This window comes from Rhipicephalus microplus, chromosome 6 (genome assembly GCF_043290135.1).
Source record: "Rhipicephalus microplus isolate Deutch F79 chromosome 6, USDA_Rmic, whole genome shotgun sequence".
NCBI lineage: Eukaryota > Metazoa > Arthropoda > Arachnida > Ixodida > Ixodidae > Rhipicephalus > Rhipicephalus microplus.
Genome location: NC_134705.1, coordinates 116,338,221 through 116,478,046, shown reverse-complemented (window position 1 = coordinate 116,478,046; position 139,826 = coordinate 116,338,221). Strand labels below are relative to the sequence as shown.

At 45.4% G+C, this 139,826-nt stretch overlaps 1 protein-coding gene across 6 annotated transcripts; it reads right to left on the bottom strand.

The window, feature by feature from the left end:
• Positions 1–25,432: 25,432 nt before the first annotated feature.
• LOC142765437 (uncharacterized) lies at positions 25,433–90,039 on the bottom strand. 6 transcript variants are annotated; one of them, XR_012884250.1, is made up of 9 exons: positions 89,796–90,039; positions 86,495–86,631; positions 56,712–56,890; positions 53,411–53,547; positions 42,451–42,569; positions 37,471–37,541; positions 35,242–35,316; positions 30,070–30,196; positions 25,433–25,700 (listed from the first exon to the last, which is right to left on the bottom strand). XR_012884250.1 is itself a non-coding variant. In XM_075866464.1 (8 exons), the coding sequence occupies exons 3-7, from the start codon at positions 56,829–56,831 to the stop codon at positions 35,248–35,250; spliced, it is 516 nt and encodes a 171-aa protein (XP_075722579.1). In that variant the 5' UTR covers positions 56,832–56,890; positions 86,495–86,631; positions 89,796–90,038; the 3' UTR covers positions 25,433–25,700; positions 35,242–35,247. The 6 variants fall into 6 exon arrangements, 3 of the variants coding, with proteins under 3 accessions (XP_075722579.1, XP_075722577.1, XP_075722578.1); XR_012884251.1 differs by lacking the exon at positions 42,451–42,569 and having other exon boundaries at positions 89,796–90,036; XM_075866464.1 differs by lacking the exon at positions 30,070–30,196 and having other exon boundaries at positions 89,796–90,038.
• Positions 90,040–139,826: the final 49,787 nt, after the last annotated feature.

Below are 139,826 nucleotides of genomic sequence, written 5' to 3'. Positions count from 1 at the left end.
TATTCATATGGTGGTTTTGGGACGTTAAACTCCACAAATAAAGCATTGTTTTATACGATTAGTTTAATCATAAACAAGTAGGTAGAGCAAATATTATAGTAATATTTCTTAAAGTGTTTTGATCGCAAACGCCATTTTAAATTTATCACACGAACAAAATAAACTGACACATATTGGAGCTTTAAAGGAATGTGACTTTTTATTGGCACAGCCAACTAAAACTGTGTTGAAAATGCTATTTTTTAAAACAGGGCAACTGATACGCTGAATTGTTGCCCCAGAAACTCGAGCGCTTATAACCCAAAGTCCTCGTGTCTTGTAGGAACTTCACGTTTGCGAGATCGTAGAATTCCTTGATGTGGGTGGTATAGTCAGCGCTGACTGAGTAAATAGGAGGGTTCGACGAGGGCAGCAGGCTTCCCTTTCGTCACAAGAGGTCAGCATCTCTGGGTGTTTGTACTCGAAGCTGGGAAAGCATGGTCCGCCTGACTTTAAGAGTACTGCGGAAAATGACAGTGTTGCCGGCGTGTCCTCAATTAAGTAGTGACTCATCTGAACACTATTTCACGATACCATGCATAATACCGCCTAGTTTATTTGAAGCGACGAGCACGTGTCGCTTGTCCATGACCAAAGTATGGGTATTTGTACTAGTGGAGTTGGCAATGCTTGGACACAGCTAGCGTTGCATAATCTGGTTAAAATCAGGTCAATAAGTATCAACCTTGCTGTAGACTTTACAAATCTTTCATGGCCTCCACTGTGGCGAATGGATTCACAAAAAAAAGGGAATTGCTTGCTTTAGTAAGTTCCAATAGTCCGGTACATTGGGCATTAGGAATAACACATGCTCAGCTTAACTTGATTCCCTCCGCACTATCAGGAGAAGTCAGGTGGCCCTTCACAGGCGTTCCTACAACTCTATTGAAGCTATGTCCACCATGCAGAATGGTATATTCTACGATCATTTTTAAATGATGAATTATGGTAATTTATGGTGGCAGATGATTTATGTTGTAACTGATGGAAAGTGGACAATTATGACGGCAAGCGAACATGCCTACCACGCCAACACTTTAAACTTTCAACTTTATTTCAGACAAAGACAAATAATGTGTACATTTGAACTGTCTAGGAGGGGTGACAAATAGGCACAACTGCCTGACTGAGTGTCACACCCCTTTCTAGACACACATAACTCAAGGATGAGTGCCAGTTAGATGCGTGCTTGCGAATCTACTACAATTGTGCCTATAGCTGTTACACATAAATTAAAGCGTAGAACATGGTGCAGAAAGCACTAATAAAAAAGAGCATTTAAGGGCAATATAAAACCTTCCGCCACCAGCACTCGAACAGGCCATCTTTTGATCTTAGCTGACTACTTTGCCACTTCGGCGCAACCGAACCCGCCGTACATATTATGTACGAACACACAAATTCAATACTTAGTTTCCGCTCAGCTTGTCATATTGTTACAAGGAAACGTATATTTGCAGATATTTACGATGATTACACGCGACGGCAATGTCTGGCACACTGGCGGGCTGGGACCAGTCTCTATCCACTTCGTAGTCTTTTCTTTCAGGCAGGAACCTTCCACCGCTTTATGCCCCAAATCCACTACTGCCTTGTGGCACTACCCCGCGGCGTTAAAGCGCCGACTGTCACGAAAGGGGAGTGTTGGGTGACACATAAGGCTTCAGTCTTACGACGTGCACAACAGTGGATGGTGGTGGCGTTGAGTGCGCTTCGTCGACGATTCGCTGTATCTCGTAGGTGAGGCTGGTGATCTTGCGCAGGACTTTGTATGGTCCGTCATAGCGAAATAAAAGTTTTTATGAGAGGCCGATGTGACGACATGGGGTCCACAAGAGTACGAGAGAACCTGGTGCATTGAAAAATTCGTGGTGGTGACGATCGTATCGATCTTGCTGAGAGGCTTGAGAAAGTATGAGTCGTTCTCGAGCAATCTGTCGTGCTACATCGGCTCACTCTATGGCATCGCGGACGTATGTGACAGGGGAGCTTGAACTATCGGAAGGAGTGTATCAAGAGGCAGAGAGGGTTCCCGTCCATAAAGAAGGTAGAACGGGGAATAGCCTGCGGTGTCATGTCTGGAGGAGTTGTAAGCGAAGGTGACGTAGGGTAACGTTGCGTCCCAGTCACGGTGGTCTGGCGAAACACATATTTACAACATGTCCGTGATAGTGCGATTCAGGCGCTTTGTAAGTCCATTAGTTTGTGGATGGTATGCCGTTGTGAACTTGTGGTTTGTGGAACAGGAACGTACGATATCCTGGACGACGCGAGATAAAAAGTATCGGCCTTGGTCAGTAACAAGCTGTCGAGGAGCGCCGTGATGCAATATGATGTCATGCAGTAGAAAGTCAGCGACATCGGTAGTGCAGCTGGTTGGAAGAGCGCGGGTGATCGCGTAACGTGTCGCGTAGTCGGTCGCCACGGCAACCCATTTGTTTCCGGATGCAGAAGTGGGAAATGGCCCAAAAAGGTCGAGCCCTACGCGGTAGAATGGTTCAGCAGGGATCTCAATAGGGTTTAGAAGGCCAGCTGGAAGCGATGTTGGTCGTTTTCGACGTTGACAAAGGTCACAGCTGGCGACATACTTTTGCACAGAGCGATATAGGCGTGGCCAGAAAAAACGGCGCCGGACGCGATGATAAGTGCGGGTGACTCCCAGGTGACCAGCGGCAGGTTCATCGTGAAGCTGTCGGAGAACATCTACACGCAAATGGGAAGGCACGACGAGGCGGCGGTCAGGACCATTAGGGCGCATGTTGTGGCCGTAGAGAACACCTTCATGAAGGAAATACAAGTTCAGAGAAGTGGGTGCAGTAGCGGAACTCAGGCTTTCTATGATGGGAAGTAAATCCGGGTCGCGGCGTTGCTCAGAAGCGATATCAAGAAAGTCCGATATTGATAAGACGCAAGCCTCCGTAGGTCTCTCTGTGGCGTCTGGTGGATCCACTGGATGCCGTGACAGGCTGTCGGCGTCTTGATGGAGGTGACCAGATTTATACACGACCGAGGTGTATTCTTGGAGGCGGAGAGACCAACGACCGAGACGTCCCGTGGGATCCATGAGCGAGGAAAACCAGCACAGTGCATGATGATCAGTTACAACAGTAAAACTGCGGCCGAAGAGGTACGGGCGAAATTTAGCGACAGCCCAAACAAGAGCAAGACACTCTCTTTCAGTGATGGAATAGTTCCTCTTGGCCGGGGATAAAAGGCGGCGGGCGTAGGCGATGACACCGTCACGTCCAAGCTGACGCTGAGCTAAAACAGCACCAATTCCGTGGCCACTCGCGTCCGTACGAACTTCTGTCGGGGCAGTCTGATCGAAGTGGGCTAATATTGGCGTAGTCTTGAGGGCTGCATTGAGCGCCGAAAATGCAAAACTTTGAGGCGAATTCCAAGTAAACGGGACATCTTTTTAAGAAGCTCGGTGAGAGGCCGCGCAATATCGGCGAAATTCCGGATGAAGCGGCGAAAATAGGAGCCCAAACCAAGGAGGCTCCGGACATCCTTAGAAGAGGGCACGGAAAATTGAGTCACTGCGCGAATTTTGTCCGGATTGGGCTGTACCCCAGATGTGTTAACGAGGTGACCAAGTACAGTTATTTCGCGACGGCCGAAACAGTATTTGGAGGAGTTTAGCTGGAGACCAGCGTTGCGGAATACTTAGAGAATACTGGACAGTCGCTCAAGATGGCTTGCGAACGTCAGTGAAAAAAGAATTCTATCATCTAAGTAGCATAAGCAGGTGGACCATTTGAAGTCGCGCAGAAGACAATCCATCATGCGCTCAAAGGTGGCCGGCGCATTAAAAAGCCCAAACGGCATTACTTTAAATCAGTATAACCCATCGGGGGTTACAAATGCTGTTTTTTCTCGGTCCCGTTGATTAACAGCGATCTGCCAATAATCAGATCGAAGGTCAATGGACGAGAAAAAACTTTGCGCCATGAAGGCAGTCAAGGGCGTCATCTATTTTTGGTAAGGGGTGAACGTCCTTCTTAGTGACCTTGTTGAGATGTCTATAGTCAATGCGAAACCGCCATGTGTTGTCCTTCTTCTTGACAAGGACGACCGGGGATGCCCACGGACTAGATAAGTGTTCGACGACGCCTTTGGCAAGCATTTTCTCGACCTCTTTCTGGATGACAAAGCGTTCGGCAGTGGAGACGCGGTAAGGGCGGTGATGAATTGGGTTGGCATCGCAGGTGTTGATGTGGTGGGTCACAACTGATGTCTGGCCTAAAGGGCGATTGTCAAGATCGAATATGTCCGCATTGGATGTCAACAGACGGTGGAGGTCTTGTGCTTCGGAGGGCGAAAGATCTGGCGCTATCATTTTGGCAATGTCAATGCTTGACAGTTTGGGTACAGTGAGCAAGTTGACGTGCGGAGTAGGTTGCTGGGCCGACAGTTCAGAAATATCACACTCTTGCAATGACGACATGCGGCCACGTTTAATACCAGCAGGCAGCATGTGCGTGGAGAAACCAAAGTTCAAAAGAGACAGATGGGTCTGGTTGTGGCGTACTCTCACCACGGTGTGCGGGACAGCAATGGAGTGCTTTAGCACAACGTCGGTAATAGATGAAACGACATATTCACCTTCGCGCACAGGCGGATCACACATGTGCTGCACGTAAGTCACGGCTTGCGGCGGAAGATGCAGGAACTCGGTGGCACAAAGGCGACTTTGAGCATCACGGGCAACAGCGGCGTCAAAAGGCAGTTCCAACTGAAGAAGACCCGTCGAGCAGTCGATAAGGGTGGAGTGCGCAGAGAGAAAGTCGAGACCAAGAATCACGTCATGTGGGCACTGCTCAAGCACGGTGAACAATACGACAGTGTGGCGCCCAGCAATACACACGCGAGAGGTGCACATGCCGAGAACGGCAGATGTGCTACCACCGGCAAGCATTACTGCACACTTAATAAGAGGCGTGATCAGTTTTCGCAGTTTAATACAAAGAGCAGCGCTCATGACTGAAATTTGTGCGCCAGTGTCTATGAGGGCTGTAACGGTAACGTGATCCACCAAAAGATCTAAAATATTGCGGCGTGTAGGAATCGTCAACAGAGGATTTGCAGAACGGGTTGTTAATGCAGCGTCACCTCCGGGAGCTGCATGGTCTAGTTTCCCGAGGTTGAGGGCCCAGGTCATGCAGGGGGCCTGGATCGAGAAATCATCGGCGAGAGAGATCGGTGGCCTTGGGGTGATGGTGACCGGCTGAACCTTTGGCCCTGAACGTTGGTAGGAGCAGGCTGTGGATCGTACGGAGTAGAAAAGGGGCGAGAATTGCCTTCAAAGCGACGCCATGTCCCAGTGTTCCAAGATGAATTGGATGTCAACGATTGCGACAATAGCGTGCAATGTGGCCGGCGCGAGAGCAGTGAAAGCAGATTGGTCTGTCATCCGATGTTCTCCATTCAGCAGGGTTCCGGTAGCGGGAAGGGTGGCGTGAAGGGTACACCGGAATCTGGTTAACAGAAGCCGAGGTCTCGGTAGTGCGAACAGCGCAAACAGGTGCGATGCCGAGATTTGCTGTTTCTTGGCGACCGACGGCTTGGATGAGGGAGATGGTGGATGCGTTGTCTTGAGGACCGTCGGAGGCGGTGGCTGGAGGAGCCATTGCTTCGAGTTCGTGGCGAACGATTCGGGTGACGTTTTCGGACGATGTAGCTTGCGTGAACTAGGGGCTGTCTTCGCAGGTCGAAGTGGCTGCAGTATTAGGCAGACGCGCGAACTGGCGGGTTATGCGACGGTTCTTGGTGTGCTCGAAGCGCTGACATTCTTTCACAACCGCGTCGACGGTGGCGCAATCTTTAACGATCAACAGATTAAAAGCGTCATCGGCAATTCCCTTCAATATGTGAGTGATTTTGTTAGTTTCGCTCATGTTCTCGTCCACTTTTCGACAGAGGCCCAATACGTCCTATATGTAAGATACATATGATTATGTCGATGTCTGCACGCGACATTCCAGGTCTTTCCTCGCGGCCTGCTGTCGCCCAAATGGCCTACTGAATAACTCTTCAAGCTTCAGTTTGCAAACGTCCCAGCTGGTCAACTCCGACTCATGCGTCTCATACCAGGTGAGCGCTGTATTCCACAAGTAAAATACAACGTTGGCCAGCATCAACGTAGGGTCCCACCTATAGTATTCGCTCACGCGCTCGTACAATGCGACCCAATCTTCACCATTCACCTTGTCCCTGCCAGTGCCCGAGAAGGTTCCGGGGTCTCCTGGAAGCAGGAGAATCAGAGGAGGCAGCTGTTGCTGCTGCTGCTGCTGCTGCTGCTGCTGTTGCTCTTGTGGGTGGGCCTGTTGAGCCATTGCAGGAAAATGAAGGTGGCGACCACTCCGAAGTTCCGTGTTCGTTTGCCGGGAAAGCCGGGTAGGCGTACCCCGCACCTCCACCAATAATCTTACAAGGAAACGTATGTTTGCAGATATTTACGATTATTACACGCGACGGCAACGCCTGGCACACTGGCGGGCTGGGACCAGTCTCTATGCACTTCGTAGTCTTTTCTTTCAGGCAGGGACCCTCTACCGCTTTATGCCCCAATCCCACTACTGCCTTGTGGCAATATTGTCGAAAAAGAGACGATCGTGTTTCCCAATTAAAATTTGTGTATTAAATAAACACACAAAAGATGCTGTCTGCAGAGAAACTTTCTTCTACACATTCATCAACTCACTCCCCCCCCCTTCCCTCGAAAAGCTTCATAAGATCCGACAGGCACGCACAGTTTCTGTTAGGGCAGAGAATAATAAACGCTAGTCGCTATTTACAAAGGTGAGTGTGCAGAAATGTTTTGTACTTCGTTTGCACACGTATTAGTTTTGTGCTCCATTTGCACACGTTAGGTGCACACGTATTAGACACTTGCACGTATTCTCACGTGCTCGACATTAGAAAGCGGCCGCTGCCATGTACTGATCAGTAGCTCTGTGAAGAGCCTGAACTGCTCAGCCATTTGGCGAAAAACGAGTGCGATGACTATATCAATGCGTTGAAGAACAATATACGGCTCCAATAGTTCTGGCTAGTTTTTCATTCTTGAACGGTGGGCTTCCAAGTTGGGACCGAAAGACTTGACCATTCGGCCACTTCATGGGCCCTTTGGAAGGTGACGAGCGCAAAAAATATACCACAAAGCTGTTTCGGTAAGGCGCCCCAATTGTCATATCTGTATTGTCACATATTCGGAGTAATTCAGCCTTTATCACCTTAGGAGCAGCAGAGATGTGCGTGTTGTCTTGCTGTGATGGAAGCCGCTAAATATAGTGATATGTTTGCCCAGTGCTGAATTGCTGCAGAAAAAATGATGCTAACTTGTATAAGGGCTACCTGCGTGGCGAAATGAATTGAAATAGTGGTCGTATGGCCTGGCACGAGGAAAGAAACATATCCACTCTTAATCATTCTTTTAACTTCATCGTATACACACACAAAGAAATACTTCTTTCTAGTATCCCGTACATAATGCGTTTTTGTTCACCTGTATGAGTAGTATGAAATGTGAATCTTTTGTGGTTTTCTGATAAACAACTCTGTCGTACAGCTATAAATGTGTTGTGTACCCTCTCTTATCGTGTCGATGTTTACATTTTATTTTTTTATTTGAAGCTTCGTCACGATTTACACGAGTTCCTTCACTTTGCCCACGCGAGCTCTGGTATCGAAGAAACCGGAATATAAGACGGTCACATTTATAGCGTTTCTAGGCATTGCTCACATAACTCCCTGCATTACCTGCACCGAATTGACTGCTGTGTCTGGAACGGACAGTACGCGAGCACCAAGGAAACCCTTTCTCTCATCGTTCAAATGTCAATTAACAATTTAATGATGTTTTATTGCACATAAGACCATATATTTATTTTATTAAATGGTATTTGCCTTTCACTTACCTTTAAACTAACAGTTGGCCCCGTCACGGTGGTCTAGTGGCTAAGATACTCGTCTGCTGACCCGCAGGTCGCAGGTTTGAATCCCGGCTGCAGCGGCTCCACTTACGATGGGGACGGAAATGTTGTAGGCCCGTGTGCTCAGATTTAGGTGCAGGTTAAACAACCCCAGGTGGTCGAAATTCCGGAGCCCTCCACTACGGCGTCCCTAATAATCATATGGTGGTTTTGGGACGTTGAACCCCACATATAAATCAATCAAAGTTACAGTTGAACCATTTTGTGCAAAGACTATACAACGTCTTAGCATGTCGTATGCACTAAATATTTCAACTCAGCGGAATTCGCATTTAATTTACCTTTATAACAATAACTGGCAACTCAACAGTGCAGTTGAACTCAGAGAGACCAGGAGAAAAGTGCGCATTAGAGCTTGAACCCTTCCCTACATATTATAGCTTTAATTACACTCTAGCTCTTCATTTAACGATAGCAACCAGCTGTTTCTTTATTTGACTAAACGTGTGCTTTTCGTCCTTGTCGTCTGATCACACGTGCTCTAGACAGGTTCCTTATGGCCTTTAGACAGGTTCATTTCATCTCCGTGTAGAGGGTGCCTAAGGTATAAGTGTGAAAACATTCTAAAGCCCGTTTTTTTACGTTTAGTGTGTTACACGTGATGTGCAAGGGCGATTATTAAATTGTTCATCTGCCAGTTGAGGAAAAAAATGACGAACTTCCAGTTTTACCCAATTTATTTTCGTCTACCAAAGTTTTGTGAATTTCGGTGTGCCGTAATTAATAAATAAGCAACATAAGCAAAAACATGAATGGGGGCAAACAAGCAAATCAAGGGTGTTTTTTTTTGCTTTTAGGCAGCGCTAATCAAGGAAGCAGATGACGACACAAAGAGTATCTTGATGGTTGCGCTTCATTTGAGTAATGAAATTTTGATGATGACTATTTTTAAATCTTTTGGCCCAGAGTTCGTAAAAATAATTAAGAGGGCAGATGTTTTCATAGATAGTTAGTTCCTGTAACGGACTGGGAAGACGCTCCTCTTGGGCATTCGCCGGCATTCCTTAAGAAAATGCCAAGAAACGATCGTAGAGCCCATAAAACACATGATGCGGATGCTTGTATAAAAGGGAGGCATACCAGCAATATGAAAAAAATAGCATGGGAAAAACAAAACGTTACGAACATACGAATTCTCAAAACGAAGTGCTTGTGGCTCCAGATGTGGTGCTTTTTCCGCAAGCTTAGTTTCTGTAATTACTTCGGGAGGGCTTTTTAAGCACTTGAACAATTAGGGCGTGCCTTCAAAAAAAACTGTTTTGAGCAGTTTTCAGAATACTAACACAATGAGATCACGCTGGGATCAACAATAAAAGTTGACGGGCTTCTTGAAGGACGTCGCCTCACGTGCCTGGATATGTGTGCAATAATTGTTCTAGAGATTTTTGTCCTTCGGGTTTAGTTTTCAGAGGGTCAATCATGGCTATGAGGATATTCCATGTCTTAGCTGTTCCTAGGGTTCATCTTAGCGAATCGCAAAATTGTTCCCAGTTGGCTGTCGCGAGTTGATTAGCATACTGTTCGGCTTGCTGCGTTATTTCTTTATTTTCGCTTTGAGTTTCTTATTTCGCTTCTGCCCTTTTCACCTTTAAGTGAGGTTTCTTCTTGCTTCCCACAGGTGGAGAAGGTTAGCGTCTACTTCAGATGTGTCATATGTTCTAGCGACAGTTTTGGTGCGCATTTGCTTGTCATTTCGGATTACTTTGCACCACTCGTCCAAGTCGTCTATGGCGGTCAAGTGCGCTTTTAGCGATTTTCTATATGAGCCATCACAGCCTCTTACCAGGCTAAATATACTGGGCATCCAAACTCAGAACTGGATGCACCTTTCACGCATGCCGAAGTCAGAGTGGCAATCAACAGCATGAAACGCAACACAGCGCCTGGGGCAGATCAAATCACCAATGCTATGATTCGCAACATGAATAGCGAAGCCATAACAGCACTTCTAAACTTAATTAACAAACACTGTGTAAATGGCAGTATACCTGAGCAAAGGAAGCATGCCGTAATAATTATAATACCTAAACCAGGAAAAAAATTGGCAATAGAAAACTTCAGGCCAATCTCTCTTACCTCGTGCTTAGGCAAAGTGTTTGAGAGATTATAAATACCAGACTTTAACGGCATCTTGAATAAATTATTTGTTGCCAAACACCATGTTTGGTTTCCGCTCAAACCTCTCGACACAAGACATCCTTCTGCCTTTAAAGGAGGAAGTACTAAAAGAATGTTCCAAAAGCAGGAGAACACATTAATATAGCCATTGAAATAAAAGGCACTTTCGACAACGCAAGCCATAAGGCCACATTAGATGGGCTAGCAGCGACAAAATGCGGTCGAAAGACGTACCAATACGCACAGAACTTACTTGCTAAAAGAACCGCTGTCATCAAGTTAGGAGAAGACGAATTCAAAGTCTTCCACCCACCGAGAAAAGGCACACCACATGGCGATGTGATCTCGCCTATGCTTTTCTACATAGCCATGATTGGTCTAGCCGAAATACTTAAAGATATTCCCGACATACAACATTCCTTCTATGCGGATGACATCACAATATGGATAACCAAAAATAGCTTGGCAGAAAAAGAAGAGCAGCTCCAACGGGCAGCTAAAACCATCGAAGAGTACACTAAAGAAAGGGAATTTCAGTGCTCAGCAGACAAATCGGAACTCATTCGGTTCTCCAAGAGTAAAAAGCAAAGGACAGACCCGAGCCTCCACTGAGGTCAAGCTAGATGGCAATATTATCCCAGAGAAAATGACCATTCTAATCTTAGGGATGTGGTTACACTCCAAATAGCTATGTCTCCACACAATAATTATGCTTAAACGAACAGCTCAACAAATTGTTCATATGATAGTTCAGATGACGAACAATCGTGCTGGACAGAAAGAGCGTGACACGGTTCGTTTGGTAAAGAGTTTAGTCATCAGAAGACTAACATACTCGCTACCCTACCACAACACGAATAGAGAGGAGAAAGAAAAAGCAGACAAAATGTTGTTACGGGGAAGATTTATTCACCGAGAGCTGGCCTTGCTAACGGCTTAAAGAGCGCACAGTTATGCAGGCCAACGGGAGAAGCTCAAGTGTCCAACCCACTACAACCACGTTGTCGTCTTCTTCATTTGGGTGCCAATTCAGCTGTGTCGGGGCGACAGTTCCATACACGTATCATCACCCCAGCTCGTAAGGCACCGTCTCGGTACCTGTTAAATGAGCGAGTCTGCGTTGTAGGGCTTGAGATGAGAAACGTGGACTACTTCCGTTCTGGGTGCAGCAGCGGATGAGTTTGTGGTAGCGGCAATCTCGTAGGTCACAGGTGTGACCTGACGAATGACTCGGTAGGGCCCAGCGTATCGCGATAGTAGTTTCTCGCAGAGACCAACACGTCGAGATGGGAGCCACAGGAGAACAAGAGATCCCGCAGAAAAAACGGCATCTCTATGTTGACGGTCATAAAGAGACTTCTGTGCTGTTTGCGACGACGATAACCGAGCACGCGCTACCGCACGTGCCGTGAGGGCACGGGTGATTGCATCCTGAGCGTACGAGGTGGAGGATGGGTGGTCTGATGAAAGCAGTGTGTCGAAGGGCAGTAAGGGATGACGTCCGAAGAGTAGATAAAAAGGGCAGTAGCCCGCTGTTTCATGACGCGACGAGTTATAGGCGAAAGTTGCGAACGGAAGAGCTATGTCCCAATCAGTGTGGTCGGTAGATACGTACATAGAAAGCATGTCCGTCAATGTGCGGTTTAGTCGCTCCGTAAGGCCGTTAGTCTGAGGGTGGTAAGATGTGGTGAAGTTGTGACGGGTAGCACAAGGTCGGAGTATATCATCAACCACACGAGATAGAAAGTAGTGACCACGGTCTGTGAGCAGGTGAGTCGGAGTGCCAAGCTGGAGAATAATGTCGTACAGCAGGAAGTCGGCAACGTCGGTTGCGCAGCTGGTTGGTAGCGCTCGAGTGATTGCATACCGAGTGGCATAGTCTGAGGCCACTGCAATTCATTTATTTCCAGTTGTAGAAGTAGGAAAGCGGCCTAGCAAGTCCAACCCCACTCAATAAAATGGCTTGGCTGGAACTTCACTAGGTTGAAGTAGACCGGCAGGGGGAGTCGTAGGCTTCTTTCGGCGCTGGCAGAGGTCACAAGATGCGACGTAACGGCGAACAGAGCGGTACAGACCCTTCCAGAATACTCGTGGTCGAATGCGGTCATAAGTTCTGGAGACTCCTAGATGTCCAGAAATTGGAGTGTCGTGGAATTGTCGCAGAACATCCTTTCGCAGGTGATGCGCTACGACGAGTAAAAGTTCCGCGCCGTCGGGGTGTAAGTTGCGGCAGTACAAAACGTTGTCTTGAAGCAGGTATCTGCTAAGAGAAGGGTCAGCATAACGCGATTGAAGGTGGTCAATGATGGTGAGCAGCGATGGATCTCGGCGCTGTTCGTCAGCCACGTTCAGAAAGTCAGTGATGGCTAAAACGCAGGCATCGGATTCCAAATCAGTGGAACTAGGTGGATCGATAGGGTGCCGGGATACAGTCAGCATCGCTGTGCAGCTTTCCGGATTTGTAAACAACCGAGAACGTGTACTCCTGTAATCGAAGTGCCCATCGGCCGAGTCTTCCTGTAGGGTCCTTAAGCGTCGACAGCCAGCAAAGCGCATGATGATCCGTGATGACTGCGAACGGACGTCCGTATAAGTACCGACGGAATGTCGCAATAGCCCAAACGAGGGCTAAGCATTCCCTCTCAGTGATGGAATAATTTTGTTCCGCTTGCGACAAAAGGCGGCTAGCGTAGGCTATCACACGGTTGGTGCCATTCTGTATCTGAGCGAGTATAGCACCAATGCCATGGCCGCTTGCATCGGTGCGAAGCTCTGTTCGAGCCGCTGGATCAAAATGAGCCAACACAGGTGGTGATGTGAGGGCGGTAATTAGTGACGTGAAGGAATGTTCTTGGTCCCTTCCCCAAGAAAAGGCCACATTATTTCGGAGCATATCCTTGAGGGGCCTAGCAATATCCGCGAAGTTAAAGACAAAGCGGCGGAAGTATGAGCAGAGCCAAGTAAAACTGCGAACTCCTTGTGTGGAACGCGGAACTGGAAATTCTCGGACCGCACGGACTTTGTCAGGGTCGGGTTGAACACCAGTGGCGTCAACAAGGTGGCCGAGTAGTTTAATCTGCCGACGTCTAAATGAGCATTTCGACGAATTCAGTTGGAGACCAGCGCAACGAAAAACGTCAAGAATGGCCGAGAGACGAGACGGGTGGCTTTCGAAGGAGAGCGAGAGAACTATTACATCATCCAGATAGCAGAGGCAGGTCGACCATTTGTAACCGCGAAGAAGAGAGTCCATCATACGTTCAAAACTAGCCGGGGCATTGCACAACCCAAAAGGCATCACCTTGAATTGGTAAAGGCCACCGGGTGTGATGAATGCTGTCTTCTCGCGGTCGCGGTCATCGACCGAAATTTGCCAGTATCCGGATCGAAGTTCAAGGGACGAGAAATAGTTGGCGCCGTGCAGGCAGTCGAGTGCATCATCGATTCGGGGTAAAGGATAAACGTCCTTCTTGGTGATCCGATTCAGGTGGCGATATTCGACGCAAAAACGCCAGGTGTTGTCCTTCTTTTTAACTAAGACCATGGGAGAGGCCCAAGGACTCGATGAAGGCTCAATGACGTCTTTACTCAGCATTTTATCGACCTCCGTCCGTATTACTTGGCGCTCAGCATGGGACACGCGATAAGGGCGTTTGTGGAGTGGACTGGCGTCGCCGGTGTCGATGCGGTAGGTTACGGCACTTGTGCGGCCCAGGGGACGGTCGTCGACGTCAAAGATATCCAGGTAAGAAAATAGAACACCCCGGAGCGCCGCAACTTGGGAAGGTAAGATGTCGCTGGATATCATTTTGTCGAAGAACGCCTTATTTTGCGACGTGATGATAGGTTTCGTCATGGCCTTAGTGTCAGGTGTAAAAGAACAAATCGAACATTCATCAAGGGTGGAAAGATCGGCTAAAGTGATGCCTTGGGGAAGCACTTGGGTCGACGTAGAGAAGTTCAAAACTGGAAGTAGCACCGTGTTGTTAGCAACAACCACTATAGTATGTGGTAGTGCAATGTGGTGCGTAAGGGTCAAATCAATGAGGGGAGCTACCAGATAGTCTCCATCAGGAACGAACGGGAAGGGCGACAGAGAAATGTACATAGCAGCCTGGGGCGGTAGCCGTAGAGACTCCACGGATCGTAGCCGAGTGCGACGACTTGGAGAAGTGAAATCGGAGCACAAAGGCAATTCGAGCTGTAAAATAACGGTAGAACAATCGATGAGGGTGGAGTTGCCGGTTAAGAAGTCAATTCCAAGGATGACGTCGTGTAGGCAAGCATCGATGGCTGCGAAGAGAACGGAAGTGTGGTGGCCAGCAACAGTAACGCGGGCAGTGCACATACCAAGCACCGATGTTCGACTTCCGTTGGCAACTCGAACAGTAGAGAACATAGCTGGTGTGAGAACCTTTTTCAGGCGAGATCGAAGTGTAGAATTCATAACAGATACTTGGGCACCAGTGTCAATTAGAGCAGTAACGGCGTGGCCATCAACGAACACCCTAAATAAATTGCGTCTTGAATTTTTAGCTGATTAAGGGTTTTCGTTCCGAGTCGTCAACGCAGCGCCACCTCCAGGAGCTGCATTCGTCATTTTCCCGGGGAATGGGCAGAATAAGCCGGTGACGGAGAGCGGCGGCGTTGAGGGGAGCGTGACGGCCGACCCTGAGGTGACGGCGAGTGGCTAGACCTGTTTCTCTGGGCGACGACGTCAGCGTAGGACGGTTCGGAGCGTGGAAATGAACAGTGAGCTGAAGGGTCCAGAATATGGTCATCCGGAAAACCTGGTTGCGAATAGTGTCCGCGGTTCTGACGGCGATCTACATTACGAAAGCTTGGCCGGAATTACCACCTGTTGCGGCAATGGTGGGAGATGTGCCCAACTCGAGAGCAAGAAAAGCAGATGGGTCGATCATCGTGCGTGCGCCATTCAGATGGATTTCGGTAGCGTGGTGGAAACCGAGGAGTCGAAGCTGCCGCAGCGACAAGTGGAGCAGAGTGGTGGTCAGCGTTGTGGACGGGAGTGCTCATGGGCTGCGGCATAAGTCTGGCGGGCTGGGGAACCTGGACGCCCAGGTTAGCAAACTCCTGACGTACGACGGCTTGAATAAGCGAGACTGTTGCCCAGTTGTCTTGTGCAGGGGGCTGATAGGAAGCGGGTGCCATGGCTTTCAGCTCCTGGTGAACAATCCTTGCGATATTGGCAGGAGGCGCAAGTGAACGGGGCGCTGCAGAATCCTCGCAAGACGAAGTCGCAGCAGTGTTTGGTAGTCTCGCGATGTGGTGGGTGATTCGCCTGCTTTTAGCTTGCTCAAATCGCCGGCATTCAGATATGATGGAGTCGACAGTGGTGCAGTTCTTGCACATTAGTATGTTGAAAGCATCATCCGCAATGCCTTTCAACACGTTGCTGATCTTGTCCGCCTCGGACATGTTTTTGTCAGTCTTCCGGAACAGTGCCAGTACGTCTTGGATGTACGTGACGTACGACTCCTTCGATGATTGAACACGCGACGCGAGTTCCTGCCTGGCTGCCATCTGACGAGCAACTGACCGACCGAACAAATTGCGAAGCTTTTGCTTGCATGTGTCGCAGCTGGTTAATTCTTCATCGTGCGTCTCATACCAGGCGCGTGCCGTACCCCGTAGGTAGAATAGAATATTTGCCAGCATAAGCGTTTCGTCCCACCTGTAGTTCTTGCTGACGCGCTCGAATAATGCCAGCCATTCTTCGACGTCCGCGCTGTCCGTCCCGGAAAACGTGCCGGGGTCGAGAAGATGGGGGGGGAACCACAGGTGATGGAGCCGGCGCGGATGGCGAGGCCTGAGTGCCAGTTTCAGGCATCGCGGCTGGACAAAGCTGGCGTCCACTGCGGAGTTCCAGAGCCGGGTTGTGTGAAGACCCCGCACCTTCCACCAAAAGATGTTACGGGGAAGATTTATTCACCGAGAGCTGGTCTTGCTAACGGCTTAAAGAGCGCACAGTCATGCAGGCCAACGGGAGAAGCTCGAGTGTCCAACCCACTACAACCACGTTGTCGTCTTCTTCATTTGGGTGCCAATTCAGCTGTGTCGGGGCGACAGTTCCCTACACGTATCAATATTAAGAATGGCGTTTCAAAGCAGCTCTGCGACTACCGCAAAGCACTTCAACTGCGAAGCTGTTAGCGCTCGGACTTCACAATACATTTGATAAGTTGGCTGAAGCGCAAGTAACCACCAGATTAAGTGCCTGCTACAGATGCCAACTGGCAGAAAATTTCTTCAGAGGATCAGCCTCTGTGAATAGGTACAGGCACATGGAAGAGCTAAGGAGTTGTCGTGCTCAGTCAAAGCCTGGTACAAAATATGCTCCCTACCGAAGAACATGGACCCAGTTCAACATGCTGGAAGACGTAAAACAAGAGCCGCTTACATAGACAAAAAGACTAAATATTTGAATACGCCGAGATATACAGACGCTGCACCATATCAGACAAATTCAAAGAACATGGGGGCTGTGGTCACATACTGACAAGGAAACGTTACAAGTTGTGCTTCCATAGCCCAAGCCTCTATCACCGAAGCGGAGGAGATAGCGATCACGCTGTCAGTTAAGGAGGGCGGGGAGTGAAAAGCCCCACTGACAGTAATCAAGGATTCGAAGGCTGCACGTAGGAATGACGAAAAAAGTAGCATATGTATGAAAAACTTTCAAATTCTTACCAAAGCTCATAACGACTTTCCAATTGAATACACCCAAACCATTATTTGGGCGCCAGGGAAAGAGGGCGTCACTGGAAACCAGTTTGCAAATGCGGCAGATTGAGGCTTCACAAAACACCGAGTTTCCTTGCACACTGCAATGGAGGATTCAACGCCCCAAGACTCTAACTTTGGTACAATTCTTCAGTATTACCAAGACAATAGAAAACTGTATCCAGCGCCGCATAAGAATTTCACAGCAATCTTATCAGAGGCACTACGCCGAATCCAAACAAACACATACACGAATTTACACAGGTTACATGTATTCTACCCCACAGCATACAGAGATATATGTCCGTGGTGTGGGGCCACACCAACTCTGTTTGGCATCACGAGGGAGTGTACGCATCACAATGAAGAATATCACAACATGAACAACACAGAGGAACAATGGGAGGCAAATTCTGTCCAGCTCGGTCATTGCTGATCAGCGCCGGCTGGTCCATGGGCTAGAGATGATGACTAGGGCCAGCAAACCTCAGAAATAGGGGCATGATCATTTCGAATGCTCCGCGGTATGCGCAAATAAATTTCTCTCTCTGACCCTCTCTGGCGGGCTTCTGCTTTTTCACCTGGGAGATCAACGAAATGGTGGTGGTTGCACGTTTTCCTACTGTACTACATACGTTCTGCAGCTACTGAAACTTCGCTTTATGCACTTTTGGATGTATAAAAATTAATTGAAAACGCAGAAGTAATTGTTTCGTCAATGATTTATATCTTGCCAGTTTAAAGATTAACTACCATTAACCTGATTCATCTGGTGTGGATGTACGTTTCACGTAACTTTTGTTAGCCATCATATCGTCCACTTCAGACACTGGATTTTTTACCGTATTTCGTGGCACTAAGGTCCCACGCTTGTAATGGTCGGCTGTCGGAATTTTGTAAAAAAATAATTGTTTTTATTTCTGTGTAAAGATCGTACAGCTAACTCATAATCCTGGTGATGGCGTTTGTGACAGTTTTAACGCTCCAAGTTCATTCTATTTTGATGTTGCGGCCTTTGCTACAACTGCATTGTGGCACCTGGCTTGAAACAAGCTGTATGTACCATTCTGTATGTAAGCGTCACGCCTGCGGTTAAATGCTGCTTCTGGTCACGTTCTGGCCCAGCCTTATCTCTCATCTTTCCTATACTTATGCTATTGAATGCATCCTTCCCACTGTACTTCGAAACAATAGGCAAGAACTCGAAGTTGAACAGGTGGAAAGGCATCACTAACCCCTCACTTGTGTGACCTTAGCGTTGCCTCACATACATTCATGGTACTGTGCATCACTTCGCTTTCTACAGAGATCTTTAACAAAAAAGGAGATAACTTCCTTTTTGGGCTGTTACACGGGAGCATCAAAGCCTACGTCAAAGCTTCAGCAGTGCGATTTTGGCGGTCACGCCACGCACGTTATCAACAGCCCAGAGAAGAGTATGGCAGCACCTAAGGACTGGAGACTTCAGTGAAAAGGTTCATAAATCCAATTCAGCAAGGGGCTCCACAAAGAGTGCGGCGTTTTTTGTTAATTTGTTAAGTGACCACGTTGCCATGCGAGACACTTTGATGAAAAAATGGAAGAGTATGGTGCACATTTGACGTGGATGAACCAATGGTCTCGTGTTAAGTATCAACTAGGTCGAAAGTAACCCCTAAGGTTTCATGCACACTGTGATCCGAGCTAATCTGAGTCCCGCGATAAGCGCTTCTTTTGTCACGGCCTATTTTACTAACAAACATGCTGCTTGGCCCTCCGTACGCTGCGACATGATTCCCGCATTGCAGTTTCGGAAAGCAGCGCTGGTTAGCCGCTATGTGTGGCCACCGAGTAGTACAATCAGAAAAATGAGCTTGAGGTGTTTTTGTTAAGTCTACTGGTGAACACACCACCCATAGCACGGATAGTAACGAACAGAACTCTACATACATCTCACATTTCGTTAGAGCTCTCTCTATCATTATTTTAATAATGTGAATTGCCCGTGAGCAGGTGGGAAGCTTGAAAGTCAAACAGTTAGTTTACGCACATTGTCAAAATGGCAGCGGGGAAGATGAGATCCACTTCCACCGAGTTCATTATTTCGGGTGGTCCGACAAAGTTCAAATCTTCGCCGCTGACTGATTTTTTTTCCCGGAGAGTATATTGTCAACAATGTAGCGTACATATCCTTTATTAGTCGCAAATTTTGCCCGCTTTATGTGCAGAATATTGCCTAAAACGAAGTGAACGTGTTGAAGTGAACGTGTGCTGCAGCCAGTGTGAAACTTTTGAGCTGAAGTTTGATTATTTTCGCTGAAATAATAGGTTGCGTAATGAACGCAGCACCAAGTCTGGATGAATTAAAAAAAGTGCGAACTTCCGAGTATATGCGGTATTCTAAAATCATATACATTTCGCCTTCAAAAGTATTTAAGTATTAAATGCCGCGTTGCTGGAACAGCTTCAAATAAAAATAACTTAGCTTGATGGACGTAAGCTTCCCGTCTTTTAGCGCATGATGGTTACTGGCACACGTACGTCCTGCTTACTCCCGTTTACTCCTGTGTCATCGTGAAGTACGACAATAATATTAGGAAGTTGGCTTTCTGATAGATGTTTGCAGTGAATTTAATTATTTACAGGAAATATATTTACAGTGAATTTATAGCCATGACAAAGTGGAAGAGAATTTCGGCAAGGATACATCTGTTACATCTTTACGAGGAGTGCTTCTTAGGAGATCATTACGGATCATATGCATCCGCTTGTCTGACCTATGCAGTTCATATAGAGGCTTCAAGCTCTCAAAAATGGTTAAAAAAGAGATGAAATGCAATAATAGCAAAATGATGATTAGTAACAATAACATTCTTAATAGCATTGTTACCTAGGATTTAACGTCTTGATACCAGGATATGTGTATGAGGCACGCGTAATCTAAGGCTCCACAAATTTTCCACCGCCTTGAGTTCTTTTACGTACTATGACTTCGCAGAATAAATGGATTTCTTTCGTGTCGCTTCCATCGAAATGCGATCTCTGCGACCGGAATGGAACCCGCGATCATCAAGTAAGCAGCCGAGTACTGTCATCGCTTCAACACAGCAGCTAAAAGAAGTGAAAGCGAAAAATGAGAATGAAACAATCAACAAGACAGCCGTCCTCGCGTAAGGAACTCTCCGTCCACCTCTTGGAGCAATGGTTAGCGTTTTCGGCCACTGACCCGAAGGTCACAATTTCGATCACGGGCGTGGTGGTCGCATTTTGATGGAGGCGAAATGGTAAAACCCCTTGTACAGGGAGACGTCTGTGCATGTAAAAAACACCAAATTGTAAAAATTGCCGAAGTCATAATGTGGTTTTAGAACGTGAAGCCCCATACATTATTATGATTCATGCACTCTCGCAGTGGATAATCAAGAAAAGAAGCAAGCACGAAACGAAGGGCCGAAGATGGTTGTATCGGTACGAAACAAGTTTAGTAGTTTTTGTTCAAGTGTACTCGTCGTCGTCGTCATGATAATCATCATCATCATCATTATCGTCATCATCATCTACCTGACTACGCCCACTGCAGGACAATGGCCTCTCCCATGTTTCGCCAGTCATCTCGGTCCTGTCCTTACTGCTGCTACGTTATACCCGAAAATTTTCTGAATCTCATCAGTCATGCTAATTTTCTGCCTTCCGCTGACCCGCTTGCGTTCTCTAGGATCTAGCCTGTGATCTTTAATGACTAGCGGTTATCCTGTATAGATAAGGAGCACGATAAAAAAACGGCAGCTGCCAGAATAAGAGGTCAATCATCATTGGAGGGCCGTCAACTATACCTATCTCTTGGATATGAATGTACACCCCTGAGCAAAAGTATACGTACCATTGCAGTTCATATACAAATACGTCTGCGTCGTGTAGTGGCGGGCCGTCTGCTGCCGAGGGCCACGTTGTCCACAGCTATTTTGTCAAAATGATGCTCTCATTAGCAGCTGGCTCCTGACTAGACCGTGTAGGCAGCGGTTTTAGCTTGCGCTTTTGTGGTCGGTATACTTTTGCTCGGGGTTTTACAGACGTACTTAAACTTGTCTGAAAATTTGAAGCGCATCGGTGTGGATGCTGTTATTTTACGCAGCTCAAGCTACAACACACTAATGAGAAACTTCCACTCATGCTTGAAATATGAAACAAGAACCTTAGCTTGCAGTGTGACTCTTTTAGGTATCATTACGGCGTCGGTCATGGCATATTTCTACAGGACAACGGCAGCTGAAGCTGCCGGCTGGGCACTCTATACTAGTGCGATTACGCCTGTACATACGAGAGACCAGCTGCGGCTTCAAGCGAAAGGTTGAGTGAACTCAAAACTTGAAAGCATCTAAACAAACTGGGCAGTCTGACAGGGCTCTTAGTTCTTATATGACAGCGCACTGTATAAACTGCTGGGACAGCTCATGTCATCCCCTTTTGGGCAAAGCCACTGTTATGATGAGGCCGAAGGTCACTTTATTTTGGGAGATCCTTGAAGCATTGTGCATTGAAAAAACAGGGACATAAACCCACCGACTACCATTCGTTAAAAAAATAGCTAAAGAATTGACTCACCATTTGGTATTCGACTTTGTAAGCGTGTAATGTCAAGGTTAGCATGGTCAGGCGCGGAAGTATGACTTTTCAATGCGAAGACGTTTTTTGAATAAAAATTGCAACTTACAGCCAAGGCCATGTCTCATCGTTTATGTGCCTTGGCTTTTGCCTCGCTCTTTTTTTCGCGCTGTAACTTAAGGAATTGGCGTTAACTAGCTAAGCTTTGTTGAGTTTTTTTCTGAGTTTTACCTCCAAAAACTACGAAATTATTATGTGAGACGTCGTATAGGCTCCGCAAGTTTTCTGACCACCTGGTGTTCCTTAACGTGTTCCTGAGCATCACAGAATACATGGGTTTCTCTAATTCCTCCTGAATTGTAGCCCAGTTTAGCGTACTCTTAAGTGTAACTGAACATATATCTATCTATCCGTATATGAATACGTATTACTTCTTTCTGTCCCATCGTGCAATGCTCCCTGTGGTTTCCTTTTTACATATGGGTAATTTAATCTTCATTCACGTGACTACCAGGAAAACACTTCTCTTGCTACAGGCATTGAAACAGCCATGTATTCATACGTAGGCAACAATAAATACGGCAGCTTGAAATGACATGTTTTGACCTTGATAAAATATACCGCCTTACCAAGAACAGATGATCGCTGGCAAGCCTACGATTGAGGTAGTACCAAATTAGACAACGGAGTGCACAAATATTCACATAAAACGCACCATTGAGTGCTTAACTTCTGCATATTTGCCGGCACCTGGCTTTTCAAGTACGTCACTGCCACCGCCGTCTCTGAAATCTGAAACTACTAGCATCCTTTCCTTCAAAAACAGATTGGATGTGCAACTACATGTAAAAATGGGGGGGGGGGGTGCGGCGCAGAAAGTGCATAGATGTAGAAATTGCCAGCGGAGAGTACGGTGCTTTTCACTAGAACACAGTAATGTCATGCGTGTCTAGAAAACGGTTACTCCTTATGTCTCACTTGAAGTCTGGCTCATGATAGTATAACTTTATGCAGGCTGTAACCTCGGTTCATTACAGAGTGTAACCTTGGCCCCCAACCTAGGTGTGATCATTAGATTTATTTCTGAGTAGAAAAATCATATAGAGTGACACAGCTACGTTACAGCTATTTTCATATAGTTACTTCATAGAAAGGGAGAAAATAAGAATAAAAGAGGCAGGCACTGAGCTCGGTAGGTGATCCTACACTGGGGAAAGGGAAGAAGAGTTATAGAAAAGGAGTACCTGGTTCTCTATACGGAAACGAACTGAACAAATTACACAATGAAAGTTCGAAATCTCAAATTAGCTGATTGAATCTCAACTTCAGTCGTTTTTTATCCAAACTACCCGAGACTGCAATGGCCGCCAAAGAGATGTTGCACTCACTTGTGATGCAGTTCGCTTCCGTTGTCCTACTGAAGACATATTCTAATATATGGAATAGTGGTATGGTTGTTATCTTAGTAAATAAATGTTGTAAACTTTACGCGCAATTTGTAAATTATTGCCGCTATTTGTGTTTATATTTCGTATTTCCTTACTGCTATTTATTTATTTATTGTATTTTTTCGGTTTTATATCTTTTATTTTTACTTCTGAGACCACCCATCATGTTATGTTCCTCGGGACCCTGGAGGTACCAATAAATAAAAATAGAAAATGAAAAATAAATATGCAAAAATCTTCAATGAAGTCGAGTATAAGCAAGGTTCTGATACAACTCATTGCTAGGAGAGTTCAAAAGCTTCAAACGTGGAAGGTCTCGTCTCCATTTTCTGAAATTTTCGCAGGTACGGTGATGGTTTCAGCGGTAGATTTGTCATAACAAGCTGTACAGGAGGTGATATCTTACAAACGCAAAAATGGCTTCTTCATTTGTTTTAATTGAGTGTATGTCATCCTATAGAATAAACTGCAACAACAAACTTTGAAGTTGTTACTACAACATCATTTATTCAAAGGCCAATATATGTGGTCAGTCAACGGGGACGTTTAGAACTACTGGAAAGTTCACCGGGCTTATTTAGGAAGCTCCCCGACATTCGGGCGTAGTTACACAAGGCGGTGAACACACGTGTGTTAGACTATTTACAAAAAAAAACTACAAAAAAGACCTCAGGGCAATACAATAGCAAAAACGTAGTCCTGTTCTCGCTGTAATCGCTCAAGTGACATTTGTTAACTATTCATTACAAATTTAGAAAGAATAGTCTCCAAAATAAGATAAAATTAAAGCTGGAGTTCTATGAGCAGCAGTGGAAAATGTCCATAAAATTTATTTTACTAAAGTGAAATCTGCCAGAGAAACTAGGAGAGAACGATTACGATTCCGATAAATCACGACATATCGTGAACAAGTGGTACATTACCTACGTTTTTAATCATCTTTACACTATGCGCCTATTACAAAGAAACAATTGTCATGTTAGCCCTCAGCTGATATTTGTTAAGCTACACACAAACAGCGCCTTCGAACACGTTACGCCTTTCTCCTCCGAAACTTCGCAGGTCAACGTAATTTCTTGTGCCCATGAAGGAGAACCATGCGTCGCGTTGCTACAAGAAGCTACAGCAGGCACGGGGCATTGCAAACACAAGCACAGAATCTTGCTGCAGGAAGCGTTTACTCTCTTGCGTTCGCTCAATCAGCTGCGCTGACGACGGCAACTCTGATACGCAAAAACGTTGTGCCCTAAATGTTCAGTGAACCCTTAATAGATAACGGGTGTGACGACGGGGCACGTCAACATGTTCCGACCTGGGGGCGCTGCCAAGAGGGGGATCAGGGACGTTGAACCCTATCACCAGAAGTTTAATTTTAGTATATATAAACACACACACCAACGCACGCATGAAAATGCATGCTTGAATCGCTCCCCCCCCCCCCCCTTCCGAAACGCGTTCTGGCTACACCCCTCTTTTTGACAGGGGCCTGCCGACTACGCGACCTAACGTAGCAGCCAGTGGCTTCGGAGAGGCTCTGTAGCAAAGACCGAAGACAGTGACAAAGGATGTGTTTAACAGTTTATCGGTTACAGTATCCCAAAGTCAAGGTGGAAACCGATGAATCATAAGACGGAGTAGCTATAGGTTGAACAAACAAGAGGAAGTGCCACCAGCCTGCCTGAAGCACTGTTTCCAGCTTATTGTTGAATCTATCCCACTTAGTTTCGGTAAAGAATGCAGAGCAAGGATCACTCCCTTTCACGACGATTCACAATGTTAAAGATTTAGAGGAAGCGATGCTAAGCCAGTTCTCCGTTACGCCAATCATGCAAGGGTCTGCAGAGGCTCAGTGTCTACGCCATGCCACAAACGCTGTAACGGGCTTGTAACCCACATGCTGTAGTCCGCATTATCATCGGTAAGCACTTCCAGGCTACGTGATCTGTGCAACAGGCACCCTTTTCCAGGAAGATCTCCTGATTTATCTGTCTACTCACAGTGATCAAGCACACAAGGCGGCTTTAATATTTTACGAAAAACTTTGACCATTCATTGCACACCGTGTTGAACGTGAAACTACCTTCTACGCCATTTATCTGATGGAGCATTGGGAGTTATTAGTATGAATGCCTCAATTTGATAAACGAGTTTTCACACAGGTACTTTGGCAAGAAGGAATATTAAGGACGACTTTCTGCTACTCAACAAGAATCGTCATCTTGCTTCTTCACGTTTACTTTGCTGAAAACTACACGCTCGTACTTCACAGAAAAATGTTTATGTCCTGCTTAAGAATGCACTCCGTTCATGACAAAAAAGTCACAGATCTCACTGTCACAATGCAGGCAAGATACGCCAGTTGGATGTTGAGAACAGATGTATGTAATAGTAACCTACAAAACATATGTTTTTTAGTGCTTTAGCGTAGAAGTTATCTGAAAACCGTGTAACTGAAGTTTCTTTAGTTGTAGGCCAAGTCAGACATTCGTAGTGCTAAGACACACGAGATTGAGTTTTAACTTTTGCAGAAGATTATCCCTGTAAATTTTATTCATATTTAATTTTTACAACAAAACCACGCACGTCATTTTTGTCTAGTGAAGCTCCCACCGGCTGTACGTGGCCTTCCCAACATTTAGCATATGCAGACAACGTGACCTATAAACTTTTCGCCCTTTGCTTGTTGTGTTTTTGCGAAAGAAGTTTGTACAATTCTTGTTCTTTCTCCTTGTTATTGAGGAATTTTTCACCAGGTGCTCGTACCATGAATCTGATCCTGAAATGTAAGAAATAGGTAAAATGTTGTACGTCAAGTGGCTGAAATTGTTCCTGCAATATACTCAGAGTGCTCTCCCTGGAATATTTTGCACAGTATTTCCCTACGCTTGAATTCATGCGTATTCAAGCTCTTGTGTACGAAGCATTGAAAATAACTTTCAGAATAGTGTAGACACTTTGTGCCACTTGTTGACGATATAGTTGTTTAAATATATGTTAACGTAACGGTAGTGTTGCAGCTGCAAATGTAGACTGATATAAAGACACACTTTATTTACTAATTCTTAACGATGAACTCAATGATTTATCTATGGTAGCTTTATTCTGATCTCCACTTGTGCGTTTTCAGTTCTATTTCTGAGCAACGCTACAAACGTTCATCATTTCCTATATATCTTTCAATTATATTGGAAATAATGCATGAATCGCTTCATTAGCCTATAAACGCTCTAAATATTTTACAGTTTTTAAAATTAGGACAATTTTTTGTTGGTGTTCACATTTGTGAGCTGGCTGCTACATGATCGCTCTAATGTGATGAGCTGCCCCGCCGTGGTGGTCTAGTGGGTAAGGTACTCAGCTGCTGACCCGCAGCTCGCGCGATCGAATCCCGGCTGTGGCGGCTGCATTTCCGATGGAGGCGGAAATGTTGTAGGCCTGTGTTCAGATTTGGGCGCACGTTAAAGGAACCCAGGTGATCAAAATTTCCGCAGTCCTCCACAATGGCGTCCCTCATATTCATATGGTGGTTTTGGGACGTTAAACCCCACAAATCAATCATTAATGCGATGGGCTCAGTAAAAAGGTTGTCACTCAAGCACGACAACTACAGCCACCGTAATTATGCTGTATAGCTCAAAGCTATGGAGTTTTTACTAGTGGCTCAAGTTTATTCTTAGTATTTGCGTGCATGCTCGAGAATTTACTTCTTATTTACTTCGCTTTTATTGCTTGGTATAAACCGATAAAATGAATCAAACACATAATTTCTCGCACACTACCAGGCTTCTACAGGCATTGTGACACACCCACACACACACACACACACACACACACACACGCACACGCACACGCACACACACACACACACGCACACACACACACACACACACAGACATTGACTGCCATTGTAATAAGGGTGGCAGACCAATTGATTTTTGATGAAAGTAGCACTGTATTGCTGGACCAGGAGCTGTGGAATTTCTAACAAGAGCAAAGCAGGAATTAGCCTCGACGGCTGCCGGTATAGTGATTTGATTTGATTTGAAGTAGATAGTACGTCATGTATGCCTTGACCGGAGGGGGGTGGAAGTGTTGACATATGAAGGTCATCATGCAACTGGGCGGATTATAAGATTTGCTCCTCGATGTCCACTTACGGTTTCTTGGTTTTTGGTTGAAGGTACTGGACATAAAGGAGCCCTAAGGGCGAATGTAAGAACAAAATACACTTTATATTGAATACACAGCCAGACATCACGCAGGATGAAGAAGTGCTTGGAAAGGTACGATGCAGTGACCATAGATTGTAAGGTCTCGACTTCGCGTATACTTGAATAAGGGACGATAGAAACTGATACGCAAGACGCCAATCAATGAGCTAGAACTGAGAGAGAAAGTACAGGTATTCCGAGTTTTGCTTCAAAACAGATACCTGGCTCTTATTGAGAAAACAAGCTTTATCGTTGATGCGATGAATGGTAATCTGACAAGTATCATTCCGGATAGCGCAGCGGAAATTGGAGGTACGGTTGTTAGGCAGTACAGTGGCAAGCTATCGCAGGAGACGATGAACCTCATTAAAAAAAACATCAGAACATGAAAGCCTCAAACACCACAGAAATGATAGAACTGACAGAGATTGCGAAGTTGATTTATAGACGTAAGGTATGCAATATAGAAAAAGTATAACATGAAGATAATTAAACACGCTCTAAAGAGTAAAGGAAGCGTCAAAGTGGTAAGAGAAAACTTGAGATAGGCACAAACCAATATGTATGCACTAAGGGACAAGGAATACAATGTAACTACCAATATGTATAGGACAGGCAAAATAGCAAAGGACTTTTACAGAGATGTGTACAGTAGCCGGGACAACCACAAAGATAATGCAAGAACTAAGATGTAACCCAGATGACATCCCACCAGGAATAACAGAAGAAATTAGAAAGAAGCCTTCGAGAGAGTGCAAATAGGCAAGCTGCTGTTGGTGATCAGGTAACATCAGATCTGCTGGAGGAGGAAACATTGTGTTAGAAAAACTAGCCACCCTCTTTACGGAGTGTCTCTTGACAGGGAGGGTACCAGAACTTTGGAAGAATTCTTACATCATCGTGACACATAAGAAACAAGATGTCAAGGACTTGAAGAGTTATAGGCCGGTCAGCTTGCTCTTCGTCGTATACAAGCTTTATACAAAGGTAATACAAAGCTAACAGAATAAAGACAACATTAGAATTCAATCAACGAAAGGAACAAGCAGGATTTCGAACAGGCTACTCAACAATCGACCACATTCATACTATCAATCAGGTATTAGAGAAATACTTAGAATACAGCCAACCACTATAAATAGCTTTCATAAATTACAAGAAGGCATTTGATTCAGTAGAAGTATCAGCAGTCATGCAGACACTGCGGAATTAGCGTGTCGACAAACCATATATAAACGTACCAGCAAAAAATTTACAGAGCATCAACTGCCACCATAGTGCTCCCTAAAGCTAGCGACAGAATGTCAATCAAGAAGGGTGTAATACAAGGGAATAAAATCTCCTAAATGCTATGTATCGCATGCTTGCTGGAAGTTTGCAGATGCTTAGAATGGGAAGAGTTAGGGAAAAGAGTTAATGGAGAGTACCTTAGTAATCTGTGCTTCACTGATGACATTGCAGTGCTGAGTAACTAAGGGAATGAATTACAACTCATGATTACTGGATTAGACAATGGAAGCAAAAAATAGATCGTAAAATAATCTGCAGAGAACGAAAGTAATGTACAACAACCTTGGAAGAGAGCAGCACTTCGAGACAGGTATTAGTGCCCCTGAAGTTGTGAAAGATAATGTCTACTTAGGACGGGTAATAACCATAGAACCTAACCATGACGTTGAAGTAACTAAAGGAATAAAATGGGGTGGAGCGCATTCAGCAAGAGCTCTCAAGACATGCCTGATAGATTGACATTATTCCTTAATAGGGTGGTTTATAATAGCTGCATCTTGCCGGTACTTAGCTATGGAGTAGAAGCCTGGAGGCTTTCAAAGAGGGTTCAGCTAAAATTAAGGACGATACAGTGAGCGGTGGAAAGGAAATTGACAGGTGTAACCTTAAAGAACAAGAAGAAAGTGGAGTAGATCACGGAACAAACCGGGCTTTAGGACGTCATAGCTGAAATCAAGATGTGGACATTGACCGGGCATGTAGTGCGTAGGCAGGACGGCCACTGGTCATTAAGGGTAACTGACGGGATTCCTAGAGAAGGCAAGCGGGTCATGGGGCGACAAAAAGTTAGGTGGGCAGGTGAGATTAAGAAGTTTGCGGCTAGAAATTGGCAGCAGCAAGCTCAAGGCTGAGATGACCGGCGGCACAAGAGAGAGGCCTTTGCCCTGCACTGGACGTAGTCAGGCTGATGATGGGGATGATGAAATTTGCGTCCCCTCTCTTTCCTGACAAATCTTTCGAAACCCCTCTCTGGTGTGGGCGGGCATTCTCACGCAGTGCTTGGCACCGTTGGTGGTGAAGTCCATGACGAAGTTTCGTGGTCTGCCTTCGTGAGGTGTGCTTTGGCCGTTGTCGGCAGTTTCATGGCACACTCAGCTTCTGCTGTGTGCTACGATGTTTTACAACTTACGCCGCTGACGCATCGCGCTCTGTTGCGGCAATATTTCCTGAACACATGCCAGACTGTCGTTACGGCTTCCAAAATAACAACACATGAGCATGTGCCAAACCGTGTTCTCGTCAATATGGATTATCTGTTTTCTGTAGTGAACGATCAGATGATATTTTTAAAACAGACTATTTATGAAGAGTGTGATATTGTGCTTACATCGTTAATCGAACAAGCAGTGGACAAAATATATGCAGCGTAATGACAGTTTCCCTGTTACAACTAACCACGTGCTGTAATCAGAGGTTTGACTTGTACTTGTCTCCAGCTTATCGCTCACCAACAGCATTTATCAAGATTTAAATGCGAAACAGTTTTTAGTAATTTAAGCACTTTTAGTGTCTATCCATGCATCCATCTAATTATATGTATCTACCTAGCCAACAATGTGCCGGAGCTGACGTGGTCACCTCCAAAACTTGGGGTAAATAAAAATTAATAAAGGAGTTTAAGATGATCTGACAAATACAACTCACTGGTCTTGACATAAGTAGGTATACGATCTCGTCGCGTACATCATCAGACACTGTCATCCGAATAAAGGCACATACCCACATGCGGGTATGTACCACTGGTATGCAGGTATGGGCCACAAGCATCAACCTAGGAATGGCAAGAACATATGCCAACGCGTGAACGTTAGCAAAAAGCGGACATTAGCGGCGTTGACCCTACAAATGTAAAGAAAGAAATGTCAGGATCCCAGCAGGTACCCAACCCCAGCATTCTGCTTGGCAACAAATTATTGTGCCACAGAGCCACGCCAGGTCTCTGGACTGCTTTTCAAATAGAACGCAATGCTTGTAAAGCATCAATAGGGGATGCAGTGATGGCTATCGAATTTTATAAACATTACTTATGACACCTACGATACAGCCGTCATGTCCGGTTAAGGTCAATTATAGTTAGGTGCTATGCACTGAAGGTGAAATACAGTTCATATGAACGAAAGAACGGCACGAACACACAGTGGCAATTTTAATTCGAGTGAGTTAAAAAAGAACACTGCATCTCCAGAAAGCGAATGACGGTGACTGGCGAAGCTATAAATCCTAAGGTACATAATGTCTACGGTAAACCACCGCTTAGTGCAAAGGATGGAAGATTGACGGACGGACGTATGGGCACACGCACGGATGGATGGATGCACAGATGGGTGGACATGACATGGCTTTGACGAATGATTGGACGCGCAGATGAATGGACTGACGAACGAATGCATGAATGTATGGACAGACGGACAGCGTGGGTATTCATGTATTGTGCTGTCTTATAGTTGATTACACATAAATAGTATTTTCTACACACATGTTTTCATTTTTTGTTGTGCAGGGGTTCGTTTTCGGTTGGAGTTTTATGGAGCCTAATGGATGCCAACTAAGTCGACATTAAAGAGCTTCGTCCATTAGAGCTGGCATCAGCAGCGTTCAGCCAATGAACGCATCGAATATATATGATGGCGCCAGCAGGAATCAACTTCAGCATTCTTCGTGGAAATCAAGTATGATACCACAGAGCCACGCCAGGTCTGGAAACTGGTTTTCAAGTGAACCATAATGTGCATACAACGTCAAATTCTGGCTGCAGGGCTGGCTTGCAATGTTATAAACACTACATAGTACTTCTATCATACAGCCGTAACGTCGGGTTAACGTTAATGGCAATTGCACAGAAGTGCCAACCACTAAAGTTCATTTGTCTAGCAGTATCCATGGCACAAGCGCACACAAGCGGTGTACATCATCGCTGCCACAAGCACTACATATCAGTTTACCATTTCTGGTGTTGCTAATGCCCGTAATGCTGGTGGCATCGTTACACAACAGTAAACACGCGACTGTTTAAACTACGTCTGCGCGCACAAGTGAAACAAAGAGATAATTTAGTGACCAAAAGGTACACTTTTTGATATCTTTAGCATTATTTCGTAAGGTATGACTACGTAGAAATTTACAACACAGTCATATTATCTCCGCATTCTTTGCATAACATTGGTTCCTAAGGAACAGCGATCTGCTGAATTATACTGCGACTGCATTTCTTACTCGGGCTATGTTAGTCGTCCAGCGCCAACCGTGGGTGGCAGGTGTTATCTCTCCACTTTCAATCCCTCTCTTTTAGCAACAGATGCGGGTGCACGTGTTTATCCTCGCTTTAGCTACTGGAGCAGGTGGTGCGGGTGGAGTTATGATTAGTTAGTTTCTGCACCTAAAGTTATTTTACACTGTTAAAAGATCGGTGGCTCTGGAAGCTTTTATCTCACCTAGTTGTGCACTGCCTCGATGGTCAGACCTCATGGCAAAAGGAATGATGTTATGTGATTACGTCACCAGATGACCTCAATTTTGTGATTTCCCCGTGACTTTAGAGCGACGTAATAATGTTATCAGAAATTTAACAGATAGTGCTGACGCCAACGATGAGTTTCTAGTAATGAGGCACACTTGGATACCAACACCATCGGGCGCATACTCGAATCGTATAAAGAGTCTCTGACCACCACTGTGCTAGAATGCTTCAACAAAGCCGAAGGCAGTGTTTACCAAGTTTTCTGCGGCTTCTCAGCATTCTATTTCATGAAGATTCCTGTCCTCAGCCATACTATTATCGGTGGAGTGGTGCCTTAAAACAACCCCTGATCCTATTCAAGTACCGCAGATGAATAAAACGGCCCCGCTGTCACCTGTACCCGGCCTCACATGACCTTTTGTATGTGTAGTCTGTTAGCTGCATGCATGTAAACGTCAATATTTTGGCCATAGGTAATTCGAAAACAGCCTTTGTTGGCAAGTTGCCTAATTCAAGACCCCATGCATCGTAACAACTAAACACTCCGAGCTCACACCTATTCGAGTACCGTTGTAATGTTCGTGCAAAAAAGTGTGCTTCAGTTAAATTGGTCACTTTTTCGAATCTTAAACCATCTATTTTTACGTGGGAGTTTCAACAGTGGCTTTCTGATATCAAATACATTACTCATTGCGCCGTTGGACAGCCCTCCAACGACTCTACTTCGTTTGCTTACAATGGGTGCTTACGCCATTCGTGCTCCCCTCAAGAGTAAACGCTGCAATATAACTTGGTCACATAGTGCATAATGCCAAACACCCACCAGAAGTTCCCGCAAATCTCCAATTATGTATTACAAAACCTTGATTACTTACTATAGTACAACTATCATCCAAAAGTTATCGACGTGACGTTACAATTCTGTACCAGCTGTGGTTCGGTGAATTGTTTACCATATCATTCAGCTGCCACAATGGTGTGAAAGTCACTCATATGCGATACTGAATCTTTGTAGAGACTGTTCATCCTCTTTTGTGCCACTGTTGTCCAATTAGAACAAGACTGCCGGATTTTCCAGAGTTTCTTTACGAGCCTCCATGAATGGCCTTTTACGCAATGACTTTTTAGAGAGGCTGGTACAGAAAATCAGCTCAGAAAGGCACACGAGCCCTCCCGCACGGCCCTACGCTGTCCCAGGTGGCGGTGGGGATCAGAAACTGGTTGTTTCCGTGCCACACGCTGGTACAGAAGGAGCCACGTTTGGTATCTGCAGCACTAGGGCGGATCCTGGGCTCCAAGTTCTGACCAGGAACAGGCAGAAGCAAGTTCAGGGAGAGCACACTGTTCCGTCGTGCCCAAGCAGAAGCCATTGATGAAGTACGCAAAACCTGGCATGCGCGTTAACATCAGGCCTTCGCCAAGAACAGGCAATAGGAGCTCCACGGTGAGAGCCCTGTTGTGGCGTCTCCTTCGACCAGCTTCTTCAGTCTTCCGCGAATTTCACATGCGCTTCTCTTATTTGTCTTCTCTGTCATTATTGTATCCTTCTTGTGCCACCGCCACGAGTGCCATCTGCCTCCAGCTCGTCTTGTTGCCACCATAATCTTCATTCTCGTTCGTCTCAGCCACTCAAACTTTTTCAAAATTACAGGTGTTAACACACGCACTAATATACTGCTAGATTTTGCCCAGTCACTAAAGAAGCAATTATTTGCCGACAAAGATATCAGGTGGAAGCTTCGAAATCAAGAGTGGCCAGAGAGCTTGTCGGCTGTATAACGTAGAAAATCTTTCAAGTTCAGAGTATTCTGTGCTTCTGTGTAACACAAACTAGAAATCGTCTATTCAGCCTCTGTACCTTTTCTGTATTCCTCCTCTGTTTCTCTCTTAGGCAAGGACATTAGATGAGAATGAAAACGTTAGCGCCAGGAGATTCATTATTTTTATTCCAGATCACACCATCAGCGCATCTATACTGGCCTCAAGTTGGGCTAACTACGAGTGATGGAAGACCTTGCATATTGTGCAATACTGTAGGCTGAAGAGCAGTAGCGAAAAAGTGAAGCATTTGCACTGAATAACAAATATGTTAATGTTGTCATTAGAGTTACCCTTAGTAAGGTCCCTGTGTACTTTCTGTACTGCGAGATTTCTTTGAAAAGATGCTTAGTAGTTAGAGTTTCTTTGTTTGCTGCGCAATCTGACAGAGCTGTTTATGAACCCTTTACATCGAACACATTTGCGCAAACAAACTTTTATTTGGGTAAATCACAAAGAACATTCGTTGTTTTTTATTTTACTCTAAACTCTATAAAGTGCTAAAAAACGTTCGTTCACCTCCTCTTACGTATCAGCACTTTCTCCAAACTCATTTCACGTTCACGACCTCCGGCCGATATGACAGGCAGTATTTGTTGCAGGAGCAGAGTGGGAACAAAACACCGAGAGTACCATAACTTTGGTTGAATAACCCCCATCGGTTGGCGGGTACGGCACAAGGAATTTGGCTACTAGAGCTTATGATATTGGCGACTTTACAACCACATCATTTTGCGGACTCGTTCGCACCACCTTGCGAACTGATTGGCAACCATAAAATAGTTAAATTACAACAAAAAGATGAAGCGGATAGCATGCTCACACTATTGGAGACTTTACATCGACATCATTTAGCGGACTGGTTGGCAACCATGAAATGGCTAAATTATGAATCAAAAGGATGAAGCGGATAGTGTGATGAGCAAGCTACGTTTCTAAGGACTGGACAAAAAAACGCACGACCTTGGTGCGGTGATATTAGCACCAGCGTCACCCGACAAAACAGGAGTGAATTCGTGTTAAGTTTACACAATTACCAATTGACTTCTTTTGCAAACAAACAGCTGATATTTGACGTAATTTTTTAAAGCAGCGGCGGGGTAAACCACACCAAAAGTGAAAGTTGGGAAAACTCCATGGTGTGCCACGTGACTAGGTCAGTCGCTTGATATAAGTGGGTGTGCCTTCCAATAAAATTTTAGTTGCCAGTTTAGCGCTCTGTTATCTCTTCATCAGTCCTTGACTATTTTTGCGCAGTTTTTACATCCTAAGCATTCTCTATCAGCATATATTACTGGTACAGTCACTTATATATAATATGACGAGAAATAAAACGGTTGTTTATCCCATGACGAGAAGATCATTTAGCTTTTACTAAGTTTTTCTGCCTCAATTCTATGCATTGATTGTCGAATAAAGAGAAGACTACAATCATTGGTGGTGACAAATTTTCATAAGTGACCAAAGAAACAGTGTACAATACATTGTACAAGCTATGGCATAATCGCTCAACGATCTTTCTGGAATAAATGCAAACTCACCAGGGTTTACAGGCGTGACACGAATGATAGCACAGCTGTTGTAATTATCAGTGAATAGTAACGTTTCATTGTATTCTGAAAAGAAAAGTACACAGAACTCTACTTTATGACAAGCTGGCTCATCAATGTTCTTTCATTTCCGAAGATCGACAAACATACCATCAATCAGGCAATGGGTGTAGTGAATATTTTATAAAGTAAAAAAGAACTGCTAAACTAGTGATGCGTCCTTTTTTTAGAAATCAGGAAAGGGTGCGTCAAGGTATAAAAATTAACGTGACGCTCTCCTTCCTTTCCAGGTTTTGACAAAATGCACTTTCGAGGCTGGTTTCCGACCCGTATGAACGCTTTGTAAGTCGCTTTTGGGGAACAAGAACATGAATGATCTGTACGCCATAGGAATTCGTACAACACGGCAGTGAAATATATGTTTACAGATGTAGTCAATGGCTCATTGCGCATTTTTTATATGAGAGTTCGTGCAAGGCATAACAGTCTTTGGCAAATATGACACCATTCGACGTGAATGCATTCACTTTGAAAGCTGTTCACACATATCCAACCCGACCACTAACGCCCATGATAAAGATTTATCGTTTGTGGTCATAGGTGTTGGTAAAAAATACCTGGCACAGCAGACACACTACAACATGATCACAACGTCGCAACAGGCACAATAGCGTCGTCCACTTGGGGAGAGAGACCGCAAGCTGTATGCTCTGCAGTAATAGGGTAACCTTTTCTAGTGCTAATGCAAACGCTACCACGTTGAAGTTAAGGAACGCGGGAAGAAGGTGTTTGTGGCTTGAGGCAAAAAGCGTAATTGCGTTTTCCTGGCGTTTTTCGCTCCACCACTGTCACGGGTACGCAATAGCGAAGATGAAACATTCGCCCGTGAATGATATTTTCACTCTGCATTGCTTTTTGTGGCACTTGTATTACCCCCTTATCCACAAACGCTCCTCGACTCGACTTCCGTCCTACACTTGACAGCATTGTAAACTGCGCCACTGCTCGACTAAAAATGATGCTGCGCTTCTCAAAAACTGCTGCAGATTATCGATGATATGCAGTGACTTGCTCTGCCTAGAAACGGCACTCTCATCTACTTTTTCAAGTATGGTTGAAGCGTTGAGCTTTGGTGCATGTGGAATAGCTATACTCTGAAATACAGCCGCCACAGGATAAGAGAACAGGAAAGACAAAATAATGGGTTTGAAAATATTGTGACGACTTGCCGCACGTGTCACGTGACGAGTTAGGGCGCATGCTCGATGCCAGCATGACCAGGTTATCTTACCTTGCATACAGACAGAGAAAGAGAGAGAGCGAGAAAGAAATCGTCACTGGTCTTGTCACATTAACCACATAACGAACTCAGCTAACCGTGCTCTTGGATACCAGCGCCGTAATCTTGGCCTAACCCCTCCCTCAATAAAATTACTTGCATACGAAACTTTCGTGCGGCCCAAATTAGATTATGCAAACGCTATCTTCAATCCTTACCAAACTTGTTTGATCAACACCCTGGAATCTGTCTAAAATCGCGCGGCTCGATTTGTTTTGTCTGATTACTCTCATTATTCAAGTGTTTCAGCGTTAAAAGCAGACCTTAACATTCCTTCACTTCAATCTCGCCGCAAGATAGCTCGACTGTGTCTTTACCACAAATTCTTCCACTCGCGAAAACTCAGAAATCAGTACATCCGACTAGCCCACCGTATTTCCCGTACTAGCCACGCCAACGCAGTCTATCCGGAACGTGCCCATACTAATACATTCCAACAATAATTTTTCATACGCACATCCCGAGACTGGAATTACCTACCTGCTAAAGTTGCTACCATCATAGACCAATCTCGTTTCAAACACGCCATTGTAGTGCCCCCATAATTAATGTACCCATTCTGTTGCTGTCGCTACGATATTGTAACCCTCCTTTCTAGTATTGTGTCGCACCCCTTATATAGAAGTGCCGCCATAACTTCTGTACATAGTCTGTTGCCGTTACCATGTTGTTACCCTTCTTTCAAGTGCCGTGTCATGCCTACCCCTCATGTATTGTCCCTATGGGACCTTTGAGGAATCAATAAATAAATAATAAAAAAGAAAGGGTAAGTGAAAGGCAGGACGGTTAAGCAGAAAGAAATTTCCAACTTGCTACCCTGCACTGGGGAAGAGATTAGAAATGTATAGAGGGGAACAGAAAAGAGGAATAGAACAACTTACCTTGAAGTGTGATATTAAGTTGCACAGTGTCTGCTGATTCAAACGTCCCTTGGCCGTTTCTGACAGTCCAACTATAAAAAGTTGGATGGTTTGTAAGTTGTAACGGGAAAACTAACTAACCAATATTTTTGCCGAAATCACTTCATCAAGAAATGTTGGCTCAGTCATTGGTTTTGGAATTCTTCGATGGTCACTTCTTGGTATTTTATCGTGATTGCGAGTAAGAGTATCGTTCTTTAAGGGGCCCTGCAACACTTTTTGAGTATTATCAGAAAACGCATCTGATCAGTAGTAGAGGGTGCTAAGAACACACGAGCTAAATAATATAGCACAGCACGTGACTTACGCTTCACAATAAATTATCAAATTCAGCTAAAATTGCTCTATCTCCTCGACAAATGTCGGAGGAAGCTCGAGAATTACTCACAGAAGGTCAACTATCAGCCAATGACTGACTTGAACATGGTGCGCTGGGCTGTTAGAGAGATCGACGGGGTATCGCGTGACTTCTCCATGCTTGCGCTAGTGATCACACTGAAAAAATTGTGTATTGGAAGAAAGAGTGAACAAGACTTTTAGCCTGCCCTACTTTACAGAGGCGTACTATGAAACTTTTGTTTGCGTACTTGGGCAGCATCGGTCAGCGAAACCATGGAAAAACACCATGAAAAACTATTAACACACGTCCTCAGTCAATGGTCAAAGATATGGCGTTTTTCTTTCTTTTCTTTTTATTCTTTCATCTGTATCTACAATTTCTCTTTTTTCTGTCTCTCTTCTTATTTGTACTTTCAATCCGCAATCCCCTTCCCCACACAGAGTAGCAAGTCAGCGTATGTTACATGCCGGTTAAATTCTCTGCATTTCAATAAAGCGTTCTCTTTCTTTCTCTGCTCAAAGTTACGACAATACAGTTCTTACTCACTCACTCAAGTTCACCATGCGCGCATGAGGTATTTTCTTTGCCCAAGCCCCCCCCCCCCTTCCCCGCTTAGTTTAGCTCCAAACGCTTTCGTCGGGATGAAAGAATACAGAATACGGTTGAAACGGTGACAAATCTTTGTAACTCCACTCCTACTGAAGAAATTTTCAAATTTTTTGCGGCGTTCTTTTTCCGAGAAAATGAACTGTCTCAGTGAATTCATTCCATGTTTGCTTAAAAAATGTTCAGGGCCCCTTCAAACAGTCTAGTTTTACGTGGCTGCGGCTAATGCATCTTATTGTAATTCACAGGTAACCACAATAATGAAAGCGGACCAAAGCAAGCCTTATACATGCATTGTCATAAGCGACATCCGTTGTCCGCAGAGCACAGTAACATAGTGATTTCGCAATGAAATTCAAAATTCAGGCTAAGGACGTTTTAGGCTGTGTTGCTTCTTATATGCAGATGTGAAGCGACAAAGCTTGAAAAGGCGCCTAGCCAAGGCTACCCGTCTTATGCATATGGTGTTTTTTTAAATAATACCGATATTTATAACAATCATATGACAGCAAAGCTTTATTTTTTTTTCGCACGTAAACCACATGTGCGGGCAGTAACCCTAGAATGGTATGGTCCCGAATTCACCTAGACTTAACGAAGGAACGACAGAAACTGATACACAAGAAGGCAATCAATGAGCTAGCACTGAGAGGGAAATTACAGGAAATCAGAGTCTCGCTTAAGAACATGTATACGGCTCTTATTGAGGAAACCAACCATAGCGTATTTACAATGAATGATAATCTGAGGAGTATTACTACGGAGTGTGCAGTGGAAGTTGGAGGCAGACTAGTTAGACAGGACACTGCTGAGCTTTCCCAGGACACGAAGAATCTCATTAAGGAGCGTAAAGCATGGAAGTCTCAAGTACAACAGACAAAATTATTTTTTTTATTGTTTTATTTTTATTTTATTTACAAGTACTGCTGTCCCATGCCTGGGAAATTGCAGGAGCGGGTACGAAAAAATCAACGAAAGCACAGAAACAAACAATAGTACGCACAAATTTATGTGACTAACACATAAAATTTTTCCTGAACTCTACAGTGTTCAGTCTACGCAATGCACCATCAAGCTTGTTCCAAATTTCCACCACACGCAGAAAAAAAAAGAATTTGAAACAATCCAAACGAGACCTGAAGGGTACAAGGTTCAAAGCGTCTGTACTACGTGTTCTACGCGCTGGTATATCAGCGAAAAATAAGGGCGCGTGAACGCGGGTCATTTTGTGTACAATCTTGTGCAACAAGATAATACTCTCACGTGTACGGCAGTGTTCCAGTGAATGAAGTGACAACAAATGAGCATGGAAAGACGACGAGAAGTCCCGATCACAACGGTTAAAAACGAACCGTATAGCCTTATTCTGCACAGATTCTAATCTGTTTTTATCTTGCTCAAGATGAGGCGACCAAACCACAGAGGCGTACTCGAGCATCGGTCTCACTAGTGTCTTGTAGGCAGTTAACTTACAATCTTTTGTCGAGTTTTTCAATCTTCGCTTTAACTAACGAAGTTTCCTTAGAGCTTGACAAGTTATCTGATCAACATGTTTGCCCCATTTAAGGTCATGTGTAAAGGTGATGCCTAGGTACTTGAATTCACTCACATGTGCTAGGGTGGACCCATTGTAGTTATAGCTGAAACTGAGAGGCTGTTTTTTATTGGAGAAAGTCATAGCTACAGTTTTCTTGTAATATATGGGCATTTGCCACGTTTAGCACCAATCACAAAATAACAAGAATACGTTGTTGAGGACTGACTGGCCTTGAAAGGTAGTAATGCAGTTATACAGTACACAATCATCGGCATACAGACGTATGTTTACAGGGGTTCTAGAGATGACATTAACAAAATCATTAATAAATATAATAAACAAGAGAGGCCCTAGCACAGAGCCTTGCGGCACACCGGATGTGATTTCAACAGGGGATGACTGCACCTGGATGTAACTAACGAACTGAGATCGAGAACGCAAGTAATCCGCAATCCAACCGAGTAATTTAGAATCTTTAAGAAAGAAACTAAGTTTTAAAAGAAGTTTTTTATGGCATACGTTGTCGAAAGCTTTCGAGTAGTCTATGAAAATTGTGTCTGTCTGACCCCTTTTGTTAAGTGATGTTGCAATGTCATGGGTAAATTCTAGGAGCTGCGTTGTTGTAGGAAATCCAGCTCGGAAGCCTTGCTGACACCGGGACAGAAGGTTGTTTGCGTCCGAATACTCAACAATATGTTTATGAATGATATGTTCCAGTAGTTTACAGCTTGCTGAAATAAGGCAAATTGGCCTATAATTTGGAATGAGCTGCTTATTGCCAGATTTAAATAACGAGACAACATTAGCTGTCTTCCAAAGTATGGGAACAGTGGCCGACGCAAACGATTTATTAAAAATGACAGTCAAGTAACAAGCGCACCATTCGGAGTACCGCCTCAAGAACGTATTAGGAATGCCATCAGGACCGGAACTTTTAGTCACATCTAATTTCAGTATCAAATTGTGAACACCTGAACAAGAGATTGTGATGTCTGGAATTGTAGACTGAACAAAGTTGCAAGCATAATCTGGAATAGTATCATCATCGCGAGAGAAAACGGACTTGAAATAGTTGTTGAAGCTTTCTGCAATAGTGTTAGAATCGGAGCATGATTGGTCATTTATAAGGAAGCAAGACTGAACAGATGACTTCGGGTTGATAGACTTCCAGAATTTGGTCGGGTTTTCTACCATAAACCGTGACAATGTATTGTTGAAATAGAAATTTTTCGCTTCCTGCATTTTCGCCTTCAAAGTACACTTCAAAGAAACAAGCAGTGGTGATCGCGCAACTGACAAAAGAGGACGACCTTTGCGAAGTCGCTTTATACGGCGCGTTAGTTGAATAATTTCCCGTGGGTACCACGGATGTTTTGGATTGCGTTTAATGCACTTTTGAGGCACCAACTTTGATATGCACTCCTGCACAATACCATGAAAATGACCAAGGAGTACATTTACATCACTGTGTTCACTGCTAGGAATGCAATCAATCTTGTTTGCTAAGCTACGTGCATTATTATTCAAAATGACCAAATTTTGATCAATACGCAGTCACTCTGGAAGTCCTGGTTTACGTGAATGTAAAGGCGGATGCGCGGGCGGCCACTCAGGCGCATGTTGAGAATGTTTGACAAGGGTGCCGCTGGCTTCGTCCCAGCTATAACGGACGCTGTCCACGATAAGAGCATCGTGGCGAAGTCAAACTTTATCTGCATTTTTTCTGATGTCGACCGAGTGCTGCCACAAAGACTTGCGTATTTGTCGAACACGTGCCGAGAAGTATGTATATTTACGTATATTTACGTACATTTATGTATATTTTTGATCCTTTAGGTTTTCTTGTGTTTCCTAAAATTTGTGTCTTGGTACGAAAATCATTGAGCTTAATAAGAACAGGTCGTGTACTACTATTCTTTCTTTGCGTTCCTAGCCTGTGCCACCCCTCAATGTTTTCACACTTGACGCCTAATTTGACATTTATGAGTTCATGCACAGTTTCCAGTAGCTGATTCGGAGTCTCTTTCTCCGTTTCCGTCAATCCGTAAATGATCAGGTTGTTCCTGCGAAGGCGGTTTTCCAAGTCGTCGTTACGGTGGTCAAGAATTTCAACCGTGTTTTTTAGGTCCCTCACAGTGCTTTCGAGCTTGTTCAATCGAGGAATCAGGTCCGCAGCCGCAGCTGTCCTTGCCTCTACGGTATTTAACCTACTATCGAGAGCCGCTACTGTAGTAGTGAGGCTGCCTATGTCCTGGCTAATTTTTCGCTGACCGGCAAGCAACTCCTTCAGCATATCTTCGATTTGGGGACCAGGATTAGACTCGACGTCTCCAGAAATCAAGAGTAGCATTCTTAGCCAACACAAAAATGAATTCACAGCGCATGCGCAAGGCAGGGGGTCCGGCAGCAGCAACAACAAACGGTCATCACTTCTGCAACACCTGAAATGGTACCGTACCTGTAAAATCAAGCAAACTAGCTTGTAGCGATCGGACGCCATGCCGCCGCCAGACCCAGTGAAGAAGAGCTGTCGGGATGTCGTTCTTATATCCACCGCTGATGCCGTAGACGTCACTGCTGCGCCGTGCCATGCGCCGTAGAAACAGTCCCATTCAAGTCCGTAACCGGTGCTCGTGATAAACGCCTCGTGATAAAATAGAACTGGCAGAGCTTTCGAAGCTGATTAATAAGCATAAGGTATTCGATGTGAGAAGTTAAAATATAGAGAGAATAGAACATGCTCTGAAAAATGGCGGGGGGTCATAGCAGTGAAGAGAAAACTTGGGATAGGCAAAAATCGCATGTAGGCAATCACTCTCAAACTATGACAGGTAGATTACCACTATCCCTCAAGAGAAAGGTATATAACGGCTGTACGTTGCCGGTACTTAGCTACGGAGCAGAAACCTGGAGACTTGCAAAAAGGGTTCAGCTTGAATTCAGGACGACGCAGCGAGCAATGGAAAGAAAAATGGTAGGTGTAACAATAAAAGACAAGAAGAGAGCAGAGTGGATTAGGGAACAAACAGGGTTAAGGGTATCATAGTTGAACTCAAGAAGAGGAAATGGGCATAGGCCGGGCATGTTGCGCGTAGACAGGATAACCGCTGGTAATTAAGGGTAACGAACTGGATTCGTAGAGAAGGCAAGTGGGTTAGGGGGAGACAGAAGGTTAGGTGGGCAGATGGGATTAGGAAGTTTGCGGGTATAAATTGGCAGCAGCAAGCACAGGACCAAGTCAACTGGCAGAACATGGGAGAAGCCTTTGTCCTGCAGTGGACGTAGTCAGGCTGATGATGATGACGATGATGATGAAGGAACATATATTTTGTCACAGTTAACTACACTGTGGTCATCAACAAAAACTTCAATAACTTTTTAATCATTCACTTAAAGGCAGATGTTTATATTAGAAATTCATAGTGCGCACAAATGATGGCTTAGCTATTTTTCTAAAAAATCCCAAAAGTTGCAAGTTGTTGTATTATTAACCATCAAACTTGACATACAAAATCAAAAGTGATCATAGCAAGCCCACACGAAGCACGGCACACCTTGGGTATAAAACGTAAAAATGAATTGTGATTTCAAGTAGGATTTCGGAAAGAAGGCTCTGGCAGGAAAAATAGGCCGGCCATCTGAAGTACGTCACTAGACAGCTTAGCCTACTGTCTGCGTTTCATCTCTAGTGCTCCCCTGTGTCTGTCTCAAACTGTAAAAGGGCGTGACGAATACATGGCCTGTCTGCGAGAATCATTTCAGCGACCCTATCCGAGTTTTATGCTTCCCCGGCTAACAAACTCTTGCTACTCGAGTTTATTTTGGTACGTAATTCACAGAAACAGATTAGCGCGCAACACCAAGTACAAGAGCATAAAGATGTGCCGTCACAAGTGAGGTGTCTTGCAGGTTTACACGAAAAAGAAGGACGCGGCGTGCCCCAACTCAAATTTTGTCGACTCCCTGCCACGAGTCATGTCTGCGTTTCACTGCGCTTTCTGCAGGTCGTGTGCCTCCAGTTATGATTTGGCCCGTGAAGTTCGATGAAGAATATCTTGAACTACGTGGAAATTTAGTGTTTTAGAAAAGTACGACATACTTTGGCACACGACAACCACCTTGCAATATGAACAGCTGCCCTCAAGTGAACACTTCAAGAGGTAGTTAACAAATTTTGGTTAATTAGTTGGAACCACGTGATGCCAAAAATTTAAACACGTGAAGAGCCTGAGAAATAAATAAATGTAATACACATGGAGAGAAAAAAATTAAAGTAAACGAAGTTAAAAAACTCAGAAAATAAGGAGAACAATGAAAGAAAACATGACAAAAGGAGTGAAAAAAAGAGCAACATAATTACCAACACAAGAAGCCACCCAGCTGCATGATTCTTCCAACCTTGGCACCACTATTGAAAAGCTGGTTTACCTTTTGAGGGGTGACGCTGCTAAAGCCGTAGTTCTGTCCATGCATGTTTCTTTGTGACCAGTTCATAACCGCCTAGTTGTATAATTCACTTACCAATAGGCGCTGGTGTGAGGGACAGGCAGACGAACGGACACATAGACAGACGGAGAGAGGCACAGATGGACGGACTGAGGCACGGACGGAACGACGCATAAATAGACAGAAGAACGGACGGACTGACAAACAAACGCAAGCACAGAAGGATGGGCCGAAGAAATGACAGATGCCCACATGGACGAATGGAAGCAGGGGCGGACCGACACACGGACAAAAGCACGGATTGACGGAATTATGCACGGGAAGACAGACGAACAATGCACAGAGGGACTCACGGACGGAAGGACGGACGGACGCACGCACGAACAAACGAATTGATCGAAGCACGGACAAATGGACTGGCGCTTCGCTCCACTCATTATCATTGCCTCCGTGCCTATTCTAATATTTTTTCATAAGTGGTTTGATTCAGGACAGGGCTTTTGACTCTTTGAAGTGGCCTCATCTGATCTGGTCTTTGGAAGTAGGATAGGTTTGCCCAGAAAAAAAAACCGGTGGGGGCATAGTCATTCCATCGAACCTTCGAGTAACACACTTTCTAGCCCGCACACTATCTTCAATGACAATGTTCTTTCTTAGGATACTTGAACGAAGAAATTTTCCTCTGTCTGCCTTTCACACGATTCAGCCACCTGTCTAAACTTTGAGCATTTGCTCAATGCCCAGCCATTTTAAACTGGTGGCTGCGTACACATTCGTGAACATTGTCGATGAAAAAATAAATATTATGCATAGATGAGGCGCAACATCAATACGTAAGTACTTTAGATTGTTTAAATTGTAATGAATCTGAATAACGAATGCTCTGCTAGTAACGAAGAAGACGATGATGATCGGTGGCTCTAGTAGTAGCTCGCACACGCCGCTCGTCATTAGCCAGACCTGCCTGATAAAGCACATTTTGCCAAGCTGCGCCTGAACCTTTCACGACGTACAACACCTCTATTTCAAGTGGTGGAGGAGCCGGGGTTCCCATCAACCTGGAACTTCGCAATCGGACGCTACCCTCACCGTTCACCATCACTGCTCCTGGCCCTTCTCAAGCTGCCTTAACAACGACAGTCTACCGTACTGCCGTGCCTCGGCAACGTGACCCACCAATTTTTCGCGGCAACAACGAACAAGACGTCGAGGACTGGCTCGTCGAGTACGAAATCGTAAGCGCTTCCAACAAGTGAAACGCCTGCGACCACCTCACAAACGTGCACTTTTACCTTGCTGATGTGGCCAGTCTCTGGTTCAAGAACCACGAAGGCGAAATCACCACCTGGTCTGCCTTAAAAACCACCATCGCCGCGGTCTTCGGTCATCCCGCCGTGCGCAGGCTTCGCGCGGAACAGCGTCTCCGTAGTCGAGTACAGCGCAGGGATGAGACCTTTACAAGTTACATTGAAGATGTCTTGTCTCTTTGCAAGCGCGTCGATGAATCTCTAACCGAACGCGACAAAATCAAGCACATCATCAAAGGAGTTGATGACGATACCTTCCAGATGCTTGTGGCTGAGAATCCACAGACCATCACCGATGTTGTCCAGCTCTGTCAGGAGTACGACGAGTTGCGTAAGCAGCGTGTCTCGATGCGCAGGGCCGCTGAAGATACGGCTGAAGTTTCCGCCCTCGTGCACGACGTCGCTGCTGATCACACCGTCTTACTGCCCCACATCAAACAATTCATTCGTGAAGAAGTTGCGCGTCAGCTTTCTCTTGTGGCCGAAGCATCCACGCTAGTGACCTCGTTAGACCCACGTCTACGCCAGGTCATTGAGACACAGGTCACGCAGGCACTGTCTCCATCGCCATCTGTCCCTAAGCCACTGACCTACGCTGCCGTCGTTGCCAGACCCCCAGCCCCACCTGTTCCAGGCGCATACCGGGGCACCGGGTACTCCTACTCTACGACGCTGCCTACATACACGGCACCCCATCCCGTTTCGCCCACTGCACCTTCTGTCGTTAATCCAAGGCGCACCTTGGATAATCGACTCATCTGTTTCGCATATGGTTTCGTGGGACAAATAGCACGCTACTGTCGCCGTCGCAACTTCCAGCCTCCAGACCATGGGAATTCTGCAAATTACCAGGCTACCCAGAATCCCCAGCGACCATCTTCTCCTATCACAGACTCATTGTCCCCACGACGCCCTGTCAATTCTCGCCGGTCATTACCACCTCGTCGCCGATCTGTCTCCCCGATGCTTCGGCGCACGAGCCCCACGCGGGAGGAAAACTGACAGCCGCAGTTCCGGAGGCAAGAACTGCGTCGTCGTCGAACTTTCCAAGACCTCCTTTTTGTCCGAACAACGAAATTGATGTGCTAGTAGAAGGTGTTGCTGTACGTGCACTCGTCGATACAGGCGCCGTCGTTTCTGTAGTTAGTGAAAAACTGTGTCGCGATTTGAGAAAAGTTACAACGCCGCTTACGAATCTTGTTCTGCGTACAGCCACCTCCCATTTCATCGCGCCGACAGCTCAGTGCACAGCACGCGTTCTTATTCAAGATGTTTGGTACGCCGTCAGCTTTGTTGTTCTCCCACGTTCATCTTACGACATCATACTAGGATGGAATTTCCTTTCTGCCTATCAGGCCCTCGTCGACTGCGCTCGTGCTGAACTCACGTTGACGAATCCGTGCCTTGATATCGACCACCACAGTCCCTCGAAAGTGTTTGCTGCAGCTGACGTCCGTTGTCCGCCGTCCTAGAGCCTGTGTTTTCCCCTGCTGCCACTAACTCGACGCTCCTGTTCCAACCAACTATAGCTAGTGTGCAACACCGAACCATCGTCCTCCCGTTTGCCGTCATCAACTTTTCCAATGGTTCGGCGGTACTTTACGCGTGCAACGTTTCTGCTTGTCCGTGCATCCTGCTACGCGGCGAAAGTCTGGGAAGCCTCGAGACCTTAAATTGTCTTTTCGAAGACCCGATCTATCCAGACAAGCCGTTTTTACCGCCTTGTGCCGCAACTGACGCTAGTGAACCTATGGATGTATTCCGCAAGTCTATTGATTGCAACCTCACACCTGGGCAGCAGGAACAGCTGATCAAGCTTCTACAGCGTTTTCGAGCCTCGTTTGACCACAATCAGCCTTCCTTAGATCGAGCGTCATCTGTTGTTCACCATATAGATACCGGTCAAGAGACGCCATTACGGCAGCGTCCATATCGTGTGTCACGTGTGTCAACTACCCAACGCCATGCCATCAATGAACAGGTTGACGACATGCTGACACGTGGCATAATCAAACCGTCAAGCAGTCCCTGGGCCTCTCCAGTTGTGTTGGTGAAGAAGACGGATGGATTCATCAGGTTTTGCGTGGACTACCGACGTCTCAACCGAATCACGCGCAAGGATGTCTATCCGCTGCCACGCATTGGCGATGCCTTGGACTGCCTACAGGGAGCCGAATTTTTCGCCTCTTTAGATCTGCGCTATGGATACTGGCAGGTACCCATGGCAGAGGCCGAGCGCGAAAAAACAGCTTTCATCACGCCCGACGGGCTTTACGAATTCACAGTCATGCCCTTCGGCCTGTGCAACGCGCCAGCTACTTTCGAGCGAATGATGAACTCTATCCTTCGAGGCCTCAAATGAAACGTTTGCCTTTGTTATTTAGATGACATTGTCGTCTTTTAGACTGAATTGGCAACCCATTTAACTCGCCTCGAGAAAGTCCTCGCGTGTATTTCTGCCGCGGGGCTGCAACTGAATCTGAAGAAGTGCCATTTCGCCGCTCGAAAGCTTACGATCCTTGGCCACGTGGTTTCAAAAGACGGCATTCTTCCTGACCCTGCCAAACTTACAGCCGTTTCAGCGTTTCCCAAACCGACCACCATGAAAGAGCTCCGAAGCTTGATAGGCCTTTGCTCTTACTTCCGGTGCTTCGTCCGCAATTTTGCGACGATCATCACTCCTTTGACCAAGCTCCTCGCCGGCTCTAGAGACCTTTCAGCTTGGTCTGCCACCTGTGACGATTCTTTCAATGAACTGCGTCGCCTCCTCACGTCGCTACCTATTCTGCAACACTACGACCCATCGGCACCCACAGAGATCCACACCGACGCTAGTGGTGTCGGGCTAGGTGCTATTCTTGCACAGCAGAAAGATGGCTTCCAAGAGTACGTGCTTGCCTACGCAAGCCGAACTCCTAGCAAAGCCGAAATTAACTATTGCGTCACTGAAAAGGAAGGCCTCGCCATTATTTGGGCGATAGAGAAATTTCGACCTTACGTGTACGGGCACCTTTTTGACGTCGTGACTGACCACCACGGCCTCTGCTGGTTGTCGTCACTGAAGGATCCAAGCGGTCGCCTCGCCCGATGGGCATTATGCCTCCAAGAATATAATGTTAGCGTGGTCTATCGCTCCGGCCGGAGACATTCGGACGCAGACACCCTATCCCGTTCGCCCCTACCCCCTGACCCGGACTGCTGCGAAAGTGCAACCCGTGATGCCACTGCCGTCACCATCGCCGACATGCCATCTGAGCAACGCAAAGACCCTTGGGTTGCTTAGATTCTAGACATCCTGGCTGGGCGGACGGCTTCCCGTCTTCTCGCACGTTGCGTCGGCAAGTGGAGCACTTCGCCACTCGCGACGACGTGCTGTACCGACGCGACTACGCACCCGGTGGACGTCAGTGGCTACTCGTGATTCCACGTCATCTGCGATCCGAAATTTGTTCCACGTTTCATGACGACCCCCAATATGGCCACGCAGGTTTCCTGAAGACTTATTCTCGCATATGTCTCCGATATTACTGGCGTGGCATGTACCGTTTTATACGACAATACGTTCGGGCCTGCTCGATGTGCCAGAGACGAAAAACTCCCCCTTATCACGCCAGTGGTATCTTGTTACCCTTATCATGCCCATCTCGACCATTCGACCGCGTCGGCATCGATATCTATGGTCCCCTTCCCACACTGCTGACGGTAACCGCTGGATCATTGTTGCCGTCGACCATCTCACGCGGTATGCCGAAACTTCATTCCTTCCCTCGTCTACAGCAAAAGACGTTGCGACTTTCGTTCTTCACAACATCGTATTACGTCATGGAGCACCTCGGGAGTTACTGATTGATTGTGGTCACGTATTTTTTCCAGACGTCATCACAGCATTGCTGCGTGAGTGCCACGTCGTTCACCGCACTACAAGCGCCTATCATTCCCAGACCAATGGAATGACAGAGCGCTTCAACCGCACCCTTGGTGACATGCTCTCTATGTATATCTCGTCAGACCGCTCCAATTGGGACCGAGTGCTCCCGTTTATCACGTTCGCCTATAATACCGCCATTCAAAGCACTACTGGGTTCTCTCCTTTTTTTCTCCTTTACGGACGCGAGCCTTCTTGCACTATGGACACCATTCCATTCTTTCGTACAAACCTGACTCCTCAGAGTCCACGACTTTGTCTCTGGCCACTACACACGCTGAAGAATGCCGCCAATTGGCAAGATCATTCACAACCCAAGACCAAGGACGCCAAAAGCACCACCATGACGCATCAAATAACACTACTTCCTACGATCCAGGTTCACTCGTCTGGCTGCTTGTCCTTTCTGCTACACCTCGCCTTTCTACCAAGTTGGTCCCCAAGTATCACGGCCCATATCGTGTGCTACAAAAAACGTCACCAGTGAATTACCTCATTGAGCCACTGGAACCATCTTCTGACTAACGTCGTCGTGGCCAGGAAATTGTCCACGTCTTGAGACTTAAGCCCTGCTACGACCCTCCCGTGTTTACTTGTCCATAGGTCGGCAGGATGGCTCCTTATTACGCGGGGAGTAATTGTGATGGATATGAATAACGGACGCTCTGCTGGTAATGAAGAAGACGATGATAATCGGTGGCTGTAGTAGTAGCTCGCGCACGCCGCTCGCCATTAGCCAGACCTGCCTGACAAAGCACATTTTTCGAGGCTGCATCTGAACCTTTCTCGACGTACAACACCTCTATTTTAAAATACATAAATTATTACTACATAAATACGTACAATACATAAAGGTGTGCCCCATAATTCATAAATGCGGAATTCTAAAGACAATAGTGTGACTCACGCTGCCTGAAAATGCGACACTATTCACGAAAAAGCACTGTGCCGACGATTTTGTACTGCCACATGTGGACATCTTCCCCAGTGACGAACGGGTCATTTGAACACGTGATATAATGGCCTTCTCCTTTCCGTTTCCTCTTCACCGTCGGTGACGGCTATCCGATTTCTGCCGCCGCTACCGGGTTGAAGGCCAGCAAAGCACCTGCTCACTTGGGCATGGTTTCACACTTTCTGGCTGTAGTTTATGTACAGCCAGAAAGAAATATTTTTTGACCACGTTGCCAAATTTTATAAAAACACAACCACAAAAGTTCTGGCGCTATCTGGGCGGCAGTAAAAAACGCTTGGAACATAATGAACAAAACATTGTCCTGATAACTCAACCGAGGACCATTGCTAATACAATGAACGAGTGTTTCCACTTGGTCTTCTCTCCCCAGACTGAAACAAACGGGCTGTTCACGAATGTGACTGATGTTGATCCTGAATTTATATCTTGCGAAGGCGTTCTTGCAATTCTGCTGGATATAAAAGAAAAGTCGTCAGAAGGGCCAGACCTAATTACTATTGCTTTTTTGCGCCGTTATGCCGAGCCGATATCACACATTTTGACCGCCATCTTTCGTTTATGCTTGCGCCACTCAGTCTTGCCTGATGATTGGTGCGTAGCTCGCGTTGTGTCTGTCTTTAAAAAAGGAAATAGCTTGAAAATGGAAAGTTATTGACCCATCTCACTAACATCAACCTGCTGCGAAATTTTGGAACACATATTCGCCACTTTTATTAACTAATTTCTGGAAACAAACAGCGTCCTTTTCGAGTTCTAACATGGGTTCCGCAAAGGCCTTTCTACCACTACTCAACAATTTACAACCACTCATGAAATCGCACAAGCTTTAGATTCATCCAGCCAAATAGATTTAGTCTTTCTTGACTTCAGTAAAGCCTTTGACCACGTACCCCATGATAAACTACTCACTAAGCTTTCTTCTGTTGGCCTTCGTGCGTTTATAATTAACTAGATCAAATCATATTTAACAAACAGAACACAGTTTGTGGAAGTCGACGGGTGCGCATCTGAAAGACTTGGTGCGACATCTCGCGTTCCACAGGGCCGTGTTTTGGGACTGGTTCTTTTTTAATTTACATCAATTACATAACAGCTGCTATTGACCCGACAGCTTCCATATAATTGTTTGCAGACGACTGTCTTATTTTCAAGGAAATCACGGGCTCCTATGACCAAGTCTTGTTAAAGAGCAGTTTGACGGGAATTGGTCAGTGGTGCACTACCTGGGGTATGAGCTTGAACGCTGACAAAACAGTTCTACTTCGTGTAACGAAGAAAAAACAACCCTTTCAGTTTTCCTAATCATTAAATGATGCACCAGTGGCAGAAAAAACGCCAGTAAAATACCTCGGGATAACGTTCACCAATACTCTGTCGTGGTCAAAGCACATAAAAAACATCTGCGCATCTGCCACATGCAAGTTAAGCCTTTTACGGCATCACCTCAAAGCGTCACCAACTCATGTAAAATTACTGGCCTTCAAAATTATAGTACTTCCTAAACTGCAATTCGCTTCGGTCGTATGCGACCCCTTCCTTAAAAAAGATAAGTACCGGCTTGAAATGGTGGAAAGATGCGCTATACGCTTCATTTTCAACAAATATAGGACCACCGACTCGCCAACTTCTATAATGCTGGTGAATAGCATTTCAACCCTGGAAGATAGACGAAAAATCGATAGGCTGAAACTGCTGTTTGCTCTTTATACTGGTTCCACGAAGGTAAATGCATCGGTATACATTCAACCATTTCAATCGCGCCCCACAAGACATCGGCACACCCACAATTTGCTTCCGTGTCGAGCCCACACAAACATGTTCAAGAATTCGTTATTCCCACGTACAGTATCGGAATGGAATTCACTGCCTGAAGTGGTTTTCACATCTCAGTCTATTTGCCATTTTGAGCGTGCCATATTGTCTGTACTGCAGTCTGTACTCGACTTGCTTTACTGTTTATCGCTATTGTGAATGTATATTAAGAAGATAGACCCATCACCGTTTTTTGGAAGGTCGTATTAACCTGTGTTTAGGCTCATCTATATATCTCTGTATAATGTACTTATCTTCTGTATTTTGTGCACATCATTCATCTATCACGCTTACGTGTGTTTTCCACGTACTTTTTGTGCCTCTCCTGCTTGGTCTTTTTCAAGACTGCAGTATGTTGTAAATAAATAAAATAGAAAATAAAATAAATATTTTTTCCCGCAAACTTTGCATGATTGGGAATGAAAATTGGCCATTGCTGTATTTGTTGCATGCAAAAAAAAAAAACAAGAACAAATCACACTGCTTGATTTGCATGTGGCGAAACAAGCTAAATTGCTAAAGGCTGTTAAGCCAAGTATGGGCGTTTCAGGCAAGTCACCGGGGTGAGCCTTGTAGAGGCTAAACAGAGCAGTAAGACAGTTTTATTGGTTCCCACATAACAGCTTTCTACGCCGGCTTGGGAAACGTTTTAGCACAACCATATATTCACGTGATTATGTTGGAGCTGTGGCCTAGGCCAGAAGCATTATTTTGTTGAAGATGTTGCACCGTTGCTTTCTTTTGTTTGTAAACCGATATGGAGCACATTTAGTTAATGTTTCATTTTTTTTTGTTTTTTGTGCAGCACAGTGCTTTCTGTCCGTAGCTTTTCATGTTTGCTGTAGCCGGTACACAACTTCTTCTGTTTCAGCATTGTGACAATTTCATCATGGTTTATTGAACAAATTACCACTAGTAGTTTTCAGTGAAAAGCAAAAAGCAAAACACTTACTTTAAATAACCACTGTAATAAGACCAATTGAAGGAATACGATTCGTTAGTTATGCCAATCTTCTGGTCTACTTTGCACAGTATAGTTGTGTTCTCCGTTGAGTTGTACGTCCATATTGGATCTGTTGTATTGAGAAACTGAAATCGATTGAGAGAGAAGATATTGTATTGAAAATTTTTCCTCCACGGCTATTACCTGCCCTAAGTAGACATAGTTTTTTACAACGTGAAGTGGACTATTACCTATCTCAAAGCGCTGCTCTCTTCCGAGGTTGTTGTACATTACCTTCGTTTTCTGCAGATTAATTTTAAGTCCCACCTTTCTGCTCTTTTTGTCAAACTCTGTAATCATGAGTTGTAATTCGTCCCCTGAGTTACTCAGCAATGCAATGTCATCAGCGAAGCGCAGGTTACTAAGGTACTCTTCATTAAGTCTTATTCCTAACTGTTCCTATTCTAGGCCTCTGAAAACTTCCTGTAAGCACGCGGTAAATAGCATTGGGGAGATCGTATGCCCCGGCCTTGCACCGTTCTTGATTGGTATTCTGTTGTTTTCTTTATGAAGCACTATGGTAGCAATTGATTTCTTATTGATTTTGTCCAGGATGTTTATGTATGCTTCATCGACGCCCCGATTCCGCAGTGTCTGCATAACTGCTGATATTTCTGCTGAATCAAACGCCTTCTCGTAATCTATGAAAGATAGTGGTTGGTTATATTTTGCGCATTTCTCTATTACCTGATTGATAGTATGAATGTGGTTGATTGTTGAGTAGCCTATTCGAAATACTGCTTGTTTCTTTGGTTGATTGATTTCTAAGGTTTTCCTAACTCTGTTAGCAATTACTTTTGTAAATACCTTGTATACAACGGAGAGCAAGCTGATTGGCCGGTCATTCTTTAAGTCCTTGTTATCTCTTTTCTTATGTATTAAGATGCTGTTAGCATTCTTCTAAAACTTTGGTACTCTTCCCGTCAGGAGACACCTCGTAAACAGGGTGGCAAGTTTCTCTAACACAATCTGTCCTCCATCTTTCAGCAGATGTGATGTTACCTGATTTTCACCAACAGTTTTGCCTCTTCGCATGCTCTCCAAGGCTTTCCTGACTTCTTCTATCATTACTGGTGGGGTGTCATCTGGGTTCTGCTAGTTCTTATAATATTAAGGTCGTGGTTGTCCGTGCTACTGTACAGATCTCTTTAAAACTCCTCTGCTATTTTAACTATCCTATCCATATTGGTAGTTATTTTGTCTTCTTTGTCCCTTAGTGCATACATCCGATTTTTCCCTATCCCAAGTTTCCTCTTCACTGCTTTGACGCTTTCGCCGATTTTCAGAGCGTGTTCAATTCTCTCTATGTTATCCCTTCTTACGTCGGATACCTTACACTTATTAATCAACTTCGAAATCTCTGTCAGTTCTATTTTGTCTGTTGTACTTGAGACTTTCATTCTTTGACGCTTCTTAATGAGATTCTTCGTTTCTTGGGAAAGCTTGCCATTGTCCTGTCTAACTAGTCTTCCTCCAACTTCCACTGCACACTCCGTAATGATACTTGTCAGATTATCATTCATTGTATCTACGCTAAGGTTCGTTTCCTCAATAAGATCCGATTACCTGCTCTAAAGCGAGACTGAATTCCTGTACTTTCCCTCTTAATGCTAGCTCATTGATTGGCTTCTTGCGTGTCAGTTTTTCTCCTTATGTCTTCAAGTCTAGGTGAATTCAAGACCGTACCATCTTATGGTGAATGCATCGTACCTTGCCAACCACTTCCACATGCTGCGCGATGCCAGGGTGTGCACTCATTATGAATTCAATTTCTTTCTTATTTTCGCCATTAGGGCTCCTCCATGTCCACTTACGGTTTCCTCGTTTTCGGTAGAAGGTATTCAAAATCCGTAAATTATTGCGTTCTGTGAATTTACTAGTAGCTCTCCTCTGGTATTTCTAGTACCGATGCCATAATCTCCTACTGCCTGGTCTCCAGCCTTTTTCTTCCCTACCTTTGCATTAAAGTCTCCAGTCACTGTAGTATACTGTGTCTTTACCTTACTCATTGCCGATTATACGTCTTCATAGGAGCTTTCAACTGAAGCGTCATCATGGCTGGATGTAAGCGCGTAAGCATGTACCACCTTCATCTTGTATCTCTTATTGAGTTTAATTACGATACCTACCACCCTTTCATTATTGCTATAGTATTTATTTATGTGTTCAGCTATGTTTCTGTAAATAAAGAACCCCACTCCCAGTTCTCTTCTGTCAGCCAAGCCCCGATAGCAAAAGACGTGCCCATTGAGTAGCACCATATAGGCCTCATCTGTCCTCCTAACCTCACTGAGCCCTATTATATCCCATTTAACACCCATTAGCTTCTCGAATAGTACCGCTAGATTTGCCTCACTAGATAAGGTTCTAGTTTTAAACGTTACCAAGTTAAGGTTGCAAAGGCGGCCTACGCGGATCCAGAGATTATTAGCACCCTCTGCTGCGTTGCAGATCTGACCGCCGCCGTGGTCTGTTGCTTCGCAGCGGCTCGGGACTGCGGGCCGTTAGGTAATTGACGTTTGAATATGGGAGGTAGTGGCCAGATACTGCACCAGGGCGACCAATGCTTCTCTGGTGACTTTGGAGTATATAGCACGCATTGAGGCCATAAATGTGTCTTTAGAGGCGGGGTTTGTACAGTGCTTCTGTGTTTCATCTTTTTAGTATTTCTGTCAAAAACTATCGAAAAGCTATCGAAAACATTACTCTGTATTTGATGAAGATCTAAAATACAAGGTGGAAGAAGATAACTTACGCCACCTATAATGTAGTATGCCAAAGAGGCTCAGTTGAAAATGCCTCTGAATATATACACGAGAAATAGAAAGAGTAGCTTGCTTTAAAGAAACTAAGAAGCACTTTCAGCGGGAGTTTCGTGCCCAGAGAACGAAGAAAATTAGTTCGGTACGGGCAATTCAGTTTGATATAAATAAGCTAATTAATTATTCACCTTGCAAGGTACTTTCCAGAAGTTTGTAACACAAAGGAAATATTTGCGAAGCGAATATATCAATAAATTGCTCATCACGCACTTCAATCTGTTGATATTCATCTTTTACAAAAACATTACAAAAACGAAACAGAGCAGCGAACGCCTGCAATTCCAAGATAACATCAAACGATTGTTCAGCATTCTCTCCCTTTCTTTTTCAGTAAATGAAACTCAACTATGAAAAATCAATAATGTGCTGCTCTATGGCACATGCAGCTAATAGAGCGCATACGCAAGTGCTTTCAGGAAACATGTTACCTGCTTAATACTAAGCGGAGCAGAAGTTTGTCCCGCTGCAGAATCAGTCAAGTCCGATGACGCTTTCGCAGTCGCCAAATGCACCAAAAAAATTATTCTCAATACGGACGGGCTCCTCATGTCGTAGATACCAGAACAATAACCAATATGTTGTTTCGACAACGCAACTGCCAACCGCTCTAAATATCGATGAAGAAATAGAAATTTGAGAGGGTCTCAGCGCGTAGCTCTTTATTTCGTATAACAGAGTTCACTTTCTTTTATTTGACGCTGTAGGAAGGTCACTTGTCTCATACTCCGCTTTGAAATTTGTGGTTAAAAGATCGTGTCATGTCTGTATTAAAAAGGGACCCGATGTTAAGCTTATAAAAATAACGAAAACGTTCCGCATGATAAATGTCATTGACATATACTGTCTCACAGGCGCCGAAACTGGCTAAGACACCTATGACTAAGACACATCGAACTGTGTACATTTATGCATCACTGCATCGTCCCTTGGTACCAACGGCATTTAATGGAATTCATGGCACCAACAGCATTTATTATGACCTACTAAAGACCCCAGTGTTTGGCACCAATCGAAAGGCTCGAGTACTTTTACACAAAAGGTTCATTACAAACACTACTGAAATACGTGCTCAAAATTATTATAACCTTAAATCATGCTCAGTAGATAGACGTTCATACACCTTAGTGCGCGGTCACTATAGCAACTTTGTCTCTTAGGTGTCAAGTTATAGTATTGGTTGGTTGATTGATTGATTTGTGGGGTTTACCGACACCAAACCATCATTTCATTATGACAGGCGCCGTAGTGGAGGGCTTCAAAAATTTTGACCACCTGGGGTTCTTTAAGTCAAGTTATACTATGCGGATAGTTTGTGGTTGAGGGAAATGAAAAGAACGCTAATCTGCCCTACGATTTTATTAAACGCGAAGCATATCTTAGCATTGTTCGCCGTATTTCAGAGTATCTATCTATCTATCTATCTATCTATCTATCTATCTATCTATCTATCTATCTATCTATCTATCTATCTATCTATCTATCTATCTATCTATCTATCTATCTATCTATCAATGAATCTATCTATCTATCTCTCTATCTCTCTATCTACATCTCTATCTCTCTATCTATCTCGCAGCCTACGACTTTTAGCTCTTCTGGCCGTTTCGTTAATGGTACCGATACGAAATTCGGTAAATCATAACATGACTGTATTACAAGCTTAATTATGACTATCATGACTATCATGACAAGCCTCACATTAGGCCGCGTTCACATTGAGCATTCCGGCCGCCGAAAGTGCTCCGAATCCGGTTCGGCGGCAGCGAGATCCGCCGAAAGGGCCCTCTCCGTGCCGATCGCTCTAGGTCTGATTTTTGCGGCATCTGCAGCCGAATCGGTCACCGTGGACCAGTAGGAGCGCTAATCAAGAAATTTTGAAAAATTGCGGCCAAGCCCTACTCATTTATTATGCTGCAGTGCACGTAAATGAATGTTGAAACCAACGGGAGTTTAACCTACTCTGTGCGTACTTCGCCTCCGTATTTCGTGAAAGAGGTGACCGAGCTTGCTGTTGGCGTGACCGAGCTTGTTTCGGTCTTGCAGAGCAAAACGAACCCACCAACGCCGCTGGCGTTGGTGGTTTTTCTGCTCTTCGTGCATTACAAGAGAGCCACTTGCCAGCAAAGTAAGCAGTACTGTCTTTTCTTGCTTCTTGCGTACGAGAATTGTCGAAGTATACACCACCGGATAGCGTAGTATCATTTGCGAGCCGCGACAACAACCGGGTGACAGCGCATCCATCCCGCGTTCGCCCCGTAGTAGATGGCATATTTGGCGGCGTGGGGCGCGTCCAGTGCGAACGACCCTGCTTTTCGGCGGCAGGGGAATTTCGGTCGCTGTAGAAAGCGGATGTTTCAGTGTGAACTAGGCATTAGGGATACAGTATATTCAAATAAATAATTAAAAATAAATAAGAAATGTAGTCATCAGTGTTATGACTTACAGTCTCTCTTACGGTGGTTTCGTTTACATGACATGTTGCAAAACTTTTATGGTATGACATGACTGCATGGCGAACACACGTTACTGACCCTTACTGGGAAATAATGACATGCATGTCATGTAAAACGCGAGTCATGACTACACGCCACGCTTATGGTGCGCTCACGGTAGTTTCGCTAGCTTCACATATAAAAATTTGGTATTACGGCACGTGAATGAATGACGAACGTATGTGACCAGTGCAAACATAATATTAAATAGATGTATCTCATGTAACAACATCAATAGATGCCACGCTCAAGACGCACTCACGGCCGTTTTGCTAGCTTCACTTATTTCAAATTTGGTAATACGTGACGCGAACGGACGACAAAGGCAAATGACACAACTAAACATGATAATCATGAAAAGCGTGTCATGTAACAACATGACTAGTAAATGCTACATTCATAGTGCGGTCGTGGTCGTTTCGCTAGCTTCACATATACCAATCTTGGTATTACGGGACGTGAATAGATAATAAAGGTATGTGGCTTGTGCGAACTATATAATCTTGACATTCGTGTGATTAAAAACATGAGAACATACCATGCTCACGAAGCGCTCGCGGCTGTTTCGCTAACTTCACATATGCCAAATTCGGTATTACGTGACGTGCATGAATGACGAAGTTAAATCACACGTCCAAACATAATATGCATGATATGCGTGTCATGTAACAACATGGCTACGTGTTACGCTCATGGTGTGCTCACAGCCGTTTCGCTGGCTTCACATACACCAAATTTGTTATTACGGGAGGTGAATAGATAACGAAGGTTTGTGACTGGTGTGAACATGATAATCATGAGATGCTTCTCATGTGACAACATGACTATGTGCCACGCTCATGATGCGCTTGGGACTGTTTCGCTGCGTTCACATATACTAAATTGGTTATCACGTGACGCGAACGCAAGATTAAGGTAAATTACACGTCCAAAAATGATAATCAGGACATGCATGTCACGTAAAACATGACTAGTACTTGCTATACTCATAGCGTGCTTCTGGCTGTTTCGCTAGCTCCACATGTACTAAATTTGGTATCAAGTGACGTGAATAGATGGCGAAGGTAAATGACACGTCAGAACATGATAATCATGACAAGAAAGTCATGTACGGTATGATTTACGTCCACCTCGTAACGCTGTGCTGATTTAAATGTGATATAAACATTTCTCATTCGTGCTTCGTATATCATATCAATTTCCACTGTATGTGGGATCTGCCAATATTTTTCAACATGATGCTTTATGAAGTATTTATTATTTAAGCACTACAACTAATACGCATGTAACAAGAACATCTTAAAAAGCCACCTGTAAGTTTGTTAAGCAACTTCTGCAGTGAAAATACTGGAAAACAGCAGCGTTCTGATTTGCTTCAAATTTTTTTAGCAGGCTTTTTCCTAAACGGAGTCTCTGTTCCGTAGCTTTTAATTAAATAAATTGCTATGTATTTATATGTGTATAACAGCAGACTGTGCTATTACAAACGTAAAACTTTGCAAATGAGTGGCTACCTGGGCTTTTGGTAATGTATTTTTGAAAGAAATACATTTTCTTAAAGCGCAGGGAACGTTTTCAGAAGGAAGATAGAGCTGAGAGATCCCCATTGTCAGAGGAATCTCTCTGAAAACAGTGAAGAGAGCCTTCTTGACTGTATATATATTCCCGGCATCTGTAAATAAAATTGGTTTTAAGCGTGCTCTCTCTCATATCTCTCTGCACAATATCTTCCTTTTGAACACGTTCCCTGCGCACTAAAGATTCATATTTCTTTCAAAAAAGTAAAATTAGGTTCATGCTTCGTGCTCTCAAGAGATACACGGCGATTTTCACAAAACTCACTAAAGCAGTTACCTGAGCTGTTTGGCAATATACATCTAATAGTGATTCTGCCAGCGCTCTGCTTATCGCCTGTTCAACGTTTGTTGTGGTGTGTCATTTTTGCGTAAATTTTTTTCAGTAAGGTTAATCATCGTTTATGAACTCTCAGACATATACATGGTTTTTGGTGTCTCACAATCCCTTGTTCAAATATGTGTTTGTCGACAAAAAATGCCATCACAATTTTCCGTCACAGGGCAAACAGCTGGCAGGGCTAGGAGGCGCACGCCTCGTATCAAGCAAGATGGCCATCTTTAAAGCACACCCTCCACGCTATCTCTCTAGTGATCAATGTATGACACTGAAGCCCTCCGCGCAATGCATACAGCAAGTGGTAAATTTTGTACCTTAATAGCTCACTATTTTCTTTCTGAAGAACCTAGTTCCCGGGGCTGAGTAGTCTATCACCGCACGCTGCGGAGCGAAGGATTACAAGCTTGAATTCAAACTTTGCGGCTTATTTATGTATGTATGTATGTATGTATGTATGTATGTATGTATGTACGTACGTACGTATGTATCTATGTATGTACGTACGTACGTACGTACGTATGTATGTATGTATGTATGTATGTACGTACGTACGTACGTATGTATGTATGTATGTACGTATGTATGTATGTATGTATGTATGTATGTATGTATGTATGTATGTATGTATGTATGTATGTATGTATGTGTGTATGTATGTATGTATGTATGTATGTATGTATTTATGTATGTATGTATGTATGTATGTATGTATGTATGTTACTATTAGCCAGACTACGCCTACTGTAGGCCAGAGGCCTCACCTAAATTCCTTCAATCAATCCTGTCTTTTGGTTTCTGCTGCCACGTGATACCAGCAAACGTATTCTTACTATCTCCCACCTAACGTTCGGTCCCACACCCCTCCATTCACGCTTTTGCGTTCTCTTAGAATACAGTCGTTTGCCCTCAATGATCAGTAGTTACCTTGCCTACGCGCTGCGTGCCCGGCCTATGCCCACTTCCTATTATTTATTTGCGAGATGGTATTCTTAACCCTCATTCACCCACATACCCACTGTGCTCTGTTTCTGTCTCTGAAGCTTCCACTCATCATTTTCCTTTATATCGCTCGCTGCGTCGTCCTGAATTTAAGGTAAACCGTAATGTTCCTTGAATGATTACCAGTGTTAGGCTATGATTCATTACATGGAAATTCTAGCCGAGTGTGCTCCCCCGCCTCTTGATTCTTCTAGTTATTTCAATCTCATGTTTCGGCTCCACGTTTGGTACACCTATCATTCGTAGACATATCCCATTACAGCTTGCAGCATCCCGGAACTTATTTCAAAGTGCTGCTCGGAGATTGGCGCACTGCACTTTAGATATCTGCACATTATTTTCAGACGTGTGTCCTGTTCTCTGTGCGCAGTTCAGTGCAATAATTAGCTCCAGTTCATTCCTGTCGTTACCCATCAAGAAAATGTGGTCAATTACTCGGAGGTTACTAAGGCACTCTCCCTTAGCTCTGATCCCTCACTCCACCGTAGTTGAACAGTTTTGCATGAGTGCAGATATTTCACCAGATCAAATACCCCTTATTAATTTATGAAGGCTCTCTGTAGCTGCTGGTCATATGCCCTTCATTTTTTATCATCTGAATGATAGTATAGATGCAGTTTTTCGATGAGGAGTTTGTACGAAATCCTGCTTAGTACATTCGTTGATGGGATTCATGTGTCGTCGTAGTTTTATTATCATTATTTTTGTGAATAGCGTCTTTACAAAGGACCGTAAGATGACCAACCTTTGATTTTTCAAGTCCTTGGCCCCACCTTTTGATTTAACGTTATGTTGGCATTGTTATGAGATTTGGGTATCCTTCACATAAAGAGACATGTCGCATACCGGCTGACCAGTTTTCCGCTAAGGTGGTGACCTTTTGTTCTGGGCTTGAAAACAGTGAATTCTTAGGTCGGGGAAAGACCAAGAAAAAAAAAGAATTTAGGAAGCTTTTTACATTAAGGAAGGGGGAAACAGTTGCGTCAGTGACTCGTGAGTGACCACTGACCAGTTCACTAAGGAGATGAGTTTTCTAGACAGTGTCATATTTCATTAAAGATGTGTTTTATGTAACGCATGCCTCCTTCACGCATGCGCGAAGTGTTTGTCGGTGCGTAAATGTGTGTAAATGTTTTCTTTCGAAGCATGCTTTCATCATCATTTGACAATCAACAAGGGGAAGACACGATCGTGTGGAGCTCCCAAGAAAAAAATTTCATCATGCAGTGGGTATCAAACTAGTATGATGATGCTCAGGATGCCTATGTAGATATGAGGAAAAATTTTAAAAAAAATTTTGCGTATATAAACCACCAATAAAATGCTCGTGACGAGCCATTCATGTTGCATGGCTTGAGGTGCCTACAAATGTTAATTATTGGAAGTAGAATGCATAAGGAACATGAATCCTATAAGCTTGAGCTTTTAAATGCCTACGATTTCATGCCAGATCAAAGCAGTTATTTTTTGATCGTGAACAATTCCGCTGACGAGGCTAAATGAGTAAGAGTCATCAACTCTGCTTCGCATTAAAGAAGGGTGAAGAGTCACCCTCCGTTGAAGGGTCATGTGTGACGTGTACAAAAAGTAGTACTCTGGAAATTTCAAAAAGGGCATTGAGTTGTCATCTCTCTGAATGTCGACGCTTCTTTCGTGCCTGCTGAGCACGTGCTATATAAAATCCTAAAACGTAAATTTTGCTAGAGGCGGTAATGTCAAATAAAGTTGTGGTATCGTACTCGTACAATACATATGTACCTCTGTATAAGTAGGCAGAACTTGGAGTTTTAAATGCAAAGCATTTCTAACCAAACTTCAGCGACTTTGAGCGTATCTATCTATCTATCTATCTATCTATCTATCTATCTATCTATCTATCTATCTATCTATCTATCTATCTATCTATCTATCTATCTATCTATCTATCTATCTATCTTTCTATCTATCTATCTATCTATCTATCTATCTATCTATCTATCTATCTATCTATCTATCTATCTATCTATCTATCTATCTATCTATCTATCTATCTATCGATCCGCCTACGACTTTTAGCTCTCCTGGCCGTTTCAATAATGGTATTGACACCAAACTTGGTATGGCATAACGGGACTGTATGAAGAACGTATTTGACTTGTCATAATCTGAAAATGATGACATGGATGGCATGAACGTCATGATTCACATTTCATGGTCCTGCAGCTCTTGCGATGGTTTCATTCGCGTCGCATGTTTTAAAACTGGTAGGGTATGGCATGATTGCATAGTGAACACAAGCGACAGACCATAGGTTGAAAGTCATGACATGCGGGTCATGTAACAAGATGATTACATGCCGCGGTCATGATGCACTCGCGGCCGTTTCGCTAGCATGACATTTACCAAATTTAATATTACAGTACGTGAATGAATGACTATTGTGACTGGTGCAACATGATAATCATGAGATGTGTGTCATGCAACAACTTGACTACATGCCCCATTCATGATGCTTCACGGCCGTTTCGCTAGCTTCACTTATACCGAACTTGGTATTACGAAACGTGAACGTATGACGAAGGTATCATATTGGTGCAAGCATGGTAAACATGAGACGCGTGTCATGTATAGCTACGCTCATGACGCACTCACGGCCGTTTTGCTAGCTTCTCACGTACCAAACTCGGTATTACGTGACGCGAACGGACGACATAGGTAAATGACACATCCAACCATGATAATCACGACATGGGTGTCCTGTGACAACATGAATACATGCCACACTAATGATGCGCTTACGGTTGTTTAGCTAGCTTCACATGTGCCAAATTTGGTAGTACGTGACGCTAATGAATGACGAAGATATGTGACTGGTGCGATTATGATGATATTGAGATGCGTGTCATGTGAGAACATGACTTCATGCCACAGTCAAGGCGTCAATACGTTTCGACGTCACGAGGAGCCCGTGCTCACCGGCGTTCTTTCGGCGCGTCACGCCGGCGTTGCCACTCCAGGCGCCGGTCCTGCCATACACCAGCAGGCGCGCGCCACGCTGCGTTGCTTTGACGCATGCACGTTTCAGGGCGTCCGGCGTCCTTTTGTCTTGAAAAGAGGGAGACCCAGTGTTGTCTGGGTAACGCATCGGCGCGAAATGAAGCATGTCGTATTTCTCACCGGTTGAAGTCCTGCCGCGCCGAAGGACGGTAGTCGCGCCGGGCGTAAGACTATAGGAACCCGGCAATGCAGTTTACGAGATCTGATTGTAGTACCAGAACACACAGCCTAGCGAGCAGGCGCAGCAAAACCAAGTCTTCCAATGCGTAGCCTTGCGAGTAGACGCAGCAAAGCTGCACTTGCATGTGCATAATATTATATATTTTAGTTGTGAGCAGGGAGGTCAAGGCTGATTATGTACGCGCCCAGGAAACTTTTGAAAACGCGCCAAAAGGCATTCACACTTCAGCGTCTTAATGGTTTCATTGGTTCAGCGAGAGTTTCATTTGCTTGGTATCCCTGGCAGTCGGTACCAACAATGCTGAGGCGGCCCAAAAAGCTTCTTCGCGCCCTCTGGTCAATTGTCGGGTGCATATAAGTACTCGCGTTTCGCTAACGTAGCGTCGCTGTGCCCAGCATGCGCGCGCGTCAACGCTACCTTGGAGTTTAATGGGCCCTTCATCATGCGTTCGCGGCCGTTTTGCTAGCTCCATATATACCAAATTTGGTTTTTAGTTAACGCTTTCGGTTTTTAGTTAACGCGCACGCTGCAATCCCCAATAGCAGCCATTGGCATGTACATTGAGCACTATCTGACAAGAAAGGGTTGCTACGTTATACTCGCTGGGTGTAACCTCCTTAGTTTTAGAAAGGTTTAGCGAGCATTGAGCCACAGTGTCTTGAATACAATGAAATAGTATATACCATGAACTTGAGGTGGTTAAACGTGGGAAGTAAATATGAAGCGCAAACCGTAAGAAAGTAAAAGCCGAATTCTCCTGTCTCTCATTTCCCATTAGCAGCCGTTCGCATGTACATTGAGCGCTATCTGACTGGAAAAGTTTGCTACGTTATACTCGCTGGGCGTAACCTCCTTGATTTTAGAAAGGTTTAGCGAGCGTTGGGCCGCAGTGCCATGAATACAGCGAACTAGTATATACTGAGGGCGAAACGGTTCGGCGCCGCTTCTGCGCCGCTTCTAAGCCTGCGCGTCGCGGCAGTGCCTTCCAACACGGGCACCGGCGGTAAGAACGCTCTCGCCCGAAAGAAGCAAGAAAACTGTGTGTGTGCCCCAATTGAGGGGCAGGTGTAGTAGAACCTTCAGTGCGGAACATTAAAGTTCTGTTATCGCACATCTGGTGACCCGGAAAACGAATGTACCGCACCGCCATGGCCGACAAACAAACGCTTGCTGCCCTTCATCAACAAGTACAACAACTGCAACAACAACTGCAGGCCCAGCAGCAAGTGATCCAGAACCAAGAGCAGCATCTCCAGGAAAAGCAGCCGCGGAATGAAAATGAAGCACTCTCGTCCGACGACCGTGCACCGCCCACTTGGGCCACGCCCCCCAAAACTTCGCTCCAGCGGTCCCTGCCATCTCGGGCGCCTCCATTTTACCGTTAGGGGCAGAGGCGCTTGACGTGTGGTTCGCTCAAGTCGAGGCGCAGTTTTGCACGGCACGCATCACCCGGAAACGAACGCGCTATGACTACGTCGTCGCCCATCTAGACTCTCGTTATGCGGCTGAGGTTCGCGATATACTTGCAAATCCAGCGGCTGATGACCATTACCTATACCTGAAGAGGGAGCTGACCCACCGGCTTTCGCTTTCACAATACGAAAAGGTGCGTCACCTACTCCAGCACAAAGAACTCGGTGACCGCAAGCCATCGCAGCTCCTGCGTTACATGCGTGACCTCTTCGGCAGCACCCGGTCGACGACACCCTCCTCCGTATCAACTTGCTTTAGCGTCTACCCTCACATGCGCAGGCCTCTTTTCATGACAAAAGGACGCCGGACGCGCTGAAACGTCACATGCGCAGACCCCAGGCACGCTTGGCGCCGCCGTCGTCACTTTTCTTGGCCATGAAATCTCTTCAGAAGGAACTAGACGCTTGCCTGACCGCATCCTGGCCCTTCAAAATTGTGAGCTCCCTGCCACAGCGAAAGACCTCCGCCATTTCCTGGGCATGTTCAACTCGCTTCATGCCCAAAGCGGCCACATATCAGGCCCCTCTCCATGATGCGTTGGCAGGTCAACGCGGCAACCATACTGTCACTCGGACTCCAGGTGCAGGCGAATCTGCCGCTGAACCAGCTCTCTCACATCGTCGATCAAGTCGTCAAGATTCCATTGCCAGCATCGCTTCTCACCGTCAACGCCGCTGACACCCGACAGTCCTGCAGCGAGCTCGCGCGCCATGTCGGCGAAATCACTCGTCAGCTGGACCAAATTCGAAGACGCCTGGATCAAAGCGCGAAGCTGCATTCACAAAAACGCTCCCAAAGCCAAGACAACAACGCCGTTTCCTCGCACGGAAATGATAACGGCCCCTGATACTTCCATCGCCACTTCGGGGACAAAGCCCGGAAATGTCAACCACCTCTCTCAGCTGGACGTCAGGGAACTTCAACGGCAGCCCGCAGAGACGGCCGCGAACTGCCAAATTAGAGGTTGTCGCATATTTGTCACCGACTAAGTCACAAAGCGGCGGTTCTTGGTCGACTGTGGCTCCGACATCTGTTGCTTTCCCCGAACCTTCCTGCGTGACAAGCGTCCTTGCACGTCCTTTGAGCTCAGTGCGGCAAACCATTCGACCATCAAGACCTACGGCTCGCTCCGCTTTAACATCAACTTCAAAAACCTGTGTCGAGATTTTCCACGAAATTTCGTCATCGCCGACGTCGCAGAGCCGATCATCGGCTCCAAATTATTGGCGTACTACAATCTTCTACATGACTGCCGATATGACCGACTTATCGATGCTACAACAGGCCTCTCCACACCGGGCCAACGTGCGACCACCCAAGAGCCTAATGTCTAGGCACTAACCATTGGGAAGCAGTTGCCATACCATGACATGTTTGCAGAATTTCCCGACCTGACTCGACCTAGCGGGCGTCCGCGAGAGGTGCGCCACTCAACTGTGCACTACATTCGTACTACTCCCGACCCCTCGGTCTCATACCGCGCCAGTCGGATAGCCCCGGACCGCCTACAAATCGCACAGGCTGAATTCGTAGCCACGCTCCACGAATGTACTGCCCGCTGCTCGGAGGAACCTCACGCCTCACCGCTTCTTCTGCTACCAAAGAAGACCAATGGCTGGCCCCTCTGCGGAGATTATCGCGCCCTTAATGCCCGCACCATCCCCGTTAGGTACCCCGTCCATCATATACAGTACTTTGCTCACCGCTTGGACGGCAGCACTATCTTCTCAGTGGTGGACCTCATGAAGGCCTGCACACAAATTCCTGTAAACCCGAATGATGTCCCAAAGACCGCAATTATCACGCCTTTCGGCCTATTCCAATTCCCTTTCAGTAGCTTTGGTCTCCGCAACACGGAGCAAACCTTTAAAGGCTTCATCGATGACGTCGTCCGCGGCTTGGACTTCTGTTTCGTCTACCTAGACGACCTCTTGATTTTCTCCCGCAACAAAACGGAACATCGCTAACACCTTTGTCAGCTGTTACAGCGTCTCAACGAACATGGCTTACTCATAAACGTTCAAAAGAGCACGCTCGGCGCCCCCGTCGTCAGGTTTCTTGGCCATGAAATCTCTTTAGAAGGAACTAGACCCTTGTCTGACCGCATCCTGGCCCTTCAAAATTACGCGCTGCCTGCCACAGCGAAAGACCTCCGCCGTTTCCTGGGCATGTTCAACTCGCTTCGTGCCTAAAGCGGCCACATATCAGGCCCCTCTCGATGATGCGTTGGCCTGCTAATGCGGCAACCATCCTGTCACTTGGACCCCAGCCTTACCGTAAGCGTTCGAAGACTGCAAAACTGCCCTCTGCAACGCTACGCTGCTCTCCCATTCCAAGCCAGAGGCGCCCTTGGGTCTTTTCACAGATGCCTCTAGCACCACTGTCGAAGTCTCTCTGATGCAGCGTGTGGGCAACAACTGGTGCCCCTTGGGGTTCTTCTCGAAGAAACTCTCTTATTCTAAGCCGCTCCCACCTTCCGGCAGCATCAGCGATGCAGCTTCGCCATCTGCGGAGGCGGCCTGGCCAGCCTACTACAGAGAGCTCCTTGCCATCTACGAAGCAGTCCAACACTTTTGCCACAACCTCAAGGCACAGCACTGCACAATATACACCGACCATATACCTATCACTTACGCCGTCTCCCAACGCCGCGAAAAACTTCCACCGGTCCAGCAGAACCAGCTGTCCTTCATTGCTCAATTCACCACAGATATCCACCACATCAGCGGAAAGGAAAACGTGGTCACCAACGCACTCTCTCGCGTCTCGGCTGTTAAGCTACGAACCGTTAAAGCCGACGCCCTCGCCGAACCTCAGAATAGGGTCACCGAACTCCAGCAGCTCCTCGAGAAGGGCTCTTCACTTTTAGTGCGAAAAGTTACCATCCCTAGGTCAAAGGATGCCCTCTACTGGGATATATCAACAGGACGAGTGAGACCATACGTCCCTTCTTTGCATTGCCGAAGCCTCTTCAACCAGTTACACAACCTCAGTCATCCCGGCATCCGGGCTTCTACACGCCTCGTGACTGACCGCTACGCGTGGCCCTCAATGCAACGGGACTGCCGCACTTGGGCACGTGCATGCATTCAATGCCAGCGCGCCAAAATCACCCGGCACGTCACATCGCCACTCGGAGAATTCCCCCTTCCGACGGAACGGTTCCAGCACATCCACATTCACTCTTGGTCTGCGCGCAATTTTCAAGCCAGACATTCAAGCCATGCCCGCGGAATTCATCTACGGGGAGCCGCGTCGCCTACTTGGAGAACTCCTCTCCGCTCCGACCTCTGATGTAATTAGCTCGCACCCTGCAGACTTCGTCGCTCGACTCGGTCGCACAATGGGCGCGCTGTGCCCCTCACCAGTGGCTCGCCACACCAAGCTGACCCCGTTAGTCTTTAAGGACCTGACAACATGCTCGCATGCCTTCCTCCGCGACGACATCGTACGCGCACCTTTCCAGGCGCCTTACTCCGGACCTTACAAAGTCATCTGTCGCTACGACAAAACATTCACCCTGCAAATCAGTGGAAAGAATGTACGCGTTTCCATCGACCGCCTAAAGCCATCATACATCCTTTCCCAGGAGCGTAGCAACCACCGCACGCCTCCCATAATTCGCCGACAAAAGCCCGCAACACCTAGGCTCGCACCCTACACCACCCGCCTTGGATGCCAGGTGCGGGTCCCCAAACCTCTTCAGCCCTGACGGCTCCTATCTGCGTGGGGGGGGGGGGGGGGTGGGAGGGTGGCGGCGAAACGGTTCAGCGCCGCTTCTGCGCCACTTCTACGCCTGCGCCTCGCGGCAGTGCCTCCAAACACGGGCGCCAGCGATAAGGACGATATGCCCGAAAGAAGCAAGAAAACTGTGCGTGTGCCCGATTGAGGGGCAGTTGTAGTAGAACCTTCAGTGCGGAACATTAAAGTTATGTTATCCCTCAATACCATGAACTCGAGGTGGTTAAAGGTGGGAAGTAGACCCGAAGCGCAAGCCGTCAGAACGTCAGAAAGTGTGCGTGGGCCACCTCTCGTTTACTTCTTAGAATGTACGCTGGATGGCGGTGCTTCTTTATGAGAAACATATGATGAAAAGATGCGAGATGGTGGTACTTGAAGTGTTGAATAGATGGAGGAACGGACACACAGATAGATGCATGGATGGACGCATGAACGGACGCAGGGGCGGACGCATGGACGGACGCACGAACAGACGCACGCACGGACGGGCGGATGAATGCATGAACGGTCACACAGACGGATGCATCGATGGATGGAAGCAAGAACGAATGGACGGACGAATGCTTCACCCCACGCTCCTTCAGACACTCCGTGGATATGCTGCCAATTTTTTTTAGAGTATGACTTGGTAAATATTTAGGGGGTATTTCCGAACAATATTCAATTTATTTGTTGGGTTTGAACGTCCGAAAACTACCATACGATTATGAGAGACGCCTTAGTGGAGGGATCCGGGAATTTCAACCGTCTGATGTTCTTTCACGTGCACATAAATCTAAGCACACGATGGTCACGCAATCTCAATTGATCGAAAATGCGGCGGCCACAGCCGGGATTAGATTCTGTGACATGAGAGTTAGCAGCCGAGTGCCTTAACTACTAGACTACCGCGGTGGGCTATCTCCAGTCACTTTTCGGGCTCTTTATAGGTCAGACATTCATCGTACCTTCCAAAGAGAATTGGCAGTGAATGCCATTGACGGCGAAAGTGGAAATTATACTGAACGCACGTGCCACGCTTTGCATTCGGAACAGGTCTCTAACTTTACTAGCCTTGCCCTAAAAGAAAAATAAAATATTGAATTATCTAACTTTAGGTATGTTGCTATTTTGCCACTTTGATATCTTCACAAAAACAATATTGGATTCTACTTCGGCCCGGAATATCCAAATGCACTATGAGTAATAAGCTGCAGCACTTTATTACACATCCCAAAATACACATTATCTTTTGAGTATGTGTCTGTAAAGTTGAAGTGCTTGAGTGCACAGTCATTGAGCAGATTGTGCTGCTGGAGCATTAGAATGATAGGTTACTTGCACGAGACATCGAACATGTATGTTCGCTCAGTGTGAGTGTTTAGTGTCGATTTTTCTTTTTGTGGGCATACTGAACAAATCCGAAGTGTAAGATTTCAACCCTCTTCAAAAAAAAACTTCCCGTTGTGCCAACACAATATATGATGGTGGTTACGCAGATGTTTTGCAACTTGCATACACAAATATTTTTTATATATTCTTTGCCATGAGAGCCAAGAGGGAAAGGTTTACTTAGACAAACAATCTCTGAATACGTACGTCTTTATGGTAGTACATCCTTCTAGAAAAGCATGGTGCAATACCGCTAGCACCCGATGTCGAGCTTACTGCCAAATATCGGAAAGGTGGTCGATAGTGGAAGAAATGTTAAAGATGACGATAAAAATGACAAACGTTTATAATGTCGCTGGCATTACATTCATCGGTAACAACTAAAGAATGTGCTAGAAACCTTACTGAATAGCCGTGAACGACTTAAAACTTATGTAAAGCTACATCTGCGCCGAGGTTTAGCACAAAGCCATCGTGCGTGTGCAAAGATATGCAAAATTAGCTCATGAGCTGCATTCAGCGTCAATATACAATATTTGTCGCCGATAGTATTCGTTGGTAGCGTTTGCAAAGTTCGTAAAATATGTTCGCATTGTTTTCTTATTACACCAAACATCCATGAAGAGGTAAAAAGAAGATGCATAGTGTCTCTAAGGCCTACAAGGTAAAAATGGCTAAGCAAATAAAAGGTACGTCTTGCGCTGCGAAATAGTAATGTAAATTATAGATAAAGTTAAAAATGTAACGGGCAGAAACATTGGCCAGATATATCCTCGTATATTACCTGATCAAAGAGTTCTCCTTTATGCACGTGCCATAAAACAGCAGGCTAGCACAACAGCAAGCCTCGGCAGCTGAATATCAGGTGTCACTGCCACCACATTCAGTTGAAAAACATATTGCTTTTTTTTCTCTACCAGTTTTGATATTACACGCTACGTGGTAGCGGCGCGTAGATGCAGCTCATTGACCACTTGCAAAATGAAGTTTGATACTATAATTTACAGAGATATATGAATTGCGGTTCGAACTATTTATATGAGCTATGAATCTCTGTGCCATGGTTCATGCACCACGACAAGTGGGCATGCAACAACAAGTTCGGTTCGCCACCGCATGTGTATAGATACATACGAGACAAGCAGTGGACTGGGTGGCCTTCCCTCATAAGGTGCCTATGAATACTGAGGATGCCATCCGCGTAGGCCATAAAATGTCTGTGTTGTTTTTTCGTTATATGTTGTGTTAAAGGGAACTCTGCCATTTTTTCGATATACACTGATTTCAATCAAACTTTGAACATGTGTTCTCGTCGCTACCATAGTGATATGTGACCAAATGATCCAACAGGAAGTCATTTAGGTTTTAGAAAACAAGCTTTAAAATTGGTAGCTGATTTTGGAACCACACTTGTAAACGTGAGCCACCCTGTTATATGACGTAAGGGACTATTTCTCAAACACCCACGCCTTCCCCAGAAGACGGATGTGCGCGAAGAACGAGTGCTCTTCTCAGTTCCCTGGATAATTGCCGTACGTGGCGGGTCGTTGGTGGGACATGGACGAAGCTGTGCGGCGAGCGCGTTGAAGACGCTTGGCTCAGCTTGATTGGCTCGCGTCTCGTTGTTGTTACCCGCGCACCGTCTGCATCCTCGAACGCGATCGGACGCATTGACGCGTGCAGACACAGATGGACACATAGACGGATGAATGCTTTGCCCTACTCATCATAATTTACTTTGTGCATATGCACTCAGTTTTTATGTATAGAACGAATTCAAAGCTTCTCGCTTCTACTGCAATATAGGGGGCTCTGTGCAGTATTAGCTCGAGCCGGGCTCACTGCTGAATAAATGCTACATGCAAGGTATCTTTGTTGGAAGCGGTACATATGATTACTACACGTCTCTGGATCTTCGCATTAGATGCCACTTTCCCCCAGCCAGGATATATGAGGCCAGACTTAAGTTTCCCCAGTCGGCATCAGTTCCATCTTCCATTGCAAAGATTTTGTTGAGAAGTTATCGAAACGCTAAAGGTCCTTGTTTACATATTGTGCTAAAAATTATTTGTCTGTCAAATGGAGAATCATTGGGCTCGTTGTTGACACCTTTTAAACAATAAGCACTATAAATTCACAAACATTCAATGTGAAATAAGAGGGTTAAATAGTAGTGAGCTCGTTGCTGAAAGTAGAATGCCCATTGATTGATTGATAATATATATCTGGTGTAAATTGTTTCAAAACCACTATATGAATATGAGAGACGCTGTAGTGAAGGGCAACAGAAATTTAGTCCACCTGGGGTCCTTTACTGTGTACCCAAATCTGAGCACACGAGCCTACAGCATTTTTGCCTCCATCGAAAGTGCAGGTGCCACAGCAGGAATGATCAGGTTGCCTGCGGGTTAGTAGACAAGTTCCTTGGCCAATACACCACCACGGCGGGAGAGAGATTTTACAATGAAAATTCTTTGTGACAATTCGGTTGAATCATTGTCTAGCTACAATTGACACACCATTGAAATTTGGTGATATATTGAAATTATACATATAAATATGTTGTAATAGTTCCTGAATCTTTGTAGACATATATGCAAAAGTACACTACCCCAGTACGAACAATGTTTTGTTAGGATGATATGATGATATGTGGGGTTTAACGTCCCAAAACCACCATGTTGTTACGATGCGGTGGGCATGGCCCAACCGTCGTAGTCGAATCGAAGAGGAAGAAGTGGACTCAGCGCACGAAAGATCCCCAACGGAATCGGTGATAGTGACCTTTTTAGGAAAGGATTTCATCGCGGTTGAGCACGTCTCGTTCCACGCGTACAGCGTGACCTGTACTGTGAGGCTCGACTGTGAAGGAGCTGCTCGGGCTCAGGATCGGGCGGCAGTATCCTTTTTGTTCTTTGAGAGTTCGTTATTTTCCGGTAACTGTATCGGTCTTTCTCAGCTGAAGCGAGTCATTCGATCTTGATGTCACTTTCTTCCCCCGGCCAAGGGCACTCCTCTTGGTTAGCTTCCACTCCCGCCAAGGATTGGCCGATAGACTACTTGTTACGCAGTGGGGCGAGAAGTGTTCCTGTGGCGCTGGTACCTACAGATGGGGGCAGTATTCCGATGAATAACCAAAAGGCGATTCAAGTGGAGCTTCGGAAAGCCACTTAGCATTCCCAGGAGATAACTGAGGTCCGCCAGTTTGGTTGCGGAGGCATCCTGTGCTGTTCCGCAGATCAGGAATGCATTCGTGAGCTCCTGCAATGTTCCGAATTCGCAGCGCATCCGGTAAGCCCATTTATTCCGGCACACCTCGCATGCTCGAAAGGATTAGTCCGTGGTGTAGACACAAGCCTGACACCTGCAGAAGTGCTCGATTTGGTTTCAGTGGCGGGTGTAATTTCAGTATACAGATGCACCCGTACAATTGACAACATAACATCCCCAACGGAATCGGTGATCGTGACCCATTTAGGAACAGTCCGACCTTCCAAAATTAAGGCATGGCCACTGATCTATAAGGTAGAGCCACTTTCCCCCAAACCACTGCAGTGTTTGAAATGTTGGTGATATGGACATAGCGTCAGAGGGTGGCGATCACTTTTTAGATGCCGTCTGTGTGGTGAAAATTATGACAGCCGCGAGTGCAGCTCTGAGAAAGAGAGTTGCTGCTTATGTAAGGGGGCGCACCCTGCAGACTCCGCAGACTGTGCAGCAAAAGAATTGGAGCTTGCCATATTGGATATTGTAGAACGCAAGCGGTGCTCTCGCAGAGAAGCCGTTGCAGAAATATGCAGGTGTTGCAGGATATGCAATATGCAGGATATGCAGGTGTTGCAGCACGTAATACCACCGCCATGGATGCATCTGTCGCAACTTCTATCGCAGAGGCCATAGACAAGGCTACGGAAAAGGTAATAGAACGCCTCGCAAACAACCTTTTTGAAAGCTTGGCACAATTGGTTTCCAATCAACTATCTCAAATTCTAGGTGTAGCATCTACGAACGATTGGGATCCACAGGCATCATTGGTATCGCAGCGTACAGAAATAGAGAGTGCGACAACACGTCAGCGAGCGTTTTCTCCTGAGGCAGGGACTTCCGAAACAACGGTAGACGGTGATCTTACAGATGATTGAGAAGCATGTGCAGATATGGATATGGACTCTCATAAGAATCTGAAGCGAACCCGATCTCCCCAATCAAAAAATTCTTCGCATAATTTGAAATCTAAAAAGTATCTATCCAAAAATGAATTCTTATGAGAACATGTCTAAGAAAGACTTCTTGCGAAAGGACATTTTGGACCAAGCAGTTTCTGCGATGGTTCTGTCCTCAAAATAGGTTCACTAACCATATTACAGTGGAATTGCAGATCTATATTTTCCGCAGCCAAAGACCTATCATACATTTCTTCACAATTTTCCCCGGATATTATATCACTGCAAGAAACTTGGCTTTCAACCAGCCAAAAGTTTTACCTAAAAAAATATCGGCTATTTCGATTGGACAGACCTAGCAGAGGTGGTGGGTTTGCTGTCTTGATAGCAACTAAGTTTAGTTTCAAAGCTACGATCTCTTATCGTTGTGTGACTCCAGATTATTGATAGTAGACATAATAATACCCGACGGTTGTCCCTTTTCGTTTGTAAATGCGTATTTCGCAGCCGGGTTGCAAGACACACGAAGTCTAGACGATATGTTCTCTGCCTGCAGAAAGGATATATTAATCACTGGAGACTTCAATTCACATCATGTGACTTGGGGTTTTAAAACAGATTTAAGCGGAAAAAGGTTGTGGGATGGGCTGTTGACAAGACCAAGTCAACTGGCAGAACATGGGAGAAGCCTTTGTCCTGCAGTGGACGTAGTCAGGCTGATGATGATGACGATGATGATGAAGGAACATATATTTTGTCACAGTTAACTACACTGTGGTCATCAACAAAAACTTCAATAACTTTTTAATCATTCACTTAAAGGCAGATGTTTATATTAGAAATTCATAGTGCGCACAAATGATGGCTTAGCTATTTTTCTAAAAAATCCCAAAAGTTGCAAGTTGTTGTATTATTAACCATCAAACTTGACATACAAAATCAAAAGTGATCATAGCAAGCCCACACGAAGCACGGCACACCTTGGGTATAAAACGTAAAAATGAATTGTGATTTCAAGTAGGATTTCGGAAAGAAGGCTCTGGCAGGAAAAATAGGCCGGCCATCTGTAGTACGTCACTAGACAGCTTAGCCTACTGTCTGCGTTTCATCTCTAGTGCTCCCCTGTGTCTGTCTCAAACTGTAAAAGGGCGTGACGAATACATGGCCTGTCTGCGAGAATCATTTCAGCGACCCTATCCGAGTTTTATGCTTCCCCGGCTAACAAACTCTTGCTACTCGAGTTTATTTTGGTACGTAATTCACAGAAACAGATTAGCGCGCAACACCAAGTACAAGAGCATAAAGATGTGCCGTCACAAGTGAGGTGTCTTGCAGGTTTACACGAAAAAGAAGGACGCGGCGTGCCCCAACTCAAATTTTGTCGACTCCCTGCCACGAGTCATGTCTGCGTTTCACTGCGCTTTCTGCAGGTCGTGTGCCTCCAGTTATGATTTGGCCCGTGAAGTTCGATGAAGAATATCTTGAACTACGTGGAAATTTAGTGTTTTAGAAAAGTACGACATACTTTGGCACACGACAACCACCTTGCAATATGAACAGCTGCCCTCAAGTGAACACTTCAAGAGGTAGTTAACAAATTTTGGTTAATTAGTTGGAACCACGTGATGCCAAAAATTTAAACACGTGAAGAGCCTGAGAAATAAATAAATGTAATACACATGGAGAGAAAAAAATTAAAGTAAACGAAGTTAAAAAACTCAGAAAATAAGGAGAACAATGAAAGAAAACATGACAAAAGGAGTGAAAAAAAGAGCAACATAATTACCAACACAAGAAGCCACCCAGCTGCATGATTCTTCCAACCTTGGCACCACTATTGAAAAGCTGGTTTACCTTTTGAGGGGTGACGCTGCTAAAGCCGTAGTTCTGTCCATGCATGTTTCTTTGTGACCAGTTCATAACCGCCTAGTTGTATAATTCACTTACCAATAGGCGCTGGTGTGAGGGACAGGCAGACGAACGGACACATAGACAGACGGAGAGAGGCACAGATGGACGGACTGAGGCACGGACGGAACGACGCATAAATAGACAGAAGAACGGACGGACTGACAAACAAACGCAAGCACAGAAGGATGGGCCGAAGAAATGACAGATGCCCACATGGACGAATGGAAGCAGGGGCGGACCGACACACGGACAAAAGCACGGATTGACGGAATTATGCACGGGAAGACAGACGAACAATGCACAGAGGGACTCACGGACGGAAGGACGGACGGACGCACGCACGAACAAACGAATTGATCGAAGCACGGACAAATGGACTGGCGCTTCGCTCCACTCATTATCATTGCCTCCGTGCCTATTCTAATATTTTTTCATAAGTGGTTTGATTCAGGACAGGGCTTTTGACTCTTTGAAGTGGCCTCATCTGATCTGGTCTTTGGAAGTAGGATAGGTTTGCCCAGAAAAAAAAACCGGTGGGGGCATAGTCATTCCATCGAACCTTCGAGTAACACACTTTCTAGCCCGCACACTATCTTCAATGACAATGTTCTTTCTTAGGATACTTGAACGAAGAAATTTTCCTCTGTCTGCCTTTCACACGATTCAGCCACCTGTCTAAACTTTGAGCATTTGCTCAATGCCCAGCCATTTTAAACTGGTGGCTGCGTACACATTCGTGAACATTGTCGATGAAAAAATAAATATTATGCATAGATGAGGCGCAACATCAATACGTAAGTACTTTAGGTTGTTTAAATTGTAATGAATCTGAATAACGAATGCTCTGCTAGTAACGAAGAAGACGATGATGATCGGTGGCTCTAGTAGTAGCTCGCACACGCCGCTCGTCATTAGCCAGACCTGCCTGATAAAGCACATTTTGCCAAGCTGCGTCTGAACCTTTCACGACGTACAACACCTCTATTTCAAGTGGTGTAGGAGCCGGGGTTCCCATCAACCTGGAACTTCGCAATCGGACGCTACCCTCACCGTTCACCATCACTGCTCCTGGCCCTTCTCAAGCTGCCTTAACAACGACAGTCTACCGTACTGCCGTGCCTCGGCAACGTGACCCACCAATTTTTCGCGGCAACAACGAACAAGACGTCGAGGACTGGCTCGTCGAGTACGAAATCGTAAGCGCTTCCAACAAGTGAAACGCCTGCGACCACCTCACAAACGTGCACTTTTACCTTGCTGATGTGGCCAGTCTCTGGTTCAAGAACCACGAAGGCGAAATCACCACCTGGTCTGCCTTAAAAACCACCATCGCCGCGGTCTTCGGTCATCCCGCCGTGCGCAGGCTTCGCGCGGAACAGCGTCTCCGTAGTCGAGTACAGCGCAGGGATGAGACCTTTACAAGTTACATTGAAGATGTCTTGTCTCTTTGCAAGCGCGTCGATGAATCTCTAACCGAACGCGACAAAATCAAGCACATCATCAAAGGAGTTGATGACGATACCTTCCAGATGCTTGTGGCTGAGAATCCACAGACCATCACCGATGTTGTCCAGCTCTGTCAGGAGTACGACGAGTTGCGTAAGCAGCGTGTCTCGATGCGCAGGGCCGCTGAAGATACGGCTGAAGTTTCCGCCCTCGTGCACGACGTCGCTGCTGATCACACCGTCTTACTGCCCCACATCAAACAATTCATTCGTGAAGAAGTTGCGCGTCAGCTTTCTCTTGTGGCCGAAGCATCCACGCTAGTGACCTCGTTAGACCCACGTCTACGCCAGGTCATTGAGACACAGGTCACGCAGGCACTGTCTCCATCGCCATCTGTCCCTAAGCCACTGACCTACGCTGCCGTCGTTGCCAGACCCCCAGCCCCACCTGTTCCAGGCGCATACCGGGGCACCGGGTACTCCTACTCTACGACGCTGCCTACATACACGGCACCCCATCCCGTTTCGCCCACTGCACCTTCTGTCGTTAATCCAAGGCGCACCTTGGATAATCGACTCATCTGTTTCGCATATGGTTTCGTGGGACAAATAGCACGCTACTGTCGCCGTCGCAACTTCCAGCCTCCAGACCATGGGAATTCTGCAAATTACCAGGCTACCCAGAATCCCCAGCGACCATCTTCTCCTATCACAGACTCATTGTCCCCACGACGCCCTGTCAATTCTCGCCGGTCATTACCACCTCGTCGCCGATCTGTCTCCCCGATGCTTCGGCGCACGAGCCCCACGCGGGAGGAAAACTGACAGCCGCAGTTCCGGAGGCAAGAACTGCGTCGTCGTCGAACTTTCCAAGACCTCCTTTTTGTCCGAACAACGAAATTGATGTGCTAGTAGAAGGTGTTGCTGTACGTGCACTCGTCGATACAGGCGCCGTCGTTTCTGTAGTTAGTGAAAAACTGTGTCGCGATTTGAGAAAAGTTACAACGCCGCTTACGAATCTTGTTCTGCGTACAGCCACCTCCCATTTCATCGCGCCGACAGCTCAGTGCACAGCACGCGTTCTTATTCAAGATGTTTGGTACGCCGTCAGCTTTGTTGTTCTCCCACGTTCATCTTACGACATCATACTAGGATGGAATTTCCTTTCTGCCTATCAGGCCCTCGTCGACTGCGCTCGTGCTGAACTCACGTTGACGAATCCGTGCCTTGATATCGACCACCACAGTCCCTCGAAAGTGTTTGCTGCAGCTGACGTCCGTTGTCCGCCGTCCTAGAGCCTGTGTTTTCCCCTGCTGCCACTAACTCGACGCTCCTGTTCCAACCAACTATAGCTAGTGTGCAACACCGAACCATCGTCCTCCCGTTTGCCGTCATCAACTTTTCCAATGGTTCGGCGGTACTTTACGCGTGCAACGTTTCTGCTTGTCCGTGCATCCTGCTACGCGGCGAAAGTCTGGGAAGCCTCGAGACCTTAAATTGTCTTTTCGAAGACCCGATCTATCCAGACAAGCCGTTTTTACCGCCTTGTGCCGCAACTGACGCTAGTGAACCTATGGATGTATTCCGCAAGTCTATTGATTGCAACCTCACACCTGGGCAGCAGGAACAGCTGATCAAGCTTCTACAGCGTTTTCGAGCCTCGTTTGACCACAATCAGCCTTCCTTAGATCGAGCGTCATCTGTTGTTCACCATATAGATACCGGTCAAGAGACGCCATTACGGCAGCGTCCATATCGTGTGTCACGTGTGTCAACTACCCAACGCCATGCCATCAATGAACAGGTTGACGACATGCTGACACGTGGCATAATCAAACCGTCAAGCAGTCCCTGGGCCTCTCCAGTTGTGTTGGTGAAGAAGACGGATGGATTCATCAGGTTTTGCGTGGACTACCGACGTCTCAACCGAATCACGCGCAAGGATGTCTATCCGCTGCCACGCATTGGCGATGCCTTGGACTGCCTACAGGGAGCCGAATTTTTCGCCTCTTTAGATCTGCGCTATGGATACTGGCAGGTACCCATGGCAGAGGCCGAGCGCGAAAAAACAGCTTTCATCACGCCCGACGGGCTTTACGAATTCACAGTCATGCCCTTCGGCCTGTGCAACGCGCCAGCTACTTTCGAGCGAATGATGAACTCTATCCTTCGAGGCCTCAAATGAAACGTTTGCCTTTGTTATTTAGATGACATTGTCGTCTTTTAGACTGAATTGGCAACCCATTTAACTCGCCTCGAGAAAGTCCTCGCGTGTATTTCTGCCGCGGGGCTGCAACTGAATCTGAAGAAGTGCCATTTCGCCGCTCGAAAGCTTACGATCCTTGGCCACGTGGTTTCAAAAGACGGCATTCTTCCTGACCCTGCCAAACTTACAGCCGTTTCAGCGTTTCCCAAACCGACCACCATGAAAGAGCTCCGAAGCTTGATAGGCCTTTGCTCTTACTTCCGGTGCTTCGTCCGCAATTTTGCGACGATCATCACTCCTTTGACCAAGCTCCTCGCCGGCTCTAGAGACCTTTCAGCTTGGTCTGCCACCTGTGACGATTCTTTCAATGAACTGCGTCGCCTCCTCACGTCGCTACCTATTCTGCAACACTACGACCCATCGGCACCCACAGAGATCCACACCGACGCTAGTGGTGTCGGGCTAGGTGCTATTCTTGCACAGCAGAAAGATGGCTTCCAAGAGTACGTGCTTGCCTACGCAAGCCGAACTCCTAGCAAAGCCGAAATTAACTATTGCGTCACTGAAAAGGAAGGCCTCGCCATTATTTGGGCGATAGAGAAATTTCGACCTTACGTGTACGGGCACCTTTTTGACGTCGTGACTGACCACCACGGCCTCTGCTGGTTGTCGTCACTGAAGGATCCAAGCGGTCGCCTCGCCCGATGGGCATTATGCCTCCAAGAATATAATGTTAGCGTGGTCTATCGCTCCGGCCGGAGACATTCGGACGCAGACACCCTATCCCGTTCGCCCCTACCCCCTGACCCGGACTGCTGCGAAAGTGCAACCCGTGATGCCACTGCCGTCACCATCGCCGACATGCCATCTGAGCAACGCAAAGACCCTTGGGTTGCTTAGATTCTAGACATCCTGGCTGGGCGGACGGCTTCCCGTCTTCTCGCACGTTGCGTCGGCAAGTGGAGCACTTCGCCACTCGCGACGACGTGCTGTACCGACGCGACTACGCACCCGGTGGACGTCAGTGGCTACTCGTGATTCCACGTCATCTGCGATCCGAAATTTGTTCCACGTTTCATGACGACCCCCAATATGGCCACGCAGGTTTCCTGAAGACTTATTCTCGCATATGTCTCCGATATTACTGGCGTGGCATGTACCGTTTTATACGACAATACGTTCGGGCCTGCTCGATGTGCCAGAGACGAAAAACTCCCCCTTATCACGCCAGTGGTATCTTGTTACCCTTATCATGCCCATCTCGACCATTCGACCGCGTCGGCATCGATATCTATGGTCCCCTTCCCACACTGCTGACGGTAACCGCTGGATCATTGTTGCCGTCGACCATCTCACGCGGTATGCCGAAACTTCATTCCTTCCCTCGTCTACAGCAAAAGACGTTGCGACTTTCGTTCTTCACAACATCGTATTACGTCATGGAGCACCTCGGGAGTTACTGATTGATTGTGGTCACGTATTTTTTCCAGACGTCATCACAGCATTGCTGCGTGAGTGCCACGTCGTTCACCGCACTACAAGCGCCTATCATTCCCAGACCAATGGAATGACAGAGCGCTTCAACCGCACCCTTGGTGACATGCTCTCTATGTATATCTCGTCAGACCGCTCCAATTGGGACCGAGTGCTCCCGTTTATCACGTTCGCCTATAATACCGCCATTCAAAGCACTACTGGGTTCTCTCCTTTTTTTCTCCTTTACGGACGCGAGCCTTCTTGCACTATGGACACCATTCCATTCTTTCGTACAAACCTGACTCCTCAGAGTCCACGACTTTGTCTCTGGCCACTACACACGCTGAAGAATGCCGCCAATTGGCAAGATCATTCACAACCCAAGACCAAGGACGCCAAAAGCACCACCATGACGCATCAAATAACACTACTTCCTACGATCCAGGTTCACTCGTCTGGCTGCTTGTCCTTTCTGCTACACCTCGCCTTTCTACCAAGTTGGTCCCCAAGTATCACGGCCCATATCGTGTGCTACAAAAAACGTCACCAGTGAATTACCTCATTGAGCCACTGGAACCATCTTCTGACTAACGTCGTCGTGGCCAGGAAATTGTCCACGTCTTGAGACTTAAGCCCTGCTACGACCCTCCCGTGTTTACTTGTCCATAGGTCGGCAGGATGGCTCCTTATTACGCGGGGAGTAATTGTGATGGATATGAATAACGGACGCTCTGCTGGTAATGAAGAAGACGATGATAATCGGTGGCTGTAGTAGTAGCTCGCGCACGCCGCTCGCCATTAGCCAGACCTGCCTGACAAAGCACATTTTTCGAGGCTGCATCTGAACCTTTCTCGACGTACAACACCTCTATTTTAAAATACATAAATTATTACTACATAAATACGTACAATACATAAAGGTGTGCCCCATAATTCATAAATGCGGAATTCTAAAGACAATAGTGTGACTCACGCTGCCTGAAAATGCGACACTATTCACGAAAAAGCACTGTGCCGACGATTTTGTACTGCCACATGTGGACATCTTCCCCAGTGACGAACGGGTCATTTGAACACGTGATATAATGGCCTTCTCCTTTCCGTTTCCTCTTCACCGTCGGTGACGGCTATCCGATTTCTGCCGCCGCTACCGGGTTGAAGGCCAGCAAAGCACCTGCTCACTTGGGCATGGTTTCACACTTTCTGGCTGTAGTTTATGTACAGCCAGAAAGAAATATTTTTTGACCACGTTGCCAAATTTTATAAAAACACAACCACAAAAGTTCTGGCGCTATCTGGGCGGCAGTAAAAAACGCTTGGAACATAATGAACAAAACATTGTCCTGATAACTCAACCGAGGACCATTGCTAATACAATGAACGAGTGTTTCCACTTGGTCTTCTCTCCCCAGACTGAAACAAACGGGCTGTTCACGAATGTGACTGATGTTGATCCTGAATTTATATCTTGCGAAGGCGTTCTTGCAATTCTGCTGGATATAAAAGAAAAGTCGTCAGAAGGGCCAGACCTAATTACTATTGCTTTTTTGCGCCGTTATGCCGAGCCGATATCACACATTTTGACCGCCATCTTTCGTTTATGCTTGAGCCACTCAGTCTTGCCTGATGATTGGTGCGTAGCTCGCGTTGTGTCTGTCTTTAAAAAAGGAAATAGCTTGAAAATGAAAAGTTATCGACCCATCTCACTAACATCAACCTGCTGCGAAATTTTGGAACACATATTCGCCACTTTTATTAACTAATTTCTGGAAACAAACAGCGTCCTTTTCGAGTTCTAACATGGGTTCCGCAAAGGCCTTTCTACCACTACTCAACAATTTACAACCACTCATGAAATCGCACAAGCTTTAGATTCATCCAGCCAAATAGATTTAGTCTTTCTTGACTTCAGTAAAGCCTTTGACCACGTACCCCATGATAAACTACTCACTAAGCTTTCTTCTGTTGGCCTTCGTGCGTTTATAATTAACTAGATCAAATCATATTTAACAAACAGAACACAGTTTGTGGAAGTCGACGGGTGCGCATCTGAAAGACTTGGTGCGACATCTCGCGTTCCACAGGGCCGTGTTTTGGGACTGGTTCTTTTTTAATTTACATCAATTACATAACAGCTGCTATTGACCCGACAGCTTCCATATAATTGTTTGCAGACGACTGTCTTATTTTCAAGGAAATCACGGGCTCCTATGACCAAGTCTTGTTAAAGAGCAGTTTGACGGGAATTGGTCAGTGGTGCACTACCTGGGGTATGAGCTTGAACGCTGACAAAACAGTTCTACTTCGTGTAACGAAGAAAAAACAACCCTTTCAGTTTTCCTAATCATTAAATGATGCACCAGTGGCAGAAAAAACGCCAGTAAAATACCTCGGGATAACGTTCACCAATACTCTGTCGTGGTCAAAGCACATAAAAAACATCTGCGCATCTGCCACATGCAAGTTAAGCCTTTTACGGCATCACCTCAAAGCGTCACCAACTCATGTAAAATTACTGGCCTTCAAAATTATAGTACTTCCTAAACTGCAATTCGCTTCGGTCGTATGCGACCCCTTCCTTAAAAAAGATAAGTACCGGCTTGAAATGGTGGAAAGATGCGCTATACGCTTCATTTTCAACAAATATAGGACCACCGACTCGCCAACTTCTATAATGCTGGTGAATAGCATTTCAACCCTGGAAGATAGACGAAAAATCGATAGGCTGAAACTGCTGTTTGCTCTTTATACTGGTTCCACGAAGGTAAATGCATCGGTATACATTCAACCATTTCAATCGCGCCCCACAAGACATCGGCACACCCACAATTTGCTTCCGTGTCGAGCCCACACAAACATGTTCAAGAATTCGTTATTCCCACGTACAGTATCGGAATGGAATTCACTGCCTGAAGTGGTTTTCACATCTCAGTCTATTTGCCATTTTGAGCGTGCCATATTGTCTGTACTGCAGTCTGTACTCGACTTGCTTTACTGTTTATCGCTATTGTGAATGTATATTAAGAAGATAGACCCATCACCGTTTTTTGGAAGGTCGTATTAACCTGTGTTTAGGCTCATCTATATATCTCTGTATAATGTACTTATCTTCTGTATTTTGTGCACATCATTCATCTATCACGCTTACGTGTGTTTTCCACGTACTTTTGTGCCTCTCCTGCTTGGTCTTTTTCAAGACTGCAGTATGTTGTAAATAAATAAAATAGAAAATAAAATAAATATTTTTTCCCGCAAACTTTGCATGATTGGGAATGAAAATTGGCCATTGCTGTATTTGTTGCATGCAAAAAAAAAACAAGAACAAATCACACTGCTTGATTTGCATGTGGCGAAACAAGCTAAATTGCTAAAGGCTGTTAAGCCAAGTATGGGCGTTTCAGGCAAGTCACCGGGGTGAGCCTTGTAGAGGCTAAACAGAGCAGTAAGACAGTTTTATTGGTTCCCACATAACAGCTTTCTACGCCGGCTTGGGAAACGTTTTAGCACAACCATATATTCACGTGATTATGTTGGAGCTGTGGCCTAGGCCAGAAGCATTATTTTGTTGAAGATGTTGCACCGTTGCTTTCTTTTGTTTGTAAACCGATATGGAGCACATTTAGTTAATGTTTCATTTTTTTTTGTTTTTTGTGCAGCACAGTGCTTTCTGTCCGTAGCTTTTCATGTTTGCTGTAGCCGGTACACAACTTCTTCTGTTTCAGCATTGTGACAATTTCATCATGGTTTATTGAACAAATTACCACTAGTAGTTTTCAGTGAAAAGCAAAAAGCAAAACACTTACTTTAAATAACCACTGTAATAAGACCAATTGAAGGAATACGATTCGTTAGTTATGCCAATCTTCTGGTCTACTTTGCACAGTATAGTTGTGTTCTCCGTTGAGTTGTACGTCCATATTGGATCTGTTGTATTGAGAAACTGAAATCGATTGAGAGAGAAGATATTGTATTGAAAATTTTTCCTCCACGGCTATTACCTGCCCTAAGTAGACATAGTTTTTTACAACGTGAAGTGGACTATTACCTATCTCAAAGCGCTGCTCTCTTCCGAGGTTGTTGTACATTACCTTCGTTTTCTGCAGATTAATTTTAAGTCCCACCTTTCTGCTCTTTTTGTCAAACTCTGTAATCATGAGTTGTAATTCGTCCCCTGAGTTACTCAGCAATGCAATGTCATCAGCGAAGCGCAGGTTACTAAGGTACTCTTCATTAAGTCTTATTCCTAACTGTTCCTATTCTAGGCCTCTGAAAACTTCCTGTAAGCACGCGGTAAATAGCATTGGGGAGATCGTATGCCCCGGCCTTGCACCGTTCTTGATTGGTATTCTGTTGTTTTCTTTATGAAGCACTATGGTAGCAATTGATTTCTTATTGATTTTGTCCAGGATGTTTATGTATGCTTCATCGACGCCCCGATTCCGCAGTGTCTGCATAACTGCTGATATTTCTGCTGAATCAAACGCCTTCTCGTAATCTATGAAAGATAGTGGTTGGTTATATTTTGCGCATTTCTCTATTACCTGATTGATAGTATGAATGTGGTTGATTGTTGAGTAGCCTATTCGAAATACTGCTTGTTTCTTTGGTTGATTGATTTCTAAGGTTTTCCTAACTCTGTTAGCAATTACTTTTGTAAATACCTTGTATACAACGGAGAGCAAGCTGATTGGCCGGTCATTCTTTAAGTCCTTGTTATCTCTTTTCTTATGTATTAAGATGCTGTTAGCATTCTTCTAAAACTTTGGTACTCTTCCCGTCAGGAGACACCTCGTAAACAGGGTGGCAAGTTTCTCTAACACAATCTGTCCTCCATCTTTCAGCAGATGTGATGTTACCTGATTTTCACCAACAGTTTTGCCTCTTCGCATGCTCTCCAAGGCTTTCCTGACTTCTTCTATCATTACTGGTGGGGTGTCATCTGGGTTCTGCTAGTTCTTATAATATTAAGGTCGTGGTTGTCCGTGCTACTGTACAGATCTCTTTAAAACTCCTCTGCTATTTTAACTATCCTATCCATATTGGTAGTTATTTTGTCTTCTTTGTCCCTTAGTGCATACATCCGATTTTTCCCTATCCCAAGTTTCCTCTTCACTGCTTTGACGCTTTCGCCGATTTTCAGAGCGTGTTCAATTCTCTCTATGTTATCCCTTCTTACGTCGGATACCTTACACTTATTAATCAACTTCGAAATCTCTGTCAGTTCTATTTTGTCTGTTGTACTTGAGACTTTCATTCTTTGACGCTTCTTAATGAGATTCTTCGTTTCTTGGGAAAGCTTGCCATTGTCCTGTCTAACTAGTCTTCCTCCAACTTCCACTGCACACTCCGTAATGATACTTGTCAGATTATCATTCATTGTATCTACGCTAAGGTTCGTTTCCTCAATAAGATCCGATTACCTGCTCTAAAGCGAGACTGAATTCCTGTACTTTCCCTCTTAATGCTAGCTCATTGATTGGCTTCTTGCGTGTCAGTTTTTCTCCTTATGTCTTCAAGTCTAGGTGAATTCAAGACCGTACCATCTTATGGTGAATGCATCGTACCTTGCCAACCACTTCCACATGCTGCGCGATGCCAGGGTGTGCACTCATTATGAATTCAATTTCTTTCTTATTTTCGCCATTAGGGCTCCTCCATGTCCACTTACGGTTTCCTCGTTTTCGGTAGAAGGTATTCAAAATCCGTAAATTATTGCGTTCTGTGAATTTACTAGTAGCTCTCCTCTGGTATTTCTAGTACCGATGCCATAATCTCCTACTGCCTGGTCTCCAGCCTTTTTCTTCCCTACCTTTGCATTAAAGTCTCCAGTCACTGTAGTATACTGTGTCTTTACCTTACTCATTGCCGATTATACGTCTTCATAGGAGCTTTCAACTGAAGCGTCATCATGGCTGGATGTAAGCGCGTAAGCATGTACCACCTTCATCTTGTATCTCTTATTGAGTTTAATTACGATACCTACCACCCTTTCATTATTGCTATAGTATTTATTTATGTGTTCAGCTATGTTTCTGTAAATAAAGAACCCCACTCCCAGTTCTCTTCTGTCAGCCAAGCCCCGATAGCAAAAGACGTGCCCATTGAGTAGCACCATATAGGCCTCATCTGTCCTCCTAACCTCACTGAGCCCTATTATATCCCATTTAACACCCATTAGCTTCTCGAATAGTACCGCTAGATTTGCCTCACTAGATAAGGTTCTAGTTTTAAACGTTACCAAGTTAAGGTTGCAAAGGCGGCCTACGCGGATCCAGAGATTATTAGCACCCTCTGCTGCGTTGCAGATCTGACCGCCGCCGTGGTCTGTTGCTTCGCAGCGGCTCGGGACTGCGGGCCGTTAGGTAATTGACGTTTGAATATGGGAGGTAGTGGCCAGATACTGCACCAGGGCGACCAATGCTTCTCTGGTGACTTTGGAGTATATAGCACGCATTGAGGCCATAAATGTGTCTTTAGAGGCGGGGTTTGTACAGTGCTTCTGTGTTTCATCTTTTTAGTATTTCTGTCAAAAACTATCGAAAAGCTATCGAAAACATTACTCTGTATTTGATGAAGATCTAAAATACAAGGTGGAAGAAGATAACTTACGCCACCTATAATGTAGTATGCCAAAGAGGCTCAGTTGAAAATGCCTCTGAATATATACACGAGAAATAGAAAGAGTAGCTTGCTTTAAAGAAACTAAGAAGCACTTTCAGCGGGAGTTTCGTGCCCAGAGAACGAAGAAAATTAGTTCGGTACGGGCAATTCAGTTTGATATAAATAAGCTAATTAATTATTCACCTTGCAAGGTACTTTCCATAAGTTTGTAACACAAAGGAAATATTTGCGAAGCGAATATATGAATAAATTGCTCATCACGCACTTCAATCTGTTGATATTCATCTTTTACAAAAACATTACAAAAACGAAACAGAGCAGCGAACGCCTGCAATTCCAAGATAACATCAAACGATTGTTCAGCATTCTCTCCCTTTCTTTTTCAGTAAATGAAACTCAACTATGAAAAATCAATAATGTGCTGCTCTATGGCACATGCAGCTAATAGAGCGCATACGCAAGTGCTTTCAGGAAACATGTTACCTGCTTAATACTAAGCGGAGCAGAAGTTTGTCCCGCTGCAGAATCAGTCAAGTCCGATGACGCTTTCGCAGTCGCCAAATGCACCAAAAAAATTATTCTCAATACGGACGGGCTCCTCATGTCGTAGATACCAGAACAATAACCAATATGTTGTTTCGACAACGCAACTGCCAACCGCTCTAAATATCGATGAAGAAATAGAAATTTGAGAGGGTCTCAGCGCGTAGCTCTTTATTTCGTATAACAGAGTTCACTTTCTTTTATTTGACGCTGTAGGAAGGTCACTTGTCTCATACTCCGCTTTGAAATTTGTGGTTAAAAGATCGTGTCATGTCTGTATTAAAAAGGGACCCGATGTTAAGCTTATAAAAATAACGAAAACGTTCCGCATGATAAATGTCATTGACATATACTGTCTCACAGGCGCCGAAACTGGCTAAGACACCTATGACTAAGACACATCGAACTGTGTACATTTATGCATCACTGCATCGTCCCTTGGTACCAACGGCATTTAATGGAATTCATGGCACCAACAGCATTTATTATGACCTACTAAAGACCCCAGTGTTTGGCACCAATCGAAAGGCTCGAGTACTTTTACACAAAAGGTTCATTACAAACACTACTGAAATACGTGCTCAAAATTATTATAACCTTAAATCATGCTCAGTAGATAGACGTTCATACACCTTAGTGCGCGGTCACTATAGCAACTTTGTCTCTTAGGTGTCAAGTTATAGTATTGGTTGGTTGATTGATTGATTTGTGGGGTTTACCGACACCAAACCATCATTTCATTATGACAGGCGCCGTAGTGGAGGGCTTCAAAAATTTTGACCACCTGGGGTTCTTTAAGTCAAGTTATACTATGCGGATAGTTTGTGGTTGAGGGAAATGAAAAGAACGCTAATCTGCCCTACGATTTTATTAAACGCGAAGCATATCTTAGCATTGTTCGCCGAATTTCAGAGTATCTATCTATCTATCTATCTATCTATCTATCTATCTATCTATCTATCTATCTATCTATCTATCTATCTATCTATCTATCTATCTATCTATCTATCTATCTATCTATCTATCTATCTATCTATCTATCTATCTATCTATCTATCAATGAATCTATCTATCTATCTCTCTATCTCTCTATCTACATCTCTATCTCTCTATCTATCTCGCAGCCTACGACTTTTAGCTCTTCTGGCCGTTTCGTTAATGGTACCGATACGAAATTCGGTAAATCATAACATGACTGTATTACAAGCTTAATTATGACTATCATGACTATCATGACAAGCCTCACATTAGGCCGCGTTCACATTGAGCATTCCGGCCGCCGAAAGTGCTCCGAATCCGGTTCGGCGGCAGCGAGATCCGCCGAAAGGGCCCTCTCCGTGCCGATCGCTCTAGGTCTGATTTTTGCGGCATCTGCAGCCGAATCGGTCACCGTGGACCAGTAGGAGCGCTAATCAAGAAATTTTGAAAAATTGCGGCCAAGCCCTACTCATTTATTATGCTGCAGTGCACGTAAATGAATGTTGAAACCAACGGGAGTTTAACCTACTCTGTGCGTACTTCGCCTCCGTATTTCGTGAAAGAGGTGACCGAGCTTGCTGTTGGCGTGACCGAGCTTGTTTCGGTCTTGCAGAGCAAAACGAACCCACCAACGCCGCTGGCGTTGGTGGTTTTTCTGCTCTTCGTGCATTACAAGAGAGCCACTTGCCAGCAAAGTAAGCAGTACTGTCTTTTCTTGCTTCTTGCGTACGAGAATTGTCGAAGTATACACCACCGGATAGCGTAGTATCATTTGCGAGCCGCGACAACAACCGGGTGACAGCGCATCCATCCCGCGTTCGCCCCGTAGTAGATGGCATATTTGGCGGCGTGGGGCGCGTCCAGTGCGAACGACACTGCTTTTCGGCGGCAGGGGAATTTCGGTCGCTGTAGAAAGCGGATGTTTCAGTGTGAACTAGGCATTAGGGATACAGTATATTCAAATAAATAATTAAAAATAAATAAGAAATGTAGTCATCAGTGTTATGACTTACAGTCTCTCTTACGGTGGTTTCGTTTACATGACATGTTGCAAAACTGTTATGGTATGACATGACTGCATGGCGAACACACGTTACTGACCCTTACTGGGAAATAATGACATGCATGTCATGTAAAACGCGAGTCATGACTACACGCCACGCTTATGGTGCGCTCACGGTAGTTTCGCTAGCTTCACATATAAAAATTTGGTATTACGGCACGTGAATGAATGACGAACGTATGTGACCAGTGCAAACATAATATTAAATAGATGTATCTCATGTAACAACATCAATAGATGCCACGCTCAAGACGCACTCACGGCCGTTTTGCTAGCTTCACTTATTTCAAATTTGGTAATACGTGACGCGAACGGACGACAAAGGCAAATGACACAACTAAACATGATAATCATGAAAAGCGTGTCATGTAACAACATGACTAGTAAATGCTACATTCATAGTGCGGTCGTGGTCGTTTCGCTAGCTTCACATATACCAATCTTGGTATTACGGGACGTGAATAGATAATAAAGGTATGTGGCTTGTGCGAACTATATAATCTTGACATTCGTGTGATTAAAAACATGAGAACATACCATGCTCACGAAGCGCTCGCGGCTGTTTCGCTAACTTCACATATGCCAAATTCGGTATTACGTGACGTGCATGAATGACGAAGTTAAATCACACGTCCAAACATAATATGCATGATATGCGTGTCATGTAACAACATGGCTACGTGTTACGCTCATGGTGTGCTCACAGCCGTTTCGCTGGCTTCACATACACCAAATTTGTTATTACGGGAGGTGAATAGATAACGAAGGTTTGTGACTGGTGTGAACATGATAATCATGAGATGCTTCTCATGTGACAACATGACTATGTGCCACGCTCATGATGCGCTTGGGACTGTTTCGCTGCGTTCACATATACTAAATTGGTTATCACGTGACGCGAACGCAAGATTAAGGTAAATTACACGTCCAAAAATGATAATCAGGACATGCATGTCACGTAAAACATGACTAGTACTTGCTATACTCATAGCGTGCTTCTGGCTGTTTCGCTAGCTCCACATGTACTAAATTTGGTATCAAGTGACGTGAATAGATGGCGAAGGTAAATGACACGTCAGAACATGATAATCATGACAAGAAAGTCATGTACGGTATGATTTACGTCCACCTCGTAACGCTGTGCTGATTTAAATGTGATATAAACATTTCTCATTCGTGCTTCGTATATCATATCAATTTCCACTGTATGTGGGATCTGCCAATATTTTTCAACATGATGCTTTATGAAGTATTTATTATTTAAGCACTACAACTAATACGCATGTAACAAGAACATCTTAAAAAGCCACCTGTAAGTTTGTTAAGCAACTTCTGCAGTGAAAATACTGGAAAACAGCAGCGTTCTGATTTGCTTCAAATTTTTTTAGCAGGCTTTTTCCTAAACGGAGTCTCTGTTCCGTAGCTTTTAATTAAATAAATTGCTATGTATTTATATGTGTATAACAGCAGACTGTGCTATTACAAACGTAAAACTTTGCAAATGAGTGGCTACCTGGGCTTTTGGTAATGTATTTTTGAAAGAAATACATTTTCTTAAAGCGCAGGGAACGTTTTCAGAAGGAAGATAGAGCTGAGAGATCCCCATTGTCAGAGGAATCTCTCTGAAAACAGTGAAGAGAGCCTTCTTGACTGTATATATATTCCCGGCATCTGTAAATAAAATTGGTTTTAAGCGTGCTCTCTCTCATATCTCTCTGCACAATATCTTCCTTTTGAACACGTTCCCTGCGCACTAAAGATTCATATTTCTTTCAAAAAAGTAAAATTAGGTTCATGCTTCGTGCTCTCAAGAGATACACGGCGATTTTCACAAAACTCACTAAAGCAGTTACCTGAGCTGTTTGGCAATATACATCTAATAGTGATTCTGCCAGCGCTCTGCTTATCGCCTGTTCAACGTTTGTTGTGGTGTGTCATTTTTGCGTAAATTTTTTTCAGTAAGGTTAATCATCGTTTATGAACTCTCAGACATATACATGGTTTTTGGTGTCTCACAATCCCTTGTTCAAATATGTGTTTGTCGACAAAAAATGCCATCACAATTTTCCGTCACAGGGCAAACAGCTGGCAGGGCTAGGAGGCGCACGCCTCGTATCAAGCAAGATGGCCATCTTTAAAGCACACCCTCCACGCTATCTCTCTGGTGATCAATGTATGACACTGAAGCCCTCCGCGCAATGCATACAGCAAGTGGTAAATTTTGTACCTTAATAGCTCACTATTTTCTTTCTGAAGAACCTAGTTCCCGGGGCTGAGTAGTCTATCACCGCACGCTGCGGAGCGAAGGATTACAAGCTTGAATTCAAACTTTGCGGCTTATTTATGTATGTATGTATGTATGTATGTATGTATGTATGTACGTACGTACGTATGTATCTATGTATGTACGTACGTACGTACGTACGTATGTATGTATGTATGTATGTATGTACGTACGTACGTACGTATGTATGTATGTATGTACGTATGTATGTATGTATGTATGTATGTATGTATGTATGTATGTGTGTATGTATGTATGTATGTATGTATGTATGTATGTATGTATGTATGTATTTATGTATGTATGTATGTATGTATGTATGTATGTATGTTACTATTAGCCAGACTACGCCTACTGTAGGCCAGAGGCCTCACCTAAATTCCTTCAATCAATCCTGTCTTTTGGTTTCTGCTGCCACGTGATACCAGCAAACGTATTCTTACTATCTCCCACCTAACGTTCGGTCCCACACCCCTCCATTCACGCTTTTGCGTTCTCTTAGAATACAGTCGTTTGCCCTCAATGATCAGTAGTTACCTTGCCTACGCGCTGCGTGCCCGGCCTATGCCCACTTCCTATTATTTATTTGCGAGATGGTATTCTTAACCCTCATTCACCCACATACCCACTGTGCTCTGTTTCTGTCTCTGAAGCTTCCACTCATCATTTTCCTTTATATCGCTCGCTGCGTCGTCCTGAATTTAAGGTAAACCGTAATGTTCCTTGAATGATTACCAGTGTTAGGCTATGATTCATTACATGGAAATTCTAGCCGAGTGTGCTCCCCCGCCTCTTGATTCTTCTAGTTATTTCAATCTCATGTTTCGGCTCCACGTTTGGTACACCTATCATTCGTAGACATATCCCATTACAGCTTGCAGCATCCCGGAACTTATTTCAAAGTGCTGCTCGGAGATTGGCGCACTGCACTTTAGATATCTGCACATTATTTTCAGACGTGTGTCCTGTTCTCTGTGCGCAGTTCAGTGCAATAATTAGCTCCAGTTCATTCCTGTCGTTACCCATCAAGAAAATGTGGTCAATTACTCGGAGGTTACTAAGGCACTCTCCCTTAGCTCTGATCCCTCACTCCACCGTAGTTGCACAGTTTTGCATGAGTGCAGATATTTCACCAGATCAAATACCCCTTATTAATTTATGAAGGCTCTCTGTAGCTGCTGGTCATATGCCCTTCATTTTTTATCATCTGAATGATAGTATAGATGCAGTTTTTCGATGAGGAGTTTGTACGAAATCCTGCTTAGTACATTCGTTGATGGGATTCATGTGTCGTCGTAGTTTTATTATCATTATTTTTGTGAATAGCGTCTTTACAAAGGACCGTAAGATGACCAACCTTTGATTTTTCAAGTCCTTGGCCCCACCTTTTGATTTAACGTTATGTTGGCATTGTTATGAGATTTGGGTATCCTTCACATAAAGAGACATGTCGCATACCGGCTGACCAGTTTTCCGCTAAGGTGGTGACCTTTTGTTCTGGGCTTGAAAACAGTGAATTCTTAGGTCGGGGAAAGACCAAGAAAAAAAAAGAATTTAGGAAGCTTTTTACATTAAGGAAGGGGGAAACAGTTGCGTCAGTGACTCGTGAGTGACCACTGACCAGTTCACTAAGGAGATGAGTTTTCTAGACAGTGTCATATTTCATTAAAGATGTGTTTTATGTAACGCATGCCTCCTTCACGCATGCGCGAAGTGTTTGTCGGTGCGTAAATGTGTGTAAATGTTTTCTTTCGAAGCATGCTTTCATCATCATTTGACAATCAACAAGGGGAAGACACGATCGTGTGGAGCTCCCAAGAAAAAAATTTCATCATGCAGTGGGTATCAAACTAGTATGATGATGCTCAGGATGTCTATGTAGATATGAGGAAAAATTTTAAAAAAAATTTTGCGTATATAAACCACCAATAAAATGCTCGTGACGAGCCATTCATGTTGCATGGCTTGAGGTGCCTACAAATGTTAATTATTGGAAGTAGAATGCATAAGGAACATGAATCCTATAAGCTTGAGCTTTTAAATGCCTACGATTTCATGCCAGATCAAAGCAGTTATTTTTTGATCGTGAACAATTCCGCTGACGAGGCTAAATGAGTAAGAGTCATCAACTCTGCTTCGCATTAAAGAAGGGTGAAGAGTCACCCTCCGTTGAAGGGTCATGTGTGACGTGTACAAAAAGTAGTACTCTGGAAATTTCAAAAAGGGCATTGAGTTGTCATCTCTCTGAATGTCGACGCTTCTTTCGTGCCTGCTGAGCACGTGCTATATAAAATCCTAAAACGTAAATTTTGCTAGAGGCGGTAATGTCAAATAAAGTTGTGGTATCGTACTCGTACAATACATATGTACCTCTGTATAAGTAGGCAGAACTTGGAGTTTTAAATGCAAAGCATTTCTAACCAAACTTCAGCGACTTTGAGCGTATCTATCTATCTATCTATCTATCTATCTATCTATCTATCTATCTATCTATCTATCTATCTATCTATCTATCTATCTATCTATCTATCTTTCTATCTATCTATCTATCTATCTATCTATCTATCTATCTATCTATCTATCTATCTATCTATCTATCTATCGATCCGCCTACGACTTTTAGCTCTCCTGGCCGTTTCAATAATGGTATTGACACCAAACTTGGTATGGCATAACGGGACTGTATGAAGAACGTATTTGACTTGTCATAATCTGAAAATGATGACATGGATGGCATGAACGTCATGATTCACATTTCATGGTCCTGCAGCTCTTGCGATGGTTTCATTCGCGTCGCATGTTTTAAAACTGGTAGGGTATGGCATGATTGCATAGTGAACACAAGCGACAGACCATAGGTTGAAAGTCATGACATGCGGGTCATGTAACAAGATGATTACATGCCGCGGTCATGATGCACTCGCGGCCGTTTCGCTAGCATGACATTTACCAAATTTAATATTACAGTACGTGAATGAATGACTATTGTGACTGGTGCAACATGATAATCATGAGATGTGTGTCATGCAACAACTTGACTACATGCCCCATTCATGATGCTTCACGGCCGTTTCGCTAGCTTCACTTATACCGAACTTGGTATTACGAAACGTGAACGTATGACGAAGGTATCATATTGGTGCAAGCATGGTAAACATGAGACGCGTGTCATGTATAGCTACGCTCATGACGCACTCACGGCCGTTTTGCTAGCTTCTCACGTACCAAACTCGGTATTACGTGACGCGAACGGACGACATAGGTAAATGACACATCCAACCATGATAATCACGACATGGGTGTCCTGTGACAACATGAATACATGCCACACTAATGATGCGCTTACGGTTGTTTAGCTAGCTTCACATGTGCCAAATTTGGTAGTACGTGACGCTAATGAATGACGAAGATATGTGACTGGTGCGATTATGATGATATTGAGATGCGTGTCATGTGAGAACATGACTTCATGCCACAGTCAAGGCGTCAATACGTTTCGACGTCACGAGGAGCCCGTGCTCACCAGCGTTCTTTCGGCGCGTCACGCCGGCGTTGCCACTCCAGGCGCCGGTCCTGCCATACACCAGCAGGCGCGCGCCACGCTGCGTTGCTTTGACGCATGCACGTTTCAGGGCGTCCGGCGTCCTTTTGTCTTGAAAAGAGGGAGACCCAGTGTTGTCTGGGTAACGCATCGGCGCGAAATGAAGCATGTCGTATTTCTCACCGGTTGAAGTCCTGCCGCGCCGAAGGACGGTAGTCGCGCCGGGCGTAAGACTATAGGAACCCGGCAATGCAGTTTACGAGATCTGATTGTAGTACCAGAACACACAGCCTAGCGAGCAGGCGCAGCAAAACCAAGTCTTCCAATGCGTAGCCTTGCGAGTAGACGCAGCAAAGCTGCACTTGCATGTGCATAATATTATATATTTTAGTTGTGAGCAGGGAGGTCAAGGCTGATTATGTACGCGCCCAGGAAACTTTTGAAAACGCGCCAAAAGGCATTCACACTTCAGCGTCTTAATGGTTTCATTGGTTCAGCGAGAGTTTCATTTGCTTGGTATCCCTGGCAGTCGGTACCAACAATGCTGAGGCGGCCCAAAAAGCTTCTTCGCGCCCTCTGGTCTATTGTCGGGTGCATATAAGTACTCGCGTTTCGCTAACGTAGCGTCGCTGTGCCCAGCATGCGCGCGCGTCAACGCTACCTTGGAGTTTAATGGGCCCTTCATCATGCGTTCGCGGCCGTTTTGCTAGCTCCATATATACCAAATTTGGTTTTTAGTTAACGCTTTCGGTTTTTAGTTAACGCGCACGCTGCAATCCCCAATAGCAGCCATTGGCATGTACATTGAGCACTATCTGACAAGAAAGGGTTGCTACGTTATACTCGCTGGGTGTAACCTCCTTAGTTTTAGAAAGGTTTAGCGAGCATTGAGCCACAGTGTCTTGAATACAATGAAATAGTATATACCATGAACTTGAGGTGGTTAAACGTGGGAAGTAAATATGAAGCGCAAACCGTAAGAAAGTAAAAGCCGAATTCTCCTGTCTCTCATTTCCCATTAGCAGCCGTTCGCATGTACATTGAGCGCTATCTGACTGGAAAAGTTTGCTACGTTATACTCGCTGGGCGTAACCTCCTTGATTTTAGAAAGGTTTAGCGAGCGTTGGGCCGCAGTGCCATGAATACAGCGAACTAGTATATACTGAGGGCGAAACGGTTCGGCGCCGCTTCTGCGCCGCTTCTAAGCCTGCGCGTCGCGGCAGTGCCTTCCAACACGGGCACCGGCGGTAAGAACGCTCTCGCCCGAAAGAAGCAAGAAAACTGTGTGTGTGCCCCAATTGAGGGGCAGGTGTAGTAGAACCTTCAGTGCGGAACATTAAAGTTCTGTTATCGCACATCTGGTGACCCGGAAAACGAATGTACCGCACCGCCATGGCCGACAAACAAACGCTTGCTGCCCTTCATCAACAAGTACAACAACTGCAACAACAACTGCAGGCCCAGCAGCAAGTGATCCAGAACCAAGAGCAGCATCTCCAGGAAAAGCAGCCGCGGAATGAAAATGAAGCACTCTCGTCCGACGACCGTGCACCGCCCACTTGGGCCACGCCCCCCAAAACTTCGCTCCAGCGGTCCCTGCCATCTCGGGCGCCTCCATTTTACCGTTAGGGGCAGAGGCGCTTGACGTGTGGTTCGCTCAAGTCGAGGCGCAGTTTTGCACGGCACGCATCACCCGGAAACGAACGCGCTATGACTACGTCGTCGCCCATCTAGACTCTCGTTATGCGGCTGAGGTTCGCGATATACTTGCAAATCCAGCGGCTGATGACCATTACCTATACCTGAAGAGGGAGCTGACCCACCGGCTTTCGCTTTCACAATACGAAAAGGTGCGTCACCTACTCCAGCACAAAGAACTCGGTGACCGCAAGCCATCGCAGCTCCTGCGTTACATGCGTGACCTCTTCGGCAGCACCCGGTCGACGACACCCTCCTCCGTATCAACTTGCTTTAGCGTCTACCCTCACATGCGCAGGCCTCTTTTCATGACAAAAGGACGCCGGACGCGCTGAAACGTCACATGCGCAGACCCCAGGCACGCTTGGCGCCGCCGTCGTCACTTTTCTTGGCCATGAAATCTCTTCAGAAGGAACTAGACGCTTGCCTGACCGCATCCTGGCCCTTCAAAATTGTGAGCTCCCTGCCACAGCGAAAGACCTCCGCCATTTCCTGGGCATGTTCAACTCGCTTCATGCCCAAAGCGGCCACATATCAGGCCCCTCTCCATGATGCGTTGGCAGGTCAACGCGGCAACCATACTGTCACTCGGACTCCAGGTGCAGGCGAATCTGCCGCTGAACCAGCTCTCTCACATCGTCGATCAAGTCGTCAAGATTCCATTGCCAGCATCGCTTCTCACCGTCAACGCCGCTGACACCCGACAGTCCTGCAGCGAGCTCGCGCGCCATGTCGGCGAAATCACTCGTCAGCTGGACCAAATTCGAAGACGCCTGGATCAAAGCGCGAAGCTGCATTCACAAAAACGCTCCCAAAGCCAAGACAACAACGCCGTTTCCTCGCACGGAAATGATAACGGCCCCTGATACTTCCATCGCCACTTCGGGGACAAAGCCCGGAAATGTCAACCACCTCTCTCAGCTGGACGTCAGGGAACTTCAACGGCAGCCCGCAGAGACGGCCGCGAACTGCCAAATTAGAGGTTGTCGCATATTTGTCACCGACTAAGTCACAAAGCGGCGGTTCTTGGTCGACTGTGGCTCCGACATCTGTTGCTTTCCCCGAACCTTCCTGCGTGACAAGCGTCCTTGCACGTCCTTTGAGCTCAGTGCGGCAAACCATTCGACCATCAAGACCTACGGCTCGCTCCGCTTTAACATCAACTTCAAAAACCTGTGTCGAGATTTTCCACGAAATTTCGTCATCGCCGACGTCGCAGAGCCGATCATCGGCTCCAAATTATTGGCGTACTACAATCTTCTACATGACTGCCGATATGACCGACTTATCGATGCTACAACAGCCCTCTCCACACCGGGCCAACGTGCGACCACCCAAGAGCCTAATGTCTAGGCACTAACCATTGGGAAGCAGTTGCCATACCATGACATGTTTGCAGAATTTCCCGACCTGACTCGACCTAGCGGGCGTCCGCGAGAGGTGCGCCACTCAACTGTGCACTACATTCGTACTACTCCCGACCCCTCGGTCTCATACCGCGCCAGTCGGATAGCCCCGGACCGCCTACAAATCGCACAGGCTGAATTCGTAGCCACGCTCCACGAATGTACTGCCCGCTGCTCGGAGGAACCTCACGCCTCACCGCTTCTTCTGCTACCAAAGAAGACCAATGGCTGGCCCCTCTGCGGAGATTATCGCGCCCTTAATGCCCGCACCATCCCCGTTAGGTACCCCGTCCATCATATACAGTACTTTGCTCACCGCTTGGACGGCAGCACTATCTTCTCAGTGGTGGACCTCATGAAGGCCTGCACACAAATTCCTGTAAACCCGAATGATGTCCCAAAGACCGCAATTATCACGCCTTTCGGCCTATTCCAATTCCCTTTCAGTAGCTTTGGTCTCCGCAACACGGAGCAAACCTTTAAAGGCTTCATCGATGACGTCGTCCGCGGCTTGGACTTCTGTTTCGTCTACCTAGACGACCTCTTGATTTTCTCCCGCAACAAAACGGAACATCGCTAACACCTTTGTCAGCTGTTACAGCGTCTCAACGAACATGGCTTACTCATAAACGTTCAAAAGAGCACGCTCGGCGCCCCCGTCGTCAGGTTTCTTGGCCATGAAATCTCTTTAGAAGGAACTAGACCCTTGTCTGACCGCATCCTGGCCCTTCAAAATTACGCGCTGCCTGCCACAGCGAAAGACCTCCGCCGTTTCCTGGGCATGTTCAACTCGCTTCGTGCCTAAAGCGGCCACATATCAGGCCCCTCTCGATGATGCGTTGGCCTGCTAATGCGGCAACCATCCTGTCACTTGGACCCCAGCCTTACCGTAAGCGTTCGAAGACTGCAAAACTGCCCTCTGCAACGCTACGCTGCTCTCCCATTCCAAGCCAGAGGCGCCCTTGGGTCTTTTCACAGATGCCTCTAGCACCACCGTCGAAGTCTCTCTGATGCAGCGTGTGGGCAACAACTGGTGCCCCTTGGGGTTCTTCTCGAAGAAACTCTCTTATTCTAAGCCGCTCCCACCTTCCGGCAGCATCAGCGATGCAGCTTCGCCATCTGCGGAGGCGGCCTGGCCAGCCTACTACAGAGAGCTCCTTGCCATCTACGAAGCAGTCCAACACTTTTGCCACAACCTCAAGGCACAGCACTGCACAATATACACCGACCATATACCTATCACTTACGCCGTCTCCCAACGCCGCGAAAAACTTCCACCGGTCCAGCAGAACCAGCTGTCCTTCATTGCTCAATTCACCACAGATATCCACCACATCAGCGGAAAGGAAAACGTGGTCACCAACGCACTCTCTCGCGTCTCGGCTGTTAAGCTACGAACCGTTAAAGCCGACGCCCTCGCCGAACCTCAGAATAGGGACACCGAACTCCAGCAGCTCCTCGAGAAGGGCTCTTCACTTTTAGTGCGAAAAGTTACCATCCCTAGGTCAAAGGATGCCCTCTACTGGGATATATCAACAGGACGAGTGAGACCATACGTCCCTTCTTTGCATTGCCGAAGCCTCTTCAACCAGTTACACAACCTCAGTCATCCCGGCATCCGGGCTTCTACACGCCTCGTGACTGACCGCTACGCGTGGCCCTCAATGCAACGGGACTGCCGCACTTGGGCACGTGCATGCATTCAATGCCAGCGCGCCAAAATCACCCGGCACGTCACATCGCCACTCGGAGAATTCCCCCTTCCGACGGAACGGTTCCAGCACATCCACATTCACTCTTGGTCTGCGCGCAATTTTCAAGCCAGACATTCAAGCCATGCCCGCGGAATTCATCTACGGGGAGCCGCGTCGCCTACTTGGAGAACTCCTCTCCGCTCCGACCTCTGATGTAATTAGCTCGCACCCTGCAGACTTCGTCGCTCGACTCGGTCGCACAATGGGCGCGCTGTGCCCCTCACCAGTGGCTCGCCACACCAAGCTGACCCCGTTAGTCTTTAAGGACCTGACAACATGCTCGCATGCCTTCCTCCGCGACGACATCGTACGCGCACCTTTCCAGGCGCCTTACTCCGGACCTTACAAAGTCATCTGTCGCTACGACAAAACATTCACCCTGCAAATCAGTGGAAAGAATGTACGCGTTTCCATCGACCGCCTAAAGCCATCATACATCCTTTCCCAGGAGCGTAGCAACCACCGCACGCCTCCCATAATTCGCCGACAAAAGCCCGCAACACCTAGGCTCGCACCCTACACCACCCGCCTTGGATGCCAGGTGCGGGTCCCCAAACCTCTTCAGCCCTGACGGCTCCTATCTGCGTGGGGGGGGGGGGGGGGTGGGAGGGTGGCGGCGAAACGGTTCAGCGCCGCTTCTGCGCCACTTCTACGCCTGCGCCTCGCGGCAGTGCCTCCAAACACGGGCGCCAGCGATAAGGACGATATGCCCGAAAGAAGCAAGAAAACTGTGCGTGTGCCCGATTGAGGGGCAGTTGTAGTAGAACCTTCAGTGCGGAACATTAAAGTTATGTTATCCCTCAATACCATGAACTCGAGGTGGTTAAAGGTGGGAAGTAGACCCGAAGCGCAAGCCGTCAGAACGTCAGAAAGTGTGCGTGGGCCACCTCTCGTTTACTTCTTAGAATGTACGCTGGATGGCGGTGCTTCTTTATGAGAAACATATGATGAAAAGATGCGAGATGGTGGTACTTGAAGTGTTGAATAGATGGAGGAACGGACACACAGATAGATGCATGGATGGACGCATGAACGGACGCAGGGGCGGACGCATGGACGGACGCACGAACAGACGCACGCACGGACGGGCGGATGAATGCATGAACGGTCACACAGACGGATGCATCGATGGATGGAAGCAAGAACGAATGGACGGACGAATGCTTCACCCCACGCTCCTTCAGACACTCCGTGGATATGCTGCCAATTTTTTTTAGAGTATGACTTGGTAAATATTTAGGGGGTATTTCCGAACAATATTCAATTTATTTGTTGGGTTTGAACGTCCGAAAACTACCATACGATTATGAGAGACGCCTTAGTGGAGGGATCCGGGAATTTCAACCGTCTGATGTTCTTTCACGTGCACATAAATCTAAGCACACGATGGTCACGCAATCTCAATTGATCGAAAATGCGGCGGCCACAGCCGGGATTAGATTCTGTGACATGAGAGTTAGCAGCCGAGTGCCTTAACTACTAGACTACCGCGGTGGGCTATCTCCAGTCACTTTTCGGGCTCTTTATAGGTCAGACATTCATCGTACCTTCCAAAGAGAATTGGCAGTGAATGCCATTGACGGCGAAAGTGGAAATTATACTGAACGCACGTGCCACGCTTTGCATTCGGAACAGGTCTCTAACTTTACTAGCCTTGCCCTAAAAGAAAAATAAAATATTGAATTATCTAACTTTAGGTATGTTGCTATTTTGCCACTTTGATATCTTCACAAAAACAATATTGGATTCTACTTCGGCCCGGAATATCCAAATGCACTATGAGTAATAAGCTGCAGCACTTTATTACACATCCCAAAATACACATTATCTTTTGAGTATGTGTCTGTAAAGTTGAAGTGCTTGAGTGCACAGTCATTGAGCAGATTGTGCTGCTGGAGCATTAGAATGATAGGTTACTTGCACGAGACATCGAACATGTATGTTCGCTCAGTGTGAGTGTTTAGTGTCGATTTTTCTTTTTGTGGGCATACTGAACAAATCCGAAGTGTAAGATTTCAACCCTCTTCAAAAAAAAACTTCCCGTTGTGCCAACACAATATATGATGGTGGTTACGCAGATGTTTTGCAACTTGCATACACAAATATTTTTTATATATTCTTTGCCATGAGAGCCAAGAGGGAAAGGTTTACTTAGACAAACAATCTCTGAATACGTACGTCTTTATGGTAGTACATCCTTCTAGAAAAGCATGGTGCAATACCGCTAGCACCCGATGTCGAGCTTACTGCCAAATATCGGAAAGGTGGTCGATAGTGGAAGAAATGTTAAAGATGACGATAAAAATGACAAACGTTTATAATGTCGCTGGCATTATATTCATCGGTAACAACTAAAGAATGTGCTAGAAACCTTACTGAATAGCCGTGAACGACTTAAAACTTATGTAAAGCTACATCTGCGCCGAGGTTTAGCACAAAGCCATCGTGCGTGTGCAAAGATATGCAAAATTAGCTCATGAGCTGCATTCAGCGTCAATATACAATATTTGTCGCCGATAGTATTCGTTGGTAGCGTTTGCAAAGTTCGTAAAATATGTTCGCATTGTTTTCTTATTACACCAAACATCCATGAAGAGGTAAAAAGAAGATGCATAGTGTCTCTAAGGCCTACAAGGTAAAAATGGCTAAGCAAATAAAAGGTACGTCTTGCGCTGCGAAATAGTAATGTAAATTATAGATAAAGTTAAAAATGTAACGGGCAGAAACATTGGCCAGATATATCCTCGTATATTACCTGATCAAAGAGTTCTCCTTTATGCACGTGCCATAAAACAGCAGGCTAGCACAACAGCAAGCCTCGGCAGCTGAATATCAGGTGTCACTGCCACCACATTCAGTTGAAAAACATATTGCTTTTTTTTCTCTACCAGTTTTGATATTACACGCTACGTGGTAGCGGCGCGTAGATGCAGCTCATTGACCACTTGCAAAATGAAGTTTGATACTATAATTTACAGAGATATATGAATTGCGGTTCGAACTATTTATATGAGCTATGAATCTCTGTGCCATGGTTCATGCACCACGACAAGTGGGCATGCAACAACAAGTTCGGTTCGCCACCGCATGTGTATAGATACATACGAGACAAGCAGTGGACTGGGTGGCCTTCCCTCATAAGGTGCCTATGAATACTGAGGATGCCATCCGCGTAGGCCATAAAATGTCTGTGTTGTTTTTTCGTTATATGTTGTGTTAAAGGGAACTCTGCCATTTTTTCGATATACACTGATTTCAATCAAACTTTGAACATGTGTTCTCGTCGCTACCATAGTGATATGTGACCAAATGATCCAACAGGAAGTCATTTAGGTTTTAGAAAACAAGCTTTAAAATTGGTAGCTGATTTTGGAACCACACTTGTAAACGTGAGCCACCCTGTTATATGACGTAAGGGACTATTTCTCAAACACCCCCGCCTTCCCCAGAAGACGGATGTGCGCGAAGAACGAGTGCTCTTCTCAGTTCCCTGGATAATTGCCGTACGTGGCGGGTCGTTGGTGGGACATGGACGAAGCTGTGCGGCGAGCGCGTTGAAGACGCTTGGCTCAGCTTGATTGGCTCGCGTCTCGTTGTTGTTACCCGCGCACCGTCTGCATCCTCGAACGCGATCGGACGCATTGACGCGTGCAGACACAGATGGACACATAGACGGATGAATGCTTTGCCCTACTCATCATAATTTACTTTGTGCATATGCACTCAGTTTTTATGTATAGAACGAATTCAAAGCTTCTCGCTTCTACTGCAATATAGGGGGCTCTGTGCAGTATTAGCTCGAGCCGGGCTCACTGCTGAATAAATGCTACATGCAAGGTATCTTTGTTGGAAGCGGTACATATGATTACTACACGTCTCTGGATCTTCGCATTAGATGCCACTTTCCCCCAGCCAGGATATATGAGGCCAGACTTAAGTTTCCCCAGTCGGCATCAGTTCCATCTTCCATTGCAAAGATTTTGTTGAGAAGTTATCGAAACGCTAAAGGTCCTTGTTTACATATTGTGCTAAAAATTATTTGTCTGTCAAATGGAGAATCATTGGGCTCGTTGTTGACACCTTTTAAACAACAAGCACTATAAATTCACAAACATTCAATGTGAAATAAGAGGGTTAAATAGTAGTGAGCTCGTTGCTGAAAGTAGAATGCCCATTGATTGATTGATAATATATATCTGGTGTAAATTGTTTCAAAACCACTATATGAATATGAGAGACGCTGTAGTGAAGGGCAACAGAAATTTAGTCCACCTGGGGTCCTTTACTGTGTACCCAAATCTGAGCACACGAGCCTACAGCATTTTTGCCTCCATCGAAAGTGCAGGTGCCACAGCAGGAATGATCAGGTTGCCTGCGGGTTAGTAGACAAGTTCCTTGGCCAATACACCACCACGGCGGGAGAGAGATTTTACAATGAAAATTCTTTGTGACAATTCGGTTGAATCATTGTCTAGCTACAATTGACACACCATTGAAATTTGGTGATATATTGAAATTATACATATAAATATGTTGTAATAGTTCCTGAATCTTTGTAGACATATATGCAAAAGTACACTACCCCAGTACGAACAATGTTTTGTTAGGATGATATGATGATATGTGGGGTTTAACGTCCCAAAACCACCATGTTGTTACGATGCGGTGGGCATGGCCCAACCGTCGTAGTCGAATCGAAGAGGAAGAAGTGGACTCAGCGCACGAAAGATCCCCAACGGAATCGGTGATAGTGACCTTTTTAGGAAAGGATTTCATCGCGGTTGAGCACGTCTCGTTCCACGCGTACAGCGTGACCTGTACTGTGAGGCTCGACTGTGAAGGAGCTGCTCGGGCTCAGGATCGGGCGGCAGTATCCTTTTTGTTCTTTGAGAGTTCGTTATTTTCCGGTAACTGTATCGGTCTTTCTCAGCTGAAGCGAGTCATTCGATCTTGATGTCACTTTCTTCCCCCGGCCAAGGGCACTCCTCTTGGTTAGCTTCCACTCCCGCCAAGGATTGGCCGATAGACTACTTGTTACGCAGTGGGGCGAGAAGTGTTCCTGTGGCGCTGGTACCTACAGATGGGGGCAGTATTCCGATGAATAACCAAAAGGCGATTCAAGTGGAGCTTCGGAAAGCCACTTAGCATTCCCAGGAGATAACTGAGGTCCGCCAGTTTGGTTGCGGAGGCATCCTGTGCTGTTCCGCAGATCAGGAATGCATTCGTGAGCTCCTGCAATGTTCCGAATTCGCAGCGCATCCGGTAAGCCCATTTATTCCGGCACACCTCGCATGCTCGAAAGGATTAGTCCGTGGTGTAGACACAAGCCTGACACCTGCAGAAGTGCTCGATTTGGTTTCAGTGGCGGGTGTAATTTCAGTATACAGATGCACCCGTACAATTGACAACATAACATCCCCAACGGAATCGGTGATCGTGACCCATTTAGGAACAGTCCGACCTTCCAAAATTAAGGCATGGCCACTGATCTATAAGGTAGAGCCACTTTCCCCCAAACCACTGCAGTGTTTGAAATGTTGGTGATATGGACATAGCGTCAGAGGGTGGCGATCACTTTTTAGATGCCGTCTGTGTGGTGAAAATTATGACAGCCGCGAGTGCAGCTCTGAGAAAGAGAGTTGCTGCTTATGTAAGGGGGCGCACCCTGCAGACTCCGCAGACTGTGCAGCAAAAGAATTGGAGCTTGCCATATTGGATATTGTAGAACGCAAGCGGTGCTCTCGCAGAGAAGCCGTTGCAGAAATATGCAGGTGTTGCAGGATATGCAATATGCAGGATATGCAGGTGTTGCAGCACGTAATACCACCGCCATGGATGCATCTGTCGCAACTTCTATCGCAGAGGCCATAGACAAGGCTACGGAAAAGGTAATAGAACGCCTCGCAAACAACCTTTTTGAAAGCTTGGCACAATTGGTTTCCAATCAACTATCTCAAATTCTAGGTGTAGCATCTACGAACGATTGGGATCCACAGGCATCATTGGTATCGCAGCGTACAGAAATAGAGAGTGCGACAACACGTCAGCGAGCGTTTTCTCCTGAGGCAGGGACTTCCGAAACAACGGTAGACGGTGATCTTACAGATGATTGAGAAGCATGTGCAGATATGGATATGGACTCTCATAAGAATCTGAAGCGAACCCGATCTCCCCAATCAAAAAATTCTTCGCATAATTTGAAATCTAAAAAGTATCTATCCAAAAATGAATTCTTATGAGAACATGTCTAAGAAAGACTTCTTGCGAAAGGACATTTTGGACCAAGCAGTTTCTGCGATGGTTCTGTCCTCAAAATAGGTTCACTAACCATATTACAGTGGAATTGCAGATCTATATTTTCCGCAGCCAAAGACCTATCATACATTTCTTCACAATTTTCCCCGGATATTATATCACTGCAAGAAACTTGGCTTTCAACCAGCCAAAAGTTTTACCTAAAAAAATATCGGCTATTTCGATTGGACAGACCTAGCAGAGGTGGTGGGTTTGCTGTCTTGATAGCAACTAAGTTTAGTTTCAAAGCTACGATCTCTTATCGTTGTGTGACTCCAGATTATTGATAGTAGACATAATAATACCCGACGGTTGTCCCTTTTCGTTTGTAAATGCGTATTTCGCAGCCGGGTTGCAAGACACACGAAGTCTAGACGATATGTTCTCTGCCTGCAGAAAGGATATATTAATCACTGGAGACTTCAATTCACATCATGTGACTTGGGGTTTTAAAACAGATTTAAGCGGAAAAAGGTTGTGGGATGGGCTGTTGACAAGAATTCATCTTGTATAAATTCGCAATCTGCCACTTTTGTCCGAGGTCTCTCTAAATCTGTAATTGACTTGACACTTTCAAGCTAATCTCTAAATATATGTTCGTGGCAAACTTTAGGCTGTGCCACTAACAGTGACCACTTGCCGATTAGTTTTGTACTGAGCTTTCCAAAAATACATGTCGCCGAAAAGGCCCGCTCATTCCTCAACTATAGAAAATTAGAAAAAGACTTGAGGGCTACTTTTGATCGCCGCAAGGACATAGAAGGTGACATTAGGGCTATGAGTCTGTGTGCAGTGTTAGAAAGATCAGTAAAAGACGCAACTTTTAAATTAGACTCGGCCACAAGAGGTTCTTTTAGTCCATGGTGGACTGGAGAGTGCATGAGGAGCTATAGAAAACAGAAAGCAGCATGGAAACAACTGCTGGTCAACCAATGTCCAAAAAAATTGGTGTGATTATAAATTCGCAGCAGCAGACTTCAAACGCACAGTAAGTATAGCAAAGGATGGTTATAATATGAAACGACATGATTATCCTTCTAGGGCTAAAAACAAAAAAGCGCTCTTCAGGTTTTCAAGATCTCAAAAGATGTTACCACCCACTGAAAATATTGACTCTTCTGTTCTTTCCCCCCGTGAGCTCCTTGACTTAGTAGAAAATATTGCGAAAGGGCTCCAAGATAGATTTATGTCAACTATACCACTGCACAATGTGAACCCCATGGCAGGCGAGGATTTCGAGGAGGTTACTTTAGATGAGCTGGCAGAGATAATAAGGCACTTATCTCCTTCAGCACCTGGACCAGACGGGGTAACAAATGCAATGATAAAAGTTATATTCGAGATTTGTCTATCTGAAGTACTTAATCTGGTGAATTTTTCTTTGACAAAAGCTTGGATACCTGCGGAATGGAAGCTGTTTAAAGTGATTCCACTTCTTAAAAAGCAGGAAAAAGGATTCGCCTTGGACAATGTAAGGCCAATATCACTCACGTCGAATCTGTTTAAGCTAATTGAAAGAGTTCTGACTGCCCGGGAAATGAAATATATTGATAATAACGCAATATTACACCCCAGTCAAATTAGTTTTAGATCCAGTTGCTCAATAAGGTGTGCGCATGTTGATTTAGAGAGCCGACTACAACTGGCTCGGCGTCGGCGCCAATAATGTGCTTTAGTTACTCTAGATTTGGCTAAAGCATACGATAGGGTTGAGCATTCAATTTTATTAAAACAGATGGAATATCACCACTTTCCCAACTACATCACTGCGTGGGTGTCGGAGTTTCTAAGAGGGAGAGAATATTACTGCTTTAAAGATGGGTACTCGTCGAATAGATATAAGCAGACACGTGGCGTACCACAGGGGGCTGTCCTGTCGCCAGCTTTAACATTTTCCTAAGCTCCATTCCATCAACTAAGAATATTCAGTTATATGTGTACGCGGACGATATTGCTTTCTTTGCAAGTAATACTGACCTTCAATCCCTATACCAGAGTCTACAAAATTATCCTAATATCATATAAAGATGGCTTAAAAACATTCATATGACCCTGAACGTAAGGAAAAGTGGGCTTGTTGCATTCTCTTTTCTGCAGCCTATCAACATCTCGTTAATGTACAGCAACGAGCTCATTTCGCCGGCGAATTCCCTTAAATATTTGGGCATCACATAATGACACTATAAATTGGAGAAGTCACATTGATGAAGTGCACTCCAAGGCGATACGGGCCATGGGGTGGCTACGGAAGCTCGCAAACCATAAAGCGGGTTTAAGAAGAGATGTGCTTATAATGATATCGTGAGGAACCGGTTTTTTCGGCCAGGCTCGAGCTCAATCACGCCGGTGATGATATTCTTAGATGAAGAAGATGTACAGGTGATGATGATTACAAAGAGAATAAAGAGTCATTCGCTTGTCGCGCGCACACTAATTCCCCCGCGCGGTGAAAGCGGCCGCCTGGTCGCTTGACAGTATTATGAAATGCGTCACGCATAAGGCCTTGAACGAGATACGTGCACTATCTCTGTTCCTCGGCAACGATGATCAGGACTAGCGCTAAGAGGAGAAACGCGGTAATTGACAGGAGATGTCTGTTCGACCACCGTGTATGGCCCAATGAAGCGACTGATGAATTTGTCGCATAGGCCGTGGACGCGTTGTGGAGTCCATAGAAGAACTTCGTCACCAGGGGAAAAACTCACAACACGGCGAGACGAGTCGTAGCAAGATTTTCGAGTGTCTTGAGAGAGGCCGGTGTTAACACGGGCCTGGTGACGGCAGTGTGCGAGACGAGATAGGAATTCTTCAGAGAAAGGAGCCGTCGAGGGTGCAGGGGCCGAAAGGAAAGAGACATCCAGAGTGAAACTCGGCGAGCGACCATGGACGAGAAAAAATGGAGAAAAGCCGGTAGTGCGTTGAGCAGCCGTATTATAGGCGAACGTCACGAAGGGTAGAATTGCATCCCAGTACGTGTGGTTGGGGTGAATGTACATGGCGATCATGTCCGATAGGGTCCGATGAAACCGTTCAGTCAATCCGTTGGTCTGCGGGTGGTAGCTAGAAGTGGTCTTGTGAACAGTGTTCGAGGCACGCAAAACTTGCTCGACAATGGAAGATAGGAAGACTTTGCCACGATCACTGAGGAGAATGCGTGGAGCTCCATGACGCAAAAAGATGTGGCGAAGAAAGAAATCGGCGATCTCAGTGGCAGTCCCAGATGGTATAGAAGCTGTTTCTGCGTAGCGGGTAAGGTGGTCGACTGCCGTGACAATCCAGCGATTCCCATTGGATGATATGGGAAGAGGGCTATACAAGACGATTCCAACGACTTCAAAAGGTGAGGCGGGACAAGGAAGAGGTTGCATTAAGCCAGCCGGAGCAGTTGTCGGTCGCTTTCGCCGTTGGCAATGGACACAGGAGGCGACGTACTTAGCGACGGCTGAAGAGAGGCCAGGCCAAAAACAACGACTTCGTATTTTGTCGTAAGTCTTGTGGTAGCCTAGATGAGCAGCGGTTGGATCATCATGAAAGGCTTCCAGAACTTCACGTTGCAGAGAACGTGGGATGGCGGGTACCCACTTGTTGCCATCGATGTGGTAAACGTAGCGACATAAAGCGTCACCGACAAGCTTAAATTGTTTAAGTTGTCGACGGAGTCTGGCGTTTGGAGGAGTAGTAGAGCCGGTCAAGCGGTCAACAATGATGCGGCAGTATGGGTCGACACGTTGTTGTGAAACAAAGACGGATAGGGTGGCAGGTGATGAACTTAGCGCTGCGATTGGAGAGGTGCTGTTGTTTTGGAGTATCGATGGTGAATTGCTTCCGCTGGGCAAAGGACAGCGCGATAGAGCATCAGCATCTTGAAGCTTCTTCCCAGATCTGTAGGTGACATCGAAATCATATTCCTGAAAGCGAAGCGCCCAGTGACCAAGGCAACCCGATAAGTTTTTCAGCGATGAAAGCCAGCATAGGGCGTTATGGTCGGTCACGACGGTAAAATGACGGTCGTGAAGATATGGTCGGAATCTTTGCACTGCCCAAACAACAGCAAGGCACTCCTGCTCTGTGATAGTGTAGTTCTTTTCTGGAGCGGTAAGAGCACGACTTGCGTAAGCAACGACGCGTTCGCGTGAGTGTTTGTCACGCTGCAAGAGTACCGCACCGAGACCATGACTACTTGCGTCGGTGTGAAGGATGGTGGGTGCGGTGGAATCGAAGTGGCACAGTACCGGATGCGACGTGAGGGCTTGCTTCAATGCCGTGAAAGCGCTTTCGCAGTCTTCGGACCAAACGAAGGGGACGTTCTTTGCGAGGAGTTGATGGAGCGGAGACGCAAGTTCCGCGAAACCACGTATGAAGCGCCGGAACTAAGAAGATAACCCAAGAAAGCGGCGCAGGTCCTTCTGACGTAGTGGGCGAGGAAAATCGAGGACAGCGGCAAGCTTCTCGGGGTCGGGCCGAATTCCTTCTTTGCTGACAAGGTGGCCGAGAACCTTGATTGTCTTGCTAGCAAAGGTACATTTCTTGGTGTTAAGCTGTAGACCGGCTTTTGCAAGGCATGTGAGGACTTCGTCAAGACGTTGTAGATGTTGCGAGAACGTGGATGAAAACACTACTATGTCATCGAGATAGCACAGACATGTTTTCCATTTCAAACCACGCAATACGCCATCTATCATGCGTTAGAAGGTGGCGGGCGCATTACAGAGTCCAAAAGGCATCCCATTGAACTCGTACAACCCATCTGGCGTTGAAAAGGCGGTCTTCTCTTTATCAGACTCCGACATTGGTATCTGCCAGTAGCCTGACCTAAGGTCGAGGCTGGAAAAATACTCTGCGCCCTGTAATGAATCCAGTGCATCGTCGATCCGAGGAAGGGGATAAACATCCTTGCGCGTTATTTTGTTTAGCGCACGGTAATCGACGCAGAAACGCACTGTCCCATCTTTCTTTTGAACGAGAACAACTGGGGATGACCAGGGACTCGAGGAAGGACGTATGATGTTGCGTCGTAGCATGTCTGAGACGTTTTCCTCGATGATCTTGCGTTCTGCCTGAGACACGCGATATGGACGCCGATGTACAATACGAGAGCCGTCAGTCTGGATGCTGTGAGTAGCGGTGGTAGTCATGCTGAGGGCGGGCGAGTTCACGTCAAATAGAGAACGGTGTCTATTTAACAGGGCGAGCAAATCTTCAGTTTGATCAGGTGTTAAGTCATTGCTTATTGTCGCCGACACAGGTGTGGCAGAGGCATTGAATGGCAATGATTGCGACTTCGGAACATCGTTGTGGTTGTTGTTCGGAAAAGTAACAATCGCAACAGGCTCACTGTCGACCGCGCAAGATACTGTTGAGCCACAGGGGAGCAGTACAGACTCGGGCGTTTGATTTATGGCGGTTAGGTACGTACACCCATCGAAGAAGCGAATAAGCCCCGGTGTGATCACAATGCCCCTACGTAGGGTATGACCATAAGGGAGAACTAGTACGTCGCCATCCACAATGTCGGTGCAATTAACACTTATAATTTCTTCGATGTATGGCCGAAGTACATAATCTGACTTGGTGACAAGGCGCATGCGTTGATCTTGTTCAAGCGGAGAAGAGTCAGTGGCGTTTAGATGCAGGAGGCGCTGATCACATGATATGAAAGCGGACGCAGAAGACAAGAAATCCCACCCAAGAATGAGAGCGTGGGTGCACTCACGAAATACCGCGAAAACTATGTGATGACGAATGCTTTCTATGCAGACACGAACGGTACACTGTGCAAGTGGACGAATGAGAGCGTTGGTCGCCGCACGTAGAGGTGGGCCGCCATAAGGTGTGGTGACTTTTCGAAGGCGGGAACAAAAATCAGCATGAATAATCGAAACGGCAGCGCCAGTGTCTACAAGAGCCTCAACACGTACACCTTCTACAAACACTACTATCAAATTCGATGGCCGCTCTGGAGGAATTGTTAGCTGTCCAAGGGATGCAGTTTCCCTTCCTAAAACTGCATCAGGGAGTTTTCCGCGTGGGCGTTCGTGGAATGGGAGGCGGGCCGTAGAGGCGACACTGAACGGCGACCTGGCGAAGGCGACCTGCGGCGAGACGTACGGGAATTCCCAGGCATGTCCGTATGGTAAGTAGGTGACGGTGAACGGTAATAGGACGATCGGGGGGGGTGGCCGTAAGTAGTTCATGGTCGGAAGAAGCTTCGATGTTCTTCGGGAGCGTAGCCGCGTTGCTCGTCTTGTTGGCGCCTTCGACAAAACCGAGCGATATGTCCTCGATAGCCGCAGTAGTAACAGGTTGGCCGAGGTGGGCGCTGAGGTGCGTAGTAAGGTGGTGCACGCACTGGCGGTGATAACGAAGCCACAGGCATATGGTCTGCTGTTGTAGGCACAGAAACGGTGGGTGCGGCAGAGAGCGCGGCAACTTCGGCGTACGTGCGCGTCTGGCGCACGCAGGGACTGTTGGAACACGTCGCACGCGATGCGGAGGCGTTCTCTTGTTTAATCAGGTCTCGCAAGCTATCTTTTTCCGGAGGTGAAGTAACTTCCGCAGCACAGGAAGAGCAGCGCCCGTGCAGCTCTTCACGAACGATGTCGCGAATAAGCGCACGCAAGTCGAGGGGTGCAGGCAAAGGAACGTCGGTGGCATCGTAGCAAAGGCGAAGAGACTGAAGCTCGTCAAGTCACTGACAGATGGTTATCACGTCCTGGGTGGTGGCAGGATTTTGCGTGGCGAGGGCGTTAAAGGCGACGGTGTTAATGCCTTTAATAATGTGGCGTATTTGGTAGTTTTGAGACATGCCGGTGTTAACGCGCTTGCACAGTGCAAGGACATCCTCAATATAAGAGGTAAGATTCACCCGGCAGCTGCGTGCGTTGAGCGAGTTTCTTCTTTGCTGCCTCAGTGCGAACTGCAGGGGCACCAAATACCTGACGAATTTGCTGCTCGAAAGTGCCCCAGTCGGGAAGATCTGGGTGGTGGTTCCAGAACCAAGTTTTCGCAACATCGGACAAGTAAAATGTAACGCTGCGCAACTTGTGTGGATTGTCCCACCTGTTCAAATCGCTGACGAGGTCGTAGTTCTTGACCCAGTCTTCGACATCATCGCCTCGGAGACCGGAAAACACAGGTGGATCACGCAGGCGAGTGTTGTTGAACGGAGCGGGTGGCGCTGGCTGCAGTAGGACGGCGACGTTGGATGGGCCAGGGTTTTCTTAGGCCGCCGTGGCAGGGGGTTGTACGCGACGACCCGAGCGGAGCTCCAGCGAGAACGGGCGAGAGGACTTGAGACAACGAAAAGCACAGTCCACCACTTGTGAGGATCCGGTTTATTCGGCCAGGCTCGAGCTCAATCACGCCGGTGATGATATTCTTAGATGAAGAAGATGTACAGGTGATGATGATTACAAAGAGAATAAAGAGTCATTCGCTTGTCGCGCGCACAATATATAAACTTTATGTGTGGCCCATCATGGAATTCGGATGTGTATTATTTTCTGGCAGGGCAGCTTATAAAATTGGACCCCTAATACTGCTGGAAAGAGAAGCGTTGCGTTTGTGTCTGGGTCTACCAAAATTTGTTGCAAATAACGTGTCGTATATGGAAGCTCGCCTACCTTCTCTGCTTAATAGGTTTAAAATTCTTACTGTGCAAGCATTTTTAAAGATATACAGTTCACACCAAAGCCTCTCAATTTACGCTTTCATTCAAGAACCGACTTTATTTTTCGAAACCCATTGGTCGCGACTACACACCCCGCAAATAGTATTTGCACAAGCGCTACTACAGCAATTGAATGTAAAAATGATACATATTGGTCCAATACACAACCTAAAGTCAATGCTTAGCATACAATTTGATGATATATTTCCTCATAATGCGAAACAATTGGCACATAGGTATTTAAATGACCAGTTAGCAGATTACCTTGCTCACCTAGAAATAAGCAATATCATTGCGACTGATGCATCTGTGTCAAAAGAAAAGGCTGGGGTTGGCATCTTCTCTACTTCTTTCGACTGGTCCTTTTCGATTCGACTCCCAGATTATACCCCGGTATTCATTACAGAATTATTGGCCACTGTTCTTGCCCTACGCAAATTGCTCTCAAGCGAATCATTAGCAGTTATCATTACAGATTCGTTATCAGTTTGTAATGCACTTTCTGCGGCAGTAAATGCAGAGCTGATGAATACGTTTCGGCATTTAGTACCAAAAAAACGTAAAAAATACTGCATTTGCTATGGGTACTGGGCCAACGCGGATTATATTTGAACGAAATGGCGGACTCTTTAGCAGCAGTATCTCTGGGTGGACCCACCATCCCAGTTTTGCCAGATACGGCTTACGTGACAGCGCTAAGGTTCAGAAACGCTTGCCTGCAGTGGGAAAAATGTAATTTGGATAAATTCAAAGATTTCGAGCATTCTAGCTATTGCTGGAATAAACATTGGTGTGTATCTCGCCAGTTAGAGGTCACTTATACCAGATTGCGCTGTGCAGTTCCACAACTAAATTATTACCTTAACAAAGCTCGACTCAAGGCGTCACCGCTATGCATTTGGTGCAACGAAATTGAAACAATTGAACATTCATTTTTAATCTGCTATCGTTATTCTTATCAGAGAAAAAGATGTTTAGTAGCCCCATTACAAAAGCTAGGAATACAAGTAAATCTACCAGTAATTTTATCACTTGGAGGAACTTCATTTGGTTACTGCCGCAGGGATGTATGCTCCACTGTGTTTGATTACATCAATGCAACTAAAAGATTACCGTGCTAGTGAACCCCAACCTTTTCAGATTTTTAGTTTATAATTCGTAGTTATGTCTATCAAAAGCAAGAGATGGTTTGGCCGCTTGATCAGCAAATATTTTTGTTTTTTTGGTAGTATTATTTTTGAACTACTTTTTCAGATTGGCTTCATTTTCATTTTAGTTTCATTTAAGTATCCTGCGGCCCGGTTCTTCACCAATCCCACTCTGTGGGTGAGCGTTATCCATAAGAGGTCATCATCATCATCATCATTATAGACGGGCTCGTGTGCTCGAACGCGACTGACGTTTGCCTGCTCTGAAGGTTTGGCCAAGAATTCAGTAGTTGTGATTGATTTTGTTTATTTTTTTTTCATAAGCGTTTCTATAGTGTCCTAATTGATTAGCGAGTGTATTTTCAGATAGTACGACCAGGCAGATGCCGTTTTCCTCACCTGGACCAGAGGATTTCTTCTGGTCTGCTTCTCATCCTTCGCAGGAATTGCCAGTGGACTTGTTTTTCACGCAATGACATCTCATCCGTTCTTGTGGCATTGGTCCCAAGCAACGATGGTATTATACGGATGAAGAATCCAAAAATGATTCAGACGGAGTTGAGAGCCGCTACTACTCACTACCAAAGCATCACAGAGGTCAGGCAGTTCGGCAAGGGTGGCATTTTTTGCTTCTCGTCTGACCAGCTCTGTGTTCGAGACCTACTAAAATGCTTGGTATTCGCTACCAACCCGGTGAGCGCATTCATTCCACCTCCCCTAGCTTGCGTCAAAGGCCTCGTTCGAGGTGTCAATGTCAACTTGAGCCCAACTGAGATATTAGATATGTTTTCAGAAGCAGGTGTGATAGCTATCTATAGATGTAGTCGACTTGTGGACAAGCACAAGGTCCCAACGGAGTCCGTGACTGCTACAATTGCCGGGTTGAATTGCCCAACCGAAATCAAAGCGTGGCCTTTAATATACAGAGTGGAGCCACTATCACCTCGTCCCCTACAGTGTAATAAGTGTTGGCGTTATGGACACACAGTGAAAGGATGCAGGTCTGTTCCTAGATGCAGAATTTGTGGTGAGACGCACAACTCAAAACGACTCTAAAAGTAATGAAGAAAAGTGCTGTCTTTGCCTTGAAGTACACTGCGCTGATAACCCAAACTGCTCAACCAAGGCACGTGAAATCCAAATCCTTGAAATTGTAGACAGAAGGCGATGCTCCCAAAAGGATGCCATTGCTGAAATCCAAGCGCGAACTCATGGGTATGCAGGAGCAGCTGCCCGCCATAACATAGCATTGGAAGCATCCTTTTTCCTATCAATTGCGGACATGATCGAGAAGGCTGTGGATAAGGCTATGCAACGCCTTGCTACCACCTTATGTGAGTCACTGTCGCACATTGTGAATAACGAAATCGCACAACTCTACGGAGCACGGATAGATATAAGTACGGCTGTAGAAAATGCTGAGTCTGCACGCCCGACAAGTGAGGCAGAATCCGAGATAACACCACCTTATGCACAGTCTGCAGAGCCCTCTGGAGAAGGCGTTCAGAGGCAAAGCGAGGATGCACAGGAAGCTTCTCAGGACACACAAGATATGGACATAGATCTCAAATGCCTAAAGCGTTCTAGATCCCCTGTATCAAAAAAACCTGGCTCGCCGAAACATGTAAAAAGCAAGAAATACCAGACAGACAACCTTTCAAAAACCGATGTTCTAAGGGAAAGTATTTTAGATAAGGCATTTGCGGAAACCATTTTAACGAAATCATAGGGTCTCTTATAATTACACATTAGAATTGCCGATCTCTTCACTCAGCCATAACAAAGCTGTTATATTTGTCTTCCAAATTCGATCCGACTATTATTGCATTAAAAGAAATTTGGCTATCCAAACATCATTTATTTCACCTACCCAACTTTCAAACCTTTCGTCTAGACCGTCCATTCAAAGGTGGAGGTTTAGCTTTCTTTATAAACAATAAAATTAGTTTAAAAGTAAAAAACTCATACAAATGTATGTCTTATGAATGCGAAATTTTCGCGTTAGATATTACCTTGCCAGGATACCTGCCTTTTTTGCTTATAAACGTCTACTTTCCTGTAGACGTTCAAGACACGAGATTGTTAGAAAGAAAAAAAAATTATAGTTGGCGACTTCAACTCTCACCAAACTTGCTGGGGTTTTAGAACAGATCAGTGTGGACAACGGTTGTGGGACTGGTCGGTAGACAACAACTTATTGTGCCTAACGCCGGAACTCCCACATTTATTCGAGAACATTTACGCTCCGCCTTAGATTTAAGCTTTGTAAGCTCGGCCATTGCTAGTACATCGTGGACAGCCCTTGATTGCACCTCCAACAGTGACCACTTTTCAATAATGTTCGAGATTGCTTGCTGCGTCAAACCTTCATGCTTCTATGCCCGGACCTATATAAAATATACAAAATTTCAACACGACCTAAAAACTGCTTTAGACGCTCCCTCTCAGGATGGAGATGACACTAAAGCTATGAAATTAAGCACAGTATACAAAAGGGTATACAAAGGGCATACAAAAACGCTGAACTTGCTGTTAAATCGGCGAAGAGAGTACCCTATATCCCCTGGTTGAATTCCAACTGTTCACGAGATTACAGACGAAGACAGGCAGCTTGGAAGAAGCTAATACATAATCTGCCCCTAAGAACTGGTCAGAACATAAGTTTCTTGCCGCTGTATATAAACACACCGTGGCCCAAGGTAAAGAAGAATATAATAAAGACATTTCGATTTTCTCTCAAAACCTAAAAATAAGAAAGCTTTATTTCAATATATGCGATTTCGCAAAATCCTGCCGTCTGCAGTAAATACTGATTATGAAAAACTATCATTGGAAGAAAGGAAGAACTCTTTAGAGTCAATTGGCAGAGGTCTAGAAATTAGATTTTCTTCGACTATGGCTTTCACCTGGCAAAAGTCTAGCATAAGCACTGACTTCGAAAACGTAACGTTGTCTGAAGCATCAAAAGTAATTAGAGATCTACCATCGTCAGCTCCTGGTCCAGATGGAATCAAAGTTCCTATAATTAAAATTTTATTTAAGCTATCCCCCAGCGACATCCTCAATCTTATAAACTACTCTTTAAAGAATGCCTGGATACCGTATGACTGGAAAATAGCTAAGGCAATCCCATTAATAAAAAAGCAAGGATTAGGTTTTACCATAGAAAATATCAGACCCATCTCGTTAACTTCGAACTTGGTGAAACTCATAGCGAGGTTCCTAAAGGGCCGAATAAACTCCTGGATGACGAATAAGGTAATATTAAAGTCAAATCAAATTGGTTTTCGTTGTGAATGCTCAAGTTGGTGCGCCCATGGGGATTTAGAGAGTCGAATACAGCTTGCTCGTAAAAGGAAACAGTACGCCACATTAGTAACTCTCGACATAGCTAAAGCGTACGAGTGTCGAGCACTCTATTCTACTGACCCCCTTGCAGAGTCTAAAGTTTCCTCAGTATATTACTGAGTGGATAGCAGAATTCCTAAAATCAAGGGAATTGTATTGCGTGAACGATGGCTGTCGTTCGCATAAATTCAAACAGAAACGTGGTGTTCCCCAAGGGTCCGTCCTATCTCCAGCATTATTCAATATACTGATGAGCTCTATTCCAATTGTTCAGGATGTTAGTGTCTACATTTATGCAGATGATATTGCGTTCATCGCTGCAGAGAGCGACATTAACTCACTACATGAAAAACTGCAAAGATATAATAATACACTAGAAATTTGGTTGCAATCCATTTCATTGTATATGAACATCAGTAAAAGTGTGCTCTTGGTGTTTCCTATAGGAGATACAGTTTCAATTTCTGTATTGTATATTCGGGAACCTATTCCACAAGTAGATTCAGTCAAGTACTTAGGAATGATTTATTATGAAAAGCTAAATTGGAGCCCACACCTTGAATATATAACAGCAAAGGCACAACGCGCGTTAGGTGTATTACGCAGGTTAAGCAACAGAAAATACGGGCTGCGCAGACACACAATGTTAATGATATATAAAATTTATGTGCGACAAATATTGGAATTTGGGTGTGTATTATTCTCGGGGGCTGCTGGTTATAAAATTAAACCGCTAGTAATGTTAGAGCGAGAAGCCCTGCGAATATGCCTGGGACTTCCCAGGTTTGTGGCGAATAGTATATTGTATCAAGCAGCGCAATTGCCAACACTCCTCTGTCGATTCCGCATTCTAACGGTTCAAACCTTCTTAAAGTTTTACAGTTTACCGGCGCGAAGATCAGAGTCCGCATTTATCAGCGACCCTGACTCTTTCTTTCTTGCACATTGGCCTCGATTTCATACCCCTGAGATAATTTTCGTTAAAAAAAAACTGCATTGCATAAATGTAGACATTAGCACAGTAATTGAAATTATTTCAATCCTCAACATTAGAATAGAGTACGATGAAATCTTCTCCCCACAAGCGAAGTTGCAATCTCTTAGATTTTTGGCCACTATAATAAATGATTATTTGGTACATGCAGAAACAAAAAATGTCTTAGCTACAGATGCTTCTGTCAACAATGAAAAGGCAGGCGTAGGAATTGCGTCTGATTTCCTCGGCTGGTCTGTTTCAGTAAGGCTTCCAGATTTCACTCCCATATTTGAAGCCGAGCTAGTAGCTATTATTTTAGCTCTTCAAAAAATTCCTATGACCGAGAACAGAGCTGTCGTCCTAACAGATTCACTTTCGGTGTGTGCAACTCTGACAACCTCCGAACAATCTCGTGCCCTAGCAGCGTTCCACACATTAGCACCACCGCATTTAAAAAGCCTCAATTTAGTGTGGGCCCCAGGTCATTGCGGATTACGATTAAATGAATCAGTAGATGCTTTGGCACGAGCATCACTCAATGGTCCAGTAATTTCAGTACTTCTCGAGTTAGAATACTTATCAGGGGTTAGATATAGAAAATTCGCTAATTTTATAGATAGTTTAGAAAATATCACGCAATGGACAGATTATCAGCCCCTCAAATTTTCCTGGAAAGCCCAGTGGAGCCCATCAAAACAACTTGAAATTATAATCTCCAGGTTCCGGTGCCGTGTCTCCCCATTAAATGTTTATTTACACAGAGCTGGTCTGACACTTTCCCCCCTTTGTCCGTTTTGCGAAGAATCAGAAACTGTTGAACATTATTTTGGCTCATGTGGTAACTATGTATTAATTAGGAAACGACTTTTAGATATTCCGTTTTCGAAGCTAGGTTCAAGTTTAACCACAGAAAATGTTCTGAGTTTTGGTGCCTCTGTTTCGGGAAATTGCCACAGAGATGCATTCGATGCGGTGTGTATTTTATTCAAGACTCTAAACGCTTTTCATCATAAAGCCCACGTTAACAGGTAGTCAAAAAACCGCGTCGAAAATTAATTTTTCAAGTCTGGATAAATCCGTGACATACCCAATTAATTGGGTTTGGCAAAACCATTTGTCTGGTCGTCTCCCCAAATCAAGTTATGGCGATTAGTGTCTACTTTCTTGTTGATTCTTTTTTCTCACGATCTAAATCTTTGGTTTCTTTCTTTTTTTAACCTACTGTCTTCACTATACAACTGCCCCTCCCCCTTTTTTTTGTTGTAAGCGAAAATGCAGTTATCGTCCGTATGAGACTATATGTTCTCTTGGCCAATCCCCCAGAGTGGGTACGAGCCATGGATTAGAGGCTACAAACAAGCAAACAAACAAGCACGAAAGGATGGCAGCCCTGGTGGTTCTCACCTGTTTGTAAATATTGAAAATACACTCATTTATTTCTTCCATGCGTTCGTAATCCCCGTAACAAATTGGTGGACGTGCTGTGTTACGAAGCGCCATACAACGGAGCTCCGCAGTGGTCATCAAATTGGAGTTTCCGTGATGAAACACGAGGCCGATCCCACGGCCACCTCTCCATCGTCCTCGGCAGCGCCTGCACCATCCAGGGAAACGCCTCCACCGGCCCCACCCCCACCCACGTACGTGCTGACGTATCCGAAGCATCCAGGAACGTTCTCTGGTACGGACGAAGTTGATGTCGATGACTGGATAGCCAACTACGAACGTACCAGTGTGCTCAACCGGTATGACCCGACTCTCATGCTGGCCAACGTGCTGTTTTGCCTGAAAGGCGTGGCGAAAGTTTGGTACGAGAACCATGAGGAGAAGATCGGCAGTTGGGACACCTTAACGGAGAAGCTTCGCGACTTTTTTGGGAAGCCCATCGGGCGACAGGCGGCTGCGAAGAAGGATTTGTCTATACGTGCTCAGAGGTCGAGGGAGCCGTATACCTCGTACATACAGAACGTGCTGGCTCTATGTTGTAAAGTCGACAACGACATCTCGGAGTCGGATAAGGTTGGCCACGTCCTCAAGGGGATAGCGGACGATGTGTTCAACCTGATAATGTGCTGGTACTGTGTGACCGTCGAGGAAATTGTTCAGGAATGACGGCGTTTTCCACTTGCTAAAAGCAGGCGCATTTCAAGATCATTCACTCGACTGCTGAACACCGCTGCGACGTCCTCCTGCGAAGATGGACTTACCTCTCGTCGGCAGTCCTTACCGGCGTCTGAAGTTACGCAAATCATCCAGCGGGAAATCGAAGCAAATAGATCACTCTTCCCACCAACGGCCACATCGATTCGCAAGTTTCTCAGGTTTGCTTGGTACAGTCGATTCTGCGGGAATAACTCAGCCATTCGAGCTTCAATGTGTGCGTGCTTGCTCAGTCTCGACTAAATAGCTTCCATTCAAGATCGCCGCCTTGTCCCTGGTCACCGCCCTAAGAACGGTCTTATCCACGCTCTGGCGATCCGGCTGAATGGAGAACTGCGGATGACCGTCTGATCTGCTTTAACTGCCGCCGCATAGGTCATGTCGCATGGTATTGTCACAACCATTGGTCTTCTTCCCGAACCCAGTATAACACTTCTCGCTGCGCCAACAGCTACCACCTTTTCCAGCCCCCTGCGCCGATCGCCGACCACTACCGCCGCCTTCCACCCTACGCCTTCGATGCCTTTGATACGCAGCACAGCCGCTCACTGTCACCTCGACGTCAACGGTCTCGTTCGCCGCATGAACGTCGCCCGACGTCCCTTTCTCTACGACGACGCCCGACCTCCCCGCTCAATTCCTAAAGCGGTGCAACTCTTAGAGGTGAAGCTGCATCCTCGATACCGACCTCAAATTCTCTCCTCGTACTGCCGACACGACGAAACTTGATCGACGTTGACGGCCTGACTGTTTCTGCACTTATTGACACCAGGACGCATGTTTCTGTGATGAGTGCCCGACTTCGTCGCCGCCTGAAGAAATTGCTCACACGGGCAGCTCCTGGCATCATACGTGTCGCCGACGGAAGAAGTCTTGCCATCACAGGAATGTGCACCGCACGCATCAGAATCGCCGATCACCCCACATTTGTTCTCTTTGCAGTTATTGAGCAGTGCCCCAATGACTTGATTCTTGGATTGGATTCCTTTTTCACTCATGTCGCTCTCATCGACTGTGCAACCGGCGTTCTCCAACTTGAACTGCCTCGACTTGGGGCTCTGCCATCCTCACCGTCACACCGCTTGTGCGCTGTTGATTATGTTCGGCTGTCACCGCAAGCCACCACGTTTGTGGCCTTAACGATATCACCAGCTCTTCTTGACGGTGACTACAGAGTGTCTCCGATAGTCGATGTACTCTTGGCCCGAAGTGTTGCTGTGCCGCATACAATTATGACTATCGTAGACAACTACGTTCAGCTTCCGCTCCTCAACTTTAGTAGTTCGAGCCAAGTTCTCTCGCAAGGTATTTCGTTAGACCATGTTTCCCGACTTGATGCATGTAGCATCGTGGCATTAGACCCTGAAGACTGCTCGTCCCCTATTGCAGCCAGCCGAGCAAACGCACCTACCGAGGAAATCACGATGATGACTGCCCCTGATCTTTTTCCCTGTCAGGCTGCGCAACTCCACCACGCTCTGAACACCTACCACCATATTTTCTACATCGATAGCCACTCTTTAGGTCAAACGTCCTTCGTGCGTCGTCAAATACATACCGGCAATGCTAGTCCTGTTAGACGGCGACCATATCGTGTTTCCCAATCCAAATGTCAGGTCATACAACGAGAAGTCAAGAACATGCTCTCCAAAGGAGTCATAGAGGCCTCTTCAAGTCCATGGGCGTCACCTGTTGTTTTAGTCAAAAAGAAGGATGGCAGCTGGAGATTTTGCGTTGACTACCATGCCTTGAACAAGATAACCCGCAAAGACGTATATCCGCTGCCACGAATCAATGATGCCCTTGACTGCCTTCAAGGCGCGCGATACTTTTCGTCTATAGATCTCGTTCGAGCTATTGGCAAATTTCTGTCGACGACTTAGACCGAGAAAAAAAACTGCCTTCATTACAATGGATGGCCTTTATCAGTTGAAGGTTATGGCTTTTGGGCTGTGCAACGCCCCGGCAACGTTTGAACGCATGATGGACTCTCTCCTCCGTGGTTATAAACGATCCATCTGTCTTTTCTACCTCGACCATGTGATAGTGTTTTCTCCTACATTTGAAAGCCACCTAACTCGTTTTCGACCATTCTAGCTGTTTTCCATCGAGCGAGGCTCCAGCTGAACTCGAGAAAGTGCAATTTTGTCCGACGAGAAATCACGGTCCTTGGTCATCGCGTAAGTGCTGCTGGAGTCCAACCGGACCCTGGCAAGATTAGCGCTGTGAAGAACTTTCCTCCGCCTTCTTTGACCAAGATGTTCGTTGTTTTCTGAGCTTATGCTCGTACTTCCGTCGTTTTATACGCAATTTCGCTACAATTGCAATACCAATAACTGATCTTCTCAAAAAGAACGCGCCATTCTCGTGGGGCCAAGACCAAGCAGCTGCGTTTGCCACGCTGATTGACCTGCTCACTTCACCACCAATACTGGCTCACTTCGACCCGTCTGTGACGACTGAAGTTCGCACAGACGCCAGTGCTCACGGCATCAGCGCCGTCCTCGCTCAACACCAGGGAGGCCAAACGCGTGTTATTGCGTATGCCAGCCGCCTTCTCTCCACATCTGAGCGAAAACATTCGATAACGGACTGCGAGTGTCTTACGCTGGTCTGGGCTGTAGCGAAATTTCGCCCCTACTTGTATGGCCGGGAGTTTTCAGTTATTACGGACCACCGCGCTCTTTGTTAGTTGTCGTCGCTCAAGGACCCAACTGGTCACCTAGGTCGCTGGGCTCTACGTCTTCCGGAGTATAGCTTCGACGAAATTTATAAGTCTGGCAGGTTGCACCAAGATGCTGATTGTCTCTCGCGTTATCCGGTGGACCCTGCTAGCCTCGCTCTCCGTGAGAGTGATTCTTGAGTGCTCGCATTATCTGATTTGTGCGACATCGGTACAGAGCAGCGCCGGGACCCAACCCTGAAAACGGTCATTGAGTGAATATCTTCCGAAAATTTCAACCCTCCGCTCCGTCAATATGTCCTCCGTAACGAAAATCTGTATTGCCGCAACATGAAGCCTGATGGCCCGGAATTTTCGCTAGTTTTTTCCCGACGCCTACGTGCGACCATTCTTCAACATCTGCATGATGATCCGATGGCAGGACACCTGGGGTTTTCACGCACCTATCACTGCGTGCGGCAACGATTCTTTTGGCCTTGCCTGTATAAATTTGTGCGCCGCTATGCCGCTGCTTGCGAGCGCTGTCAGCGTCGCAAACGTCCTGCTCTCCGTACGGCTGGCCTGCTCTGACCTATCGATATTCCCCCGGAACCATTCTTCCGCGTCGGTCTCCACTTGCTCGGTCCTTTCCCGACGTCTGTGTCAGGCAAAACATGGATCGCTGTCACAACGAATTATGTGACCAGATACGCTATAACTCGTGCTTTGCCAAGCAGCTGCGCTACAGACGTCACAGACTTTCTACTGAATGACGTCATTCTGCGGCATGGGGCTCCACGCCAGCTTCTGACGGATCGTGGCCGCTGCTTCCTCGCAAAAGCTATCGGCGAAATCCTCCGTAGCTGCTCTACCGAACATCATCTTACTACTGCCTACCATCCGCATACCAACGGTCTCACGGAGCCTCTCAACCGAACTCTTACAGACATGTTGTCCATGTACGTCTCTTCTAATCACCGTGACTGGGATGCAACGCTCCCCTACGTTACGTTTGCATACAATTCGTCAGGGCATGACACCGCCGGTTATTCTCCGTTCTTTCTTCTGTACAGCCGCAACCCTGCGTTGCCATTCTACACACTCCTTCCTTCTGATACCACCGAACCAACGGTGTATGCTCAGGACGTTGCTTCTCGAGCCCTCGTCGCTCGACAAATCGCGCACACTAGGCTCACTGCTTCGCAGGCCTCACAAACAGTCCGCTACGATGACTGGCACTGTGACGTTGACTATCCTGCTGACTCTCTTATCCTACTTTGGACGCCGCATCGAGGTGAAGGCTAGTGAGAGAAGCCCCTCCCACGATACACAGGGCCCTACAAAGTTCTCAGCAAGGTCACCGACGTCGACTACCTCATCACTCCTTTTCAACCACACTCTTCTCCTACCGCACCACCTACTGATGTTGTTCATGTGTCACGACTAAAACGGTACTATACTGCCAGTCCTGATTGACTTAGTGGCGCCGTGACGGCGCTTAGTCCGACGGGGGTGATGTTACGAGGCAGTGGGCATGGCCCCACCGTCGTAAACGAATCGAAGAGGAAGAAGCGGACTCAGCGCGCGAAAGGCTGGCAGCCCTGGTGGTTCTGAACTACTTGTAAATATTGGAAATACACTCATTTCTTTCTTCCATGTGTTCGTAATCCCCGTAACAATATGATTATGAAAGACGCCGTAGTGGAGGGCTCCGGAAATTTCGACCACCTGAGGTTCTTTAACGTGCACCAATCTGAGCACACGGGCCTACAACATTTCCGCCTCCATCGGAAATGGAGCCGCCGCAGCGGGTCAGCAGCCAGTACCTTAGCCACTAGACCAGCCCGGCAAGTATATGTTAGGACCACTGTAAGAAGTGGTTGCGCGGCAGTTATTTGTTCACTTTTCTTTTCTTTGTGTAGTAAGCTGGGAGAGGCATGTCAGTTGTTGCGTTGCATTTGCTCCGGCTCGCAGCATTTTTCTGATGGCACTCCGTCGACAGTATACGAACAGATTAGCCCTGACCGCATAGACACTGCGGCGCCCGCATGGTACCCCTGGTACCCCGCGAAGTGCCGCAGCGCCTGAGACTACTGAGCGTTTTGAGTTTCTGTTAACCTAGGACAAAGGAACCAACCCCCCACGTGGACGACGAAAGGGTAGGAATGAAAACGCGTTGAAGGGGTAGAGATAAAAACAAATAATCACTCAGAAGTGTCGTGTCTCACATTTAATAATTTTTAATGAGAAGAGCGAGCTTTACAAATAAAGAATAATGACATAGATGGGAAACGATAAGGTACAACTCGGGACGCGTGCGTAAAACACTCAAGGTTAAGTCACAGCACGTCTCTAGAAAACTTTAGAAAAGACGCTCAACTCCTCGCTCTGATTGACAACTTTAACACTCACACCCTCACATTTTCGAAACCATCTAGGACGGCACGATTAAGCTTTCGTGACATAGAATATGTATTGGGTTTAGGAAGACACGACTCTGCTGGTACAAATGCTGTCTTATCCACAAATTTATTTCCTTGACGCAATCAAACACCTGTTTGCCGTAATTTTTGTTATGTCATTGCGTAACACATGCAACTTTACAGAGGTAGAATATTAGTTCATGCGCCCGAAAGAATACAATATTGTATGCTTTAAAACAGGCTCCGAAAAGCGCAGCAATAAAACCCAGCACGTAAAAAAGGCTCTCTTAAGTATCACGCACTTCTTAAGTATCACGCAGTTCTGAGACATGAGCGCGCATATTGCTATTTCGTTCAACTTTCAAACAGACAGTAAATGTCAAAAAATTTTTTCGCATATTAGTAAAGTACCATTTCACAGTCCCAAAAACACCACACTTACTGCAACCCGACATTTGGCAAGCGAGAAAACGCGCGGAAAGAAACACAAAGAAACTGAAGGAGTCTCAAGGTGGCTAAAAAAGGACACCTTGAGACTCCCACACCAAACTCTGCGACATCATCAATTTTTGAAGGCGTGTACAGGGTCCTACATAGCTCCCAAATGATAAAATTGAAGTACATTCTAATTTGTGGGTGCCATAGAAATAGCATACGATGTCACAGAAAATTTCTGCAGGCCACCGTTGCGAAAATACGAAAATTACATGAAGTAGTTTCTTACTTCATGCTTGGAGATAACGGCGCGAAAGTTAAAATGAAACTTCAACCTGAAATTTAACCGCTAATAATAAGGTGGTGGCAGTGAAACCTACGGCATTATAGTTCTTAGAGTGCAGTTCATCAATTTTAAACAAATCATTGTTTCTATTCAGTGTCCCTTTAAAGGCAAAGATTGGCAATTCCGGAATATTTTTTATGACCCGTGTTTACCGCCGCACTTGAATTACGTCTAGTTTAAAACACCTTAAATGAACGTTGAACTCTCAAACGAGGTTTTCTTTAGGCCAACCGTGGTGGGCCTAAAGGTCTGCATGCTAGGCAGACGACCTCAAATACGCGGGCTCAATTCCGAACATGCCATTAGCTTCAAGGTGAGCTTCACTCACCTTGATTCAGGGTCACGGAAGAAAGCGGCAGTTGTTCTTAATTTTCGGAACCCCTTAGTATGATCGAGTGCATTATATATAATGAGTGTCGTTTCCTTTACCGAAAAAAATAACCAAATACGTTACTTGTTACTCAGGCCAGAAATAAATAACGCGTTACCGTTACTATTACCAAAATGTACGTTACTTTTTAGTTACTACGCAAAGATAAACATTAACCAATGGGTCTTTGTTACAGAAACTCAGAATAAAAGCTTTTAATAACCAAAATTAAGGTTTGAATAAAGCTTTCAATCGAAAAGAGAATAATAAATAATATGCTCATTCATCTAATGTTATTTTCACACATTTACAGTACTCTAGTATTATTATTGTCGCTTATAGTTGGGTGTTACATGTGATGGTTTGTAACTCAGTGGCACATGGTGAAGACATCTTTCTTGATGCGACATAATACACAGTATTAGATTCAATCATTCACGCTAACCACAATGATGATTGATTGGTATGTGGGGTTTAACGTCCCATAACCACCATATGGTTATAAAAGACAACCACTTGAAAAAGCACCACTGACCTCCCAAGGAATTTGCAATTATTGTCATTTTCTGAGTTTGGGCAGTCCCTCCAGTGAAGATTCGCATGTTTGTGACACATTAGTCTATTCCTGTCGTGCCATTTGGGCCACAAAAACTTATTAGGCGCATGCTCATTAACACAGGTGCGGATACGCGGACGTCCTTCTCAGAGAAGGCTCAATCTGACAACGTGCCGAGCGAAGGCTTTATGGCTTATCCACGGGAAAATATTTGTGCATTAACACTTCTCGCTCACTTTAGCCTCTATAATTACCGCGAAAGTTCACGACCATTTATATGAGCCTATTAGACTACAGCCTCAATGGCTGAGAAGTTCAATAACCAAAAACATCGCTGCTGTTGCAGAGGGAAAGAAGTAAAACATATTTTAAAATTAAAGTTGATAAGCCTTATCAACTTCGTAGCAACTATTTGTAACAAGGATAGTAAAGTCCCCCATATTCAGACATTTTTCAAAAATAGCTTTCTTCACTCTACAATTCGCAAACATCGTAACTTCATTCTTCGTTGTTCATATATTGTATTCAAAAGATGTGTTCTTCGCAACGGTAACAATGTGCGTAACGTCTTTACGAACTTTCGAGAATGACTGGTGATAAAATTAATCTCTCCATGTTGAGTATATTGGATACTTTTTGCCTCGTAAGTGATGCACGTAAAAAGAAACCACACTTACTTTTCGGGCTATACAGGGTGGTATATGCACGAAATATGAAATAGTCAATCAAATCTAAAATTGCATTTTTTTCTTGATTTGTGTCGATCTTTGTCGAATTACCCGTATGCGACATTGGCGTAGCCGGAAGGTGGCACATAGGGCCCGTGACCCCTCCGCCTTGAAATCTTTTGCACCATAAGATGCTTGTAGGCCCAACCCCCCCTTCGGCCCATAAATGTGCCCCCCCCCCTCTTTTTACCCAAAAAATAAAAACTTCTGCCTAAGCCCCTGCTTTGCGATGACCATGGTTAACATACCTGCAGCGGTTGTGTCTGCCGTGTAGCTGCCTGTAATTGTTGTAAGCCCTATAGCTCATGTGACAGAAGTAATAATGAGCTTTCGTTGAAACAGATAGCACCAAGAATGATAATGATAGTTATTGCGCGAGAACAAAACGACGACTCAGAGACAAGAAGGACACGAAAGACACGAGCGCTCGTGTCTTTCGTGTCCTTCTTGTCTCTGTGTCGTCGTTTTACTCTCGTGCTTTAACTATCGTCATGCCAGACCAACTAGCCCAAGCTGCCACACTTCTAAGCACCAAGAAGCCGAGCCAAACAAGGTTCCTCACAAGAAAAAACCGATGTTTCGCGCCTATCTTGCGTTTTTTTGGAGGTTTTATTCTTGTGATAGAGTCACTCATATTGTCCATGATGTGCAGAATTTCCTTTAAGCAAACGCCATGTGTGGTGCAAGTGTAAACCGGTTCGGTTACTTACTGTCTTCTGGATAGGTCAGGAGACAGCCAGTAATCTAACCACTTATATTTTGCTGCTTATAAATTAAGCTCCAAGTATACAGTGCCAAACTTGTCCAATTAGATGCGGTGGTCATTCACCAGGCTGTGCTCAGCGAGTGTGACTTTTTTTTGTCCCTCGAGCATGCCATTAAAATGACACAGAGCTGGCATGCTCTTCACTCTGAAAAACTTTGAGCAGAGCAAGAGGACTGAGTTAACAGTGAGCTACGTAAAAAGCTCGAATAATGTGCTGCTAATCAGTCAGAAATGATGCGAGCGTGTAACTGACAGCGTGAGGGGAGCGCCACGAAATATAAATAGATGTTCCAGTGGAGCCCCTCGAAAATAGAAAAGTGCAACCTTGGCGCAACAAAGAACCGCTGCCAAACAAATGACCGACACACACATCCAATAAAACTGTCCGGAAAGACACAAGGGAGCTATACAAAGACGTTAAAGGTATTGCAGACATTTAGTCAAGCAGCAGTTGTAGGATATATTACCTTCCCTAGGACATCCAGCAAGAATGCGTGACAGTCACCAGTGGGGCCTTTGTTTTTTCCCACTGTTAATCGACCGCACGAAGTCACACCTATATTGAGTACCACGGGCGTAGCCTATATTATTCATTTTTTGTGCCAATATTTTTGAAGCCTGGGAAAGATGCTTTGTTAACTGACATGCTAAACAACATGCGACACATTTAGATCGAGATTCAGGCACAATTTTGAAAGTGGACGCCCATTGTCGCTCCGGCAATATAAAGGCAATAACATTTTAGTGTATCCACAGTTTTTCTAGAAGTAAATTTAGGACAGCTCGTGCGCTTTCGAAAGAATTTTTATCAATAAAGGCAATACAATATTAATAATACCATACGGAGTTTACGTCCGAAAACCAAGATATAGTTGAGATATATGCCGTAGTATGTCGTCGAAGTACAGAACTGGCCTTGCTTACCGTAACGGAAAAAAGTTAGGCAAAATATTGAAAATAAGCTCCTCGCTATGGGCATATTTATAAAGTTGACAAAAGCATTCAATGTTAATATTTATAAGCAACATGCTATCAAAACTAGAGGGCTATGGTATTCGAGGTACTCCTAATAAGCTAATAGAAAGCTTTCTTACGAATAGGCAACAGTATGTGTGCATCAATGGACGAAATTCTGATTAAAAACCCGTAAGCCTAGGTGTCCCGCAGGAGTCAATATTAGGTCCCTTTTTGTTCATTGTCTTCATAAATGATCCACCATCGTACATACAGGAAGAATGTGTGCTATAGGCAGACAGCACAAATATCTTCATAGCGGCTAAGACTGAGAAAGATTTATACCAAAAAGTGAATCGAACTCTTAACAGGCTCTCGTACTGGTTACACACAATCAAAAAAATTCCACATATTCCTTAAAGTAGTTTTATAATTTTTTCTGCCAAAATGCGCCACTCAGAAACGATGTAAAATTTCTTGCAATGTAGTTTCTCGAGGAAAACTTAGTGAAACGAAATCATTAGGCTGTCATAGATGAACATCTGACGTGGCACATTCATGTGCAAATGTAACTTGGAAGATATACAAAAATATGCCAATTATTTACAGGCTACAATATCCACTACGTACTATTCTGATTCTTTACCAAAGCTTTCTTGAATCACATGTGTCATATTGTATTTCAGTCTATGGTCTCGCATATCTAACAGCTTTACAGCCGATTCAGGTAGCTCGAAATACTGTTTTGCGAATAATTTCTTTTTGCCGGCGAACGGAATCTTTATTATTTGCTTATCCCGTACTGAATATTTTACTGCTGCATCATAGAATTGTTTTCAGTATTGCTAATCTTATGTAAAAACGTCTGAGAAGTATTATACACAGTCCGTCAATTCAACTTCATCAACACGCCACACATTATCCAACACGCTCTCTTCATTAACGTTGTTAACAATATCACGAGCACACACAAACTATGGGGTAATCTCTTTTATGAATGCTGAAGGCAGTTTTTGAAATACCTTTCCTACAGAAATTACTCAATCATCAATTCAGCATTTTTCTAGCTCACTGCTTCAGTATTTGCTCTACAATTTCTAAAAAAAACAAACACAACTTTGTTTGCTTTCGACTTTTCGTACCGTTTAGCTTTTTGTTGTTCTTATATTATTTGCTTTTCTGTTCTGAATTGTTTTCTTTTACTAACAGTATAACGATTTGTTTTGACTTGGATACACTTACGCATAGGATATTTTTACACATTTTCTCTCTCTCTCTCTCTATGAATATATATATATATTTATTTATTTGTATTTATGATAATAATACATACTGCATTGTTTCTAGTTTTGTTTTGTACATTGAATGCTACGTCTTGTTCAGTGTAAATCTGTATATAAAATTATTGAACGCGAATTTAAATAACAATATTTGTCATAGGGACCTCTTCCACAACTCGTGTTGAGTTCTGGAGTCCTAACTCTATGAATATTACCCATTGTACCCCATTTTTGTTACGAACAAGAATAGTAAACTGATTGATTGAGTGAAGAGCTCTGGAAAATCAGCCATCTTTTGTTCTTTAACGTTTCCTGACATTACACAGCACACAGGTTTCTCTCCTCCTGTGTCAAAATCCAATATCCATGGCCGAGAACAAATTCATAACCCTCGGGCTTACAGCGAGGCACCATAGTCACTGCTCCAACGCGGCGGACAGCAATAAATGAAGGTATATGTGTGTCAGTACCACTTCTGTCACCTTGTGCGCAAGTGAATATACGTCAATAAATACACAATTATGAGCAGTCTGCATTTATTTACTCCTTTGGATGCGCATTAGTCCAGAATTGCCACGTGCTTCTGCTTTCAATCTACTTGTGTTGAATTTCAATGGTAGATTCATAGAGTAATCTGCTGTGTTTGAAACAATCGCGTTCCTATGGTATGCTGGGGACGTGAATTGTGTCTTCGACAGAGAATGAGAGCAGCCCGGAGGTAATTTCACCCACCGTCACGGCCAGTAGCCCCCGCAGACATAATGTACAATAAAAAAGGTATAATAAGGAAAGTTAAGAAAATAGTTCATAAACTTAAAGTAACATGTGAATATTAGGTAAACTGGTTAAGATTGTGCTTTAACAGGCTGAAGTCATCATGATGGAGGGATGACGTATGTTTTACGGTGCTGACAAGATTTTCGCAGTCAAGTTATGGTGAATGAAGCAGTAAATAGTGGGGTAAAATGGGACCTCGAACGCGGCTACTAACATATCAGACTTATATAATCCAGTCGTAGAAAGTCCTGCAACTGCGATGCTATAATCTGTTGCAGATAAGTGAATATGACCAGCAGTAGCTCAGGTTCGTCGGGAGGCTTGTCTTAGTGGTCTTGAAGCACAAACGTGCGAAGATGTGAAGGTTTGGTGGTACCTTTATGCTGGTTAATGGTGTCTCTGAATCGAACAGCGGCACGTCTCACCTCGTATATTCACAAATGCTGAAAGTTCCAATGTGCAACAAACTTGCCACTCTCAGCGAGGTGCAGTGGATTTACTAGGTATCGCAAAAAGCTGTCAGTGTCATTGTCAGTGCTAGTGGCCTATGTTATTAACAACTGCATGTGAGTGAGTACCCTTACAGCCAAAGGACCCGGTGACTAAAACGCCAAGTTAGATTCCTTCAGAAAAAAAAGCTATGAGAACACAGTGCATTCACATAGCTCATAAAGATTAGTCGCCGGCCCACTCGTCCACAATAGATCCACACACACACACACACACACACACACACACACACACACACACACACACACACACACACACGCGCGCGCGCGTGCACACACACATGCACGCACACACACACATACACTCATATATATATATATATATATATATTTATCAGTGTGTGTGTGTGTGTGAGGGGGGCGTGTGTGAGTGCGTTTGAAGAACCAACACGTCAGCTTGTTAACTGTCCACGCAAAAAGCACAGCTATCCGGCTTCGCGCCCTAATAACTGAGTTTCATAATTTAGTTTCACTGGCCCACTGCGTATGGGGCATAAGCAAGCATTCTTTGGCAGTCAGGAGAATAAGCAAGGCGTTTCTGGGTCAGAACATTCATGGATTGCCGTAAGCACTGTTGGTAAGGTTATTTGGCATGAAAAGAATTTCGTACTCTAAGTTCGAACCAATGGATTGGAGCTAAAAAAAACAAAAGAAACAGGTGTAACTACATGGCTTTTCTGTTCAGACATTCGAATGAAGTAGACACATCTTTTAGTAAAGAATGTTATGTCGGGAATAGCCTGAAGTCGTATTCAACTTGTTTTGTGACCGTCTTAGACGAGGTCATAGCATGGTAATGGAATTTTGAAGGCACTACATACAGAAACTGCGAATTACAATCAACGCAGCATGCAACGAGCTATTATCTACCTTGGGATAATAGCTCGTCTTGGGGTAAAGCTTGGGCACCGGATAGCTATATTACGAGTGCTTAATGGTAAACGTTCACGAATATTGCATGATAATCACGCGAATTTCATGGCAAGTTTCTGCAAGGGTGATTTCCACCAGCTTGAAGGTAGCTCTGTAATCGACATGATCATCACATTTCATTCAGGCTAGCTGTAGTTTGTGTGGCCTACCATAAAGCTTTCATCATGGCAAGAGGGTATGTTACAAATAAATTGTGTTAGTCGTAATACTTCACTCTCATCCACAAAAAAATCAAGAAAGCAACCTTTGGCCCAAGAAAATTGCTGTCAAACGATCGCTTTGAGCAAAAGAGCTTGAGTACGTGCAATAACAGAATACTAGAGAGCGGTAATGGAAGCTGCGATAGCGATGAAAAGAGAGAACACTTGGTTTAAGCATGGGTTTCTGCTTCCGCAAGCTCTGAAGTGACTGTCTGTAGTTTATATTGAACCACTCTGCGCTGAGAATGAACACAGTAACTACCTACATCACTTAGCTAAATTCTAGCAATAACCAAGAAGAAACCCAGAAACAGCCTTCATGGTCTGGAAAAGCCTACAAACAACTTAAAGCAATTAGAATGACTATGCGGAATCGCCCAGCTTAGTGCTAAATTGGGCTTTATTTGTGAAGGCTATTCTCAACAGCAGAGACCAAGGTTACAAATTTACAAATGCCAGAGTACTTACTGTTTAGTTTCTACTGCAATTTAAATATATTTAGGTTATGTATATATATATATATATATATATATATATATATATATATATATATATATATATATATATATATAAGGGAAGGAAGTGTATGCCTAAGGGCTCGTTTTTACGAGTTTTGACACAATATTAACGACATCTACCAGACAAAATGCCAAGGAATGTAAGGAATGTATAGGGGAAGTTATTAGAACTAATGTAATGTAAATAAGAAGTAAAAGTGGTAAAAAGATAACTTGCCGTGAGCACGAATCGAGCCTACGACCTTCGAATAACGCGTTCAATGCTCTATACACTGAGCAATCACAGCGGCTATCCCTCCAACCACTTTGTTGGTTTTATATGTGAATTTTAAACGTGGTAGTATCATTCAGCGCCATGTGTAGCCATGACAGCGAGTGTGGAACACCCTTTTATGAGCCTGTGTGGCGTCACGTAGCGCGTGAACTTATTACGAGCGTGCAGCTGACCAATAGTTTTTCGTATACAACATAGCGGCACCAAGTCTGCCAGTACGAGACCCTCGTTAATAAATAAGGGAAAGAAGTGTATACCTGAGGGCTCGTTCTTACGTGTTTTGACACTATCATTTGACATCTAAGATACAAAAATGCCAAGGAATGTATAGGGGAAGTTATTAGAACCAATGTAATGTATATATGAAGAAAGAAAAGTGGTTGAAAGATAACTTGCCGTGAGCAGGAATTGAACCTACGACCTTCGAATAACGCGTTCGATGCTACAACCACACAAGCTCATAAAAGCGTGTTCCACGGTCGCCGTCATGGCTACAGATGGCACTGATTGACACTACCACGTTTAAATTTCACATATAGGCCCAATAAATTGGCTGGAGGGATGTCTGCCGTAATAGCTCATTGGTTACAGCATCGAACGCGTTATTCGAAGGTCGTAGGTTCGATTCCAGCTCACGGCAAGTCATACTTTCACCCACTTTCTTTACTTCATATTTACATTACATTGGCTCTAATAACTTCCCCTATGCATTCCTTGGGGTTATTTGGTCTTAGATGTCATTATTATTGTGTCAAAACACGTAAAACGAGCGCTTAAATATACACCTCTTTCCCTTATTCATTAACGAGGGTCTCGTATTGGCGGACTTGGTACCGATAGGTTGTATTCGAGGCACTATTGGTCAGCTGTGCGTTCGTAATACGTTCACGTGCTACGTGACGCCACACAGGCTCAGAAAAAAGGTGTTCCACACTCGTACTCATGGCTACAAATGGCACTGACTGACACTCCCACGTTTCAAAGTCACATATAAACATAATAATGTGGCTGGAGGGATGACCGCCGTGATAGCTCAGTGGTTGGAGCATCGAACGCGTTAATCGAAGGTCGTAGGCTCGAGTCCTGCTCACGGCAAGTTATCTTTTCACCCACTCTTTCTTCTTATTTACGTTACATTGGTTCTAATAACTTCTCCTATACATTCTTTGGCATCATTGTCTGTTAGATGGCATTATTATTGTTTTAAAACACGTAAAAACTAGCCCTTCGGTATACACCTCTTCCTCTTATTCATTAACGAGGGTCTCGTACTGGCAGACTTGGTGCGTTAGGTTGTATATGAGAGACGATTGGTCAGCTGCACGCTCATAATAAGGTCACGTGCTACGTGACGCCACACAAGCTCATGAAAAGGTGTTCCACACTCACCATCATGGCTACAGATGACGCTAACTGACACACCCACGTTTAAAAGTCACATATAAACCTAATAAAGTGGCTGGAGGGATGGCCACGGAGATAGCTCAGTGGTTAGAGCATCTGACGCGTTACTCGAAGGTCGTAGGCTTGGTTCCTACTCACGGCAAGTTATCTTTTCACCCACATTTCTTTCTTCTTTCTTCTTACTTACAAAGTTCCCCTATACATTCCTTGGCAATATTGTGTGTTAGATGTCATTATATATATATATATATATATATATATATATATATATATATATATATATATTGTAAGGTCTGGCGTCTCAGGCCGAGAGGGTGAGTCTTCTTTGTCGCAAAAGGGCGCGCATCCCCAAGAGCCGATTCTCAGGAAACGATCATCCCGACGTAAGGACGCCCGTTCTAGCTAGAAATCCGCGGTCGGTCGCCGCTTTTAACAACCAGCTAAATTGTCCCCGGCCAGCGGATTGCCGGGGCGGGTGACGTGAGGACAGTGTATAGACAGCCATCCATCTAAATTA

Excerpts from the sequence above, each read along its gene's own strand:
- LOC142765437 (XM_075866462.1), bottom strand. The coding sequence starts at position 56,831 with ATGAGGAGCCCGTCCGTATTGAGAATAATTTTTTTGGTGCATTTGGCG. Across the intron at positions 37,542-53,410 it reads TATTACAGTGGTTATTTAAA|TTGGACTGTCAGAAACGGCC; the intron begins GTAAGTGTTTTG and ends AACTTTTTATAG. Across the intron at positions 25,701-35,241 it reads TGTCACGCCTGTAAACCCTG|GATCAGATTCATGGTACGAG; the intron begins GTGAGTTTGCAT and ends CTTACATTTCAG.